Here is a 127,345-nt window from a genome sequence, read left to right as displayed (position 1 = left end):
CAGATGGAGTTGGTAGTTTCTTTTCTTGCTTTTAAACCAATATGAAACATTAAAGATGTGCAGGCTCTGAAGAGATTTTATTGCATTTTTCCTGCCTGGAAAGGTCTCCTTTTTTTTTTTTTTTTTAAGCAAACATCTGCTGTTGTTCAGAGAAAAATATAGACATACATCTGCTGCCCCCTTGAGGTCAAATTGAAAGCATAAAGAAATAAAGTATTATCCAAATCGTGTCACTGGTCAAATGTAAGTCTAAAGATATTTTAAACACTGAAAAAACATATTTGCAAAACATCTTGATTGACCTGCCAGTGAAGAAGAATACTAGCTTACAACAGCGTTACTCAGAAAAAATACCGAGTCATCTCAGAAACACGTTTGTCATAGTAACAAAATACTGACCAGAAGGGCTCACTCCTTTTTTGCAAGTCCACAACTTGCTTACTTAAAAATGTGAAAATAAAAGCTAGTACAACATTAAAGTCATTGGCATGTTAGCCAATAACACAACTGTCACAAAAGTTCAAACCGCTGTTTAAGTCAGCGACCGCACTGCAATCGTTGATCGGTGTACCCATTTGAAATGTACATGGATGTGTGAGTACAGTATATGAATGAAACAAATGTCATAGTTCACATTCAAATCAAGGAAAGAAGAAAGTCTGAAGAAAAGATTCTCTTTTAATATCTGGTGGCTTTTTATTTATTTATTTTTTGCAGGTTTGGAATGACACCTAGAGAAGAGGCATGGAACTACAAAGTGTGATATTATTGTCCATGACACGGAAAACGCTGAAATTTAAATAAATGCATGAGGCCATCAGATGTACGGGGGTTGTAAGACATGATGAGTTAGTCCAGGAACAAAACGTGAGCCATGTCCTCCTGCAGAGTCTGGGATTTTTGCTGTCAGACTGATCCTTGCAATAAAAAAAAAAAAAAAAAGAAAAAAAAAGTAGTCCAGCTCAAACTCAGTTCTGAACATTAAATCGGCCAACTCTGACTGGTTTGTGGAAGAGAGGCCAGTATAGAAGGGTAACAAACTGGTGCCGAGTAGAAAAAGTCATTACATCCCTATTTGACTGGGTCTCGTCATTCCCTTGAAGACTCGCAGCTTTCCTGCCCCAGTGAGATCAAAACTGTAATCTGTTGTGATGTAGGGCATCTCTCCTTCAAAGCCAGGCTGGAACAGAGACAAAAAGGCACAAAGTCAGCTTTGGATCGTGTTGGTTCGTCACATTATGTGCTGAAGCGAGAAATAATAAATGATGTTTTCAGTGCATGAAAGAGCTCGTCTTCTGACCTGTGTCGTGAGGATGCAGGAAGGCAGTGCGAGCGCCCCCAGGAGGAGACAGTTGACCTTACGAAGGACTGAGGGATCAACGGGCGTCAGCAAAAAGTACAGACCTCGCTCCATGTCAATACCTCGAAGCACACCTGGACGCAGAATTATGCTTAATATGAGACTTTCAGACCAAAACAAATGCCCTCTTTGGACACACAGTTCTCATTTTGAACAGCTCTAAAACATCCCTACACCATGTTGATACCTCCATCTTAGCCTTATTTAAACTTATCACACTGATTTGACCGATGACGCAGCGGTCAGGTGGGATACGTACCAAAGCCCACACATGGGCAGATGGGTGCTTGTGACAGCACGACTGGGCCTCCTCTGCTTGTGATTTTCTCTCCTAGGCAGCAAAGTCCAACCAGACTGGCGTTAGCAGCATAAAACATGTGACTGGGCGAGATCTCACAATGGGTCACACCTAAAGCCACGGCTGTGTGGGGCACCTATAAATCACAGGCAGGAGGGAAAACACATGTTAACACGACGCTTCTATAAACACAGCGAAACGGCCATTTTGGATTTTTTCCCCCCCAATGCAAGTCAGTATTTGTTAGCCAGGAGCGATGACGAGTTACATTTACAGCTGATGTTGTTGATGGATGTTTTTATCGGGATGTGATCGGAAAAGGACAAAAGAATTGCTCTGTCCACCACTTCCTGTCTTCCATGGCACATCCCCCGCCCCCATCTGACAGGGAGAGTCTCCCCATGTGGAAACAATCAGATCAGGAGGATTTCAGGGGGCAGTCTGCCTGAAACACTCGAGGAATGATCCGGGGTGTGCACATGGAAACGGCCTGTGTAATAATTACATTCAAAGTGTCCCGAGTACACCTCCAAAATATCTCAGATTACTCTCCCACAAAATTCCTCTAACCTTATAAATCTGATCCTGGACCATGAAGCGTGACCAAGATAGGTTTAGATTCTGGACAAAATGTTCTCGGTGCCAATTAAAATGAGAGAGCTGCATGATGATCATCCTCCTGTACCTGGTACGGGGTGAGGCTGTGTAGAGGTCTAACTGGTCCAGGGTCAGCAGACTGCAGCTGGCTCAGGTAGGCCAGCAATGAAAGCTCTCTGTGCTCGTTAGTGCGCTGGTGTTTCCTGTCAAAAACAAAGAAAACAGTGTGCAAAAATTCATTTCAGGATTTAAAGGTCGAGTGAGGAACTTTTGGCGCCCCCCAGTGGAATAAGTTGTACGTCTTATTTCTTTGCTGATCCTGTCGTGTACATGTGAATGTGGCACCCTACATGCACTATCAAACCCCTGCACATGATACAAAACGCAGCGGCACGAGTCGACACACTTTTAACAGGCCGAGAGAGGTGCACTCACGATGTTCCTTGGCGACCCACTCCTTGAAAGTCTGATTGGACGTTGAGGTGGGTGTAGCTCCTGGGCGGGCTGTGGCTCTCTGTGAACTCGTCCAGAGCAGTCTGAGCAGGTGGGTGCGTCTGGTAGCCGTGCGCCATCCTCAGAAAGTCTGGAGTGAGGGCGGGACACTGGGTGATTCCACCGTGACTGAGCTGGACCAGGTGGGAGACCGGGAAGAAGCGGATCATGTCCACCAGCAGCTGAAAGCCGAATCCTGCAGACAGCAGACAAAGACTGATGGTCAGTGTTTAAAAGAAGTGATCTTTGTATTTCAGGATGTTGTTTCACTGATGTAGCAGAAGGCAGCCTGATCTAGACCTTTGACCCAGCCCATGGTGTTGATGATGATGGGAGTCTCTCTGCTCACGGGGCGTCTTCGCCACAAAGACTTCAGGGACTCCAGGTAGCGGTCTAGGTCGGCCTCGCAGGACGACTGACCGAAGTAGATCATCTGCTCTGGTGTGCACTGATGTGTGAAAGGAGGACCTGAAAAATAACACATTGTTGCTTTACTTGGGATGCAAAACCAGTGTCTTTATGTTTTGTTTTTTTTTTCTTCCCGGAGGAAAAGAGCAGTGCCACTCAGAGCACGAGGTTAATTAGCGCGTTGTAAAGAGCGGGAGGGTAGAAACGTACCCAGGAGCGGTTCTGTGACAGTCAACATGGACAGACATCCAGCAGGAGTGAACTCTGTTTGACCCAGGTCTCCTTCCAAATAATCCACAGTGGTGGTGCTGCAGACACAAACATTACAGTCATCATGCTCTACGTTTCTAGAATGACTGAATGTCCTCCAGGTGCTACAAACTCTGCAGTGATTGGCTACAACGACAGAGCAAAAGAGAGGAAGGAGATGATGATAAAAGCGATGCATCACTGAGAACTTACTGATTCAGTAAGGTGTTGATGAGGAAGCGGATGAATGTTGATTTGCCCACATTTTTGGTGCCACACACGAGGATAACTGGGCAGCCATCAAATTCTCCTGAAAGAACGAGACAAGCGAGGATCAAATATGAGCCGTTTCCTTATTGAAAATAAATATATTTATAACTCACGTCTTGATTATTATGACACAAAGCTGATGCATAAAAGAGAGACGCAACATGAAAGGATGTCACTTTAGAAGTCAATATTAAAGACTGAATTTTGCTGCATTGCCAGCCATGTTTAGAAACACACAAGAAAGAATAAAATAAAAGGATATTTAATCGTTATTATATCTCGTATTGGTCACAGCGGTGAATCTGAAGACAAACTTACTTCATCTCTCTCTTTATGCATTAAAGCTCACCATGTTTGTCCATCTTTTTGGACGTATAAAAACAAACAACATGTCTTTCTTGCATACCGCTGCAGGCGTTGACCACTGTGTTGAGAGCCTCCCTGTAGCTCTCTGTCATTTTCAGGCCTTCGACGTTGCTGACCAGGGGAATCATGCCCAAGCCGTTGAGTGGAGTGTCAAGAACGGCTGACAGGATTTCACTCTACAGAAAAAACAAAAACAGAAACAATCTGTTAGAAACATGCACAACTGGGAATGAGCTCAGAGTCGATTCCAAATTCACTGTACGATTGTTTCGTACCTCGCCCCCCCTCCCCTCCCCCTGCTGGTAAGCGTTCAGTTGTACAAGCACTTGTGTGTGTACACAGTCCAAAACAGCAGGTGGCAGTGTGTGCATACAAGCTGGGTTACAAATCCATCAAGAAGCAGAAAGAAGAAGAAGCCATCATCCTGCTCACTGTGGATGTTTTGGTTACACGTCTGAGCACTGCTGTGTTCACGTCTCACACGAACATGAATCGTACCGGCGATCATTTGTGTTCGCACTGATCAAATGAAGCGCACTGTGGGATCACGACGGTGTGGAATGTGAAACCTCCCTCATTGTGATTGGACTGAAATGACCTACAGTATATGTGCAGCTCTCAGTCAATTTACCATCGGAGGGCTGAACAATTCACTCAGATTAGTGAAGCTTGACAGAAAGCGGGTGAGAGGCGTCTCCATGGGCTCCAGAAGAATGATGGACGAGTTTGACTTCACTCTTTTCATCAACTTCTTCTGCAATGCTGCAAATAAACCAACAACATTCAATAAGGGTTTAAGAACACAAACTTGATCACGTTACAGAGGATTGTATATTCTCAGCTCAGGGTTGCTTCGTCAACCTGCAGCTTCAAATCTCTGATGTAATTGTTGAATAAATCCCCCACTGTCTGATAACACAGCAGCAGGGCTGCTTTTCTTTTCACCTGATGGCAAATACTTTCTTAGGATGACTGAAGCCTCCGTTCTGTCACTTCCGGTGCGATGAGAGCTTTCCATAGCTCTAATAGTCAGCGGACAGTGTGAGGCTGGAGAGAAGAGTGCATAGGACTGCTGGCCTTCTTCAATGGTGAAACCCATCACTTCCACCCGACCGTACAGACTGGTCAGCATGCACTTTCCACGGAAACACAGCGTCTGCAGCAAAGACACATTACTTTCAGTCAAATGAAACAAAGTTAAAATGGGTAACTGTGTAAATGGGTAAATATCTGTCTCAGTCATTTCCAGATCTTTAAACAAATATCCTGAAATAGAATTGAAAAGAAAATCCTTTTTTTGCAGTGACTGCAATATGCTTTTCAAAACACAACACTTCTAACCAATTAAACGTGCACTTAAAAGAACAGAATAAAAAAAAACAACAGACACAATAAAGTTACATTAAAGGAGGGCCCATAACACAATCATCACATACAGTGTAGTCTGTCTTTAAACCACTTGATCTGTTCAGTAATACAGCTGGTGGACACACTGGATCACTCTGTGTATGGTACCTCATTCTCCTGCATGACGAGCACAGCGTGGTTCTGCCGATCATCCCTCTCTGCACAGTAATGAAGGGCCTCTCCCTCCAGTCGACCCGGCCTTATATCGTCCATGTCACCCGAGCGCTCCATGCCGTTCCTATTAAAGGACTGCGAATACTCCTTCCAGTCCTGTAAGTCATCGGACTCTTTCCCCATGGGTGAAACTGAGCTGCCATTCGCCTGAGCGTAAGACTTCTTCAACCCAGACTGAGGAGTGTTTTTCTTCTTGGACTCCGAGACAGACTTTGCCTTCTTCCTCAGTCTCTTGATGGAGGGCTTTTTCCTCTTCTTCTTCTTTACTGACGCCTGGTGCTCCTGGATCACCTTGGCCATGACAGGACTGGATTGGAGGTCCGAGGAAGTGATGGCAGCCCTGCAGCGTTTGCCTCTCACATCCTTCCACTTTTGGGATGTCACCTGGCCTTTCACCTGTGCGGGTTTGCTCACCTTCATGACTTAATAATTGTTCATGTAGGTGCTGAAGGTAAACAAGGGGGGAGCCTGCAGAAAGAGGAGAAGAAAATATAGTATTATGCCATCTTAGATTGCAAATTATATTACATTTTTGTACAGTGACAACATTAATTCTTCTCAGAAAATGTCAGCTGTCATCAGAATTAATTTGGAGCTTGAGTATTAGATAGCAGATTTAAGCTAAGTTGAGCTAATTGCAATGTTTAGAGGTAAATAGGTAAAACTAGCATCATTCGTTCTAATGCCGTACACATACAGACGAGATTTACATCAATACAAACATTTTTTTTTAAAAACACGTAGTTGTTGCCTGGCAACAATGCAACGTGAACGTTAAATTCTGCGTGACTCGGGCTAACGTCACTGAACAGTTTACTATTAGCTTATACTTTCTCAACAAAATGGGGGGGGGGAACTTACCCCCAACTCGGTAGAAAAAGCACAGAGCACTAGAAATCAACCTTAAAAATTAAACAGAATTCATATAGTTTACTTTTCCCCACGTTAGTTACAAGAAACGGCCCGACTGCTAGCTAGTAGGCTAGCTTTACATGTGTGAGCCACAAACACAGACGCCGCTTTCAGTTGGTCGACTAAAACGTTACTCGGTGTGTTTTTATTTACCTAGAAATTATCTTACAACAGTTATAAACGGTTTTAAAATATAAGTAAGTATATCTAAAATAAGTAAAGGCCAAAAAGACTTTAACAGGTATTTTTTTTAGATATAAACTTTGTTATGAATGTTCAGTTTTTGTGTTAAATAACGGTCAACAAAAAATCTTTCCCGGAGTTCTGTCGCGTAACTCGCGTCACTTCCTTTTACAGTTTTTAGGGGCCTACAAGAAACGAAAACAAGGAGCTTGTAGCTGCTTTGCGTTTTTTTTTTTTTATTATTTACAGCAGACTTGAAGCACTTATTTCCAACAGGAATGCAAGCGTGAACATCCTTTTTTTAATCGAGACAGCAGATGTAAGTGTGAAGATGCTGCTGTCGGGTACGTACCTTCGCTTAGGGAGCGTCTTAAAATGTGTGCTAAGAAATAAACGTCGAGGTTGCGTAGATAGCAAGACGTTCTTAATAGTGGACATGTGTTTCTTCTTCTTAGAAAATAAACAGCAATTTAATTTTTTACTAAGACATTTAAAGAACTGGACAATGCAGGTTATATTAATCTCTCTAGGTATTCAACACTTCTTCAAAATGTTACATTTTCAGATATCTTAAACAATATTAACTCTGTGTAAATAATCCATAGCTTTAAAATGACATCAAGAAGGGCCCACTGCCACTCATTTTAAATTATTACAGTGCTGTATGGGAGTGCAAAGTGAGAAAAGTCTTGTAATAAGTGGATTTACAAACAACTTCACCTGTTTGTTCTGCAGCAGATTTCAGTAAAACAGGAGGGATGCCTGCAGCAGACAGCAGTCATGCACAGCGTGTCCTGTCCTCCCTGAACCAGCAGAGGACAGCAGGGAAGTTCTGCGATGCAACATTGAATGTAGGAGGTGGAGTGGTCCACCAGGCCCATCGCAACATCCTGGCATGTTTCAGTGAACTTTTCCAACTGCAGTCCGACATGCCCTCTGCACCGTGCACAGACGTCTGCCTTCAGGAGTGCCCAAATGATGGTCTGGAGCTGCTCCTGAACTTTGTTTACACCGGAAAGCTAATCCTGGACGCTGAGAACCTGGACAAGGTGCAGCGTGCAGCAGTCAGCCTGCGTGTCCCAGAAGCACTCGCGCTCTGTCAGCAGTTTAAGGAATCATCTGTGGATCCTGCTCCGTTGAAGCGAAAAAGAGGACGACCAAGAAAGTCTGCGCCTGACTCAACCCTGTCTTGTCCGGTTAAAGAAGAGAACTTGCCTACAGTCGAAAAAGATGAGCCCAGCTCTGATGCAGTTGCAGCCAATTCAAGCAGCACTACGACCACCACACGCTCTGGTCGGTTAGTAAAGGGTCCAAGGCGACTGGTGACTGATGAAAGCCCTCATACAGATTATACAACCCTAGAAAAAGCCTGTAGTAGCGCTCCAGCTGTTTCCATGGAGAGAGAAAGTGATGATGTTGGAGTGGAAGACCAAAACCATCAAATTGTTGAAACCGAGGTAGAATACATGAGCATTTTGCAGTAAAATGTGTTCCATAGATTATTTCTACATATTCCTTGTGCCTTTTGCAGGTTGCAGAGCTTCATATTGACCTAAAGGAAAGGGATGCTGGCCAGGCTGCTGAGGGAGCGGGAGAAGACGACAACGATGACAACGACAACGATGACGCCGAGGACTTTGAGGAGCTGAATGACGACACAGATGAAGAGTACGTCCCCATCGCAGAGCCAAGTTCTTTAGCTTCATCCACGTCAGCAGCCCGGAAACGCAGGGCCGCGATTAAAACGGAGAAAAAGGAGAGCGGCGAGGAGGTGGAGGAAGACTCCAAGAAGGACTGTGTGCGCTGTCCCGTCTGCGACAAATCCTTCAAGAGCAAATACTACCTGAAAGTCCACAACAGGTACGCAAATGTGTCTGCTGTGTTTTCCTTTGAATTTGTGTTCAAATAAATAGCGCAGATGTGTTTTTGTTTTCCCCACAGGCGGCACACAGGGGAGAGGCCTTTTGGTTGTCTTAAATGTGGAAAGAGGTACTTTAGGAAGGAGAATCTTTTGATACACGAGGTCAGAGACTGTACCAAAGTGCAGGTGAGCGAGCACCAGATAACAACATTTGTGTTCAATGCAGTGAGACGTCTGCAGCTCGAAAACAGGATCCTTTTTAAAAGCATGTCGTCAACTGTTTTCAAACCACAGACCCATAAGTGCGCAACGTGCTCGGCAACCTTCGATGGAAAAGAAGAGCTGCGTCTGCACGTCGTCAGCCACACAGGAAATATGCCCTACAAGGTACAGCCGACATCTCCCCAAACGAGAGAAAACACAACAGGTTTCACGTCAAATACAGAATTATTCAAATCGCATTGTTTCATTTCTTTCAGTGTGCAACGTGTTCGGAACAGTTCATGTACAAGAAAAACTTAACGACGCACATGATGAAGGTCCACGGTCACCCCAAACCAAACGCAGTGAGTGTCTTCCTGCTTCCACCCATCGCATAGAAATAGTTTACGGATTAAATTCAGTAAAAAAAAATCTGGTGTTTTCACTTAGGCCACCTTTGTATCAACGTCAATGCCTTTGGGGTTTTTTTTTTTACTTTGTCTGAACAAATGTTTTACTTTCAGTGCCCCCAGTGCCCTAAAACCTTCCTGACCAAGTCAGAGCTGCGTGTGCACGAAGCAGCCAAACATCGAGGAGAAAAGCCGTTTGTGTGTGAGGAGTGTGGCCATCGAGCGTCCAGTCGAAACGGCCTGCAGATGCACATTAAAGCCATTCACAGGTAGATTAATCTGTTTGACCCGACTAGACACAGACCACTGTATATAACATATAGATGAAGTTAATCCATCTAGAGCTCCCCCTGCTGACTGACTTCAGTATAGCTCATAACCCCCCCATGTACGAACAGACGAGACACATTTAACATTATACATGTTAAATCAATGTTTGTCAAACTCAGATTTTGTGATCCAGAGTTGTGTCCACTACTTTAAACTTCTTTTCTTTCATGCACCCTTTGTACATTTTGTGTTTTTATTTTTCTTTATATTTGAAATTTTTTACATTCCTAATTACTTGTCATATTTTTTTTTTTTTTTTTTTTTTGCACCAATACACAGAGACAGTTTCCTTGTATGTGTGAATGTACGATTCTGATTCAAAGAGGTCGTGCTTTACAGGAACGAGCGTCCCTTTGTGTGTACGTTGTGCGGCCACGCCTTCTCGCAGAAGAACAACCTTAACATGCATCTGCGCATACACAGCGGGGAGCGGCCGTACCAATGTCACCTCTGTGGGAAAACCTTCAGGACTCAAGGTAATCCATTATCCAGGATCGGATGCAGTTTTAGTTAAAAAAAAAAAAAGAAAGAAAAAAAAAATCTGAATATTTCAAAGATAATGTGTTTCCAGAAATCTGCAAAGAAAGACATTTAGAAAAAGGATTCTCCTTCTAACTTGAAATCCTCCCAGATTGCTTTAGTACTAAGCTTGTCTAGTTGTAGTCACTCTGCAAACAGGAAGCTAGCTAATAGCTAAAGGTGAAAATCTAAGAAAAGCCCTTTGACTGACGCAGATATAAACTTACATCTCTGACTTTTTTTTTTATTCCAGCCAGTCTGGACAAACACAACCGGACCCACACCGGGGAGCGTCCGTTCAGCTGTGACGTGTGCGAGCAGCGTTTCACCGAGAAAGGAGCCCTCCTCCGTCACAAAGCCAGCAAGCACGAGGAAGGACGCCCACACTGCTGTCACATCTGTGGTAAAACCTTCAAAGGTTCGTGACACAAAGGTTCAAAGAAGCCAAATCCATAATAAAGTTTACAAAAGTTCAGACTTCCGAATGTGTTTCCTTCTTTTTCTTCATTTGTTTGGATTTACTTCACCAGCCAAAGAGCAGCTTCGCGTTCATCTGCGGCGCCACAAAGGCGCGAGGAAGTTTGAGTGTGTGGACTGCGGCTACAAGTTCACTCGACAGGTACGCTCATTTTTTTACATTTTTTGTTTTACATGTAAAATATCAGAAAACACATTAGAAGCCCAAAGTGCTTTCTCTGCAAATGTTTATCTTCATTTATCAGCTAATAATGGGGCTCTGCAAAATGTTTGGAGCCAAAGGAAATACTTCCTGACCCATCAGTTTACTGCACACTTGTTTTGGTCTTGATCCCTAAGTGTCTGGGTCTTGTCTAGTTCTCTTGCCTCTGGTATGTTATGATCTTGGTTAGTTAGGTCGTGAATAAAACACTTGGAGAATATATCATAGAAAAACTTGAAGTTTGAAAAGTATTCGAGTATCGTCGATTGTGGCAACGTTATTGCTGATTAATCTGCTTTACTAGTTTGTCACGTGACTAAAATCCTCCGACTCGTTATGTTGAATACCGCTCTCCACCTCTTCACACGCTCTCCTCCAGGCTCACCTGCGACGACACATTCAAATCCACAAACGCACTGAGAACTACAACCCGCGGCAGAGGAAGCTGAGGAACGTGATCGTGCAGGACGTGGAGGGAAGTCCGTCGGAAGATCCCTCGCTGATCGCAGCCGAGTCGGACTTCAACGCCGAGGCCGACGACGTACAGGAATCCTCGAACCCAGCGCCGGACTCCGCTCTCGGGTCCAGCTGCGTGGTGAGGGTGGTGATCGAGCCCAGGGACGCTGTGGTCATGGAGGAGGAGGAGGAGGAGGTGTCAAACCAGAACCTCGGACACGTGGAGGCAGCAGACGCTTTCTCTGTGGCGGAAGTGATGCAGCAAACGCAGCTGGACAGTGAGGAGTACGAGTCCACCATAGACATGGAGGGAATGGTTGAGAACATAGAGAGTAAGATCTGACAAGCAAAACCCGCTCAGACTGACGGAGAAGACTTCCCTCCTTCGTAAGAAGCACTAAACTTTGACCTTACAGAGAAGAGAAGAAGCTCCAAAAAAACAAAAGCCTTTGAATTCCTCGTCAGTAGACGAGGAGAGAGCAGCTTCTAGTACATCAAGTGAACTGCATGCTTCTGACGGCTGCTTCAATGTCACACGTCTGTGTCCTGTGTTTTTTTATATTCTGCCTCTTTTGATCAGTTTGAATCTGGGGAAATAAGAATCAGATCTATTTTTGGAAAGTATCAAATGTGCTGGAAAGTTACTGGTAAATACTTAAAAATGTCACTTCTGGATTCTTCAACCAGAAGCCTGTTAGCTTAGCTTAGCTTAGCTTTATTAGCACAAAGGATTGACATGAAGAAAAAGATCACCTGGATGAAATGTAAGAAAGCATGGCCTGTTCCCTGTTTTTACATTTAAAACAGTCAAAACTCCCAGGTCACATGTTTATAGAAGCTCCACGGCCGAGCCGTCGATGAACAACAAAGAAAATATTCCAGAGCATGAAGCGCAGGAAGCTGCCGAGGTGTTTCTTCACATGGACTTTGGTTTTGTGCTGACGCTGGCAGCGTGTGAACATAAAGCAGTACGCATCATCTCTTCTTCTGATCATTGTCTTTCACTGGCTAACGTCCAACTTTGAACTCTGAAACATTTCCAATGAACTTTTTTGTCTCATTTTTCTGCACGTTAACAACAGCCTTTAATAAACTGAACCATGTGACGGGAGTGGGAGTAATAAAATGACCTTGGAGGAGTCATCGATCATGAAGCTCTAATGTGGGCAAAGGTTCTCTGTGGAGCTTTAGCGATCAGTGATGGGCTGATTAAACATAAATAAGGACGCAGTTAAAGAGGCCTTTTCATTCTTCTAAACCAATGGAGATGCTTTCAGTCTATTCATTTCTTTTACTTATAGATCTACGTTGAGGGAGAAAATGATTTAATATAAGACCCAGGTCTTGTTTGTTCACCTGAAAACTCCAGCGGGCATCTTTAGAGTTTGTTTTCAGACATCACAGCATCCTTTCTATGAAATAAGACACCACACACGTTTGTTACTATAAGTTCAAAGAGAAAGATTTATACGTGAACGCATCAGATTACCCATGCTATTTATAAAAAAAACTAAAAAAAACTCACACTCAGCTGCAGCTACAGTCCAACGTGTATGAGAAACACATTAGCAACATGCTAACAGCTGATCTGATAGCCACACTGTAAACACTGTACACACACAGTATGCACGGCCAATCATCACTGGAGATACAAACAGGATTTCACATCGACAGTTTGTGTGAAAACTGAGAAAACATCAACACGTAACACAACATGAACATTAAAGGCAAAAACTGTTTTTCATGACGACAAACTGAGATGGGTTGTTTTTTTCCAGTTTTGAGCAAAACAAAAATCACAAACGACGATCGTGTGTTACTAATCGTGTGAAGCATCTGCGACACCTCGAGCTACCACGGCACAAATGTAGATCCATAAACATAACGTCAAAACGTCTTTAAGTACAAAGTCCTTCATGCATATTCTTCAGGCGGACGAGGCCTATTGGCTAACGTGTTTATGACGCTGGCTATCAGTTTGTGATTGTCATGTCTTTAAATGTAAACAAATTCTAAGTGTGTGTGATTTATTCCACTCCACGCTGTAGGACTAAAGGCGGATATAAAAACAAACAAACACACGTGTGGTTTGTCGGGGAAGAAAGGACCGCCTCTCTGCGCGGCTCGAAAGCGGCCTCGGGTTCAAACTTGCGGCTCGTGTTGTGTCAGAAACACGAACCTGTCAGCGTGCCGTGTTTGACGGACGCGATCGACGGCGTCACGCACGAACACGGAGCGAAGGAGCCGGGTGGTCAGATCTCCTCGGGGGGGTCCTTCACCTGCATTTGCGTGATGATGTGGCACGTTGTGATTGGCTGTATGTCAAAGAGGGCGGGATCTGTATGTCTGGATGTCTCGTGAAAGAGGGACAACTCAAACATGAAGCGTCCAAAATGTTACTCCTGATGAACATTTTACGTCAGAATGCATTTAATCGTACTTCAGATTGATTATTGGAGGCGCGACCTCCATTCGATTTGAAAGGGTTCTAATACCCCCCCCCCCCATGTACGTTAAGTTAGCGGGTGAAATCTGTCATCTCTCTCGTCTGTGGGAGTGTCGCCGCTCCGTTTGAGCACGTCATCTTTGAAGATGGACTCGGACAGCGCGAGGTGACGTTTCACTTCCACTTTAAGATACAATCGCACAGCGAAGCCCCGCCTCTGATTAACAAGGCGAGGACGAATGGTTCTCAAAATCTGTTGGAGGAAAAATGTGCAGAAAGACCCCAACCGTCATGAGTTAGCTTCTTTGTTGTTTTTTTTTAAACTGAAATGATTGCTGTTTGATTCCACTTGGACCTAAAGACTGGACCCTGAGGACTTAACGGTTTGGTTTGGTTCACTTCCCGTGTGTCTCCTGTTCCATCGATGAAACCTCTGGACAGAATCCATCGTGGACCGAGCCCAAACTGGGCTGAGAACCAGCGTCCTTCAGAGGAGTTCTAAGCGTGACAGTCAGGTGGGTCAGAAGGAGTCAACCTGACACCAGACTTTCAGTGTGCCGGGTTCACGTCCTGGTTCTGGTTCTGGTTGAGATTGTTGTTGAGGTTCTGGAGCGCTTGGTGACGTTGGTGCCGGTGCAGGTGGATGGCGTTGGACTCCGGCGTCTCTGCGGGTTGAAAAGCGCTCGACACCTGAGGCATGAACTGGCGGAAGATGCTGACGCTGCCGTGCCAGAACGTGGGCTGAGGGAGCCGCCCGGCCAGAGTCCACGCGCGGGTGTTCGGGTCGTAGACTTCGACCACGTCGGACAGCTCGAACGTGTTGTCGTAACCTCCGGAAACGTAGATTTTACCTCCCAGCACGGCCACGCTGCCGCCGACATGGACCTGAGAGAGGAAGAGAAGAGAAGTCAGCGGATGGATGATCAACCATTAACGGTTGTTTTAACTCAACACACACCCGACCAATCGGTGCCCTCGACATCGTAAACACTCAGGAGATCAGGATTCATGCTTTTATTTGTTCTTTCATGAAGTTAGCTGTTTCTGTGATCATCTCTTTTTCAATAAAGCCAAAGAGCTCTACAAATAAAGTATTTTCATATTATTAAATAAATACAACAAGAAAAATATTCATTATTTAATGTGGACAAAAATGTGACAAAGAGGAAAACAAGAACTCAAGTAAGAGAAGAGGTCATGGTGTACTTGAAGGATTATATTTCTTTACACATTACTTATTGGAGTGGAATCATTCGTCTTTGAATTTGTTTCAGGTTACGTTATCAAAAAGTTTTTCCCATCATCAACAGGGCTTTCAAAGATTTTGCTGCGTTCACGCGTCCATTCATTTTCTCTGCATTTGGAAAACGACAAACCAAGGAGGAGGAGACAGATGTGAAAGACAAACCTGCGTCATGGGACTGACTTTGTCCCACTCGTTCTTCTGAGGATTATAAACGTCCACCTCGGCCGAGTCGTCTCTACAAAGAGACACAAAGCAGAGTCACCATCACGAGCAGTTCATGCTTTGAAAACACGTCGTCATTATTTCTACTGAAGACTTTCTTTACATGATTTGATCCCTCTCATTTTATGTGCTCTTATTTTGAAAGGACCCATTGAAGGAAAATGAACAGAGAAAGCTAATGATGGGAGTACAGCAGCGCCCTCGTGTGGTGTAACATCAGAATGACAATTGACAACACGCGTCTTCATCATCAAGTAAAGATGATGTTGAGACTTATTTCTACTTATTTATTTTTAAAAAAAAATACAGTGGACAAACCAGACACACTGATTTGACATGTGCTTATCTGCAACACTGGTCCACAGGCGGCTTTTGAAAGGATAAAACGGTGACATTATGACATCATATGACATCATTTCATGGGGACTTTAAGGTCCAAACTAAAGATAAACAGAAGAAGTAGGATGGAAACACTTTCTCCTTCACAGCACAACCTAAAAGCAAAGAAGAGATTAAGAAAGTGATTCTGAAAAAACAAACTCAGGTGTATGAGACGCACTTTTCACACCTGTGTTATTCATGTTAAAGTTGGTTACTTCCTTCTTACAGGTGCGGCCATTAGAGCAGTTTAAAATGCTGACGGGTGCCATAAGCTGTGCTGGGACACAGAGAGGACTCGGGTCTTTTCTCCGTCGTGCGTTCATGAAGTCACAGCCGGAGAGTGTGGATAAAGCTTGTGGATTGAATTGAACAGACTCCTCAGTTGAAGACAACATGTGAGCAGAAGGTGGAGGTGGGCAGCGTGACTCGCCGGCTGAAAGGCTGCACGTTGTGGACTGGGACTGGACATGCAGGAAGACAGTGAGGCCCCCCCCCCCCGTCCCCCCTCCCTTTCTGCAGATCTAAACTCACCTGATGAAGTAGATGAGGCTCTTGAGGGTCACGGTTTTGGGAGTGAAGGACCAGGGTGGAATCTGTCCACAGCTCACCATGGACCAGCGGTTGGTTTCGGCGTCGTAGCCCTGGATGGCCATGGCGTCGTCCCCGGTCAGGGAGCCGATGGCGTACAGGCGTCCGCTGCAGGTGGTGGTGGAGCAGTTGTCCATGGGGTGAAGCATGGGCGGTAAGGCCTCCCAGCAGTCCAGGGCGTGATCGTAGCGCTCGGTGCTGTCCGAAGCCACTACGTACAGCTGACCTTTGAGCACGCAGGTGCTGTGGTACTCGCGCGCCTTCAGCATGGGCGACACCTCCGTCCACTCGTTCACACTCGACTTGTAGCGCCACACGCCGTCGTAGAGGCGAGAGCCATCAGAGCCGCCTGCAGGACACAGACGAAGTTTATCTGATTATCTGACACCATGATTTTTTTTTTTTTAGGCTTTATTTAAAACGATGTCAGTCGTTGTTTTCTTTCATCCCGTCACAAACTGTACGTTCTCTTCATGTCTTTTTTTACAACTAAATCTGCTCCGCCCCCAGGACTCTCACTTCACACCGCTTAGGATTTTTATCTCCAAATGTAGGACCTTATTTCTTTCACGTTTCATGATTCTCCGTCTCTGTCTCCGATCTGTCCAGCTGCAGGGATTGAATATTAAACTGTTGCATAAACGAGTATCTCATATCTTTGTGAATGAAATTGTATCCGAGGACATAAAAACGTTGTCTGCCTCTCAGCATCATGCAACCAGCTGTTATTTCTGTCCCCGCGGCGCTGAGCTAACGCGGCTAAATTTGTCCTATTGCAGGGAAACTGGAGCTGGGCCGGCGAAAGAATGAGACGATTCTCTCAAAGGGACGTCGAGCGGTCGGCCGCTGATGAAGACGCTGCTGATGACTCCACCGTGGTGTTTTGGCAGCACACCGTGTCCTGCCTCACTACGCCTCGCTCCCACATGGAGCCTCAGAGGCTGCAGGTTATTTATAATCCTGACGCACTTTTTCACGAGGCGAACGAGCGGGAATGGAAATGTACCGACAGCAGCGTTCACACGACTCTGAACCTGATAAACACAACTATTCTGTTTGTCTGTGTCTGTGTGTGTGTGTGTGTGTGTGTGTGTGCGTGTCTTTCCTTCACAACGTGGGACATCAGAGCTCTGATTTCAAGAAGAACACAAGATATTGGTTGAAGACTTTCTTCATCATAGCAACAAAAAACACAAGTCCGATCACCCGATAAGTTGTTTTTCATGACGATAAAAAGCAACAAGCTCCTTTGGAAATTGCACAAAAATATTGGCAATAATATATTTATAATGATATGAATATTAGACAGGGTAACCTGCACTGCTCTTCATCTGTTTTTAAAGGACGTAAAAGTAACTTCTGTTTGTTTATGAGACGGCTGGAGAAACGCCAGTATATACCGTGAAAATCAATGGACATCCAATTCTCTCTCTCTTTTTTCCCTCTCTCCCTTTTCGCTTCCTTTTCTCTCTCTCTCCCTTTTCTCGCTCTTTTCTCTCTCTCGCCCTTTCCTCTCTCTCTCTTTTCTCTCCCTCTCCCTTTTCTCTCTCTCTCGCCCTTTTCTCTCTCTCTCTTCTCTCTCTCTCGCCCTTTCCTCTCTCTCTCTCTCTCTCTTTCTTTTCTCTCTCTCTCGCCCTTTCCTCTCTCACTCCCTTTTCTCTCTCTTTCTCTCGCCCTTTCCTCTCTCTCTCTCTCTCTCTCGCCCTTTCCCCTCTCTCTCTCCCTTTTCTCTCTCTCTCTCTCTCTCTCTCTCGCCCTTTCCCCTCTCTCTCTCCCTTTCCCCTCTCTCTCTCCCTTTCCTCTCTCTCTCTCTCTTTCTTTTCTCTCTCTCTCGCCCTTTCCTCTCTCACTCTCTCTCTCCCTTTTCTCTCTCTTTCTCTCGCCCTTTCCTCTCTCTCTCTCTCGCCCTTTCCCCTCTCTCTCTCCCTTTTCTCTCTCTCTCTCGCCCTTTCCCCTCTCTCTCTCCCTTTCCCCTCTCTCTCTCCCTTTTCTCTCTCTCTCTCTCTCTCTCTCTCTCTCTCTCCTTCATGCAGTCTTTAGGTGAAAACATTTTAACACTGACATGAGGGACAGAGGTTGGGCTTGTTTTAAACCACCTCGGGTCTCTTGGTCTCGGCACTGGGACGTGTTTGAAGCTCTTCTTACCTGAGACATACATGTCACTTCCGAGTGCAGCGATACTGTAGCCTCCTCCCAGGTGATCAGGGAACTCCGCCAGGTAACGCCACTGTCCAGTCTGAGGGTTGTAACAGTCCACGGTGACCAGCTCGTCACAGTCCTGATCACAGCCTCCGACCACCACCAGGATCTCGGCCAGTCCCGTGGACGGCCGAGGCCTCATGCGGTGGCAGGGCCTGTCGTGGCGGTCGTACTCGCACGACTGGAAGCTGCGCGCTTCGTTCACCATGCGGAGGCAGGTGGGCGACAGGTAGACGAGCGGGTCGCTTTCGACGTGCGCCAGCAAGAAGAACCTCCTGACGAACGGCAGCCGGACCTGCTGGAGCAGCTCGGGCCAGTAGTGCAGCCGCCGCTTGAGATCAGCCTTCACCCAGCGCACGGCGATCTGATACACCGTCTCCTCCTTGTCCACGCACAGCTCGTCCTCCGACACGAACTCCAGGAGACGCTTCCAGGACAGTCGCTCAAAGTCCGTCCCCTTCGCCAGCTCCATGATGTTTTTCAGGACGAAGCGGCGAGCGCTGGCCGCCAACCCTCGGCAAGCGAAAGCCTCGGCGAAGTCCTGGATCTCCAGGCAGTTTGACACGTCGAGCCGCTGCTCCAGGAAAGCGCAGCAGGCCTCTTTGACCGAGGGGAACTGAAAGAGATCCGCCGTCTTCAGCAGCACGTCCACGTTCTCCTGAGTGACCGTGACCCGTCCCGTGTAGCAGAAGTCCACGAGCAGGCCTAAAAGCTCGGCCGACACCTCGTGGAGGACCACCCGGTCCATGGCGCTCTCCCTCAGAGTTCCGGCGAACATGGCTCTGAAGTAGGTGCTGGCGGCGGCCAACACGGTGCGGTGGCAGTGGAACTCGCGGCCCTCGGCGCACAGAGTCACGTCGAAGAACTTGCGCTCGGCGCGGAGCTCGTGGATCCCCCGCAGCAGGTTGAAGGCGTGGGCGGTGTCGAAGAAAGGAAGGGTGGAGGGCTGGCTCTGCAGGACCGGTTTCTCCATCTCTCCTCTCCGGGTGGCTGGATGTCTGCTGGACGAGCTCAGAGGGAAGTTCTCATCTAAAAACAGAAACATTCATCGCATCAAGACAAACCACTGGACGCAGGGAGGGAGGAATAAATAAAACATCTTTTACATTTACAGCACAGTTTTCCTAAAAAGCAGCGAACGGATTCAAAAGGCTGATGTGACAGTTCTGCTCAGAAACAATCATTTCATGGTGAAAGGACAAAAAGTCTCTCAATCAGATCGACTCCTTGGAACAGCTCGTGTGTATGTTACAAAACAGGAAACCGGCTTACACACTTTGATTTAAAGGAACGAACACGTTAGCGTTAACGCAGCTGAGGTGTACAAATTTAAACATCTCTAAGACAAGATAATCCTTTATTCAGGAGAGCAGAAGAATGTCCCACAGTGCAAAACATTTCAAATAAAAATAAAAGTGTAGAAGAAGAATCTGCGTCAAAATAATGAACGAGTTCGTAAAACATGCATCGGTTGAAAGCGAACCTCGGAGTCACATCTCTTCAAGCAAACAGCAAAGTGTCCTGGGTGAATCAGCACAAGGTCAGGAGCTATTGGAGCGTACCTGGGAGCAGAATCTCTCGGAGCGTCTTAAAGAAGTCAATCCAAGCCGAGGCGTCTTCTGTCCTCGTGAAAACACAACACAAGTGTGGAGAACACGAGCAGCAGCTCCTCACTCCTCTGTAAGAAAGAGAGCTGGCTTCAGCTCCGGGGCTATAAATACTGCAGCAGTGACCATTTGCAGACAGTGTTGGGGAGGGGGAGGGGGGGGGGGGGACACCTAACAGGCTGAAGGGGGCTTACGCTCAGTGGAGAGCGTAAGCCCCCTTCCACGTCTCTGTGTCCAGTCAGTGTGAGGAAGTGTTCTCGGAGAGACACGCCATCGTCACAAACAAACCAAAACAGAGCAGTGATTTTGTAATGAGGATGATTTAATATCTGTTATGACACTCAGTCAGCCAATGTGAACATATGACATGAAGATAGATAACAGAACTACTGGAGGTCAAGACAAGTTTATCACTCTTTTATTTTTACAGTTTTATTTTTTTTAGTTTTAAAAAAAGGTTTAGTACAGGGACTCATATCAAGACATTTCATTTGGGTCAAAGAAATAATTTTATGAGATTTTTTTTGTTTTAAGTCCTAAACTGTTTACTTTTGAACAATATTTGAGGTCATTCATGACTCTGATTGAAGTCAAGCTGGTTCAGGATGGAAGACTTGGTGAAGTTTGGGGAGCAGAAAATGACCTTTGATGACGGTGAACACAGCGTGGATTTAAAGGCCTATCTCAAACGCTTGACAATATGTGGAGATGATCATTCCAGCTCGAAATACACACACACAGGTTTCTGCTTCCACTCATTTGTTTAAAGGTTGTCATGAAGCCCCCCCCCCCCCCCCCCGCACCCTGGCCCGGCCCAAGGACTTAACACAAATTCCTCATGAGGGTTCAACAATGCAGCGGTGCAGCGCAGCTCTGCGAGGGATCAGAAGTGAACTCCTGAAGGGCAGACGGGAGCCGACGTGCTGAACGTCTGTGGAAGAGATCGTGTGCATGCTCCACGGGATGATAGCATTTCCTTACATAGACCGGGGAAAAGCTTCCCCTTCACTCTTTGATTTCTTACTCCCACTGGCCTCGGTTTCAAAAACTCTGAACGTTCTTTCATAAAAGTCATTCAACTAGAACATTCATCCTCGAGCAACAAGTTTTCACAGAGAACAAACTGGAGCCTGATGGGACCATCGGAGTCGATCTATCTGTCATGATCGAACATGTATCAGAGGAAGAGATCAGCCTTTTTATTGGGATCACTTTTTTTCTCCTCCTAATGTCGGTCTCCAGCCCTAGAATCGAACCGCCTAGAATAAATCTCAGTGTCTCACGAGGTCGTCAACATGTTAAATGCTTCAATGCTGTGATACCGTGCGGTCTGAAACGAAACAAGCTTCATTATTTGACCCATCGATAGAAACAAAAAGCGTCTCAAGTTTGTTTGGTTATCTTTGGTGTTAAAAAGAAGAATCTATCAGCTGATATGTTTCAGTGAGGAGACAGGTCAGGATGTGCTTTAACCCCTCGATGCCTGTTGTTGTGAATTTGCATCAAACAGCGTCTGTACTCCTCCACTTGATGATGCACTTTCAGTACATATATAGGAAACTTCTGCAAGCATTAGTTTGTCATAGGACCAGTCGGGGACAGAACAACATCCGTTTGATGTGCTATGTATGTGCTATCCTTATGTAATATCTATTTATGTACTATTTTTATGTAATATTTATTTATGTGATTTTTTTCAAATAAACATTCTCAACTTCATTTAGCATCGACTTGACAGCAGAAACACACAGAAAAAATGTTTTAATACTTGGAAATAAATTCAGGTGTCAACTTGTTTTACTCGTGTCATATGTAGGTTTAAAGTTCTGGTATCGTGACTGAGCGCCTAGCAGATTAAAAAATCCAACAGTCAGAAGTATCGATCAAAGTTTAAATCATCTGTAAAAAGACGTGACAGACGCGTCATCGCACAGAGGAGGGCAGAGACGGGACGTGCTGCTGTGAGAGAGAGCAACAGCCTGAATATACACTGCAGGTGAAAGGGACGCTGTCATTAGAAAACAACAGCAGCCTGTCAGCAGCTGGAGCCCAGCTCATGACCTGCACTCATTATATTCTGGAGAAAAACCCTCCGAGAGTCACCACGATGTGAGTCACAGCCGAGGAGCTCGACTACCTTTCTTGGTTAAAGTGGACGTGATCGTCAGCGATTGTTTCTATTCCTGGACACAGTTGATGATGTCCGTCTGTATTTTGGAACTGCATCCTTACTACTCACTGACTCTTTCGTTAGCCGTCAGGGACCAAACGAGCCAAATGTATCACAGTTCAAACATTCGACAACAAGACAGAGAGGTCACAAGAATACACGAGAACCTGAGCCGACAAATGTCGATTTCCGGGAGTCGCCGGGCCCCGTAAATATATCATTTCATCCCGTACAGTGTGCCAGAGGGATAGAATATCAAGGCACCATCAGGGACAGGACGTCTAACAGGTTTGATTTTTTGGCGGGTGAAAAAAGAAAAATATAAACGTCATCAAAAATTTAGTTTTCCACTTAAAATAAAATAAAAAAATAAAATAAAAAAATTAATTAATTAATTAATTTAAAAAAATATATATATATATAGACACACACACACAGGATTTATTCACAGAGAGAGTGACTGTCCACACAAGCTTGGTGTTTATTTCCGGGCTGTTCTGTGGATGTAAACAGGGTAAATCAACAACAGGCTCAGTTTACATGAACATGTTTACAGTGTTTCCGTATCTCTCTGTTTGAATGATAGTGTTGCCCCTTGCTGGTGCAAATTTGCAATTACCGTTCGTGACATTTACATACATATGGAGTTCAACTCTGTTTTGCATTTCTATCATCTCCGTATCACTCATCATAGCTCTCCTGTTTGCAGAATTACCCTGCAGGAACCTGGCGATTAATCATTGGCAGTCGTTCAGTTTGCATGTTCAAAGCTTTGCATGTCAAAGTAGTGCTGCATGATGGAGAACATGAACAGATGCTGGAACAATTCAGACTTTAATTTCAACCGTGTCGACTCATTCTGCAGGATAACCGTGCTTAGATCTGTGTGGTCAAGCACGGCACCGGTTTGCACACATGAACACAGAGACAGCTGGTCTCGCCGCTGTCGCTCCAGGCTGCTGGGGCCAAGTCAAGTGTCGCACCGGGGGTGACATAAAACCCCTGGTTCCCCACAGCTGAGGCTGGCCTGGCCATATTAAGGCAACCACGCCAACACACTCATCTCATCCCCCCCACAGAGGAGGGCCCGACACACTGACAGCAACAACACTCAGATAAGAGGACGAGTGAGAAAGGAGGAATTCTTCACATAGCGCTGCCTTTAGAGAAATAACTGCACTGGGTAAATCTGGCAAAAATTTCAAACAAAAGCAGAGAACAATTTAGAACAATTCTAAAAGTTTGTCTGACATGTCTTTGTTTATCTTTCCTCGATATCATAACCTTGTGACATTTTAAGGGCCGTAGAAATAATGAGAGGATCATCCAAATTGCAATCTGGCAAAGGGCAATATCGAAAGAAATAATTTTTGATAAACTTAAAATGAAGTACTGCTTATCCTTCATTAAATCAAAACAGATGAGTTCTATAAAAAAAAAAGCAACACGTTTGTGCAGGTCTGCCATTTGTATTGTCTCCTTTGTAGAGACCTTTGTAGGGGGCGGGGCTTATTCTATTTAAAGAGACACACACTCAAATGAAGTGTTCTGAGAGAGCTGGTTTTTCAGGGTCACAAATCTCCTCTGGTGCTTGATTCATGTTTTATTTAGACCAAAGCACAGCACAGATGTTTCATTTAGAGCACAGACTGTTTGAAAAGATCAAAAAAGGGTATAATATGTCCTCTTCAAAGTAGGACTTTGAATTGTGATGCAATATTTTCATACTGTTTTAATCCTCCTTTGGCTCAAAGAAAAGCTCTCTGGCCTACTTTATCCACTACAGTGCCGTGCTTAAGTGTCCTTGACCGACTTAGTGAACTCTGATTAGGTCAAGTAAAACTTCTTATGACTGAGCTTAGCCTAGTCTGGATAAACAGCCAAATGAATAAAGCAGAATTCATTAATCCTGTATTATGAATACATTCTAGCAGCACCCAGGAGGCTTGTTTCATGTTCTGTCTCACCAGGGGTAATATAAAACACAAACAACAATGAGCTTTTTTCATCTGCCTCTGCATACCTCTAATTCCTGCTCCCGTCAACAAGAAGAACAGTTTTAGAGTCTATAATAAACATTTGCATTATACAAGCCATAAGGCTGCACAAGGAGGCCTCTGTGTCACTGTCCTCCCTCCAAACACATAAAATCATCAGATTTTAATGTAGCAGCTCATGGTGGATCGTAGCTCAGGAATTTGTCAAGTGTACCAACATTATAAGTGTTTTTTTTTTTTAAATACTGCTGTTAGACAAATGTTGAGCAACTTTCTCTCCGGCCAGCCTCATCAACGTTCTGCTTTAACGTAACCACGACAACCGTTGACGTCGGTATGCGCGTGCTAAACACACGTACGAAAAACACGTATCTCCCGTTTCGACGCGTTCAAAACATGAAAGAAATGTGTTTTTTTTTATGTCTTAAAATGAAGGCAGCACACGTACACATTACAGCTAACTTACAGTCAATGTGTCCTCGGTCTGTTCGGGAAAAAATAACGACATTTTTAAAAAAAAGACAAAAATAATCAACTTAAAAGCAACTTACCAGTGTTTGTCTTCAACTGGTTTTAATGATTCAACAAGTAATGCGTGTTAACATGACACATGTCGGGGTGAAATGAAAGTTTAACGTCGCGGATCTGCTCGGCCTCCTCTGCGCCATGATACCATGCAGTGTAATGAATGCTGCCTTCACGGGCTGTCGGAAATATTTGCTTTAGATAACGAAGTCTTTATTCGTTGGACATACAGTCATGCCATGGTAATAGCCCATCTCTATATACACATATTAAATTTGAATAAAAGCACGAACCACCCACATGACATGAAACCCACTATTACTAGGCTTGGTAATGTTAGGGCAGACATATGAAAAATCTGTTTAAAAAAATAGTTTTTTAACATTTATTTGGGCAACCTGGGTGTTTATCGACACACACAATTTGAAATAAATCCATCCAGTTCTTTATTTGTAATCTACACAAGTCTTACCACAAAATGCTCTGTTTCAAATTTTCTCAGTTTGTAACATCACAAGTTGGATTCTGGTACAAAAATCCCCAGCCCTGGTATCTCCTCCCATGGACTCCACCTCCAGAGCAAAACTTGTTGCCCAAGTCTGCCATTTTTTACTGTCCCTACAGAGAAGGGATGTCTACTGGGACAACTCAGGGGGTGGTCATTGTATTTAAAGAGACACACACCAAAACAGAGCATTCTGAGAGAGCTGGTTTCTACAGGGTCACAAACCTCCTCTGGTGCTTTTTTACAGTATTTCAAAAGGTAAAAAAAAATCTGATATTGTTTTGAGTGGTAGTAAGCAATGACCAAAATAATCTTTAAACCAGCCGATCAGACGGTTTCAGTCAGATGTAGTTCTTCCATCACTCCATGATACAGTTCAAAATACTAAAGACTGGATACGAGTGCATGCTACCTCTCTGTATTTCATTCCAGGATGCTTACATAGACCATGAATGTAAACTCTATAAATCATCAACTATGCCTTGCAGTGTTGGCAGATAATTACTTTAAAGTAGAACCTGACTTCTTTCCTCTGTCCCTATTTGAAAAGTAAATGTTCTCTCTGAGGAGAAATAAAACCAATTATTCATGCAAATAAACGTTGCGAATGATGTGACGTGTGCAAGTCTTTCCATTTCTAAGTGACTAAACGAATAAAACTCTTGCAACATGTGAAATTGACTTTTAAATTCAGACTATCCCCATCTGATGGTATAAACTCTTCCATTGTGTTTTCTCAGTCACTTTGCAGAGCACTGACAGGGAAAATCCACCTAAGGCTATCACAATGTTTAATTCAATGAAACTGCTTAAAATTCAGCTGAGGACATACAGTATATACATTAAGCTATACCTTTACTGCCCGTCCCACTGAGGGGGATAATGAGGAGGAAAGAAGAAAGAGATAATGGCTTGAATGTAACACACAGAGTCAAATCTCCTTTGCCGGGTAATTAATAGTGACCTGCGGCTGAACTTGGTCCGCCCTCATTGTGTCCCTCAGGCGGATATTTGGAGATGTGGGAAACTGCTGACGGACATTTTCTAAAGGGGTCACTGTGACATTGTTCTAAAGCAGCTGTGAGGTGCTCACAGCATGACAGTTTATACTGATGTTTTCTTTTTTTATTATTCACTGAGATTTAAGAGATACATTTAGAAAATTACACACAATTTCTCCTGAACAGAAAAGGGACGTGCAACTGTAATCAAGACCAATGAACACTCAAGTGAGTGTGAGGAAATCTGACGTTGACATACGATGAGTGTTTAGGCCTAAAGGTTGTAAAGGTCAGCGAAGCAAAAAAAAGCAACTAAAATAAAAGAATGGAGGTGAAGGGAACTGGTGCTCCCCTTTAGCTTATTTCTAGGACAATGTTGATCAAACATCTCTGCGCTGCTTCCTTTTCAGCGCCTTATTCTCGATGCCTACTGCGCATGCTTGCAGACATTCGCCACAGAGGAGTTCAAAACTGCGTGTGGACTGTGCAGAGATGCGTAAGATATCTTTATTGTCATTGTACAATTTCTGCAACGAAATACTGTTAGAGCAATCAAAAAGGTGGCATATAAAAAATAATACAAAACACTATAGCCAAATTTACAAATAAAAATATAAATATGGATCAATAACGCAGTATAAATAGACACTAATTCTCATGTGTTGGCCTACAAAAATACGTCACAAGCTAATCCCTACATGTGTAGGGTTATACTAAATGTAGATGCATGGGGCAGCCATTTTGTTTAAGTTTAATTAACAGGCAATGATTTGAATGATTCAATTCAAAAAACTTTATTTGTCCCCGGGGGTCAATTCAATGATGTCACATTATGATGTCACATTATGATGTCATATTATGATGTCATATTAAAGAATGTTTTGAAAAAAAAAAAGAGATCAAAATAATTCTAGAACTTTACCATCAAAGCCGTTTAGAATCTCAGTCTTCAAGCTTTATGTACCAGAGTGACTCAGATACTGATCAGTTCACAGATTCCTTCTGAGACTTCAGCAGCTCACTGATTCCCTCTGAGACTTAAACAGTTCACAGATTGAGAAACAGCCTTGTCAGACAGACACTTCAATAAGACCACTCAGAGTTCTTCTTTAAAGACACTATTTGTTTTAAGAAGCGTCATGGAGCACGACAGATCCCAGAGGAGCGCAGTCAATATGGGGACTGATGATTTCAGGCACTCCACACGAGGAGCCGACAGCAGGGGCTACCAACAGAGCGACAACAACTGGTATGGTGCTCAGCCATACGCTCAAAATTACTACCAAAGGCAGCACTACCAACACAACCAGTCTGGACCCCGTCACCCTTCACACCAGAGACGCCCACCCCACTGGCAGGTGGTGGCAGACCTGAAGAATGAAATACAGGGACTGAAAATCCTTCTGAAAAAAGAGAAGGACCTGAACAAAGCAGGGGCAAACAAAAACATGCTTTACAAGAACATCATCGAGGAGCTGGAGGAAAGGTTGGACTTGGAGCATCATAAGAGACTGGAGTGTGAAACGGAGATCAGGGAGCTGAAGGAAGAAAGTCAGCACCTGAATCCATCCTGTGAAACACAACCAGGCATGATCGATTACTCCAGCAAATCTAAGGAAGAGCTCGTGGGTGTTATTGCAGCACTGACAACAAAGCTCCAGGAGACAGAATCAAGTGGCCTGCAGCTGAACCAAGGCCTTACAGCCGAAAATGAAGCTCTTGTGCAAACGATTAAGAACATGCAGCAAGAAAGCGCCAAACAAACCCTGGCATTGATGAACCAGCTGGAGGAAAAGACTGAAAGATGTCGTGAGCTGTCCTCCAAATTCACAGCACAAGAGGAAACAAATCACAACCTGCAGAAGAAGGTGGAGGACCTCCAAAGGGAACTGGAGCTCCAAATGTTGAGTGCCAACCAGAAACACCTGGAGGACGTCACTCACCAACACTCAGAGACACTCAGCAAGAACCAGGTGCTTGTTGAAAACCTGGCAGGTGAAGCTGAGAAGATGGTTGCTGGTAATGAGTCCCTTGAGCAGGAGATGAAGGAGGAGGTCATCATCAGTGATCAACTGTTAAAAGCAGAGCAGATGGAGATTTTGGAGAGCCGCTGCCTTGTGCTGTCTGATGAATTCAAAGCGCAGGAGAAGACCAATGAGACACCGAAAAAGACTGTGGAGGACCTCCAAAGACAAGAGGAACTCCAGTGTTTGAGGGCTGAAGGCCTCCAGAAAGAAATGGAGGAGGCCAATCAGACGCTGCAGGAGAGAGCCGAGGTGTTTGAAGTATTGTGCAAGCAAGAGAAGATCTCCACATGGAGAAAGACTAAGAAAGCCTTCACTCCACACAGTCGTCGCCAATACAAGCATCTGAAGAAACAGGTGCTGGTCCAATCCATGTGACCACCTGCAGCCTCTCCAGACCCCCCCCCCCCCCCAACACAAAGGCAGTCACAGTGTAGCATATGAAGTCTGGACTGACAGAAGCTGTCAGGACTCGACATGTTCACATTGTGTCTGCGTGGGTTTTTTCTCCGGGTGCTCCAGTTTATTCCCACACATAAATTTGACCCAAATTTTAATTAAAAAAAAAACACAACAATCTAAAAACAAAGTTGTGATATCAGCATTATTTCTGAATTGACGAAGACTCTTTGTCTTTTCCACTCTGATGTTTAAGAGTATTTCGGTCTGACAAAATAAAATATTCTGTTTTCTGAATTTAACAGCTAAAAGTCGAATTATCCAAATGCATGCATTGTCATTTTCTATGAAGCAAAGTGTGAACTATGATGTATTTGAACTGGTTGATTATTTGACCATTTTCTATACCTCATTTGAGGTCCCAAGTTACACATTTCAGTAAAAGAAAAACTGTTCAGCCATATGTACTCCTCCTTTGGGTAATCCATGTTGGAGCACCGCCCTAAGACCACCCAAGATGAAAGGTGATCACGAGGCACCGAGGAGAGAAAAATGCATGTTTACACTTGTTCGGACACTAGATGGCGATATTTTATGGTTTTATGTTAAAGCCACACTCCAACTCTGCAGACCAGTTACTCTCATCATAACTAAAAATCTTCCCTAATTAATGGTGGAATAATGATCAACAAGAGATGATCTGCATGTAACACCTCTCTGGGCTGTATACAAACTTTGCTTCTGAAAAATGAAGGAGACATATTTTTGTATTGTCTGCTTACTGCAGACTCTTTGACAGCAGCTCAAGTGTCTCCTGTACACAGAGGCTTTTAAATGAAGGTCTCCATGTTAGGCCTCAGTCTGGAAGTGACTTCTAAATCTGTTTTTTTGTCAGATCTGTTTTTGATATGTCCTTCGTGTAAACAGATTGTTATTGAATTGTTAGTGAGTGTAAATATTTAGGAGCTGATATTCATAACTCATCGACTCATTGATTTGGGTTTGTCTCAGTGATGCATAACGGAGTAATTAAATGTGTTATAATTCAAGTTACAAACAGACAGAGCTCACATTGTGTTCTGTTTTTATAATATTGAGATGTATTTTATTTCTGACCAGTGTTATGCAAATGATGCTGCTCAGTGGGAGGGGCTTAGTGGAGAGGAGCCTGCAAGCAGAGGTAGGAGGAGTGTTTGAGGTGGCATGCTCGTATGAAAACACATAAGTCAGACATGGATTTCAAACATCTGTGTGAGTCACAATCACATCCCCTGCTCGCTGAGCCCACAGTACAAGAGGAAAAAGTTCCAACAAAAAACAGGAGTTTCTCCCACAGAGAACCTCTGGACTCATTTCTCCACATGGATCAGAGTCAGCACAATGCAAACAAACACCTGGGTGTGCTGAAATAATATTATATTTATATACTGTTTGAGTCGGGTGAGGAGCTGACACAAATATAAGCCAATGAAGAAAAACTATACTAAATAGATATTTTCTGGACGGTTTATGGAAGAGGAGTGCTTGTTTTTTGAGGTGTTCTTATTTATTCTGTAACACTGGATTGTAAAAACACCAGGGTTATTTATTTATCTTGGGTGGCAAGTGAAATGTGGATACTTGTTTATAGTTGTAAATAAATCTGAGAGTTTGTTGGAATCATTTATGAAGAAAGGTGAGAAAGGGGTAAGGATAAATAAAGTTTCACGCCATCTACTCCTTTTTTGGAGACTTTAACTTTTGTTATAGTTTGTTTTTTAGTTATCTTACTAAAACATTTAGTTATAAAAAAATCCTTTATTCATTTGGCAGTAAAGATGGGAGGTAGCAAAGGGAAAGACATTAATGAAATGAAAGAAACATACAGATTTATTGACTCCAACCGAAGTTGTAGAAAAAAAGATTACCAAAATAAGCACTGTAATACTTGAGGAACATAACCAAGTCATAAAGAAAAGCACGATTTCCCAAATCACTTGAAGCCTTTAAACTTTATGAAAAGACTTTAAGGCACCTGCAAACTTTATTTAAAATTCACCTGCAACACTTCTGACCAAAAGTGGTTACCAGTAAGCCGAAGAATTGATTTTAAAGTCATTACTATTTTATACATCTCTGAAAGGAGTTGGCCTTTAATACATGACTGATGGTCATGAATAATATCACCCTGCAAGACCTGTCAGATATCGGGGTGAGTGACGCCACGGGCAAACTCTGAACCAAGGAGGCAGATTTCAGTACACAAGACGCCTGCTGGTCAGAGAAATTTAACCACCCGTAAAACTTTCAAAGCTCCTGACAGGAACTTTTGGTTTGTGTGGATACACACACATGTACAAACAAGATCCTACAGACACACACTAATGGAGAGACGTCAGAGTGACAGGCTGCCGAAAAGGAACACCTGAGCTGTTGGGGGTTCGGTTCCTATAGCTCAAGGGCATCTCGGCATCTCACCTCTCCAGCTACCAGACCCTCCGGTTCCCAAATCAAGTCTGTATAAAGTGAGCTACAGCCGCCCCCAAAGCTACAGCCGCACCATTTGTTATTTTATGTCTTTAATATTTTATCTTTTTTTTTATCTTTGTTGTATTTGGCTGCTCGTTGCTGTCGGAAACTTTGTTTATGGTGCTGTTCGGACACTCTTGAAGAAGAGATTTTTAATGTCAACACGTTTTTTTCCCTCTGGTTAAATAAAGGTAAAAAAAAAAAAAAAGATCAGTAAAAAGAGTGTTGCAGCACAAATGAAGGAAGAAACATGCCAAAACATGTAGAAACATGTACAGGAGATGTCATACTGAGTGTCGAAATCATCTGTTCAGGACGAAAACATGGAAAGAAAGTTGGGATCAACATCCTTAATCCTTTAACAAAGCAAAAGGAACAATAGGTAAGATCAGAGAGAGGGACTCACCGGAGACACGGACACTCAGTTCTCACCTGAGAGGGAGAGAGACGAGCACACACACTGGGAGCTTCTTGCAACAACATTTCCTCATAAAAATGTAGTATTTCTTTATATATATATATAGAGAGATGTCAGAATTTTGCTGAAGGAAATATCGGAATTAATCAAAAAGTTTGGCGTACAACTCCTGTCCAGGAAACAGACGTGAAGCAATCGAATAAGCAGCTGACATTCTGCAGAGCTTCGATGTCGGCCTCCTTCGCAGAACACCAGAGTGATGTTTGAGGACGCCTGCTCTTCATCTGTCACAAACGTCTCGATTGGCCCTGAAAGATATTTGATCTTTTCTATTAATATGACTTCTTATCGTTACTCTGTTAAAACTCAGAAGAGGAACAGCGTCTCTGAAACGACACAAAATCGATGAGGAGTTCTCAGAGCAACAGTTATTTCAGTCTTCGGATGATTAGTCATGGACGCGTCACTTAATTTTTGGCTCAAACATGCCCTATAAATGTTGATTAAAATGGATTGATGGAAGTAAATCAAACAGTAACCCTGAAAATCCACTCATCTCTGTATCATTTAGAAAGTGCTTAAAAGTTGGTCAACATAATGTTCATGAAAGCCTCCAACGTCGCAGCAGTAAAGTGACCAGGCAGTAGTTAACGTCTGTGTTATTGATGCTTCAGGAACTTTTGTTGTTGTCGCGCTTTGTTGCATATTTGGAGGGAACAGCAGAGTCGCTTTGTAAATTATTGATACACAGAAAGACTGCAGCTTTTAATGTCGATACAGCTCCCAGGAGAGGGGAAGCAAAAGAAACCACCCGTTCAAGAAGTTTGATCAATAGAGACCGAGGGTTGGCTTTAGAAAAAGGAAGCGGAATAACACAGAGGGAGCAAAAAAAAAAAAAAAAAAAAAACCCCAAACAAAACAGAAGAGCCAGACTTGTGATAAACATGGAGAGCTGCTGATGAAGGAAAACTGTCAAGTTGTGCAGAAGTTTGAATCCAAAAGCCGAGCGACTTTTCTTTTTCTTTCCATCTGTACATGCTTCTATAACACGTGACAATAATGACCTCGAGGTAATGTTGTTCTGTGATATGAAAGGTTGCGATGTGCTTTGGTTAATTAAACCCCACACTGAATGTTGCACAGCGGTGCTTCTCGATGGGGTGACAGCTTTGAAGGGCTCGATAATAAGGCAGCCCCAGCCTTGTCCAATAAGTGTGAGTGTTATTTTTTGGATCTGGGAAAAGCAAAATATAAAAACTTTAGCAGAGTAGATGATCATTCATTTGATGACAGAGAGGCATCCATCTTAATCTGCATTGTTATTTATTTGTTCTATTTGGAGAGTAATTTATGAGTGCCAGCAGCACTGAGTAGATTCACCTGGGCACATTTATTTCAGCTGAATTACGGGGCTCAGATTCAGCTTGTATTTGAAGAAGTTGTTGTATTGGGACATCAGTTAATTTGTTCTGGATAATTAGTCTGATCGACTTGGAATAAAGAGGTACATCGGGTCTACGTTTAAACTCTGTGGATTATTGACTTGGAATAAATAAAAAAAACATCAACTTTGAAAGCCTCATTAAGTGTTCACAAAGACCGGAGAGAAAATAAACTTTCATGACGATGACAAGAAATCAGCTCATGTTGATTTTCAGATCGTCTCTCCATTCTGTGTCGGTGTGGCAGATTGCATTTTGATTGACGTCTCGTTGGCTCTGAACACAATAACAGCACATGTTACATTCAGCATTATGTTTGGGTTGTCTGATTCAGAATCGGAGGACGGAGCAGAAGGTCTGCCATCTGAAAACATTCGTCTCAGCTTGCTGCTGTGTGTGGTGGATTATGTAATTCTTTGCTATCCCAATCAAAGCAAGCACTTAGCATGCACACGCCTCGTAGCGGAGATGCTTCGATTTGTTGTCAAAGCTAAGGTTAGCTAAGGGCCGTATTATTACAGCGCTCAAATCCCACACAGCATTCACCGCCATCAGAAATAGATCAGCAGCTGGCTGCAATAAAATTCTGAAGCTCTCATCTAAACCCGCAGCCACCACTTCAATCCAACAGACCAAGCTTACGCAAGGTGTTAACAGTCGAATACCCAGTGGGCATTTTTACTTTGAAAAGAAATTTAAGAGCCGGCGTCATTTAGAGTGTTTTCTTCCAACCTCAGTGTCAGAGCGCCTCTCACTCGAGCTTTTTGTTTCTGTCTTATGAAAGTTAACCTTTTCCCTCAGTAAAGACCATTACTTGTGTTTTAGCTCAGTGTGCTCGATATCTGCTTTTATTTAAAGGAGATCTATTACGCCGATCCATATTTAAATACATTTAATGTTACGATGTTGGATGTCTACATGATAGTACGTATTTTCAGGGATTCATTCATCTTGATAAATTTGTGGATATATCTTTTAATTGTGTGTAATAATTTTAGGATTGTGAAGATGTACTACATACGTGTGTAAGAGATCTTATTACAGTAGCAGCAGAGTTATATTTGGTCTGTTGTTGTCTGATAGATTTAGCATAACAGATATTTGACATTTGATTCAAGGAGATGAGTTCTTCATGCCTTATACAGAGTGAGTTATTTGTGGGCTGTCTTTCTAGCAGAATATAAGGAACACAGTGAAGAAGAATACTTTGCCAGTGATCGTGAGATCCTGCTGGTCCAGTGACTGCCGAGTCCTGGTTCACTAGCATGTGAGATTGTGAGCAGCATGCCAGTAACTGCAAGGTTCTGGTCATGAAGCATGTCTGAGCTATTGTCTGTTATGTTATTATGTTATTTGACCTTGGATAAATAAATCTAAGATGATCCACAAGTGTGTTTGATAATGTCCTCCTCATCCATTTAAAACAGATACAGAAACCCCCACCTTACAGTGGAATCTCGAACTGATTCTATTTACACTACACTAAACCTTGGCTAAAACATTTTTTGAAACCCAGCATACACATTTGTTTGAGTTGTCACCAGACTGCCGCTCTGAACGAGACAATCTGAGCGAGACTTGGCCAGAAGACAGACGTCAGGTTCTGCTGAAGTGCTAGCATGGAGCAAAGATGCATGCCCACCCTGGCAGCTCTATCAAGGACACACCCAGCCAGAAGCTCAACTCAAATGTGTCTGCAACTGCAATCAGAGCGAGTCAGTAGGAGGGAAGTGGGCACAGAAGGCACAATATGTTGCAATGAGGCCTTTTCATGGAAGGGATTTCACCAAGAGCTTCCAAATCATTTTGGAGGAATTCCATTACAATCATCATCGTTTCAAGGCTCAAATTAAAAACTATGAAAATTATAAAACAAGTCTTGTTTTCTGACACCTTAATTGTTGAAAAACCATTTCTAACTAAATATAAATGTTTAAATCTTGGAGATCTTGACGGACTCCAGTATTTGTCACCATGAAAGGATTACTTAAGATGCACCAAATGCAAACCCCCCATTTCAGAAAAAGTCCATCCATCCATTATCCATACTGCTTTTCCCATTCGGGGTAGCGGGATGATTAAGTCGATCCCACCTGCCATTTGGCAAAAGGCGGGGTACACCCTGGACTGTCGACCAGTCAATCACAGGGCGTGAACAGAAACGTTAATAACTACACTTAGAATCTAAATCGGAGCTAACATACAGTAATACGCAAACTATTGTGTGCGTTCTTACATAGTTAGAAGGCTCCAACTTTGCGTCAAATATCCAAATTGAAACATCCGACACCTTCAACTCAGTCTACTGTTGGACGTTTGTCCAACACTGCTGAGTTTGTGTTCGTGGTGTAAAAGTCTTGCAGCTGCTGTTGTATTTATCATGTATTGATGGAGACATGCTGGAGCAGCGTTAATGGGCTCCCCTGTGCTCCAAGATGATCCACATGAGCCTCATTTTATTTGTTGTTCCATGAGCCAAGCTTCCCTGTTTATGTGCTGTCAACCATGTTCATAAAGAGCATCATTCAGTCAGCTGTGTGTGTGTGTGTGTGTGTGTGTGTGTGTGTGTGTGTGTGTGTGTGTGTGGCTGAAAATCCCCTGTCAAACATTTGGCTGTCACTATGACTCATGCTGTATGTAATACATGGTTAACGCTGAAATTACACATCGACAGCGTGTTCATTCTAAGCGTTTCGTTCTTGTCATCGACTCAATGACTACATCCCCGGGAGAGATAACAACAAAATTGGAAAAGTACGACATCACACTCATGGCCAGTCATATGCGAGTCTCGATCGTTATCGGATGTCGTCTTTCTGGCTCCATAACGATTCAGCTCAGCGGATTGCAGGAGAAAACATAATTGTGCAGGGTAATTATAAAAGCTGTCATTATTGTCGGTGATGAAATAAATGCAGGTTATGGAAATGTGTCCCTTTGTGTGTTTGTTTACTATAAACTGCACAGTATGTCTTTAAGGAATTCACAAAAGTGCACATTTTCTGCAGCCGGTCATCAGTCTTGGTGTGCTGTGCTTGCAGTTGTATATATGCTTATATGTAAGGAAGGTTTTTTTTTTGTTTTTTTTTATGTTGCTGATGCATTCACAGAAGGGAAAAACACTTTAGATTTGGTTTTCTGTGATTAATAATTTCTGAAGGCATGGTTATGTGCTTGCCTGGTGCTCCCATCCTACATGATAATCTGCAGTCTAATCCAATCATATGCCTCTGATGAGTGGGACACGACTCGTGGATATTACCTCTGTTGGCACATCTGCATTTGCTGAGTGCACACCACGAGAAATATAGGTTGTATTTGCAAAATCTTCTCTATTCTCCGTGCATCCGCAGTAAACTTCTCCACCTCGCCGCTCGCTCTTTCAAATTGAAAATGACTTTGGTGGTTTATGCTGCCATTACAGAGGGCATCAACGCCGTTTATCCTCCTGAAAAATATATTGTTTGGAGTTTCCTAGACAGAGTTTTTCTAAGACATCAGCGAAATGCTGTTGTGGTTTCATTTATCATTATACCAGTCTCCTTTTTCACACAAGTAATAAACTGTTACTTCTCCGGCCACATATCCATCTGCTAGCTTAGGTTTCCCTGCCGAATGGGGGCCGATTAATCATGGTGTCACATGATGTATGCATGAGTGTGAGATGGCCAAGGGCTTCAGAGCTCAGAGTGACACAGTCAAACAAAATACAAGAGGATGTTAACTACTCTCTCATGTGCAAAAAGTGATTTTCATTATCCCTGCCACCATGCCGGACTTTTAAGTACGAGAGTGTTGGAGTGTGCATTAGTCATCTGGCCTTACGTAATTATTTTGTCCACTCCAAGTCCACTTTAATCAGTCATTCAGCTGCACTAAAAGATGTCATGCTCTTTCAATGGGCCAGGCAAAACAAAAAAGCTCTCCAAAAGGAATTTAAATGAGTAAAATATTTATCCAAAAAGCTCTCTGTAACTGTGCTTATACATGACACATTCCAAATTCGTTTATGCATAAAGTCAGGATAAATTCATTGCCTATCATCATATGACAATCGGTTGTACTATTAAAAATAAATTATTTTATGACAGACTAAAACTATTTAAAGGGAAAATACACATTTGCCTGCTCCACTTTTCAGAAAACGTGTGCTCACACAGGCTGTTTGGATATTTCCCCTTCATGACATCACAAAGGGCAGTAATCGCCTCCCACAGCTACTCGTTTGTTATGCCCTCTCACTCTGCAATTCCCCAGTAAACAATGGGGCAGAGTGTGAGAGAAAGCCCAGTACACTCTAAATGTTGCCAACAAATTTCAGAGGACCCTCTGCAGCCTGTTTGGTGGGAGTATGAACTCTTGACTTCAGGGGACAGGCACAGAAGGCCGAGGATGAGGACTAAAAGAAGCACTGCATCCTTTGTACTGTGAAGTATTCAGCTGCTGAATACACTCTCATTATACAGTGTGAACTTGGCACTTTGCACTTTATTTAATTAACTACTGAAATCCCTCATTTAATTATTTGATGCTGTGTTTGATTTGTTTTCCCCATTTTTGTTTGTTTGTATTGTGTTTTTATGCTCTCCGGGATAGATAAATTCCCAGAGGGGGAATAAAGTTCATCATTAGTTCATTCTTAGTATTTTTTAAAATGGCTTATCGTCGAGTATTGATATCAGAGGGGAATCATTTGGTAGATGTTGAAGGAATAAAATTCATTTATCGATGTATTCATGCCCTGCCACAGAGAGGCGTGGTCAGACACAGCTCATTTACATTTAAAGCTACAGACACAGAAGCAAGCTGTTCTAAGCAGGGCTGAAAAAGAGGCGTCTCTCTCCCCCACCAATTTTTCACTCTGTCCACTGTCCTATCTCTAAATAAAGGCATAAAAAGCCCCCAAATAAACCTTATAGAAAATGAAACCAAAGTGCAGATATTGCTGAGAAAACACCCCGTGAAAGTGAATGATGGAAATGCTGACTCTATCCAGTTTTTGGATCAATCTTGAAATATGCTAATTGTTGAAGCATGTGACCATGCCTGCACCCTACAGAACAACTTAAAAATAAAGTAAGCTCAACCTGACGCAGATCTTTAGCCTCTATAACGCCCCCACCTGTCAGATAACTCAATCACGCCTCTCAGTATGCAAATGTCTGAATAACTTATCGGCCTTGATATAATCAAAATGGAAAAGAGTTCACCCCCCTTTTCAGTTTTGACAAAACAAAGACATTTACCTACAGAAGCAGGCTGTAAACATGTTGTGACTGAATGTGGATTCCTTTGCCTCGAGTGGACACCCATATTCACAAACTGAGAGAGAAAATTCTCGGAGAGCTCCAAACGTAGCTAAAAAAAAAAATTCTGCGAAGGAGTCCTAGCTTAGGAGTGATTAAGAAATGTTCTCAGAGCCACACAGGGACTTCAACTTTGATTTCAGTGAGGAGGTGGGGTTAACCTGGTGCTTGAAATAGTGAATGGTTGATCTACAAAAAACCCCCCTCTATCTTGGTGATGATCCAACAAATCATAGAACAGGCCGACGATGCCGTTATGAACACTAGATCATGCAATGAAAAAGTTGTACGCCAAAATGCTTGAACACACACACCCACTCGTCTGAAGCCTCTTCACATCATGATAGTTATACTCATTTCCTCGTGTTTATTTGCCTTGATGGTAATTTAAGTACTTCATCTACTGCTATTAACGAGGGAATATAGTTTAATCATTTTCTGGGATTGCTGGTAAGCCTATATATAGCCTATAAGAAGCCTTTAAGTAGCTCATTGAGTTGATGAGCGTAAAATCATTTTTTAGAGGTAACGTGGGCTCCAGTGTTGCAACGTAAACCAAGAGGCGGGTATGGGAAAATAAATGACAGCTAATGAGAGCCTCTTTACCTCTGATTGTGCATTCGAGTGAGGAGCACACTCGGTGGTCGGTGCTTCAGTTATTTCTAACGACTTTGCGTTGTTGCGATAGGAAGGAGTCGTAAACTGAAAAACACGATCCAGGCATGATCCAATTTTAAGCCGTTCATCAGGAGCTGTCTTCAGGGTTAAGATTCTTGGTGTATTTGTTTTTGTCTTTACCAGAATCTGGTCTAAACTCTGAGCGGGGAACTCTTAAAATTTTGGCTCGAGGATAAAATCTTCATTTTCAGCTGCTTCAATATGGATCCAGGAAGTTTAGTTATTTGTTTGTCTGGCTTAAATTTGTCAACATCGTAGGTTGTGACTTGATGTGATTGAGCCCCTTTTCTTTCACAACCTGTCGCTGTTTCTTTTGCGGATGTAGACCCTTTCAAAATACAGTAACATTTGAGGAAGTGAGATTCATATCTAAAGGTAAGGGGGAGTTTTTTTGATCGATTTAGGAAGTATTTAGGAATATAAATTAGACCACAGACGTTGCCAGGGAGGCGTCACTCCAACCCAATCAGACTCCACCATGATTTCTCCGTGTGGGGATACAGTGAGATGATGCAGTTGATCTGGCCTCCTGGTTGTTATAATGAAGAAACTACCCTAATCCATCAGTGTTTGGGAAGCAAAAAAATTCAATAAGTCAGAGTGTCACAGCAGGAGCAGCGGCACAGATGACACACCTCAGGACAGTGACAGCAGCTGAAAGAAATAATTGGATAACGCTATATTTAGCTTTATGTTTGTGAGTCCCAATCCTCAGCCTAATTTAATTCTAACTGAGTACATGACTGATCCCTCACCAGCATCCTCCAGAATAATCTCCAGATATAAGATGCCAACTATACTGTAAATGAACAGCTTATATCTCACCAAAAAAAAAAGAAAGAAGAAGAAGCTTGTTTTTTCAGTTTCCCCTCATTCATCTGCGCGCTGCCTTCCTCTCTGTGTTAAGAGGAAGTGACACCAACACAGAAGCGTCCCTGCTGACAAAACTGTTCATTTTGGTGCTGTGTGCAGAAAATAATAAGACATTAAACCCTGGGAGGGCTGGAGAGCCTTATGTTCCTTGGAGCCTGTCTTGGAAGAGCAGATTTGCCTCCTTCTCACCAAAGGCGCTTTAGATTCGAGGGGCTCCTGCCTCCTGCCACATTTTGGAGGCAGCTGTGTTATTACGGATGGAGATTACCGAGTGTTGGTGGGCAGGAGAAGCCCTCAAGTGATTATTAGAGAAACAAAGAGCACTGACTGCTGAGGTTGGCATGCTGGATTGCTGCATGAACACACTAATCCCACAGTCTTAAGACGCTACCCTCGAAAAAAAGGTTCAAGAAGGACCCACTGAGTTCAATCTCCTGAATCAAAGAACCATTTGCCACAAAAATAACCTTTTAGAGTGGGCTCACAGAGTACATTTTAGGGAGTCTTTGGTAAGCCACCAGAGAGTCTGAGGAAAACGTAAGCTTCTGGGTTTTATTACTGAAGCAAGAGAAACTGAATCAGGATCTCCTGTTTTTCTTTTATATTGATGCATTTGACTAAAATCCAACGATGGATATAAAGCTACAGGGTCCATCCATCCATCTGCGCTCCATCCACATGTCACACTCATGAGCTGATCGCGGCCTCTCTAATCAATGCTTAAGCTTCCATACCCATACCCATTCCATACCGTCCTCTTCCGACGGAGCGCGCTGCATTCGATGGGTCGAGCTGAACAGATATACGTTGTTTGTACGTTCTTCTGTTATTCCTGTGAGATCTTGAAGTTCACCTATGATCTTGTGAACCTGAAAGTCAAAGTGCTCATGGCTTTACTCCGCTGTGCTAACGCTGCAGACATGAACCAAGTGGGTTTAGATGAGCAAAAACCACAACAGAGACAGAATGCATGCACACATGCGTCCCGTCAAATCCACCAGTCGGTAAGTTAACGGAGAGATGTTCCCACACCGAATGAGAGACGTAACCAGCAGGGTAGCAGGGTTTTATGGCTCTCCTAAGGGTTGGATACTCTGGATAAACATGAAGTGAAGGGTATAGTTCAGACGTATCTTTGACCTCTTATGATTATGTATTGATCCTGGTTCGATTGTATATGTCTTTACCCTAAAAGATGCCTATACTTGCCCCCAACTTGAACAATCTTGACAGACGTCAACTGCTGTTGATAAGCATGAAGGATGCACATGTGCAACCCAAAGAAGAGCTCTACTACTCTTGTTGTTTGCTGTGTGTATCGGTGTTGTTTCCACTTCTTTACCTTCCCTGTACTCTGTCACTCTCCACTACTTCTGCATCCTCCCGAGGCTAAGTAAGCAGTTCAAATGGCTCGGGAAGCAAAGTCTTGGCCATCAGAGGAGGCACAAACTCAGAGGATCTGAAGTAAGCCTCTCTGCCTTGAACAGCAGGAGAGGGCGAGTGGTGTGCACAGGAGAGATTACAGCTTAAAAGTTAAGGATGTGACTTTACAAGAGTTTTCAAAAATGTTACAGATGTGGACGAGCTATCAGTGTGTGTGGGTGTGTGTGTGTGTGTGTGGGGGGTCAATGGTGTCAGTAGTTGGTCAGGCGATTGGAGACACGAGTCGTTGCTAATAGAGCTAAGATGACAACCACCTGCGACTCAGACCAGCTCGAAGTTAAATTAATCCTAATCTAAAGACTTGATATAATCCAAAGTGATGATTTCTTATCACATTCAGCCTGAAAAAAGTTGTAAGAGTTGGACAGTTATATAAATAATAACAGTGCTTACACCGAGCTGTAACAAAGTTCAATCTTTGCTGGAGCTGTTCAACTACAAATTCCATGAATTTCAGTTTTTGGGTGCTTTCACATTTATTTCCATTTTTCATGGCTGGAAGTCATCGAGTGTTTCACTGAAATATAATTAATAAAGTCACGAAGAATTTTATCGCTACAAGATTTAAGAAACATCTTCAAAAAGTCTGTCTTTACTGTATTTAGTAAATCACTGCCAACATTAGCCATACCAGCTTAATGCTATCCGGGTTAATACCACTTTTTTGAGTACTTAAAAAACTCATATTTTTAAGTTAAGACTTCTTCTGTAAATGTTGTAAAAGAAAAAACAGAGGAAATTGCAGCCTTGCACTGTGTAAATAAAGACTTCACTAAACAGCAAGGTGTTGACAGAACAGCTGCCATCCTGATTTTTTTCCCCCTGATGACTCTTCTTCTTCGTATTCGTTTTTGTTGTTGTCTGTTTCTTTGCTGTGATTTGTTGTGACTGGGAAGCCATTCTATTACACAAACCATTAAAGGTATAATTTTAAACAGTTTGTGATGGCACCGCCGTATCAAAACAAAAAAAACATGTTTTTCCACATCTCTCAGGCCGACGACGAAGATATCCAATGCAATTAGTGAGGTTGCTGAACCTGTTTTCTTCTCTGTGTGATTGTTTTCTGCCCTGTACACTTTGATATTGAAATCGAAAGTGTTCTCAATTGTTGAGACAACAGCCAGGGCCGTGTTTATCTGTACACAAACACATCTCACGCTGCCGCTCCTCAGCCAGACATCCTATCATTCTGCCTGAATGATTTCATGCTCGGGGGAAGCTGAGGTGAGGTGGAATGTATCAGGGAGGAGGAAAAGGAAACTTTATGTGGGAACCAGTCACACTGATTTGCATTGCTCAAATTGTCTTTATGGCTTTATATATTGTTCTCATTGCACTTAAACAAAGTCTGAAGCTATTTAGAGCACATTTGACTCACTCACTTACACTCAGTATAAACTGCAGCTTGGTGAATCTGACATTATGTGTGCGAGAACGTTTGTGTTTGAAACCACAGTTTGGACAAATGCCTGAGTTCTGTGAAAGTTATTCTCCATGTTTCCGACACCTCGTGGATCCAATATTGAATATCTTCTTTTCCGCATAAGCCTTTAACCTCTTGAGTTCAATTCTGTTAACCCCTGTGCATCGCAGGATTCAGTTGCCGTGGTGACGAGATCACATTTTCCTCCTGTGGAATGAAAACCAGCTCATTTACTCTGTGATTCCCGGGCTCGGTCTCTCAGCACCTGCTAAACACCAGGCTATAAATGTCTTAGATAACTTACACACCCATCAGACCATAAATAAGCAGCCTGGGGCGGTGGGTCCTTTGGGTGGGATTTTGGGGCTCATGAAGCGAAAGCCTCCAAATCACCAGTCTCCGTTTACAAGGCTTTAATTGCAAGATTTGGGAGATAATCAGCACAGAGTTATTCTGTCTTTGGATAATTGGAGATAAGGAGTTTTTATACTGAACGAGGCTCATGAACAGCACAGAACTTGACTTCACACGCACAAATACAAGACATCAATATAATATTTAGAATATGGGAAAGCTGCAGCATCTTGACGTAGATTTTCGGTGTAAACTAATAAAAACTAAATCATGTTTTGCCTGATGTGAAATGGATTATCAATCATTTCTTCTGGGCTATGAGCGAGATGCATAAATGCATGAACATCTTCTATCTTAGAAGCAAGTCATCCAATGATTATTCAGACATTTTTCATAAAACCAGAAAAATTGACTTAGTTATGGTATTAAAGGGAAACTTTTAGATTACAAAATAATTAGTGTTCATCCTCTGAGAAATAGGATAAATTGTGTTTAGGAACGTAACGAACTGTAAACTATTTCTGATTCCGATGAAAATTTGTTCCAAATTGGATTTGCAATTATCCCGGAGTTCAGTGAAAAGCCTTAAACTCAGTTCGACAGTGGAAAGGCCCGATGATAATAAAAGCCATTCATCTTCGTCCTCTGGAGACCATGAAAGAAATCTGTACAAAGGTGAACAGATATCAATTCAAAAAGCATGTATTGGCATTTGAGGTATGTAGAGGATCAACAAAATCTGTATGATACAGCATTCAGGAGCCATGAATGTTCGTCAAACTAAGATCCAGAGTTGTCGAGTTCTTTTGCTGGATAAGTGAAAGAGCGGATCTATTTGTGGATATGGAAGAAAACCCAGACGAATATGAAAGTAAAAAAAGATTGATTTTCTGACAACATGGATATTAATGGATCATGGAGTGGTTGTCTCAATATTTAAGAGGAAGTCTGAAAGCTTTAATCAGAGGACACCAAAGTCAGTAAGATATATCCTCTTGAGAGATCAATAAATATTTGCATTCAAGTTTGAGGCAATCCATACTTTACACATTATCTGCAAAATAAGTGAAGGACACCTTGTGTTAGCATTAGAGGCAAGGCAGGAGTCCCCCAAAATCAGTATGATACAACATGGTCGAGGGTTCGATCCCCAGCTCCTGTGACCAACATGTCCGATGTGTCCTTGTGCAAGACACTTAACCCCCGAATTGCTCCCCCTGCTCCGTCAGGGTGTATGCAGGTCGCTGCTCCTGTGCTCGACCGCCTGGTGCGCTAATTGCCTCACGGGGATAAATAGAGTCAAAACAATAAAAGAAGTAAAAACCATGAAAGTGCAAACACACAGTTGTTGATTTGTTCTGCTGAATAATCACAAAGTCTGACCAGAAAAAATACATTTTTTTTAAAGTTTGGTTGCAACCATCCAGAAGTTGTTGTTGTTGTGATGTTTTAGTAAAAAAAACAACAACAACAACAACAGTACATGCTCAAAGGTCACACGGCAATCAAAGTTAGTAATCACCATCCTCTGGAGATCATTAATGTCTGTTTGATGTAGTTTAAAGACAATCCATCCAGTGAATGAAAACATTGTTCAGCGTGGATCAAAATGTTCAATCAACCAATCAACCAGTCAATCAATCTACTTGTTCATTCTTTCATCCTTCCATCAATGCATATTTGTCAGAGCTGAAATGATTCCAAACTGAGTCCTCCACCAGACGCTCAGCAGCTACATCTCTTCACAGATTCTCTCTGTGGCAGCCTCCCTACCTGATCTCACCCAACACCCCATGGTAAACAGCTGACCACACACTCACCTGCAAACAGAAATGATTCACAGAGAGGATTCAGTCACTTCTCCCATACTGAGAGGCTGTTGGCTGACAGCTGCTTCAAAAAACACTGCCAAAAAAGGCACAGAGCAGAAAAAGTAACATCACCAAATCCTCAGGTGGAAGGGTGAGTGTCAAAAAAAGAAAAAAAAAAAAAGAATTTGTAGCTGGTATTTGAAAATGTCAGAACAGATATTGTGAGTTATCACGCAGTCTATCCAAACAAAATGCAAACTATTCAAATAGAAAAACAGAAAACAAGACAAAGAGTCTAAAGCCACATGAGCAGAGGCGTTCATGTGCTAACTAAAGGAGCTGTCATGCTTTTACAACGTCTCCAGTCGTAACGTGTTAGCATGCAAATACAGGAGTCTGGGTCAGCTCGAGGTTTCTGCCGCTAAACGCTGCTTAGTGCTCATGGTGGATTCATGTTAGATCTTTATATATAATATAACAAAGAGTAAGGTATTTTACCTGCTTTTTGTAAAGTGTCTTGAGAGTGAATTGGCACCATACAAATAAAGATTGAGCTTATAGTTTTACGCCAAAATGTTTTAGGTTGTAAGGTGGGACTTTGAGGAAATTCAGGCAAGTTTTTGGCTTAATATTAATGTGGACTTGTGGGTGATGGATGTATAACCTTGTGTGTTTTCTTTACACGATCAAGAATTTCCTTTTGTATTTAAATGTCTTTCGGTCTGTCCTGTCATAACAGACGGTCAGACATTTGCGAATTTGTCTTCGCATACAGATTGTGAATTCTCTGGCAACAGTTTAGACAGACACAAAGATGTTTTGGGTGAATTGAGAAACACGTTTTGGTTGGATATGTGTCTCTTCATTTCCCAAACACATTAGAATAAAAATCTAATTTCTGAGCCAAAATGATTTTCTTAAGTGCGTTCCATGTGAAAGACGAGCTAACTGGATTAACATAATGGAATAAAAGCACAAGAACAAAATACAGCATTAAAAATCTCCTGGTGATCTCACTGGTTTTTTTTTTTAGGGTCCAACTTTCAAAGCAGACCGGTTCTTCTAAATCTTTCTCCTGCTCTAAGAACCAGACAGTAGATAAAAGACATGATCATTGATCTTCTCCGCCTTCATTTGCTTTCAGATCAGAAGAGTAGCAGCTAACTACAGTCACACGCAGCAGAAAGCTCTGCTGTGCTGTAATCAACCTGTCAGAGTTTGGTTTTAATATTAAAGGGAGAATTTACATACACTTTTGTTACATTGTGTCAAACACTGAAATTTGACTTGAGGAATAAATTTCCACTCCAGTCAACAACGTTTTGAGTGCAACTTTTTTTCTAATAAGAACATTTCTTCATCACAAAACTATTGCATGCTGATTCGTACTAAATAGTCCTCCTTTCTTGTTTCCTTAACGTCTCTCTATATTTTTCAAACTTCATCTCTTTAATTAAACTCCTCAAGCAGTTTCCCAGTAAAGTGTCTCTGAAGGTGCTGATAAACCAGTGGGTCTCCACCTTCATCACTGTGAACAAACATAAACTTACATCCTGGCACTAGCTTGAATTTCCCTCGGGATCAATAAAGTATCTATCTATCTATATATCTATCTATCTATCTATCTATCTATCTATCTATCTATCTATCTATCTATCTATCTATCTATCTATCTATCTATCTATCTATCTATCTATCTATCTATCTATCTATCTATCTATCTATCCATCCATCCATCCATCCATCCATCCATCCATCCATCCATCCATCCATCCATCTATCCATACATCAATCCATCTATCTATCTCTGTTCATACCGTAAAACTTGATATCATGAGAGTCATGTTCAACTTTGCATCGAACTCTTGGTACCAAAGTGAATTGAGCTTTTCCAAAATATTGAAAGATTTCTTCTAAAGCTCTTCGTCAGTCATCATCAGCCAAACTCAACCGCAGCTGTCAGAATTGCTTCATTTAATTACCATGAAAACCAAAACCAGACGCTTTTTGGGTAGCAATGACAGACATATCGTCAAACCGAAAGTGTTGTTAATGTGTTGAACTCTTCCTGACAGATACAGTCTGGCAGGTAACACCATCTCACACAAATACTCTCACCAACAATGGAGCCTGCTGCTTTGTATTCTACAGGTAAGACAAGGGTTTCTGCAGGTCTTGCACCCTTGAAAGATATTGGGTTTGAATGTTTTTCAGAAGTCAGAGGCTTTCTTTTGCCCGTTGTGGATAAAAAAAAGTTATACACAGAAAGTTGTTGTTTCCAATTGCAGTCTGGCAAGAGACGTATTTACACCGAGGACTTAGATAGATGCTTTGTGATATTGAATTGTTTCTGGGAAGTCTTTCACTTCTTTTCAGTGGTGTGTTGGTCAGCATATTTTCTCAGACTACTAAGAAGCTCACGGTCCCATCAGTGTTGTTACACCTTAACACGTACAGGAAACGTACTTCAGTATTATACTATTTCCTTTCATTGTTAAATCCAGCTGGTCTGGTGTCATCCTTTTATACACGGCTACCAGTGTGTATTTATCCAAGTTCTTCATTAACTTCCATAACTAAAGGAATGCTGATATAATGTTATTATATTGGCAACTCAGTCGGAAAGGGATGAGGCAGTTTCTGATATAAAAATGCTTTTAACAGACTAAAAAGGCAAAGAGACATCAGCGTTGTCTAAGAGGATGTTAACCTAATCTCAAATATGTGACCTATGCCTCAAACATTAATGTCAGCAATGTTTATGTTGCAAACATTTACTGGAAAGAGAGAACACCCAATTCTGGAAAAAAAAAATGTTTTTAATAAAGAGTCTTTTCTGGGAAGTGGTTCAGGGTGTGTACGACCTGCAGCATGTAATATTAAATGGAGCAGAACTGAGTGAGTTCAGGTGCTCTTGAGACCAGCTTAGTTTACTGCACTGCATGACCTGTTGTATACCAGACCTTGAAGACACTTCAGAATGATGTTAATATTAATGTGTCTGAAGATAAGAACCCATACAACCCTGGTGAAGATTCTCTCTCACACTAACACACACTACTAAGAAAGAGAAATAAATATCACAATACATGGCTTGCCGTGAAATCGATCCGATTTCCAGCATACTTGAAAACTTTTTCCTCAGCTGCTTGCCAAAATGTGTTGATTTGCACCAACCTATGTGGCTGGAAAAATAAAACCACACCATACAGTAGCCTATGTACCAAAAACTGCAGTTCCACAAGTGGCCACCGGAGGCTTAATCCAAATGTGAGTAGATACCTGTTAGCCATATCTTAAAAATGACAACTTTACACTAAAAATAAGTAAGTTTACAGTATTTTTGTTTCATTGCTTTGATCAACAGATGATTGCCTCCAGTTTTTTTCTAGAAATCACTTCTGCAAATTTAGTAAATTCTTAATGCCTTTATTCAAAGACAGTACAGAGCCACAAAACGGTTTATATTGATTTTGGACATGGCCTACGTCTGTGTTCAGTGCAGTCAATTATAGCGTTATATGTGCGATTAAAGAATGTCTTTAAAGAGTTGACATTTACAATGTCAAACTCCGGAGACACCCTGAAAATTATAAAACACCAAGACATGCTATCTATCAGGCACAGACGTGATTCCTCACCTGTCTTTTAGTCCAATAATCCATGAAAAGCCCTTTAAATCTCTTCTTCATATTGAGTGTGCATTGTGTTGACCTGTAAAGAATATTTAATAGGAAAGAGGCTGATGTCATTTACATGCATATCGGGAATGATATGCATGACAGCGGACGGTGAAAATTGACTCTTGTGGACTCTATCGCTCTCCGGGGTCGTGTTGACAGCACCTCAATTAAACACGTCTTCTCAGTGACATTCAGGACATGTCTGGATGACACACAGCTCCATGCACATTTCACCTGGACACACAATAAATACACTGATCCTCGTCCATTCTGCGGGAAACGTCACCCTCGTCCATCTCTGTGGCGCTTTGTCTCATTGAGAAACATTGTGATATGTCTCTGTTAAGTATTTTAAGCCCTGTGTGCAGGAATAGCATGTGTGCACACTATTATAAAGCCTTCAGGCTTCTTGTGTAATACTCACTGGCAGTTCTATTTGTTCACAGATCATCTCTTCATCTGCTGTATTGTAGCTTCAAAGCAGCATCACATCCTGCCTACACGATTTGAAAACTGTTACTAACAAGCTTAAATATGAGTCAACATATAAATATTTGTCTTGTTGCCCTATAGCTGAGCAAGAAATCCTTTGATTAACACGCCGTGACAATAAAACACACATACAAGATGCACCGCAACACACCGACTGTACTGTGTAGAAAGCCTGCCATCCATCGAGGCCCTGAGGAGAGGTTTGGAAGTGCTGCTGTTGATTAGCATAGCTTTGAGTGAGCCAACCCTTTGTCATGCATTTGCCACGATGAATCAAGTTCAACATCTGCAGCCACCGGGCTGTCACTGCACAAAGATTCTCTACAGATGAGCGTCATTTGCATATCAAACCCAGGATCTCACGAGCATCAACCCTCCTCATTTGCTGTGAAAAATATGCCCGCACCGTCTACAAATAATCATCAATAAGACCTCCCGAGCCCTCCTCATTTATTTCTGTGATTACTGGAGGATTCCCTGAAGATACTTTTTTAAATCTGTTGGATTATCAGTCAGAGCTAATGTCTAAAACAAGCTTTCTCAGCAGTTGTTTTGAATTATTGTGTTAATCCACACACTTAAAACACTTCTCTAGCTGTGCAGCTTTAAATTATTTACAGAGGGAAAAGTCTTTATACCAGAGACACTATTTTTTTTTTTTATCCTGCTTAACTGAGCTTCATGAATAATTAACAAAGAGGGTGAAAAAAACCAACACGGCACCGTTAAATCTCAGGCATTTAATCAATGTTTTATTCTTTTTAACTTATAGGGAGCACTCGTTGGAACACAGTGACCATAAAAGAAACATTGGCTAATCTATATTTGATGTTACTGCTGTTGCATCTTATTCTGCTGACTTCCACCGTACCTGACATCTGACCTGAGCAGTTTTCACACATGCACTCCTGAAATCTTCCTGTGCTGCTTATCCACACATGTCACTCAAAGTCTGAAGTTCTCTCTCTCCGAGGGGGGGGGGGGGTCTCAGGAGGCAAGACATGACGTCACAAGCCTCAGCGGGAATCAAAGGTGGTGGATGAAGCGACAAAGTCAGTCTGATTTGTGCCTTAATATCCGTGCTCCCTGTAATTGGACATATTCTCACAGTATCAATAAACGAGGTGAGAAATGAGAGAAGCAGATTCCGAAGGTTGCAGGATACGTACATCCTGATCCCGCCAGCTACGGCAAACTCGGCTTGTGGCGTTCGCATTTGCAGCTCGCCGAAAAAACATTTTTGGAAAGAGTTTTGTGCAGGTGTGAAGACGTCACGGAAACATACGGCAACCTTTAGGCCAAATCAAATAACAGTAATCTGACACCAAAACCCATGGCCGCAGGAAGTGGGGGTGCTGGGGGTGCTGCAGTACCCCCTAGTGGCGAGGGGGATTTTATTTTTATTTTATTTTTTTTAATTGTTAAAAATATTTTTGCACAATTTATAAATTCCATTTTCCCATTACTTTATGAATGGGAAAATATTTTGACATGCGTAGGCTATTACGTGTATTTCTTGATTTTGATTTAATTATTTTTAGGCATAATCAACACAAGTTCATGGAAGTCACGTTGTCAACGTCAGGCCGGCTCGTGGTTGCAGACGCCGAGTGAAGTGAAAAGGTTCCCCGCTCGCTCCATGCTCGGTCTACGAGTGACACAGTTCAAGATGTAGCATCGTGTTGGAGTAAGCTCCAGTAACAAACAAGAGCCACGTTTTCAGAGACTGAAAAACTGATTGAGTTACGTCTGTGCCTTCACGTCTCTGTGGCCTCATCTGAGCGCACTTTCTCAGCCTTGCGTCTTTTACATGTGTAGGCTACGCAGCACCATGACCCAGAAAAGACTCACAAATCATTAATTGATGTATGCCAACACAGACATCATGAACTCTCTGGACATTCGTTCCCTCATTAGAGACTTTATTTCCACGTCCCCAGAGCGCACCTGGACATTTGGACACCTGTAACCAGGGCGCCCTGTCTGCAGCTCAAAGTAAGATCATGGTGCCGCCGCGCACTTTAATATATGCAGTTTAATGTCACACTGTAGTATTTGTGTAAGGTGGTGGGGATTGAGAGTTACTTTGATCGTGTGTTCTGTGCGTAATGGATTTGGAGAACTGTTTAATAACGTATAAATGGTTTGGATTGTTTTCTTGTGGCTTGCGTAAAAAAGGTTGGAGATGGAGAAAAAATTGTGATTTTGTGCGTCGTTTTGCGTGAATGAAGGTGGAGAGCTATTCAGTATTGTGCTTAGATTGTCTGAGATGATTTCTTTGCGCTGTAAAAGGATTTAGGAGCTGATAGAGTCGTGCGTGACATAAATGTCGGTGCAGTGACTCGACTCTGCCAAAACCAGTTATAAATCAGTGGGAAAATATGAAACAGCGACATTTTTCGAAAACTTATATATAGCTGTGTGATGGTTCAAATCCCCATCACACAGGCCCTCTCTGTGTGGCGTCTGCATGTCCTCCCTGAGCATGGCTTCTCTCCTCTTTGTACTTGGGCTTCCTCCCACAGTCCAACGAAATGCTTGTTAATTAGTGACTCTAAATTGCCTGTATGTGTTAATGAGAGCTTGTCTCTATATGTCAGCCCTGTGATTAACTGGTAACCAGTCCAGGGTGAACCCCACCTCTCGCCCACTGACAGCTGGGATCGGCTCTCTTTAGATTACAAGTAAGGTGTGAACACATCGCGGCTTTATACAAATGTAGAGGTCTAAATCTGACCCTTCTTATGAAGGAGCATGCTTGGTGTACACATTATTTACTTTATACTATTAGCAGGAGTGAACGGGGGAATTGTTTAGGTGGAAAAGGGCAGAGAAGTTGGAGGCTTTTCTCTGTGATGGCACATTATCTTTTTTTTTATGTCGGGCTATTTCCCAGCCGTCTCATTATTATAGCATAAAGTTAACAAGAAGCCATTACATCCAGAAGCAATATTTGTCCGACACAATGCACATCCGTGGACAACAGCGTCTAAATAATGTAATGGCACAACAAAGAAGTGATGCTCCCTGGGTCTATTTCCTTCCAGCGTTAAAGCACCGGTCGCTTATGAAACACTGGAGAGAATCATTGAGGAGCTTTGTTTTGTCATCCGGTGAATACAGGATGCAGTGGACCTGTGTGCAATAATGGGACCATTGGGTAAATGAAAAAAGGGGGACGAGTCAGTATCAGCTGCAGCAGGCTGCGAGAGGAGTAATTGACCCTTTTGAAAACCTGCAACCTGTTATTAGTCTGTTAATCAGGGCTGCCCAAGGAAAGTAGATCCAATCTTCAATCTTACTGGAAGCGCCACAGCTCCCCCTGATTCAACCTTTGAGGGGCCGAGATAAACTCACAATTATCCAGGAACCTCAACCCACCAACGTAGAGAGTCCACGTTAACTCAATTACAGAAGGGAGTCTTCTAAGATCTGGTTAGACTCAATTTTATATAAGTAGATAGGCATGAAATCATTTCTCTGAAGCGTATTCGTCAAAGGCTTTATTGAATTACTTTGATTAATGGGTTAATATGGCAAAAGCGTAATTAGAGATATGGCCAAGCAAGTTCACGTATAGTTCAGTTTATTACGGCAGAAGAGTCAAGTTCATTTCTTTCCTTGGGTTTTTCTCTCCGTCGTATTTCGACAATAAAAACATCTGAACGGTTTAAACGATCAGATATGAGAAATTAATTTGAATTGAACCCTCAGAGGTTTATGGAGGCATAGCACTGGGATCAGCTAGTAGAGATGTTGTTGCTTTGATTGTGCTTCATTAGCCGCCGCGTCCCAACAGATACATTAGAGCAACGTTAATGTCACACCCCAGTTCACACTTATTTACATCTACGAGCAGCTCTGCACAGCTGCAAGGTGAGACGCGTGGAAAGGAACTGCATATATCAGCATTTGCAAGGGGTTTGTATGCAGCCACACAAATTGCTTTTCCTGTCCCTTTCCTTCTCTCTGTTTTGCTCCGTCGCTTGCAGAAACATAGTTCAGCCCTCATCATTACAGGTTGTAAACAGTCGGGGAGTACAATCGGAGCGACGGGGGAGGGTGGGGTGGGTCATAAGAGGGAGCACTGGGACCTGGCAGTCACAGGTGGTTTGCAGCTCGGGGGAGAATTCATCACAGGAGACAGTCTGACCTGTGAAAAACAAACCCAGTGGTCGTTGTGTTTTCTTTTTTGTCTGTTCGCACACACCGAGAGAAGCAGCAGAGAGTTGGAGTTAGATCGAGGGTGGATGGGGGGGGGGGGGGTGGGTGGGTGTGAGAAAGAGGCGGGAGGCAGCATCAGGGGGGAAGGGGGTCGCTAGGCTCCTGAGCTTGTTGGTGTATTGCTCATGATTGTTGTGTTTCATTTGAATTTCATCCTCATGTGATGCAATAATTCTGCCCATGCATCACCTGCAGGCAGATATGACTCATTAAGTCCTTTTGCAGCGGTGCACACATCCACACATTTATGTCACAGCACGCACGTTCATGCTCTTAACAATCTTGGCCCGTGCTCACACACGGGCTCATACATACACTGATGTGTGTGTGTGTGTGTAAACACTCTTGGGAGACCAGAGAAGACGGAGAAGAATCAGCCGAGCGCTGAGACAACTTGCATTTTATCTTCTGCATGCTCGGCTGCTGCTGCTGCTGCTGCTGCATGTGTGTGTGCGTGTCTGTGTGTGTGTGTGTGGGAGTGTTTGTTCCCCTTTGGATGAGCACACACGGCTGAGGATGCTGCTGGGAGCATGAGTTCTGACCGAGAGCAGTATGACATGGTCTGTCAGAGAGCTGTGACCCTAATTGTCGACCTCTGCCTGCATAACAGCACCCTGCTGGACCAGGACACCTGTCAGGATTACCTCTTCCTGTTGTCCAGCCAAAGCTCCGACCACAAAGACCCGGGTAAGGACTATTATTAACTCTTGATGTATAGTGAGGGAAGGCAGTTCTGCTTTCCTGATGTGCTGTGTTTGTCGTTCCCATGAAGAGAGATCATCTTAAAGGATTTCAGTTTGCTTGCTTGTACAGTTTTCTTTTTCTTTTTGTTTACCTCATGTTCAGTCACAGATGGCTGCTCGGGCACAACTTCGACCCAGCCATTAATAACACCCCTTAATGAGTTAGTTTCTGTGACCCGGGGGGTGGGGGGGAGGCAACAGGGAGCAAAAGGTGTATAAAACAAACTCACATTGACTCTGCAGTTTGCTCCAGAGAGCAGCGCTCTTACACCGCTAATAGATAAGCCTGGAGGCTGACTAATGCCAGCTGATGCTGTCCTGACCACTCAGGCTTACACGCAGAGGAGACGAGAGAGAAACCTTTGCAGGACGGCGATCGAGTGAATAAACAGGATTCGAAACACGACCGTAAGAAAAGTGAGCGTAAGAAGTGGTCATGTCTGCGGAGAAAAAGTTCGAGAGAGATTTCTGACTTATTCATGAGGCGTGATTTACACATCTGTTGCAGCCTTGTGCATCTGTTGCTTTGGCACTTGTCGCGGGCTTCGTCCTCTTTTACGGAATAATGAATCCCCCCCCCTCTTCAGATTCACCGTCAAAGAAGTGTCTCTGTGACACATGTTCTGGCACACTTGATGTGCTTTTAAGCCTTTTGTTGTGCGAATTCGAGCAATTATTGTCTGAATTATGTAACGCAGGAAACTGAAATGAAGAATTCAATGCAGATAACATTTCACAGGATGTGCCCGGAGGGTGTATGGAGAATTGGAAGCTTTGTAGATTTGGAAACCGAGGCTTTTCTGAGCTCCGTGTAGAAAAATTACACTTTATTTTTATCTGGAAAAATCGGATTTAGAAAAAAAAAAAAACCCATGCAGTGAGTAAATCAGGACATAAGATTTCATACCAATTATGTGATCTGTTGCATAATAGATTACCGCGACTGACTTCTACTATCGTATGCAAATCCATCTCTCTTTTTTTAATCTTCCTGCACAAGTTTCCTTCAGAGCCTGCTTCTTGTTTGGAGATGAATTTTTATCAGAAGAAGGTGCACATGCAGGAAAGAGGAAATATTGTTTAGTGGCTATGTTTCTGTTCAGAGTGCACATAACACCAATCCTGACCAAATCCACTGTCACCTCACATCATTCTCAGCGGAGGAATTGAACGTACATCACAGTGCCACTGGCTTCCACCACTGAGCTGTGGGCACATTAAATGCCATTGCATGTTAAGCCATCATTGATGTGAATTACTTCTGCCACACGGAAGCTGAAGACAAGCTGCTTCCCATGATGTTGGAGGATGTGCAGGGTCGAGTAAAGTGTCTCCTCTTGTATATATCTTATACAGAGAGAATGCTGATATCCTACAGAGAGGAATATTTGGCTATGAGAGCACCTTGTTTCACAAAAAATAACCTTTTAATGAATTAACAAAGTGTTGCAGGCAGATCAAAAAGTTATAGGCAACCTGTACATTCCTATATATAATCCCACATGACTTGTGTCAAACCATCATCCTGACCAAGACCTTTCACATGCTCATCCTACTTTGCAAAAACGCTGTTTTGTCATAAAGTGGTTACATAAAGTCTAAATGACGTTAATAATCTAACGAATATGTTTAGATATCTTTAGTTTTCATTTAGATTTAGATTAAATTATTCATAATTTATTGGATTAATTAAGTGCTTTCCAAGTACTCAAAGTAACTGAGTTAGGCTAAATATACAGTATTGTCCATAGAGGGGAAATTTGCCTGAAAGAAAAGAGCAGTATGAATGATGATGGTTTGTGTTTGTGATTGTTGTTCGGCACAGGTGACCGTACAAGAAGCCTATGCTGCCTCTTACATCTCACTTTTTGTTTTTCACCGCTTGATTCCTCGAATTAGTCATTTTGGTCTCAGTTGATTTGATTCTCTGAAGCCACACATGACCATATTTGGACAAACGCCTGGACACAACCCTCCTCGCCATGAGCAGAGAAATTAGCTATTGAGGCTGCATTTTTTTTTGTTACCAGACTGTAACCTTGTTAATTTCTTTGGAAACATTGGGCTTTGTAGCATGGACTATTTTTTGGAGTGAACCTGAAGTGGCCATTTGTGGGTTTGCAGGTTTTTGGATTGTTTTTCGTTTTGCCCTGTAGGTTGTCATTTGGCAGGTACACTTTTTTTTGTAGCATGCCGCTTTAGGGGTGTGAAGCATTTGAGACTGTTTAGTTTCCGTTCGTTGTAATGGTAAGTCGGTTGTTTTCCATAAACACAGTGTTGACGCACACACTCATCTATTTAACTTTTTTCTGTGCTCATGTCTGTAAAAACATACTGCTGTTACAAACATGTCTGGCTTATAAACGTACCTGTTGACTGACCCATGAACCAAGATGCTGAACTCATGCAGCCAGAGGAGAAAGCTAATACGAACATGAACATGGAAACATTTAATAATTGTTGGAATAACATGAAGTAGAAAAAGTAAAATCTATTAAGTGGACCAACTGTGTGTTTAGTAATAATACTGTCAGAGGTCGATGCACGTGTGTTGAGAGTACATTTGTCTGCTTCACTGGGACTTATGAATCCACTTCATGAATGCACACATTCAAGTGAAATGAGCCTTTTCAAGCTTCAAATGTTGGAGTAGAAAGTAGTTTTCCCAGTTTGCAGGCTTCCACTTTGTGAATTCATAGAAAGTATGTGTAGTTCAACTTTCAGTTCAAGTCTCCCCATCTTGTGAATAAAGTGTGCCAAATGTTTTCCGTTTCTCAAAACTCCATGAAATCATCCAATGATTGGACTTTTCTCAGGCTAGACTTTCTGGATTTCTACCAACACATGTCATGGGAGTGTCTTTGAACCTCTGTTGCTCCCTCTCATACAGTATGCAAATTCGTTCATGTATTTGTAATTGTCTTTTTTTCCCCCCTTCTGCTTCTTCCCAGTTTTTACAGAGATTGGAGAAAATTGAATTCAATGCTTTAATTTGCCCCATTTTCCCCTCTTTGGCAGCGCTAAAGAGCACACAGCTGTTGGAATATATCTGCAGCTATCAGGCTCACAGCAGCAGTCATTTTTACCAGAGCAAATCTCTCTCCTAACTCCCCGCTGCTGGATGAGAATCCCCTCACCAGTCTCGAATCGATTATGATAAAATAAGAAGGACTAATTAGAAAGCCTGGGACTTCAATTCCCCTGTCCTGATGCGGCTGCGAGATAATAAGCTGCCGTCTTTATCAACCAATTTGTCGAACCTTGAGCCGGCTGATTGTATTCCAATCAAAGCTCGACTTGTCACGGTGGCGGACTCACCTGCTGTGTGTGTGAAAGGCAACACCAGACTTTTTCAGTGATATAAATCAGAGCTCGCCTCACACTCTGCTCAGCGAACATTTCCACTGATCAGCCGCCTGCCGGAGATATTGATATTCACTCCTGAGCGGTGATACAGGTTTCAAAACCCTTAAGCCGTGTGGAGCTACTGAATTGGCAGGATGCACTTACAACCCCCATCTTCCAAACACACACACACAGGCACGCGGCGCTCACGCTCATTACAGATTCCTCTTTCATTATCGGCTGCAGCTTCAGGTGTGTGGGCCTGAATTGACGAGGCTTATTTTTGATCACGTTATTTCTCGCCCGCCCATCTCATCTTGAGCTTTATTAAACAAGACCTTGGCTGGCAGAGGACATTAGCATCAGCCGATCATTCATTTGGTTCCCACACGGTCTGCTCCTCCTCTCCGTCCGTGGTATTTGCAGGGACGGATGGTGCATTGCAGGTTGAATCCCAAACAGGAAAACAAGAACATCAAATTAACTGCACTGGGGAGATTAGAACCAATGTGCCTTTCAATAATTCATACTCACTGTCTACTGTCTCTGTATTTTATTGATACAACATTTCACTGTAGACCACGAAAAAAAAAAAACACTGGAGACACTGTGTGTTCCTGCGGAGGGAGATAACACCGGAGAAAATGTCTGTCTCAGCTGTCAGGGAAAGACCATATGCCACTTCTTAAAGGCCTGTGCTTTTATTGCTCTAATCATCAGAATAATTAAAACCAGTCAGTTCTTTCTTTATAGAAGTCATCAAGAAAAGGTGGGCAGTGATCCAAGCCGCAGCATTCGGAAGAGCCTGGACATTTGGACAATTTGAAATGGATATTTTCGATATCAGAGTCTCAAGTCTGAGTGAAAATAAATCTCAGTGACTGTTGGAAAATGTAGTTCAGTAAACAGCATATTTCGCTGTTTAGACCATTTCTGCAGAACTCTGGAGGCATGGCAGATCAAAATGAGATTAGTGTGAAAATTAGTGTGCTGCCTCTGCACTCATTGTTTGATTCCTCAAAGTCAGGAAGGAGAAGCTCTGCCATCTGGAAATCTTTCAACTGGTGCCAGAAGGTTTTGTTAAAAAAAAAAAAAAAGTTTTTCTATCTGCATCATAAAATGCTTTTCGACTGCAGAAACTTTCAGGAGGAAACTTTAGGATCTAAAATTTGTTTAAAGAAGACTTACCAGTTTTGTGCTTTGCTGAACTTCAAGACACACAAATGCCATCTGATTGTAATTCAGATTTTTAACAGAAGGGAACAGCATGTAGAGCCAGACACATACACTGAAAGATTTCAGACAGATTTGAGCCAACTTTGGAGCCGATGACTGATTCTGAAGTCTGGCTGAATTTCAGCCTGATCGCTCGTCGTTTGGCGTGCAGTGTACACTGGGGCTCGATGGCTGATCACAGCTTGATCAGCTCTTTCTGACTGGTCGGATGGGTTTCTGGCGTGTTTGATGTTGTTGTTGTTGTTGTTGTTGTTGTTGTACACACAGTGACAGCAGAGCCATGAGCTGATTCCCAACTTTAGTGATTTATTTCTCCCCTGATTGTGCCAGCGCAAAGTGTCAGACAGCTTCTGGAATAAACCCTGACACCTGCAGGTGTGCACATTTAGAGTTCCACTCCAAACCAAAGACATGAACAAGAGAACGCTGAAATAGATGTGGACCTCCAGCTACAGAGAAATATTTGTCATAAGTAAGCCTGCTCGTTCGCTCTTGTTTGTTAGCAATGCTGTGTGTGTGTGTGTGTGTGTGTGTGTGTGTGTGTGTGTGTGTGTGTGTGTGTGTGTGTGTGTGTGTGTGTGTGTGTGTGTGTGTGTGTGTGTGTGTGTGTGTGTGTGTGTGTGTGTGTGTGTGTGTGTGTGTGTGTGTGTGTGTGTGTGTGTGTGTGTGTGTGTGTGTGTGTGTGTGTGTGTGAGAGAGAGAGAGAGAGAGAGAGAGAAAGTGACAGCGTTTTTGATTGTGTTTGTATTTGAGCTGTGCACATGAGATAACTGAAGTAAACAAAGATCTGACTTCAACCTCGGTCTGTGGAAGTTTTCAACAGAAACACTGACAAATGTTGGAGCTTCATCCTGATTCGACTCTTCCAGTGTGTGAGCACTCGGGTCTTTCTTTTATAATTAGACTCTTCAGTGTCGGTGAGTCAATCGTTAGCTTTAGTCTCGCCGCGTAAACGATCCAGCCGTGCAGCGCGAGCCGACATTCCACGACAACTTTTTATTCAAAATCTAACAGCATACGTACAGCTCAATATAAACCCAAGGAACCTTTTATTTACCTCGGAAGTTTTTGGGTTCGGAAACACTTTGGATTGGTCCAGAGTTTGCAGCTTTCAGAAGATTCTTTTACATTCAGCAGGCGTTTGATTTAATATCTTTCAGGGGCTTCTGTTAAAAACCCATTTGTAATCAGTTCAGTTCTAACGACTCACATTTGTAATGGCATGAAATGTTTCTTGCAGCAGTACAGTTTTTGTAAGGCATCTACCCCGAATTCAGCTTTGCAATTGTATTTTACATGCAAGAATTTAAGAAGTGATGAGACGATATCTTAACCCCCTTCAGGAGCTTGCAGGTGGCTGCTGGGGTGGTGGTGTGCTGAAAGCAGGGGCAGGTGCAGGGCAGGAAATGACAGAGCTGAGTGAGAGGCCAGAAATCTTGCATCTTAAATAGACGGCTAATTAGGAGATCGTCAACAACCTGCACTTCACTCCACCAGGCGCTACTGTCAAAACTTGGCCTGCAGACAATCCTAATGCCTAACGGATGAACAGCTTCAAGCAGCCCTGTGACTTTCCGACAGTTGGATTTCAGTGTTAATTTTGTGATAAACATCTGCGTTGAACCACGCCTTATTCAGACATCGATGTCAGGGAAGGCCTTAAAAAATCTTAAATCACTGTAAATATTTCAAATTGAGTTTGAAGCTTTTTTTTTTCTTACATGTCTAAATGTTTATGTAAATAACACAATATTATAAAGTCAGAAGGCGACTGTGGTTTGGGTTTCCAGGTCTTCAGAGGTCTTTGCCATTGTTGCTGTAATCTTGAAAAGTTTGGTTGGTGTTATTGATCCAAGATGAAGAGTAAGCAAACTTTAAGTAGTCTTATCCATCCACCCTGCCTTTATCCTTCGGTTGCACTTAAACACAAGTGGGGAGGTATAAAATGATCTTCTATAAGAGAGATTATTGATTACACCAGGGGGTTGAAATCAAACAGATACGTCAGAGTATAAGGTCAGCGAGCTGCCTCAGTGGGAGGAGGAAATAACTGCCGGCTGAGTGAAACACATTTTTCATTAAAATGAATGCGTTAAAGAGAAAAGTCGAGCAGTGGCTTGAATACCAATCGGTGCTCTGTAAGCGATGTGTGAACAGCATTACAAACATGCAGGAATGCCTTTATCTCGATGTCTCTGAGGGCTTCTTTGGTGTTTCCTCCCTTCAAATTTACATTTTGATGCTCAACGGCGAACAGCGACGCTCCCTAAAGGTGCACAATTCTAGTGATGTTATCTGCTCCCCAGCTGTGTGGAGCTGTGACTGTCCGTGATGTGAATCCATCTCCATGAATAAATAATAATAGTCCCTCTTCTTGGACTCCATTGTGCAGACGAAGCCACACTTTATGTGCTGCATGCTGTGTGTGTGTCCCGTTCTCTCTTTGTGGTTCTCACCAACAGAACACGTCTGTGTTATTGATAAAAAAGTGATTGTCAGGTGAGAAATAGAGAGACCTGCTGTGTGACCCAGACCAGCACACTGGGCAGGACCTCTGCTGGGCTATTGAGCAGTTACATTGGCTTATTGATTAAAGAATCAGGCCCCAGGTGAGCGAGGCGCTGAGAGCCTCACAGGCTGTGCTGAGACACAGCAGAGCATGAGATCTGTTTATTTTTTCGCCTTCAGCCCTACTAGAGCATGACATTTTCCAATTTGGCACTGAAATACAACAATTGACAATTTGCTACAGCCCGCCCTTCTCTGGTTACCATCGCTTAGCACGTCAAGCTGTGTGTTCAATTACAGTGCATGCAGTTTACTATAAAAACTAATGAGGTAGAGGATTGAACCACTTGAAATGTATTGCAATCTTTAGGACAATGAGTCTTTTATTTCTCAGATGAAGACAAAAGGCCACTCATTTCATAGCCTGCGATCGTTACATTTTTTAAACTTTTATGATAAGTTCTGCTTGCAGATTTTATCAACTGAATAAACAGCAACTTCAATGTTATTCTTCTTGTTAAAAAATGGAGATGAACTGCAGACAGTTTAAACATGATAAACACAGAAATGAGGTCTGTACAAGCTTTGTGATATGTGGGTCAAAAAGGATTCTGAGATTCTTAGCGGTGGGTTTAATGTGTGACAGCAAAAAGCCAATACACTGATTACCTTCAGTGGAGAAGGTTTCTGGTCCCACTAACAGTATTTCATGTTTGGACTGGGTTTAGGTAAATGAAATCTGGGGACGTCCAGTCGTGAACAGCAGCTAAACTGTCATGGTGACAGGACAGTTTAGCAGAGAAATAGATTTGCATGTCATCGGCATAACAGTGTATATGTAACAAGAAACTGCAGTAGCTCAGTAGCTCCCACTCAACATCACTACTATTAAGAGCAACATTAACATTACATTTGCCTGGCCATCAAAATGGTAAAATAACCCTTTTATGTTCGCTGGTTCCCCAAATATCAACATAATGTTCCCAAAAAAAGTCAACGGCATTTCTCAGTGGACAAAAAGCCTCGATTTGTCAAACACAGTCACCAAAAAAGTTAATCTAAAACTCCTGAAACCAGAAGTCTAGCTGGTTCTGTAAAAGCCAGCTAACTAGCTAGTAAGCTAGTTAAGTTTTTTAGTGTATGTAAAGGCATAGAAAAGGACTTTAATAAATCAATTTTAACACTTTTATCAACTTTGTGTGTAAGTGTAAAAGCCTCTTCTTGATATCACTCTAAGGTCTGCTCATACTGCACTTTTTGGTGAGAGGGCTGAGAACGAGGGAATAAAATGCGTTTTCAGTTTCTCGTTTTGCCTCATTTTACTCGCTCATATCACTGGTGTGACACTTGTCTCATTCCCTCTTTTTTCTCACAAAGACTGTGCTCCGTTTCTGTCTCTGAGCTTCACTGGCTGCTTCTGTTCATGTAGCCATTGTGCCATAATGGCTGCTGAGCTGTCTGTCACAGTGAGAGCTTCAGGCCTCAGGGGCCGACACTTCTGTCATGCTCACAGCGCTGCTAGTGTAAAATCAGATGAGGAGCCTGTTTATCACTCAAATTAATGATCACTCTCACAGAGTAAAATCACTAAATGGTTCGACACAGAGAAACATTGAAATATGTTCAAATTGTGGACTAATGTAAATGAATGCAATTGGTGTTTTAGTACAACACCATCATCCTCGACCCCACATAAAGGTGACAGATGCAGACTATAATTAATTTAATTATCCAACAAGTTTAAATAAGTCTTAGATCTCCCCAAAACATGTGTATGAAGTGTCTTGTTCTCCACTGTCATCCTGTATTTGATCTTTTTCAAGCCTGGTCAGAACAGGCTGTTTCTGTGTCTGTAGCTTTAAATATGTAAATGAGCTGTGTCTGACCACGCCCCCTCTTTGGAACACCAACATATCCTGTTTGCAAATGGGGTCTATTCAAAAAGACATCAACCTTATGTAGCTAAATGGTTATATAAATAATTATACAACATGATGACCAATTGTATTGAGAGGAACTGAAGCTTCCAAAATAACTTCATATATTCAGTCAGAATTATCACCTGAAGTTGAAAAGAGCAGGAAGTGCTGACCATTAAGTCACGGGTTGGTAAATTCTCAAAAACTGATACTTCTCAGGTCCTTTGGTCACCTTATAAAGATAGGAAAGTTATGTTAACGTCAACAGAAAAGACAAATTGCACAAATACATTTTCTTGTTGTCAACCTCATATGTTGAAATAACTTTATGTGAGCTCTAAGCGTTGTGAACATTGAACAAGCTTCCATATTCAACAAGGTTTAAGTTACAACAGGCTGTAAGTGTTTTAGGGTATTGTCATAGAGACGTGTGTGGGAATAACACCTCTCCCATGATCGACTGTAAAATGTCCGGTCAACAGCAGGGTGTGAGTCGCCTCCGGCTGACGGATGTGAGATGTTCTCTCGGCTGAAGCTGTAACGAACCACAGGCGACGACAAGCTAATGAGGAGGAGCAGGAGGTCCACTATATTAAAACTTTATTCACTAATTAGATCGAGGTGTTGCACGCATGAGTGGCCAAATTAAATACAAATATCAATGCTTAAGGGACAAACCAAGGGTGTAATGTGTATGCAGCGCTGCATTGTTGCACGCTTTGAAGCCAACAGTGTGATGAATTCTGCCCCGTGTTGTGACAGTGATTGAAGATGTTTTTCTTCATTATTTTGAGGCCCAGCCAAAGGGGACGAGCACCAATTTATATATGAGTTTATAAAAAAAAGTCCATTACACATTGTCTTTTTTTGCAGTTCTTTTTTTTTATGTCTGTCTATAAATCCTGTGTGTGTGTGTGTGTGTGTGTGTGTGTGTGTGTGTGTGTGTGTCTGCATGAGCAGTCAGGAGATGTGTTAGTCACAGAGCACCTAGAACATACGCTGCCCCCGGGCCCTCCATCCGCCCAGACTTTAGACTATCATTCCCATTACCTGGAATCTCTGCTGCTTCCTATATTTTGTGTTTTCACTTATACCGTCATTAACAATCCCCCGAGGACTCATGACCAACGAGAAGAACAATCACGGAGATGTGGGGGAAGGACAAATTCAATAACAACCACATGACAAAAGACTCCAGGAGGTCTTTTTTGTGTGTTAGTGGGGTCATTCTGTACGCTTCTAAACATTGGGTAGATCATGTTTCATTAAAACTAAAGACATCATTTGTTTCTTCTCCTCTTATCTTTGCACAGGACGGGGAAATAGAGGTGCAATTTGAGTTTTGTTGTGACATTTTATCCTCTGATTATATTAGCGACCTCTGCAAAGCAGCCGCTGCCTGCTCTGAAATGATGTTACCTAAACCGACAAGAATTGATGGAATGACCTTACAGCTTGTCCAGAGGCGGGAAAAATTACTCCGTGATTTCACAGTGAAACATTGGAGAGGTGAAAACAGCCTTTATTTTTTTATCGCTATTAATACATCAGTGGAGCGACATTTGGCTGTGAGACAGGAGATCAGAGAGGTGTAAGAGATTTATTTAAACCCCTCCAAAACTTACAAAACAAAAGCTTCTCATTCAGGAAAATAGCTTGTGTGTGGGACTTTTGACACACAGCCAGACAACAACAAGTAGTAACGAGCTCGTGCACACACGCTCTGGGAGCCTATGTTCCATTATTCATCGACAGATGTCGCCATTTAATTTGCATATTCCATTTATTTGAAAGATGCAGTCATAAAATATCCACATTGACTGTGCTGGATGACTGAAAGTCCTCTCCATTAACTCACGTGAGGAGATGCATACGGTACAAGTCAGACTTTTCTTTCAAATTACTAAATAGTTCAGATTTGAAAGGAGGATTTGCGGGCAGGTGAGTTCCAGCTTGTGAGCAACATTTATTTTAAAATTTATGTCGGATATATCAAACGTGCACTCGAATAAACCTTAAAGGAAATTATAGCTGTACAACTTTAGTAAAACTTTTTAAAAAAGGTCACAGGTCTCGTTAGCTAGTTGCATGCTAATTAGTAGCATACTGGCTGCTTATTAGCACCTCATTCTAGATAACTAGCTGATACACTAGGTCATTACCCATCAGTACTCCTAATGACTGCTTATTAATAATAAGTTAGGAATTGTTTTTAACATGAACTATGATTATGACTTAATGTGTTTTTCTTACTTCTTCATAAAGTTCATACTAATTAAAACATTTAAAGGATGGAGAATGTTTCCTTTTCTAATATCACAATTTTTCGTATCATTTTGATTTCTTTTTCTTTTTTCTTTTTTTTGAACACCAAATGATTTGGTCCTCGTGTTAAAGAAAATAGAGGTTGTGTTCAATATGCACACCGGGAATTACTGGAACATTTTCCACAGGCAACTATGACACTCAACATAAATGAAGGATGATCTTCCTCAAATATACTGAGCATATGTAAACATGGCAGTTCTTTACAGTGAAAAACAACATGCTGAAAAGACATCGGATATTTTCAGGAGACTTGTAATAAATCACCAGGAGTTAATTGCAAAATGAAAACCTGTTAAATAAGATGTTGCCACCAGACTTCTAATGGTTTCCATGTTTTAAAAAAAACTGATTTGCATAAGTATCACCAGGTAAATCATGATTTTAACATAAATCATCTTCCCCTGACAAAAGCACATATCTGTGTGGCATTAATGCTACAGCAGGTGTTTGGAGACGGACAGGAATGACCCTCATTTACAAGCTATCAGAGATGACCTGAGGGTCACTTATGGAAAATCTCTGCATGTAAATAGGTTTTACAGACAGTAATTCATCCCCTGGTAGATCATAGCCCCCTCTTTGACAAGCTAATCCTCAGCCAAGCGCGTAATTAAGAACAGAGCTGGGCATGCTGGGAGTGCAGCTCCTGAGAGCGACATGGCAGTGAAGGAGCGGCCGGTGCCATCAGTGTGGAAACTAATCACCTGTCACTGACTGTAACTGGACAAACACAGTCATTAATGCTTCCAGCGAGCCAGGTTTCGATGGAGACAGGGAAGGGGGAGAATGCTAAGTGATGGACAGAGCATGTTTATCCTCTGACACATACGTTCTGTCACGTGTGCAGAATTTAACATCTGCATTAAGACTCCCAGCAAACCACGGAGAGATGTTAAAATAATATGCAGAGAGAAATAGAGCAGGTTTTGCAGCCTCAGGCATATTTTAGCCTTTGCAGTGTTGGATCCATACCATATCCATCTATTAGCATACCATAATCGCTTCATTGCGGCAGATATGACACCAATACCTGCGGGTTTGTCACTGAGAATATAGCTCCCTTCCTGAGATACATTATAATGAATTGAGTTTTTTTTTTTTGTGGCATTATTGACAAAACATTGGTGTGACAATATGTCGTCTTTTTGACTTGTGTGATACAGTTTAATGGTGCCAAATATCAATGTTTAAAAAAAGTATCAGGACATTATCGTTATCTGGCCAGATATCGCGTATCTTCATCACTTAATTTATGCCACACATCCACATTCTTTACTGACGGACACACCCCATGTTTGTAGTTCTCATGTCATATTGTTTGCAGTTAAATGGTGTCCTTTCTCATATTTGTCATAGCACTAAGCCTGGTTATTTTGAAACTTTTTTTTTTTTTTTACATCAAGATTTAATCTTACTGCATTTGAGCTCTGCTATCAGTGCAACCGATTTTTATGATATAACTACAGTTCACAATGACATCCAACTTTCTATTTGCACATTTACGCCTCCTGCCGAATAGAGATTGATGTCGAGTTGTTCTTCTGATCTCTTCACAATTCATTCCCAATATTTCGGCCTGGTTGCTCTTCCGAATGGTTAATCTGCTGTTCGGAGCTTGGCAGGTGCTTCACTGTGATTTGAAGAGCGTTTGGGATGATCAGCTGCAATCTGCTGTTGAAGAGAGCCGGCCGATGAGAGATGTGAGAGGGAAGCTGAAAGGGTTTAGTTGTGGGCGGTAAAACCAAAACCATGAGCTTAAAACCATTCAAATGGGTCATAAAGCTGAAGAGAAGAGCCGAGTGATAACTCTTCAGGAGTTAAAACAATGCTTCAGTCTTTAACATAAATCAAATTTTTGATTAATGCAGACTCAAATACATCCACCAACCTGTGCCTCCTGTTGTGTCCTTGGTGCGGGTTTGACTTTTTCGTTATTATACACCTGACAATGATTGAATCGCCTTTCAAGGATACTCTTCACAGAAATCCACTGCGGACCCACACTGCTCTAAAAATACCCATCGCAGTGAGAGGACTCTGCATACCAACAGGTTTCAAATGGTAATGAGTCTGGCTTCAACACACTTAATTCAAGGTGGTGCAGAGAAGGTGTTCGGACAGCCACAGAGCTGGTGGCTATCGGCCAAGACTGAAGGCAAAAAAAAAAAAAAAAGAAAAAGAAAGTGTCAGAGCTGGAAATCTTCCCTGCATTCAGAGTGGAGCGGCTCAGTCTGAGAGAGGAAATGGAGACACTCTCTCCGGACGGCTCACACCACTTGAAAGAGAAGTTCTGTAATATCCGGCCTCTGCCTGACCACATCAGGAACTGATACATCCCTCTGTGGCTCAGCAAAGAGCTTCTGTGCTTCCTCTTTATCAAATCTAATGCTGGACAAAAAAGTCTATCAGTGCCTTTCTCAGACTTTTAAACTTAGCTGATCATTTCCTAACCTGAGTGTGTTCTTTTCTCTGTGATGTTATACTCTTACTTCAATTATTCAAGTCATTATTACGATGCTCACAATTTCTTTTTTTCTTGCCAATGCTACTTTTTCAACAATGAAAACAAGCAGTCTGATCAATATGAACTCCCTTGTTTCCCTTTTGTATTATTTAAAAAGAGCTTTAAAACAGAATTTCATGTCTTTACATGGTAAACCGAAATGAATAAATAAAATGCATCAGAGCAAATATTCGTAGATGTCTTTTCACTGCATCGATGCAGAATCATCCATCGACGCCTCCTGATGCATCCTAGAAACCCGTGATTCAGGATGAGAGTCAAACATCCCAGCAGGTGCTTTTTTTTTTTTTTCTTTAAATGAAAACCCCAGTAAAAGCCTCTGGATGGTTCATGACTGACGGCATGCTAAAAGACTGAAGCGGATTCTCTCCCTGGATTATGATCCATGTGAAGGATATGGAAATGAATCCGGGTGGAACTGGCTTGTCCCAGTTTTTGTAGGAAAAAAAAAATACAAAACCAGACTCGTGACATAACACAAACAGTCCAACTGGTGTGTTTCATTTTAAAAATAACTGAATGAAACATGAAGTCCAATACAGGCTTCACTATGTGTGTTTCGGGAGCAGTGCACCTCAGAGAACAGTCACAGTTTGTCTCTTGTCGTTTTAAGAAAATGTCGACTGCTTCTCAGTCCCCTGTGGTTGGACCTTCACAGTGTGGAGCCTTGTGCTCAAGGTACAGTTCTTTTTTTTTTTAAAGGACACTTTTTTCATAAGTCGATCAACTTATTCAGCAGCTAAACAAAGTGACCGCTGTAAGCAAGTCGACATGATTTAAACGAGTCGTGTAAGCACGGCTCCTTTGCCCTTTGCCTCTTCTTTGTGTGTACAAATAGATTTGTGTGAATAAAGATGAAAAAGGTCACTCGCATCATCCCCATCATCGCGCAAAAGAAATGATCCTGTATCATCACGGATTTCCTTCAAGTTTCTGTCTGTGTAACAATTCTGCGAAACGCATTTAAATGCCTTTAAAGAGACTCGTGAGATCTGTGCAGTTTTGAAAAGAAGAAAATAGTTGATGTAATACCATAAAGGGAGAAGAGAGAGCCTACAGCTGTTTGTGTTCTCTCATTAAAGCAGCAGAAAACACATTTTCTTTCTCTGAACATGCTCTAAAGCCTCGAGCTCTCGAGTCCAGCCTTACTCAAGACTCTCCTGTAACCTTCTTCCCTTTCTTTCCATCCTAACTCACGGCTTCAGGTCAGCCTCTCTGAGGAAAGGGAAGGGATTTTTTTCCGAGGGCTGCATGAAATCTCCTCAGGCGAATACCTGAGTGGAATTAGATTTAGATCCTTATTCTTGAAGCATCCGTCCTCTGGGGAATACAGCCCTCTGGCCTCAGCTCGCTTCCCTTTGAACTCCACTCAGATTGTTCCTCACCGGACCGCCGTCCATGAGCACATCCAGTGTGTTGTTGAGGCATAAGAGGACAGGAGGCTCCTGATGTATACTTCATTAGAAAGATGAATGGTGCCGAGTGCATCGCCAGATGAGGATCGACTGTGTTGGATGTGTGGGGGCTTTTTTTTTTTTAAGTTATGAATGCATTCAAGCTGTTCTCCACAATCACTGGGAGAAAGGGAACATTTCAAGCATCCTAAAAGAATCCAGGGTTTGCCCAGATATGTCGTATATCGTCATGTTTGAAATGTACGAGTTTAAAAAGAGGGTTTGGGGCAAGTTGTGTGTTCATATCAAATCTGGATAATGCTAAATGTATATGATGTCAAACAGCATCTACATCAGTTTCTTCCTGTAAAGTTCGAGTGATGCATATTTAAAATCCAAATGAAGTCAGTCTGAATTTGTTTGTACACCCTTTAGTAGTACTCAAAGAGGGATATGCAAACCAAGACTGTCTGGAGTGTAAATAAGGATTATGAGCTCGAGTTTTGCAGATCATTTCCACAGAAACGCACACACAAACAAAGCTGTGCATGCACACGAGGAGGGCTGTTTTCAGGCATTTTGTGGTGAATATGATGTTGAAGTCACATCACATTTTCTCCCCATCTTTAAAAGCACACCGTGCCGTGGCACCGTGACATTTCTCCCCAAAGAGAATACACATTATGTCCTTGTGAAAGAGGTGAAGGACTGTGATGAGTGGAAGCTGAACTGAAACCTGCTCTTCATTGTCACCTATAGGCATGTTTGATGCATGTACAAGATGTTTGGATTGTTTTGAATGCACAGAATTAATACATCAAAAATACTGAAATAACAAACACAAACCCAGATTGAAGCAACTTTGCATAAATGCAAACTATGATGTCATGAAGGGAAAATCTCCAAACAGCCTTTTTAAGCACACATTTTCTGAAAAGTGGAGCTAGCAAAAGACGGGGAGGATGGATTTTTTTAACATGTCTTTTCTGCTGCTGCTCAATCTGGAACAATGATTAATCACAGATTTGTAAAATTGCCAATGTTTTTGCAAACCTGGAAGTCGACCTGGAGGCGGTATGATATCATGACAGCCTTTACGGTTCCCGCCCTGAGACGTATGTCCACAAAAGAAAAATTAATAGAGTATTTTTAGTCCATTTGAAACAAAGATGCAATCTATAAACAAGATGAAAAGATTTTTTTTAATCCAATAGTGGACAACGTTGTCTTTGCATGTAAAACTTGAGAAGTTGTGTACTGACCTAAAAAGAAGAAAGAAAACTTCTGGAGAAACATCTTGGGAGTGCGATGATCAAAGATGGGTAAATTTAGTGTTCGAATTACGAAGGCCAGAAGGGACTTAAGAAGTTTACCTGAGTTGTCCCCTGAAGCAGAAACTAGGACATCCATTAGCATTTCTAATACTGTGACGAATGACACAAGAAATGCATAATTACCAACGAGTACAGAATAATGTCCCTGCAGCCGTAGGACTTGGAATTCCTTCAACAATGTGAGTACCATGATTGGTTTGGACAAGTGCGTGAGGTTTGTATATATCACGGGTCATTGGCTGCTCGACCTTTTTTTTTTTTTTTTTTTTTTTTTTGTTCACCTATGAGTAATTATTTTGGAGTCCGTGGTTTTCGAGGGATGACTGCTGTGGAGCACTTCCTGCCAGCACATTCAGCTCAGCAGCCTGTCTGAAAATACTTCTGTCCCCCCCATTAAAGCGGATTATCACCTCCGTCTGTCAACGTGAAAGATTTCACTTTACAGTCTTATCGCACATACTTTCATGAAACAGGTTTGCCCTTTTTGTCTGCCTCAAACCCACCCCCCCCCAAAAAAAAGATGAATCCAGGAAAAACACTGATGAATAACATCTTCACACACCGACTTTTCCAATGACAAATCTCTTCTAAAGCAGATTATTTATGAACATGGAAACGATAGTTTATAATGTTTCCCCTCTTCCAGCTCCTCTTTGAAGCTTTCCAGGATGGATGGACGTCCTCTAAAACTGGAGGTCAGGTTTGACTTTAAAATAAGCTTACTGCCCTGTGAGCCACGAGCACAATTTAAATCTGTAATGTTAATTATCAAACAGCCTCATATCTCATCTGGAAGTGGAGCGTTTGGAAAATACTGTAAAAATAGAAACATTTGGAGGCAACTGCTAGGCTCGTGGTTTTGCCGTATGCCTCGTGTACAGAGGCTGCAGTCCTCATCCCAGAGGTTGTGGGTTTGAATCCAACCTCGTCGCCTTTTGTGCATGTCATCCCCCCCCCCTCTCTCTCCTCCCAAAATCTCCCGTCTCTCTTCAGCTGTCCTATCCAAGAAAAGACAAAGCCAGAATACAGTGGTAACAACAGCTAGGTAACCTATGTTGTCATGGTAACAATCATGTGATTAAGAACCAAAACCAGGTGAATATGTGTAGGAAAAAGATCGAGATTCGGATTCAAATACGTTTTTTTTAAATTATTATTTCAACAGAAGGATACAATTTAAAAAGAAGTCCAAACTAACTCTGCTCTAAAAATAAGAGGAAAACTCTTTCGTGAAAATCCTAAACCTGAGGAGGCATGAAGTAGTGACTTGCTTGGTCAGACCAAGAGGGAAATGTATCTATTGTTTTTCATTTTGATGTTAACTTGTGAAAGAAACTAGTAACTAAATTAAAAAATATCTCAACAAGTATACTAGACTCCAAAAAACAGAATCATCATGAGAGAATGACTTCTGTGAGGTGTATTTTCCACTTTTGTCTCTGTGGCTTTGTGGCTTGTGTAAAGAGGATCGTAATGGCATGTTTTGTTTTGTTGGAGACGAGTGAATGTTTCTCTGTTTGGTCCCACGGGAGGAGATCCATCCTGAGTGCCCTCTAATAAGTGCTAATCCACTTATGTCAGACAGCTAAAGATGCCCGGGTTACTGATCCAGAAGGAACAGCTTCATCCAGCTCTTCAGAGGTTTTTGGACACGTCCGTTACTTTTCTTTTGTTTTTACCCCTCAGTTAAGAGAATTTATTTTCTTGTCCACCAAATTGTTGTAACTCTCGGGTGCTTTTGTTGGTTTCCTCTGTTTCCCCACAGCTTTAATATCACCTGAGCAGCATGACTGACTTTCCATTTGTTTGTGCTTGCTGCTGTTTTTTTGCCATTTTTGGCCCACTCTGCCCCTTCTGCTGTTCTCTTATTTACCACGCTGTGCCCTTTTCTGTATCACAAGCATGTAAAAGGACACCAGGGCGACCTTTTCCTCTGCAAATAAATAAATAAATAACGAGCCAAGACAAAGAATACGTTTTATTTATGCTGACTACGGAGCTTCTGCTGCTTCGCAGACAGCCATCTTCAACATCATTGTCGTCGAGCACAAGGAACATTCACAGCCCGCTGCCAGCTCTTTCTATCGCTTATGTGAGGAGAAGCAAAAAGAGGAAGTGCATACCTCATCTCATGCTTCTATCGATCCATGTCAGGTTCTCTCCAGGTGCATGTGTACACACTCCTGCAGCATCAGATCTTCCACTTCATGACTGAATTGAAGCATCACAGAGGTGCTGCGGGGTGAAAAAAACAAAACAGCTTGAGCTCTCAACAACAGTGATGTGAAGGCCCTGACATTGGCCCCTGTGACTTTGACCGTATGTATTCAGGGCCCCTCGAGGACTCTGCTTCAGCCTCGGAGTCGTGTCATGACCCTCATTATTCTGGACCGCACTGGGGTCGTTCTCCATCTCTCATCACATGTATTATATATTTATTTGTTTTAGCCTGCAGGAGCGAGCCATGCTGCTGCAGTCCTCCACATCTTCACTGTTATAGTAAGACAGCTCGGAGAGGGTTTATTCTGTCCTCGACCCGTCAAGGGACACCCACCTCTGAGCTGAAGAATAGCAGATATCGCATACTTGCAAAAAAATATTATAATATAATATTTAATCTTTATGGGAAACTGCTGAAAATATGAGTTATTAAAAAAAAAAAACAATACAAAAGCAAATTATCAGAGCACAAAGAATGCTAAGAGTGGGATTGTGACTACAAACAAAATAGTTTGGGATACATGCGATCAATTAAAAGTTCATGTGTTAATTTCGGACAGTGCTCATTTAATGCTAACAAGCTTTTCTTCTTACAGGCATTTATCCTCCTGCTTTCCTTCGATCCCTCCATACATGATACATCATGTTTTGGACAGCAGGTTTTTTTTCTGTTGTGCTCAGGTTCATACTTTTCTTTAGCTAACCCTCATCAGCAGTCTACCTTTAGCTGAGGCATCACTATCTCTCCGCTTTCACCCATCAATGCCCCATCAAGAGCCCGTCCAGCCGCTGTCAGCCGATTGTCATGCTGTTCGCTCCTTATAAACCGGTCTGTCATGCACTGTTAATGTTAAAAAGGATATTGTTGTGTGTGCAGTTTGCAGCAGCAACATCACTCCAAAACATGAAGGATGTGAAGCGACTTCAGGAACACTGGATCCTGGTGCATCAGTTTCTTCAATTCTATAGAGACTTTCTTTTGTGCTGTTTTTCTGCTCACATGTGCTTGATCGGATTTTTTTTTTCAGTTTTTAGGACTGTTCAGTGCTGCAAGTCAGAATCACATCAAGCCTCTCGGCAGCATGTGCATGTGTGTTGAAGCTGTTGGTGATGAAATGCTTTAAATTGAGACCCGTCTGTCAGGGCCCGAAACTAAAATTTAGTAGGGGCCCCTCAAACCAGTGTTTATCACCATTATGTCTGCCAGTGCACAGATGCCTTGTCCTCTATTTTCTTTTTTTACTCCCTTTCTCAGCAGGACATTAAGAGGGAGAGAGAGAGAGAGAGGGAGAGAGTGCTGTCAGATGGGGCCCCACTCAGGGGGGTTTCCTACTGTCATTGCAAAATCTGCTCATTTTCATTCCCTGCTGTGTGTCAGCCCTTGGGGGCCCCCTACTGGCCTTGGGCCCCAATCAGTGGCTGTCTGAGCCTATTGACAATCTGCTTGAGACAGTGATAGTGCCACTCAGACAAGTTTTGGTGATTTTTTTACCGCTTGAATCTCTGACATGAGGAGTTTTTTTTTTTATTACCATTGATTTACTTTTTTCAAACTCGTTTGGATCAAATCTATACTGTAAATTAAATATAGGACCACACTCATCTGAAGCCTGAATCACAAGGACACCATCATCTGGAATCATGAATCAGATTTGATTATCCTACAATCTTTTTTTATGTTTAAGCTCATAAAAAGAAAAGTATTGACTTAAGTCACCACCTTATGCCAAACGAGTTAAAACCAAAAGGATAAGCTAATGGAGCCCTCGTATTTGTAAGGACCAGAGAGTTGATCTAGAGAGCAGCAGGGAGTTGGCAAACATTAAGATGTCAACGCGACACAGTCTAAGCCGAGGCTAATTACCATACAGCAGTTACTATAATGAGATTCTATAGTGGTGATCGCTGACCACAGTCATTTTCTAAGATTAGACTAAAAAGTGTTCAAAGCACTTTATTTTTAATGGTCCCATATTCTTCTTTTTCTGGTTTTAGATGCTCTTCAGTGGGTTTTTCAGATGTCTCGAGCATGTTTATGCATCTTTTTGTAAAAAAAACAAATAAAGTCCATCAAAAGCAATAGCCGCATTGGTCCCCACCTTTAAACCAGGCTGTACACTGTGATTGACTGTGTCCAGGGTGTACCTCCCTCAATGACACCTGAGATCAGCTTCAACCTCCGTGACCCATAACGGGAAAAGCCTTTTAGAGAATGGATGGATATGTGTACGTTTAGTTCTGCTGTAAAAATGGTTGTTTGAATGGATTCCTAAGCAGCCTAAAGTGGACTCTAAGCACTTACACACTTAATTAATTTTTTCAACAGGAGGTTGCTGCTTGTGTCCGGCTCTTTAGGGATTGACTCACTTTTGAAGTACGGAGTGTGAACTGTAGATTTTTTTGCACTTCATAATTGGCCCTTCTTTTGTTAACCTGAAGGTTGTTGCTTATTTAAAAATCCCATTTAGCTTGAAAAAGGAAACAAATCCTCTTTTGTTCAGCCCTCTCTCAGCTCTGACCCGCATGTGTGGACTGTGTTGCACCCTTGTGGTTATTACTGCAGCTACTAAACAGCCTTAAACACAGAAATGTTGTTGTGGGTTTTTTTTTTTTTTTTTTTTTTTTTTTGGTGCACCTGCTGAAACGACCGACGCTGTTCTGACTCGTCTAGATTACTTTGGTGATAAAAAATGAATCAAGGACAAGAGTTTTAAAGCATTCTCCAGGAGTATCTCACGGCGATGCATAATGCATTATCTAGTGTAACAGTTAGCACACAAACCTTTTCCCCCTGATAGATCGGAGCTGTTCTTCTTGCCCAGAAAATACTTTCCAGGATCACGATTTTGAACGCTTGCAAACAAAAATTCACACATGTTTTCAGCACTTCAGATACAATTAATCTTGGGAAGCACTTCAAATTGATTTCCAGGTTGCTCCTGCAGTCAGAGCCTCTGGTCAGAGAAGCATCCTCTGTGGACCAAAGCGTCTGTTGAAGAACTGATGCTAATCTAGATAGAGGAAACACTGGAGGGGGGGTTGCACTTGTTCTCCCCCTGCACTCCTCCTTCTCTCTCTCTCTCTCTCTCTCTCTCTTTTTCTCTCTCTGTTGAAGATTGCACTGATTGTGCTGCAATATGTCGCACGACCGCGGCCACAACTGCAGCTCGAGGTGCAATTTCTCTGCTTATTAAATCAATGGTGTGTGCCTCTTGAAGCAGAGTGCGGACTTGTGTGTACATCACAGCCGTCTCTCTCTTGACACAGAACAAAGCAAAGGCTTGCATGTGTTGCTCATCATGAAAAAAAGAAAAAAAAAACAGGACTCCCTTTTGATCCAACATGACTCATTTACTTACCCCCATATTATGTAAAAAAAAACAAACAATAAAACAACTCTATGAATGTGTAATCGAGACATCTATTCAAAGTAAAGCTTTGATATTTATGAGGACACCCTCATGGTTATTCATGCTCTTAAACTTATGCATGTCTCCTTTTTTTGCTGCAATGCTTTAGGAAGTACAATTGTGTAACTGTTTTTTTTTTTTTTCCTGCTGCTTTTTCCTCTTCAGTCCAGAATATGATCCCCACAGTTGAAGTTGAAGTGACTTGCGGGTGTTTAAGCACACCCAAGATTGAAGTGAGAGCCTACTAAGCCTGTTTGACTGTTCGCATGGGCTGAGTGAGGGACCTGCCCCTAGACATTTGCTCTATCCTGCTGACTTGCTTGCTTGCTCACACTGCCATAGAAACAGGGTTCCTGAGTGCAGTGGAGGCTCATTCTGCTCAGGAGCAAGCGAGGGAGAGGATCGGGAGAAGAGAGAGTGTGTGTGTGTGTGGTGGAGAGAGTGGGGGAGAAAAAGAAGAAGAAAATAAAAGAGACACTGAGAGAGAGAGAGAGAAAAGGAGAAGCAGAGGGAGGGAGAAGTAAGAGGAGAGTGAGGGGATCAGGAGAAGAAAAGTGAGAGACCCTGTCACTGGTGAGTACATCGCTTGTCACAGCAGATTGAATCAGTTGAAAATCGGACGCTTTGAGCCTCTTTTCTTCTTCTTTGTTGGCTTTTGATGATTGATTTCTCTGGCTTGCTTGACGCCGTGTAGCAGGTTGTCAGTTTGTTGTGGGATGTGTGAGGTTGAGAAACACACACTGTGCCTTGCTCTCAGATGCAGAGCAGCAGCGGCTTTTTATTTTCTAAAACACTCATTAATAGTGGCGTAACCTCTCTGTTGGTAAGCTTTGACTAACAGCATGTATTGACTTTTGCATAATACATGCTGACATAAAAGTATTCCTTGTTTTTTTGCAAGCCTTCCTGACTGTATCATACTCTTCTCTATCATTTATGAAGCACCATGTTAATATTTGATTAGAGTGGATGTCTGCAGCTGCACTTTCCTCCTCTGTCTCACACACCTCTGCCCATTATTAGCCCGGGTAAAATTGGAAAGATATTGACTTGTCCTTTTCTGCAGCTTTTATTAATTATTGAACACCAGAAGTAATCGTTCTTAAAAAGGCTCCCCCCACCTGTTTGTCAGAGGTGAAAGAGGCACACTGAGTAGCATCGCATCAAAAATGTGAAGTCAGGTCACTGCATGCTTTATGTTGCATGTTTTCTATTTGTGTCCTTGTCTGCCTCTGTTTGCACATGCTTGTGTCACTGCTCTTCTTTCGCCTCCCTCTCCGCGCTCTCGCTGGGTTTTGATCAACGTGCATCATGACACTTTGATGAAACGCCAGAGCTGTGGGGCTAATAGGGGGGGGGGATATACAGCAGGGTACCCTGCTCCTCACGTCAACCCCATCGCAAGGGAGTTGTATGATTGTGCTTCTCATCTTCCACGTTGTCACTTGGGATCTAGAGTTCCCTTCAGATGTGTTGATTAGCACAGGATTTTTCTTTTTTCCAAACGTGTTGCTGTATATGCAAGCATGTATAAAAAAACCCTACAACCTGTTATGTGGAGCTGTGTGATAATCCTGCCACTGTTTATGTTTATCTCTGCGGTTCACTCAGATCCCCTGTGTCCCTTCACCTGCTCCTACGGTGCAGGGCTTTTTTCTCCTCCCTCTCTGGCAGCAGCAGCAGCAGCAGCTTTGGGAGAAGGCTGAATTAAACAAATCCAGCCTGCCTTATCAGTTTTCTACTGGCTCCTGCCATGACTGGACCCCGGTGGCCCTTCCTGGCAGGCTGCATTGTGTGTGTTTGCAGATGTGTGTGGTCTCTCTGCTCTACACACTACATTTGACTGTGTGTGTGTGTGTGTGTGTGTGTGCAGTGGTGACATGATTGTGCGTGATCAGGGTTTAGCCGCAGGGGTCGTTTGCTTTTCTTTGTGAGCGGATTCAGGGATTCTGGCATTTTCTCTCCCTCCTCTCTCCTGTGACATGTTTTATGACTTCTTGTTAAATGTCACTCACGAGGGCTGGACTGCAAAACGTCCCTGTGTGAGGAGCTTAGTGTGTGAACAATAGTGCACGGCAGTGTGATAAACCTAGTAAAGTACACAGCAGGGAATGCACGGCTGCAGGATGGGTGAGATAAGGCTGGGCTCGCTGACGGCTCCTTCCAGGCGCAATTTGTTTCAATACAGTATCAAATTGGAGTGGATTCCTGCCGCCCATGGGGCTGTGGATCAATACCCAGGGCCCGGGTTTCAACAAGGGGAAACAATGTTGGTTTTGTAAACAAGAGGATGTGCAATACTGACAATGATTGCACTTGTTTAGCAGAAGCAAAAGAAGCTAATGTTAAATAAAGCACCTGAGAGCAGAGGATAATCCTGCGTTCATGAGCAGGCCTAATGTGGCATCAGTCCATTGTTAGAGAGAGGGAAAGCTCTGCAGGGCATAGCTGTGACTGAAATGCAAATGTCTGTTTGGTAAGTGGGGATTTGCTCTATAGCTGGTTCCATTTTGGATCCGGTTCCAGGTTGCTATAATACCTGGATTTGTTAAGCTGGGAGGCAAACGATTCCCTGATCGAATCTTTACTTCACAGTTTCTCGCAGTAATCTCCTGTCTCTGTCTGCTGCAACAGGCTGCTGATGCTGCTGCTGCTTGCAAAAAAAAATGCTGTTGCAAAATCAACTCTGCATCAAAATGGTTTATTGGAATTCATAAACATGGCTGACAGCAAGTCAAACAGGTTTCAAATCGTTAATGGCTTAATTTCATTAATGGTAACTTAAAGAAGAACAAAAAGTTATTTTTGAATTAGAAAATGTCGCTGTCATGACGACTACCACAGGGTTTCTCCACCTGCTTACAGTGCTACGTTAAGGAGCGACATTCTGCATGTAAAACAGTGCGAGCTGCTCTTGGCTGAATGATTAATTAATTAATAATATTTTCACTATTTACTTGAGCTTCTACGGGTTTCTGAAGCTGTAACACATCTCCCAAGTGTGAAGCAAAAGCCATTTTCCCCTCCAGCAAAAGAAAAAATGAGTCAGGACAGGGTTAATGAATATCACAGAGCTGTGAAAAAAAAACCTGTGGTGAAATCTCCACACCCTGCTTGGTATCATACGGAGTGTGATTTGCTAAAGGTGCCAAGGTAAAGTCTGGTTGTTTTATTTCTGTGCGTTGGGGGATGCAAAAACAATGTCTCTAAGGGAGCGTCAACATTTTCAATTAACTATCATAAAAGACAGTACTGTGAGTACTTCTGATCCTGAATCACAGGTTGTTATAAGCAATACATTTTCATATTGTAATGTGCATATTGTGTTATTTAAAAAAAAAAATCTTGAGGTCTGAAAACAAGCGGGCAGCTTCACAGCAGAGCTCAATATAAGAGATGGAATCCAAAATGTGCGTAGTAAGAACTTTGGATCTGTCCAATCATGCATCTTTATTCTGTGTAAATCAACACACGGATAAACTGAATCAACATGCTATCTGATGAAAGAGTTCTATGATTACATTTTGTGTCTCAAATCAGAAGAAACTATGTCACGGATGAGTATCAAAGCGCTTTGATTTAAAGTAGCCATTATGTCTTGTTCCAGCTCACGCTGCAGCTGAATACCAAACCCTGCACCATAACCTGCTGGTGCTGTTGAACACTCTTTGTTCGTCCCAAACAAAACCAGCAGATGTAACACCAAAACAGCCCGAGGGCACTCTTTTACTCTGCTTTTTTTTGTCCGTTATACAAAAGAGAGTTTAAATTTAGGATCCTTTAAGCTGACAGCCCCCAAAACAAAATCGATAAGAACAGTTCCTGCGTTGGAGGTTTCATCCCAAAATGTTGGAGAAGGAACTGCTTCTAATGGGAGCTGCAATGACGTACGAAACATAGGACGTTATTTATCAGCGTTATATTATTGTTTCACTATAAATGCAGAGGGGTGCTTTTGTAGCTGCATGTACATACTTTGCATTTTTGCATAAACCATGAAGGGGGGGGATTCTGAGCTGCATCTGCACTGCATAATCAATAATCATTTATCAAGGTGAGGTGAATCAAGTCACCATACTGTATCTACAGAGAGGAGAAATGAGAGGATTCAGCATGCAGGTTAACCTCCTTGCAGAGCAAGATAACGTTCCCCTCATGATGAAATGATTTGTGCTGGCCATTTTTCTTGTTATCAGCCGAGCTGTAATGCATCATGAGGCAGTGTGCTTCTGTGCATGAGGGTCCCAAATGTCAGTCGTGGGTTGATTCAACAGATTCACAGTGATGGATGCATCATTTCTTCATGCTGACTTGTTTTTAGCTCAGGGCCCGCAGGCCGAAGGTCAGGTCAAACTAAGGTCCCGTCTCCTCCAAAAAATCTGATGTGGTGGCATTTTTTTTTTAATGTATGAGGGACTTAAGAAGGAAGATTTGACGTGTCCTTGAAAATGTAATGAGCATGAACACGAACGATCAAGACACGCAACTCTGATGTTATTAGACACAGAAAACATGAAGCAACAACAGGTGGCTAATTAGCTTAGCATAAGGCTGGATTCAGAAGGAAACAGGAACAACTGTCTTCATCTAAACTGTTGGCTTTTGTCGATTTCGGCGGCCCTTGCTGACAAAACCGTTCAGCGAAACGTTTTGTCTCTTCAGGATTTTGTCCTTTGAAACCAGTACGTTTGTTAACAACAATCACATCATATGCTCGAGAAATTTAAAATATGAAAATCAACAAGAACTAAAGGGGTTTGATCCCCAGCTCTTGCAGTCACACGTTGAAGTATCTTTGGGCAAGACATCTTTGTGGTAGCAACGTCATCTAGAGTGTGGCAGTATATTTTAAGTATATTTCGCAAAACAAAACATTTTTTTGCTATAAATATAGAGCTACAGCTTGTTAGCTTAGCATGATATAAAACAAGGAAGAACAGATGATCTTGCTCTATTTAATAATAAAAATAAATACATGATGCATCTGGAGGCATTTCTTTTGTCAAACTATTATTTTCAATGCTACCTCCACTTCCAACAACATCAGTAAAACAAACTAAGTATGCTTTTAAATGTGCAGTTATTTATTTATTGCCTCACTCTGTCTAAATGAACTCTATTAAATACACATTGTCCTAACAAACCCTGGTAAACAATCAACATTTTAATAGGCTTTTAGAATGTGTTAAAACGAATTTCCAGTTCAATTATGTTTCCCCCACATGTTTTCCCTTAACCTAATCAGAGATATTGAAAAGCTTTATCATCATTTCACTCCCTTCACATCACTCACACCCTTTATGTACACGCATGACAGGGCAACTGCTGGTCATATACAGTGTATTCATCATGATTAACGGCACAATATTTCAAGGCAATGAGGCAGTCGGAGTGCACAAAAAGCTTTCATCATACAATATCAGACGCTTATACCATTGGTCTGTAATGGATGTTGCCTGTCCCGTTTAGAATCCCTGGTGATGAAAATTACTGGGAATAAAAATGAGTGTACGGTATCTTTTTGTTTATACGAGCTAGATCACATCCTGTTAGTTTTAATGGGATATCGCTGGAAATGACAATATCCATGACGAGCCATGTAGGAAGCATGGGCCACATGGATAAAGGTGATCCATTCTTGTAATTATGTCTTTATTATTTGAAAACATGTTGCAGGCTATCAGCTCCATTGGTCCAATGAGTTCTTGTGTTATAGGAATTCTACCGGCTTCGAGCTTTGGATATTTTTTTTACTGCACATCTCATATAAAACACATTTTAGGACTTCATATTGGTTATCATATTTATAGCTCTCTGAGGGTAAAAATTCATTAGCTACAGAGAGAAAAGGGGGGACTCTGAGAAATGAGGCTCTGGAGGATGATGGATCAGGCCGGATGCAGATGTACCACACGTCAGGTGCCTGGGGAATGGCATGCTACGGTTTCTGGCTTGGGCTGAACGAGAGCAATGATGAGGTGACTCAAGGTCAGGGAGTCATAACACTTGAGATATGGAGAGGGATTCCTCATACAGAACATATTTTCCTGAGGTGATGGGAAGCTGGACAGGTCAGGTGTAGCCTGAATGGGGTTTGTGGGGAAATGATCATGGGTGTAACCTCTGTTTGATGGGTTGGTTGCTTGGTTGATTGATGGGTTGGTTGGTTGACTGATGGGTTGGTTGGTTGACTGATGGGTTGGTTGGTTGGTTGGATGAGTTAGTTGGTGGATTAATGGATGATTAATGGAAGCATGGGTGGGTGAAGTCAAACAGACAGACTGGTGGATGGATTACTTAGGCTGGCTCCAAGAAACCCAGTAGTCACATACAAACCCCTTTCAAATATGCCTGGTCTTATATTATGAATTAACATGTTGACAGTCTGGCACAAAAAGCAATTGGGATCTGATTAGTTATTGATTTCATTAGCAAACACTGTATAGGCAGTGAATTCTTTTCTAACTCATCTGTTTTGATTTATGAAGGATATGAGTTATGCATAGTAAGGCCCGTGTGACCTGACTGACAGATGGGCGGGATGTAACGGCTTGACGAGAAGCTTAAAAGTAGTCCCAGCTTCATCTCTGCCTGTCGTTAGGTTGACTGAAAGTTATTTTGAAAAAGCATTTCCCTCATGGAGACCGCCTCTGACAGGCTTTTAAACCCCCCTCGATGGATGACATCTATCAGCAGTTGTCCATTACAGTCTATGATTTAACTGCTTGCTCCGTTGTTCACGTGCGGCCATGTGAGTTGGTGTGTTCCTCTGTTAGCTCCAATAATCTTAATAAAATCCTGCAGTATTGTGACGTGCCATTATTTTCTCTCTTATTTTTAACATCTTCTCCTTGTGTGCGTAATGCGTCCTGATTTTGAAATTTGGCAGGATTTTGAAGCGTCTGTAGTTGAGCCAGGCTTAAGTATCAACAAATGCAAGTCTCATTGTGTGTATTCTTTTACAGTAATATAAAAAAGAAGCCTAACTGGTTAATCTCACCATTGCAGCATGTTCGATATCCCTGCGGGTAACTACGTTTGCATCCTGTCATTGAGCTGCAATCAATGTTTGGATATTAATTATTAATCCTTTTAAGCAACCTTGTTGATCTCTGATATCTTATAGCATCATTAACTAAAGATGACTGAGGCAAAACATCTCTTGACAGAAGTTATTTTACTGCTGTGAAGGAAGCCGAACATAAATATGCAAGCAATATTTTTAACATCCTCAGGGTTGAGAAGATTTCCCAGCAGTCACGTAGCTACTGCATTTTTATTTGGGTAAACAAAGCAAGTCTACAGTGGCTCATGGTGGCACAGAACAGGGACTACATTTTATACAGAAATCTTTCGAGGCATGGCTGAAAATACTTGCCAAAAGACAAGTCTGAGTCATAAATATATTTTATATTATTACTTTACTGACAAACAAGAACATTTGACAGTAATTTAGTACCTGGGTAGTTATCAAACTGGGTTCTTTTCTTTTTTTACATTAAAGTTAAATTAGCTTTTTTGACATGTTCTTCTGGGGAAATTATTTTTTACAAATAATCTTCTTTTGGATTTTAATACACGTCTTTTGTGTATAGTATATCATTTAAAGACTGTATCAAACATAAATGTAGTCTCAGTAACGTTACCCATTGGTTTCTGAAGCTAAGTTTTGTTGAACATTGAGGTTGGTCATCATATTGGAAATGCTGTCTCAAAATATCTTTTTTTAAACCCAACAAAAAGCAAAGAAGCAGAGCTGCAGTGTGCCTTAAGCCTCCTAGCAAACAGCTAACATGCCCGAACCTGTAGGCCAGTTCACACCACTAATCATGCCAATTTACACACAACTCCGAACTCAACCCTGTATGTTGTGTACACACAGAATTTAACTCCTCTGACCTAAACAGTGTCTTTTAAACAAGGCTATAAACACGTTAAAGGCAGTGTTGGTGATTTTCTTCCAAATCCACTTTTTAAGATTTTGGTTGAAATTGTCTTTATATCCTGACAGTCATTAATAATTCATGCACGCCGAAAAAGGAACAAAAAGTCTGTCATATGTATCAGTTTGTAAGCCTGTAAAAACTTTGACCATGTCTAGCCACGAGGTACCAATCTGATGAACCAATCACGTCTCCCTGTTCATTCTCTACACTATGGCGTACATAAGCCCACACTCAAAGAATAAGATGAGGTCTCCTTTTGGACCAATGGCAGTTGTGCATGTGAGTGAGGGGGGCGTGGCTTTTCAGTGAGCACAGAGGGGAAGAGGTGGGTGCAGACAGAGATTTACCATATCAAATACTACATCCAATATTTTAATTTTGATGCTGCTTGTTCATTAAGCTGTTTATATTTAGACATACAAAAAAAAATCACATTATTTATCAAAAGCGATCACTGATGACTGATTGTGAAAGTGTCTTCAGTAAGTTCAGTTTTTAAAAGATCACCAAACGTAGAGATAGATGGTTAATTAAAAATGGTATTGTGGTGCATCAATGTTCATTTAAGCTTTGCCTCAGGAAACAAAAACGTGTTATAATTGCTAATGATTAATGGATTGATTTTCCGGTACATGCCTCATAAATTACAAAAAATTGAACAGTGAGAAAATCTAATGCTCCAAACCTTTCTATGTGAATGTTTATTTTCTCTCGAGCCGGGCCTGTGAGCCTCTGCAATCGAGATTGTCGTTTGCTTTCTGCAAAAGGCCCCCACGAGAGAAGGCAACCTGGCACACAGGAAGCTGTGCGACACAGATAGGGGCTCCTGGTCAACAAGCAGGTTAATTGTGTGATAGGACCAGATGCTAATACAGGGCTGAACTCGACAACCACAGCTCCAGGTGGAAGCTCCCTGTGGCTTGGCGGCAGAACACTGCAATCGAAGAACATTTGACCCCCCCCCCAGAACTGCTACAGCCAGAATTGATTGAATTTTGTATAAAGATGGATATTTTTTTTATTTCCTGGCGAGATGACTGCAGTTTTTTTAAGTGTTCGGAGGATTATCATACGTGGAGGAGTAGAGAGTCTGCACTTTGATTAACTTTGCACTTGTGGAGGAGATAACAGCTTTCTGAGAGTCTCTCCTGGGTGGATTATTGAGTGTGAGTGCTCACACATTGTATGAACCCTCAGAAGTCAATTAGCAACCTCAAGTCATCACGTGGGGAGACAATGGGCACACAAGGCATATGGACATTTAAAGGTATATGTAAAACTGAAAATAAAAATGGTACTTATTAAGTTACAGCAAGTATAAAATAAATCTTTACAACCATGGGTTGAAAACAGGGTAGGAGGACCTGATTGCATGTTAAAAGAAGAAAGGTTTATTTAAACAAAAAGCAAAAACAAAACTCACTCAAAATAATAACCCCAAAAAAGCCATAAGCAGAAAAACAAAGTAAATCTAGGGCGCAGAGGGAGACAACCTACAAATTACAGAAGATGAAAAATGAACTGACACAGCGGGGAAGAAACACTGAGACTAAATAGACTCAGGGCTAATCAAACACAGGTGAGGCTGATTACACAGGTGAGGACAATCAGGTCAATCAGACAGGCGGGAAACAAACAAGGAGCAAAAAACACAAGAATGGAAACACTGAGGACAACTGACACCTAAAAACCAAACCAGGAACCCTAACACACAAGTAAGAACAGGAAACAACATCACAGACAACATAGGACACAAAACACAGGAAAACTGAAAACTAGAACTACAATATAAATCAGAAAACAGCAAAGACTTAACTAAGAAACACCAACACAGGGAACTAAAATAAGACAGGAAATCAGAACTAAATCATGACACACTAATGACTAATGAAAAAATAACTTTTTGCAGACAGTAGACGCTGAAACACAAATACAGAGGTTTTTGGATAAATCAAATACAGAGCATCTTTGTTATCTAAACTGCACTTAATTGTAAAAGTATTGGATAGCAAATGTCCCTTAAAAAGAAGCAACTGTTAGCTTGAGTGAAGAGTTAGCTGTTAGAATCTGGCTCTACATTGATCTGGTCACAGCCACAGTTTAGCTGGAACAGTGAAGTGTGAAAAGGATAGTGGGAGTGCAAACTCTTCGCTGCAAAGTCTCACTACAAGAATCTCCAGACAACAGATGTTCTGGTGTTAACAAGTCTTCATCTTAACATAAGCACAAGTGCAACATACATAGGCACATTTGCTTCTGAAAGGTAATTTTTACAGCTTTAGGCAACTTTTTTTTTTTGCTAACAAATAAAAATGTCCATGCTAACTACCTTAAATATTTTGGATCTCATTCATCTCTGTTGTGCTCATATTGTAAATGTTAGTGAGTGAGTAATCTCTAAACACTTACATGTAAAAGGTCATGGCCTATCTTGGTGAACAAACTTGTTTTTGGGGTGCATACTATTATACGGGACTGACAATACTATACTCTCTTGGTTAGCTTAGCTTAGCCTACAAAGAGGGGAGTCAGCTAGCCTAGCTCGGTCCAACAAAAACAACATTTAAATATATAATAACAGCCTGAAGTTCTAACTAAATATTTGATCATTTTTCATCCATACAAATTTTTAAAAAAACCCATTAACTATGAATGATAAAGTGTTTAAAGATAAATGTTGTAATTGTTGGAGAGACATATTCAGAGATTTTCTTCAACTCCAGCTAATGAGCTATGCTAAGCTAAGTGTGTTTCCCAAACATGAAACTATTTCTTGAAATAACTAGCATAGCCCATTCTATATTTATACATCACGGTGCTCAATCTAACACATTTGGAATTAACAAAGACTTCGACATTTTACACATTTTTAGACGTTATTATTTTATTTTAATCATATTCTAGTCTGTTCTCTTTGACTGCACCCTCTGTCCTCAGGGTACCTTCATACTTCAGCTGTCACTGAGTTTGAACATTTTCACTCTGACAGGTTCCTGGACAAGACGTTTCTGTCGAATATTTTAACAAAACTGAGACAGAAAACAAACACATCCCCACCCTGTAACGGACAGCTCCTAAAAAATTATTCGAACATATTTCCACTTGACAGTCTACAGTGGCCCTTTAAGGTGAAACTGTCAAGCAGTCTGAATGATTGAGATGACAAACAAGGGCAAATGGTTTTTAAGTGCATATTGCAGAGAAGGTGTAAAGTCTCCAAATCTTCTGCCAGTGCTGCAGCACTTGAGATAGTACCCAATATTCAGTTTTTCTGCTTAAGGCTGCAGAGTTCACATAATGGAAGTTATCTATAGTGCCTTTTAAAGGATCTGTCTGTTTAATCTTTGTAAGGGCACTCTCAGTGGGACTTCACGCTAATAAAACACTAGTTTGGAAAGCAGGAAGAAAAAAAAACACAATTACCCTTCCTTGACACTTTGAGTGTTCACTCTTCATTGCATTCTTAACACTTGTTTACGCCCCAATTCTCAGACACAGATGCACTCCAAATGAATCAATCGATAATGTCTATTATGCATAAAAAAAATGCGACAAAGGATAATTACGAAGTCAAAGTAAAACTGCGAGAAGAGCTGGTTTCTCTCTCCAGGGCCTAAACGTTCATCCTCACACCTCTGGATGATCTGCTGGGGTCTAAACTCCTCATCACACGGAGCGGGGGCTTTAGGACTGGAGGATGTGGAGGATTAAAGGATTTTCTGATTGCTCTGAAAAAGACACCATGGGATACAGAATTTCCAAAAATGGCTGAGGTACCACATCAAGATTAGAGGGTATTATTTCCATCCTTAGGGAAAGGGGACAGGGAAGCCACCGCTGACAGATTTATAACAAGTGTGTTGGGGGAAACATTTACAATTTAAGAAGCTTGTGGTAAACTGCAAAGCCTATTTTGTGCTGGAATCAGTTGTGCAAACTTTTCCAATTTCATGAAATGTCAGGGCTCGTGTTTTTTTTTTTTTTAAGTGTACTTTTCATTTTCTCTGGAAATTGTATCCATTAATAACAAGTCCACTTAACATGATCCTCTTCTACATGGGCTGAGATTACCTTCAGCCTGCTGCAATTTATCCAATACCGCTAATGCACAATGTGTTGCAAAAAAACAAGAAAAGAAAATCAGTAAATGCTGGGGGGGTAATAAAGCAAACATGTTTATAGGGGAAGTTTGATTTTTCATTTGTCGTAAGGAATAACGAAATACAATCCCAAGAGTCAGAAAGTTATGACTTTTTTCCTGTCATCATTTTTCCCTTCATGTGTTTTTTTTGCAGCTTGACTCTTTGTCCTGCAGAAATATCAGATGTCATGTGTGACAGGCAGAGAGCATGAGTAATCGTGGGCTACGAGGCACAGACAGCACCAGCACTCAGTACTGCCCTCAGACGCTAGCCGGTAGTCAAATGAGGCCAACAGAAGAAGACAGCCGCAGTTTTATAACGGACTGTGTTGAAATTATCAAGATGTTCAATTTTATGTTTAACTCGTCAGGGAAACAAGGCCCTGACAACTTTTATCAACGCCATTCACCATTTTTGATTCGACTCAATGTGCGTCCTAAATTTAAGTTTCCAGCTGAGGTTGAAATATTTGGTTCTGATAGTCTGACTTTATCAGACATCTGTTCACTGGGCTGGCAATGCACCACTAAAGTTCGTCTTCAAAGGTTGAAGCAAAAAGGGTCGACAAGCATCGAGCTCATTTTTGTGTTGTGCAGAAAAAGTCAACAGACTTATAACTCAGGAACGCAGCCTTTGACGTAGTCGTGATGCATTAAGGTGAATCTGCAGGTACATGTGTTGATGTAGAACCATCTTTAAAATCAGTTTCCAAAAGTGAAGAAATAAATCAGAATCTGAGGTAAAAAAACGCTGAAATAAAAAAACTATACCTTCACCAATAAGACAACTTCCATTCATATGGTCCCTTTCAGTAAAGTAACCTAAGTGTATTTAAGTCTTTAAGGAACGCTGCAGCTTCTTTGAAGTAACTCAGTGACCACAAACAGCATCTTCCCATCTCTCTGACCTCCTGTGTGTTACAGATGAGTCAATTTATAACAGCGTGCAGGAGGAGGACACATTCACTCTAACGACTGGGTTACTCTGGAAACCAGGTCAGATATGAAAGCACGAGATGACAAAAAAAAAAAAAGAAAAGAGAAAAGCCTGCAGGCTTCACTTTTCTCTCTGACTCCACCTCAGAATAAACCTTGATTTCATTTGGGCATTTTCATACAAACATAATAGTATCCAAAGCTCTGTGTTTGTGGTTCTCAGAGTCTTGCAGTTTTGCCTTCGTGTCTGGATTAAACATGTATCTTGGCAGCAGGAAGGGCAGACGGCGGTAGATTTCTGCATCTATTAGAGGAAAGGTTTTAGACGGTGTGTCAAGATGACTCCTCGCTCAGAGGTCAATTCCTTAACTTTAAAATGTGTCACATCGAATATCCGTCTTTCAAACAGCATTGCCTCACTTCCTTGACCTTTGTACCTGCCCCAAAACCCACCTGAATGAGCTTTACAGTGAGATGAATTGAGCGCCTCAAGTATTGATCGTGAAAGGTGTTTTCAGCACGAAAGGACCAGAAAAGACCCTTTTGATTGACTGCAGGCTTGTGATAGTCCACTGCTGCGTGGCGTGGGTGCGATCATTAATAGTGTGCTAAAGCCAGGAGTCAGTGTGGTGTCATGCTGTCAGGGCAGGGTTGAGTCCAGAAGGAATCACACAGTTCTGCTCCATTACCCATCGGTCTGTAGAGGAAGAACAATGGCTTCACCATCTCTCTCTCTCTCTCTCTCTCTCTCTCTCTTACACTCAAACTCGTTTCTCTCTCTCTCTGTCTCACTCTCACTATATTATTAGCTGCCTATGCAATGTGTCCCAACTTCTAAAGACAATTAGTAGCATATCAAACTCAACACTTTCTTAATATAGGCACTGCAGGGCTGGAGTAGTCTCATTAACCTTATCAAAAAGAACTGTTGACAGGAACATGATTCAAACAATGTTTACAGTAGAACTTCAAATAAATCTCAGCTTCTAGTTCTTTTAGCCATCAACACACCTGCCATGTGAAGTGCAAACGTGGCCAATCAGCATAATGTTAAAGCTGTGATGTCTGTAAAACTTCCTCACACAGTGCTTAAAACACACATGCATAAAACACCTATGCATAAAAAAAATGTCAGATTTTCGGTGACATTTAAAACCAAAGCCCTGCTGCGAATGACAAAGAAAGCTCTGTTCAAGGCTTTTACATGAAATCATCCACTGGAAAAAATGTTCATTTTTAATTTAGACAAAAACGTTTCAGTAGAAATGCATCTACGCTGATGAAAGTGATTCTACTGTTAATCTACAGCATTTATGAAATCTAACAAAGTGGTCAGGTGAAGCCGAACTTCAGAGTTAGCCATTGTTGTTGTCCATCTACTCATGTGGCTAATGACTGGAAGTGTAATGCGCATGTGTGAAAGTCACTGCATCTTGCCTTTTTTTGCAACATACATGACTTTAACAAACTTCTTTTCCTTTGGAACCTGTTCTGAACATTTTGCATTTTTAGCATCCCAAAAATTGTTGTGTATAAGAGGAGAGAAAATCTAATAAAAGGTTACCATTTTGGGCTAAAATTGTTGTCGTGTAAACAGCGCAGACAATCGACAAATACAAAAAAAAGTTGCCCCTGTAATTCTATAATTTAGACTTTCTTTTTGTCCGGTTTAGAAAAGCGTGCAGGAGTTCACCTGAAAGTTTCTGTGATTAAAACGAGAAATGACCCAATACTGTTTCTTTATCCATCAGTATCATTAAAAAGAGAAATGGCTGTAAGCTAGTTTCTGCATACTTCTACCGGGTCAATTCTGGAACAATTAAAGGTTTCAACAAGGTGGCACGAGCTTTAGTGCTGTTGGTTAATTCTGCTGACTCCACTGAAACATTCAGATTTCACTTTGACACACGGGGCTTTGCTTCTGCAGCAAACCGAAGTAAGAGCAGGGTAGTGAATCTATTAATATACATTTTGTTTGTGTTTGAAATAGTTGAAGGTATTGAGGCTCAGAGTGTCCTCCTTACACGGGGGAAGCCGGTTGTCTGGATTAGTTTGGTGCCCGACTTTTAAAATCCCTGCTTAAATTGAACTTTCTTTTGAAGGGCACTGCCGCAGTCAAAATACTAAAACAAGTCAAAGTCAAATTCTCACTTACAGATTTCTTGGCTGTCATAGCATCTTGTAGGAAAAGATTGTCACCACGGGTGTCTGTATTTCAGTGCATGGTGCAGGGTCTGCTTCGATTTGCCGTGACGGAGGATGAAGGCCGCGAGCGACAGTTCAGTGAGGGCGAAGCTTTGTGGAGAGCTGTGTGAAATCTCAGATGACATGGAGAGGCCAGGGCTGTGGACAGCCGAGAAATCCTCCTCAGGCATAAATCCTCCAGGCTGGAAATCTCTCCCCCTCTTGGCTTAGCTATAAATTCAGCTTATTGGACATTTAGTTTGAATTTTGAACATGAAAACGTGTCATTTGTCTCAGTGCTCAAACAGCCTTTTAGGTCCATAAAGAAAATCCAAACTTTAAAGGTGCAGTTAGCTAATCGATCTTCATCTGTATAGAGCCTGATCATGAAAGGTTTTTCAAAACACGTTACAAAAAGGGAAGATTCAGACCGTACTCATTGTTATAGAGACTCAACATCATGAGCAAAACACAACATTTTGAAAACGCAAAGCAGCAAGAAAACTTTTTTTTCCCCCCCGAGCAGAACCAGACTCATGACGAACATCCACTCTATTCCCACTCCACAGGAAGTTTACTCCAGCTGATCAGAGCGTAGTTTGTCAGATGAATGTGGGGAGAGATAAGTTAAAGAAACAGAGTTTTCTAAAACTCAACGATGTGTTTCTCGTGAGGGAGTAAAATCAAAAATGTTATTTTATTTTTATTTTTTTTAAACATTGAATATTGGGCCTGAACATGTTGGAGTATTTTAATCATATAGTTTGAAAGGGTTGGGGGGGGGTCTTCGTGGAAAGTCGTTCCACAGTGAAGAATGCGACTTTGTAAACATCGATAATACAAAATGGTTTGATCTACTGTAGGTATCTTAACATGATCTAAAAGGCTTATTTTGTGTTGGTTTTATGGCTGTAACTGAGACATAAAGTTCGATGATAAATAGATTTTCTCGTACCTCAGAACAGTCAGATACTTCATTAATGCCTGTAGCTGATGTGTGAAATGTGAATGAAAGACTTTGACTTCTAATACTGAATGGTGACTATTAGTCAATCACTTAAAAAAAAGAAGAAAAAAAAAGAAGTGGTCGGATATTTTGATATGAATCATTTATCACAAATCTCACACCCAGGTTTCAGAGCAGTTTGATTCCTTTCTTTTGCTGAAGTGAGCAAAGGTTGAGCAAGCTAAACGTCGTGAGAGAGCTACTTTACTGTGTCATGAAGCAGCTCTCCACAGTCTGAGGAGCGTTCAGTAGAGACAGGGGTTCAGGCCTGCTCTGAAGGGGCCCCTGAGACGCTCTTCATCCTGAGTTATTGGAGATAAATCCTTGTAACCAGGCTGTGTAAAAAAAGGCCACCTCGACTGAAAGGTGTGCAAAAACAATCCCAGTATCAGCTTATAGAATATAATTTTCTTTAAATCAAGAGCGGTGTGACTCTGGCGAGAGTCTCAAGGGTAAAAGCCAGATGTAACAATGTTTTTTCTGTGTTTGTTCTTTTTCCCTTCAGTGCCGCTGTGATTCATTGCAGAGTGCTTGTCAGCATTCTTGGTACGTCTCCAGGTCTTTGTATGCTGCTTGTTCCGCAGGAAACATATTCAAAATGCCGGAAAAAAAATAAATGACTCTGCCAGGCTTCCTTTATCTGTTTCATGGTTAAAATCCAAGGAATGTTTTTATCCTTTTTTGTCCCCCATTATATTCTTCACTTTTTTTTATCATGTGACTGTAATTACTTCTCCTACAAAAGCGAGTGCGATGTAATAGAAAATTATCCGCATGTAAGTATGAGCGCATGAGTGAATATTTGAATCCTGTTTACATTAATATGCTTCCCTTACCCTTGGCTGAACTGGAGACTAATGGAGGTTACTTTAATATTTATGAAACATCTCCCAGTACACTTGGCTGGCTATCCTTAGTCTCATATGGAAACCACCGATACAGCACTGGACCATTTGAAAAAATCATGTCCTAATAGACTGTCTCTCTCCCTCTCTCTCTCTCTCTCTCTCCTCTCCCCCATGTTATCACCATCTGTTTGTCCATATTGTGTGATCCTCTGTTTCTGGTCCCCGCGGTTCACCACCAGACGCTACTTTTGGCCTCCTGCTCGGTGTGTTTGTGGTCTGCGGCCTGGCTCTGCTGGGCCTTCTTACGCTGGTCTCCTGGAAGCTGTGCGTTGAGCCTTGGCGGACTAAAGCCCACTTCGCCACTCCGTCCCTCACCCCTGACTGCGGTCCAGAAGACTGTCCGCTGCAGCCGTCTCCCCCGCTGTCCAGTCCCCAGCAGCCACTGGTCACCATGGCGACAGAGAAGGTGAAAGACCCCATGGGTTCGATGGGCTTCCTGGAGGCGGCGGTGAAGATAAGCCATACATCCCCTGACATACCCGCAGATGTGCAGCTCTCCATGAGGGAGCACTTCCTGCGCCGCACGCAACGCATGCAGAGACAAACCACTGAGCCGGCTTCCTCCACTCGGTTAGTCACATTCACACACGTGTCTGGACAACTCATATTACACAAGACAGAAACATGTTGTTGTTCATGTGAAATTATGCTCAGGGGTAAATTCAAGCATGCATTCATGCGTACATAGGCAGAGTCTTAGACACAACATGGGAAGGTCCCATAATCTAACATGAAAGAAAGGAAAAAAAATCTGAAAAAGCCTCACTTCTACACATTTTGTGTTTCCAGAAACTGGGCACAAAATACCCCTAATGCATCACTAATGAAGGTAGAAATTCCCTATCTAAGCAATTTTGATGCCTAACAAGTTAATTATAATGAATTCTGTGGATCGCGTTACTCGTAGCCTCAGAGCCACTTCTGTGGAGGTCACTGTAGTAAAACTAATTATATGTGATGGTTTCTTTATGAGGACGAACACAGTAGAGGGAAGAAAATAAATGCTTAAGCTGCACTTGCAGGAGTTTTTCTTTTGTTTTCTTAGTAAGAAAAATAAAAAGTTAATAAATAATGAAATTATCTCTTAAAAGACATAAAAAGAAGAATTTGTTTTCCTTGAACTGAAAAGCAGCAACGCAGAAATCGACAAAAACCTCCATGTAGGATTTATACAGAAACCATCGGCCCCTCGACAGGCTGACGGTGTCACCTTTGCGGTTCAGTCGTTTATTTGGGGCAGTTTTATCAAGACCGGACTTTTCTCTCTTTATTTCACATGGATTTGTTGTGATATTTTGCGATTTATTAAAGAAGATCTAAGACAGTCTCATTGCAAAGCAAAGAAACGCAGAATTTAACAGCATCAGTAGAATCTTGACAAAAGGTATCTGTTATTGATTTCGTACATTTAAACATGTAAAATAGATCATAGCCTAAAAATGTACGTGCTCTCAAACAGGAAAGAACTCAGCTTGAAGTTGGCCATGTAGGACATGAGGGACATAATAAGGGCGAGTTCTTTGAGATCATGTTAGCGTGTCTCTAGAATTACAAACCTCCTTTCATTTTAATGCTCATCCTCTACACGTCTTCAACACAGACTTAAAGATGTTCTTTTTGTGCTTTATGTCACCGCAGGCACAACTCATTCAAAAGACACCTGCCCAGACAAATGCAAGTAAGCAGTCTCGACCTGGGAAATGACTATGTTCCCGACAGAGACGAAAAGCCCACAAGCATTGGTCGCATCCAGCCAGAGCTCTACCAGCAGAAGACCCTGGATTCAGAGGATTCATCCAAGAACGGCAGCAGCAGAAACTGTGGCTCGATCAACTTTTCACTCAAGTATGACTACGAAAATGAGGCTCTCCTGGTCAACATCCTCAAGGCAGTAGACCTTCCCGCCAAGGACTTATGCGGCACATCTGACCCTTACGTGAAGGTCTATCTTCTGCCTGACCGCAAGAAATTTCAGACTCGTGTCCACCGCAAGACGCTCAACCCCACGTTCAGTGAGAGCTTCCAGTTTCCTGTGCCTTACGAGGAGCTGGCAGTCAGGAAGCTGCATATGAGCATCTTTGACTTTGATCGGTTTTCTCGGCATGATATGATCGGGGAGGTGGTGCTGGACAACTTGTTTGAGACCTCTGACCTCTCCAGGGAGACAGACATATGGAGGGACATCCAATACGCCACAAGTGTAAGAATCAATTCGCTTTTTCTCTTTTCTAGATTTGGTATCAAATGACTGTGTATATTCTATGAAGGTGTATGACCTACATCTTGAGAGAGTATGAGATCAATGAGGTCACATTGACACTTCTTGGAACTTCCTGTGGGGGGGGGATTAACCGGCCAGAGCCTGTTCATCTTAGCTCATATTTCAGCTCTGAATTTGTCACCCTTCAAACTTTCCAATGGGTTATTGTGTTTGACGTGCAGCTGATCTCGACCCCTTTCAAATCCCCGATCGCTCAATGTTCTGCCTGACGGAGGATTTCTGCCATGTCAGAAGTTTTGTTCAGCTGTCTTGCACTTTTAGCAACTCCACGGTCCCGCATGACTGCTTTCAAAAAAGGGGCCGTTTGGACTGTAATGAGCTTGTTTGACTGTTTGGATTGTAATGAGCCATGTTGAGGATGATCAACACAGTGTGAGCGTTAGTTGTGTCTCGTTATAAAATCATACACCATGGCAGATAAAATTATGTGTCGACACAACGTGCACATTAAGAATGACTCTCTGTCCAGCTTTAGCAACACAGACAAAGAGTAACATCAATAATACTTTGTGTATATGAAGAACTACCCACAGTGCTCCAACTAAAATGGCGATCATTTTGTGGCTGTTTTAAAGACAAGAGCTCAGACAGACAGTGTGTAACATTTATCTGTATTTAAATACAGCAGCAAAAAAGCTATTTTTTTGGGGAGACGGGTCTTCGACATTGTGCTGTGATTAGATGTTGAACCAGGTCTATTCTGGTGCCAAATCCCTCTATTGAGTTTATAAGAAGGACTGACAATTGGCTCTTTGAAGGTATTGAGGGTACAGTCACTTTCCTTTGTAAAGTGTGTGCAATTGTGCATGAAAGAATAAAGGTTATGACTGCAGATATGAAATTGAACGGCTGGCTGGCAATGGGTGTTCAGGGCTTTCCCCGTGAAAGAGACTTTGTGCAAGTTTTGTTCTTATTTACTTTGTCTACAGTCAGAAACAAATTAAAACAGTGTTGACTCACTTCAGTCATAGACGAGAAGGCAAACACATCCAGGCTGTCTTTCAGACTAAAGTAGGGGTGTGATGTTCCTCGTTCGGTTCATACTCAGATTTTAGGGTCACATATTTAAAACAACAAAATTTTACAATTCAAAATACAAGACAAGATAAAACAAGCAATATATGGGACAATCTTACTGGGCTTGAGTCCCTTGAGGCCTCAGTCATCTACCCCATGTGCATGCATAGCGTTTAAGATGTGCCAGCTTTGGAAATGTCTTCGAGCCTTATTGCTTTCACATCCAGAGGCTTTTAAAAACAGCGAGGATAAGACGTTTAAGACCTCATTAGTTTCCCCACACAGCTGATGAAAGAGAGGTGGCAGGTCTTCAAACTCCCCCCGTCTCATCTGGCTTCTCTGTGCGTTTCATTTTGTCTGTTTATTCTTCTTCATTTGTCGTTGCATAGCGGTTAGCAAACAGTTACGAGCGTTGATGCTACATGTTTTGGGGTATTGATATGAATACTGCCTTGTGTGATTGACTTCTTTCTCATCTCAGACGTATTCTTCAGATGACTGCATGGCATGCACCAAACTATAACGCCTCAGCATGAATACAGGCCTTAACATTAAAAGTAACATTTCCAAACAGGGTCATAGCTACCAATAACATCCTTGAGGCCATGTGTCCTAGACATCTTCTTGACTTTTGGTTAAACCAAGCAGACCCTGCACATTCTCAGTCCAAGGCTGGATTAACCATTAAGGCTATTGCCCACATGGCCCGAGATCTGTAAAGGGCCGAGGCCAGTTAGTGCAGAAGCCAAAAATCAGGTTAGCTCTTGCTCTACTTGAGCCACAGCAGCTTTTCACACAGTGCCACTGCAGGCAGTCGTACCCCTTTCTGTCTTTGCCTTTCAAGAAATTTGGTCCTGAATAAGTCTCTCGTATACTTGGAATTATTTGCCTTGAATTACTTGTAGTAGTAAACTTCGATAACACGTTTGCATTTTTGTTGCTGCTTCATACAAAACATAAACCCAATTAGCACGTGTTCCTGAAAAAGCCTACAAAGTCCGAGCTTCCAAGATCTACTTCGGACTGCATGCTGCACAAATTAATAACAAGGGTAAAAGAGGGATCAGTACGTCAGAAAGTATATTTTAACAATGAATTAAGAAGACAAAAACGTTTAATATCCCAGCTATAAAATGTGTCATAGACATTCATTTGATTTTCTAGTGAACAATTTTAGGGGGATTCTTTTTTTAACTAAATTCTAGCAGAAGCCCTTTAATGTGACTCGACCGACAACGACGACATCAAAGATCAACGGCCTTAAAAAGAACGAGACATAAAGACCCGTTTTTACCGTGATTTTCATTTTAACCACGAGGTACTTAAATCTCAAACACAACATTTCTGACTCAGCTGACTCATCTAATGATGTTTCTGTTGGCTTTATTTAATGATGATGTCCAGGGGCCAATTTCAGCATCTAAGTATTCCTTGATTCTGGATCCATACAGCCCTCATCATTTAATCACCTCTACTGAGCCTCCCCGCCTCCTCACTGCAGTTTTTGAACTTGAGCTTCTTTAAGGACTGTTCAATAACCTCGTCGTTATTGCTTAGATGGCAGAAACGAAGGCGTCCCTCTTCTTGGCACGCAAACTTTATTGAACCACCAAATGATTTTATGACAAAACCCCTTGCTCACATTAAATTCAAGATTGACAACATAAAGAATACACAGATGGTGGGGTTCAGTAGTTTAAAAAAACAAACAAACATGAAGTGGTGTTTAATCTAAGTCTTGGGTGAAATAAAGACACTACTTTGAAATCACAGTGGAGCCTAATGAGTGGGTGAGACGCTCATGTTGAGCAGGGAGCACGGCGAGGAGAAGAGCCAGCAACTCGGCTCAGTTCATAGATCAAGGAGAGATATTCATCAATAAATCCAACTTACGAAGCATTACTAAAGAGTCTGAAGGAGGAAGATGTACTCGTCCACTTCACACTATTCCTTATGTGCATTCGATTGAACACATTACTTTGAGAAGGTCTCAAGGTGCTTTCAGTGACAAGAATGGAAGAGAATACTTACCATCTAAGGGCGACAAGGTGTGTGAAGGATTCCTTTGTAAAAGTACCCAGTTTAGAGAATAAAGCGTGGATATGAATACAATACAAGCAAATGGGTCGTTGACTTGACAAGAGATTTTTAGATACATTCTTGTTTGTAGCTTTTTAATTTTAGGGTGCTTGGTCTAAATGCTAATGTCCTCATCAAATCAGCCATTGCTGATGGGAAAGCAATAAATAAAGCAACAGGTTGAATTAAGGAATGACCTGATTTATTACAGCGAATCCTAAAGAGGATTACAGTCCAATTATCACATTTCACAGCAAACTTTCCAACAGATGTATTTTAGGTGGAAAATGAAAATCATTAGTAACCATAATCCTGGAACAAGAAATCTGTGCCCGTTCACCTGAATAACACTGAATATTTGTGAAACTTTGTTGGTTTCCATGCAACAGGATAGTTAGGGGGGCAACAATGTCTGCACATAACCCAGGGCAACCATGAAGAATTGCAGTATTAGAGATATTTAAAGGAGGAAGCCTAACCCAGTGTTAAACGAGCTCTGCATCTTCGACATTTATCCTAGTTTGACCTTGTTTCTACGTCAGCAAGCTTACTAGGAAAATGCCAAGGCTTTCCAACCGGAATCGAAAAATAGCAGGACATAAGGCTGCACAGCATGTTTCCTTAATGTCTGATGATATAGTATGGTCATTGCATGATTGAATTCAGTAGATATCTTACATGTTGGACCTTTAAAATTAGACCAAAGAAGAACAGACTGAACAACAGACCCCAAAGTTGTGTACTGAATAACATAAGACCAACAGTCTGGCACTGCGCTCTCTTGAGTCCTGCAGCTTGATTGGCTAAAACATGACAAATGCAGTACAGACTACTGGCACCAATACAGCCTGTGTTCATACAACGACAATCAAAGTGTCACTTTATGCTTTCACAGCACTTGACATTTTTGCTGTGGTCTCACATTACAGCCGAACCTTCACACTCTTCAAACCAAATCCCTCACTTCCACTGCGGAGAAAGCCAAATTGCTTCTGAATGTGTGAGGAGACGTTAAGACTGCCGCACTCCAACAGACGTGTTGAGATTTGCCAATCAGCGCGGTTCTCACCAAGCTCGTTCAGAGAGATTAAGAGTCCGTGGGACCTCAATGCAGTTCATAAGAACAGGCTAAGAACTCACATGACTGATAACAGCACTCTCTCGTTCCACTCGAGACTATTACCTAAGTAAGTACTCTTACAGGACTCCCCTCAGAAGAGAAAGTCAATATTTTATGGGTAGATAGTGTGTGCTTGAAAAGTTTTTTTTCCAGAAACTAATTTAGAGTCCATCTCGAGGGATCTTTGCAATTCTTAGACTGATTGGCTGTGATCGTCGGGGTAATAGAGCAGCATTATGTTGAAGTTACCGAGGTGTGCACTTTATGTCTTCTTTGGTTTGTTTTAACTTACAGTCTTGATTGATGATGATCTCTGGGCAACCTAAATGGTGTTTCTTACAAATGTTATGAAAACTGCAATGAGAATAATCCAATCTGCTGCTTGGCATACACCACAGAGCTGATTTTATGAAAAGTGCGTCAGCCATGATTTTCAGAATCAAACGTAATTGTTTCAAGGTGATACTGAAATCCAAATAACCTCAAGGACTTGAAGCAAAGCCCGATTTTTCCGTTTCCTTTTCTCCCTTTTTTTGTTGGACAGCTTTTTCTGTTTGTTTGCACAGTGACCCTTTGACTTTGTTGTACATAAGTGCAAAAGACAACAAAGGTTTTTAATTAAGATTATTGATGAATGGCTCTAACCAAGCACTTGCACTTCATCAACGGTAATGAATGCTATTGCATAAATATGCTAATGTGGAAAATCAACTTCATGTAAGTGTATTATCTTTGGAGCTAGACTACACAGGTGGTACAATTAGCTTAGCATAAAGACTGGAAACATTTACATCCCATGTTTTTTTATTAGATTGCACGTTTTTATCTACTTAAACATACGCTGTTCCAAGGAAGCTGTCCAGACAGTGCTGACCTTTTGGGGAACGGAGAGTTGGAGCTCTAGAGCTTATTAGCTGTGATGGACCATCCGCTCTCATTTAGTAACCTGGGAAGGTATGGTCTGCTACACAAAGGAAGGATGACCTGTGCAGAGTGACACAACCTGAATAGAATGGAAACAGTTCTTCAAGTGGGTTCAAACAAACCCGTTAGCAACCAAGGTGATGACTTACAGGTAGCTAGGGAAGCTCGCTCATACCTCTTTATTGATACTGATATCAAAATGATGTCAGTTCAGACTTTTTAGCAGTGCCAGTGTATTGAGTGTTGGACAGGACCGAGCAACCCAGCATTCATGCTAAACCGAGCTAAGTCAAGCCTAGTAACTCCAGCTCAGAGATGCATACAAAGACATGAGAGTGCTGTCAGTCCTCTCATCGCGATTAAGCTCTGAACAGATTATTTTCCTTATTTTCTACAAAAAAAAAACTTCTTTAATGGAATTAAAGACAAAAAAAACTCATTTTCTAATTTGCTCTGTGCTTTAAAACAAACATGTTCCTTTTGTCCTCAAACAGATTCATTACAATAAGCCTGTGTGCCTCTTGTATCTGATCTCCAAACAATGGTGCAATTACCAAACAAAAGAAACCCAATGCAGTTCCTTTTCAAGCCAAAAATGCAAATAGAAGTTGCATTATTTTGCATCACATTACTTCTCTTTTAAACCCCTTTATGTCCAATCTAAGCTCTAATTAGCTCGTTTATACTCTGTATTACTACTTATGGGCACAAGAGGCCATCATAACATTTATTGTGTTGTGATTTCATCAAAGGGGTTTTAAAGGAAACAGATATTCAATATAGTAATTTGTTATTACTATGCACCAATGATCGTGTGCTGTACCACAGTTACAACAGGCAGCTCATAAATTAAATATACTGTAGGGGTGATGCCAGAAAACGGACCTTGAGGATGAGAGACAACACTTATTGTACGTGACTCTGAATCAAGAGCATCAATGTTGAATGTAAATGTGAAACTAAAACACTTTACCTCTCTTTGCTTGTTGTGTGTTCCCGCAGGAGAGTGTCGACCTCGGGGAGATCATGTTTTCACTTTGCTACTTGCCCACCGCAGGCCGACTCACACTCACTGTCATCAAGTGCAGGAACCTGAAAGCCATGGACATCACTGGGTACTCAGGTGTGTGTGTGTGTGTGTGTGTGTGTGTGTCACTCTGCATTTGTCTGTGGGATTCTCACGCAGGTGCAGCAGCTCAGAATAAATGGCTTCCCATTTTGAATATTCAATTATAAGCATTTCAGATTAGGTGAACAAACAGTGGAGTTTTCTCCACAGCTGTGTTGTGTGTATTTCAGCAGTTATTAATATTCATCACTTGCAATATTAGGACGTTGTCAGCAAATAGTTGCAGGCAGTCGGTTTATTTTAATAGAGCTCTGTTCCACTCCTCCGGTCCATGTTTCCCTACGACACTGATACCGCTTGAAAAAGGAGACGTTTATTGTGAATTAAATGCCAGGGTTCAGGTAATTCAGAGTAAATGTGGCCGTTAACTTTCCATGTTTAATGACATTTCACCACTCTAATGTGAGTTACAATTTTATTCCCTTGAGTTTAAGGAGGTTTAAGCTGGCTGCCATTATTTCAATCTGTGCATCATAAACCCGCAGCTATCAAATTGTGCCTTCAAGCATATTGGGCTGCAAAGCAAGCACTCTTGTTTGCTGTTTATAGATTTAGGGGCCGCTTACATCTGACATCTAAAATGTGTCATAATGGATCATGCGATCACGCGGTTTGCCTCTGACGGATGAAGATTGAACTCAGCATTCATCAGGAAGCTCTTTCAGTCATGCTGTTTAAGCTATCTACGGCCCTCTCGTCCCCTTTGTTTACACAAGGTGTTGACTCATCTTCTTTTATGCACATTACCGACGCCAGGTCCTCCAGGGGGGGCTTTCACGCTCAGAGAGGAACCAAAAAGAAGACAAACGCACACGCACTGCTGTGATGAAATACGACACTGATGACTTGGACATCTTTGAAGGCGTCTTGGCGATCAACGCAGACATTGTGCGGTTTTTAATAATCCCACAAACCTGATCTTCGTGCTAATTATTGCTGTGTCAGCTTCCTAAATAAGATGGATAAGTTGGCGAGCCGTTGGACACGTTGGGTTTTCATTATCAGCAGTTCCTGTTTAGTTAGAGTCACTTCATATCTGTCCTTGTTCTCCTTCTTCCACCGATTAGATCCGTACGTCAAAGTCTCTCTGATATGTGACGGGAGACGTTTGAAAAAGAAGAAGACGAGCATAAAGAAGAACACTCTGAATCCCACCTACAACGAGGCCATCATCTTCGACATCCCGCCAGACAGCATGGACCACGTCAGCCTGCACATCTCCGTCATGGACTACGATTTGTACGTACAAACTAACTTCTTATTTAACGTCACATCTCGCCTCAGGGCTCATCACATAGACCGTCTGTTGGGCTTAAAAAACAATCTCATATATAAAACATTCAGTAGAAAGTAACTGAGCAGTGTCTGTCATCTCATACAGACAAGACTGACTTGCAGCCCTTCATTCAAACACTCCCGAGTGCACAGCCAGCAGAAAAAATGTGGACAAAGGGCCGAATTGAATGCTAAGAAGTAGTAGGAGTTGTTTTTTTTTGTGTGAAGAGATATGGTGAGAAAAAAACAGTGAATAATCCATACTTTCTAAAACCGAGCCAGGTGAATTGCAGTTTCTGAGAAAATGACTTTTTTTAGTTTACACAACATGAATCTCTAACAGGAAAGAAATAGTGGATTCAGTGCAGAGAGCTGACAGAATAAGAACACATGTGTTAAAGGTCAGGATGTGTGTGCATGTGTGTGTGTGTGTGTGTGTGTGTGTGTGTGTGCGTGTTTCCTATCGTGTGGTATAAAAACAGAAGTGACAGTTTGATATCAAGCCTCCTTTGCTTTCTTTTGAGCATGTTTTTTGTTTTCTTTGCTAGAATAAAATCTGACTTTGTTAATATTAATAACCCAGGTAGTGTGTGAAGAATAACGCTTTCATTCACACTTCAGACATTATTAATGGAACAAAGACTTCCAGAGATGAGTCAATTAGTGAGACAGTCAGCTGCAGAGTAACTGTATCAATCGGCGGGACAACCAGGTTCCGATGTGCGTCTCCTCTCATTACACAGCCCCCCTTCTTCTCATGATAAACAACACTCTGATGTAAGAGAGGTCTGGCAGGGTTGAGTCACATGTATTTAAATAAAGTACATGTGTGTCCCCACAGGGTAGGTCACAATGAGATCATTGGTGTGATGAGGGTTGGGTGTCACGCCGAGGGACTTGGAAGGGACCACTGGAACGAGATGCTGGCTTACCCAAGGAAGCCCATTGCACACTGGCACCCCCTGCTGGAGTCCAAGAAGTCAGAAAAGGAGGTATGTTTGGCGCTAAAGGAGAATTCCGGACGTTTCCACCTTAAAGGAGAAATGTTTATCTAAGCTTCACAAACGCTGGTTGTCCAGGTTTGAGACTCAAAGGCAGAAGATTTGGATTCATTTAGAGCAGGACAGACCGATGACAGGTGACATGTTGGCAAAACTCATTGAAACACATGAACTTGTCCTGTTGGTTTGACTTATCCTTTTTGAAGACTTCATTATCACCAATGAATAAACATCCTCTTAAGTCGTCAGAGGAGAGGAAAGACGCTCACCGTATAAGTCTAGAACCAACTCTAAACTTATTCAGTTTTTTTTTACTTTACATAATTAGCACCTTTTGTTCGTCTAAGACGTAAAAAATCTTGAACTGACGCTGCTCCGAGTTATTTCGGCACACTTAAAACAAAAACGGAGAGAAACGTTTAGCTAACAGCTGAATTGATGGTAATTTCCTGATAATATCCCCAAAGCATTATGGGTACATAACTTCAAAACACTCAGCGCTCAAAATAGAAGTCAGAAAGAAAATATTTCTTGACACAACTCAATCTGATAAATATACCAACAACATATTGTGTTAAGTTTGATTTGCCTATATATATTTTATAGACAGTAATGATTCTGTGAGAATGAGTCTGTTGAGCGCCTTTGGCAAAAAATTCAACCTTGACATTTCAAACTAAAAAATATGAAGATTTAGTAATTTCCTCTTACATGAGTCTGATGGGGCCCCTCTATAGGGGGGTTTCAGACTGTCATTGCAAACTGCTAAGTTGTCCTTTTTCTATGTTAATGTTGGTTATTTTTTTTCATACTTTGAAGACAGACGAGGATGTTAACATCTTAAATGATTTAACTTGTTCAGTCTCCTGTACGTTCGTTGTATGTGTGCTAAATGGGAAATGTAAATAGAGGGTTTTTTTGGAGCACAAAAACAAAATAAATCGATCGACATTTCGCCTGTGTTAAAGTAACGTGAGTGTTATTACACAAAAAAAACAGCATGTGTGTAATGAATCACTTCCTTTTGTGTGTGTGTGTGTGTGTGTGCGCGTGTGTGTGTGTCCTGCAGTGGAAGGCGAGGACAGCCAGCTTTGACAGCCAAGGTTCCTGCCCCTCTCCCCGGCCCCCTGCTAGCCCCTGAGCAGAGCCACCTGTGACCCGGCAGCCCAGAAGGGGGTTTCCTCCCTCCTGCTGATCCACGTCCTGTCTGTCTGATTGAGGAGAAACACAACCCCACTGTCTCTCCCTCTCACTCTCTCTCTCTCTCTCTGTCCCTCCCTCCCTCAGTCCCAGAGCACTCCCATGAACTGATCTAGGACCAGTCAGTTAGATGTGTGAAGCAGTCTTTTCGGGTTGAAGTTTAGGGTCACTGAGTTGAGATGCCGGTGTTGTGATGACCCGAAAGCTGCCCTTTTGACAGTTGATACCGAGCTGTCCGAGCTGAGGCGAACGGATCTCTGCGTCCTCAGAGGAGACTTTCCAAATACTGAAGATTCAGCTCTGTGCTGCAGAGACTCTTTGATGGAAAAACCACAGTCGGATCTCGCTCCCTGAGAGCAGCGGAAGTGTAAAAGCATAGACAGCAGGAGGACTCGGTAGAAAAAGAGACGATTTCAAACGGGATGGGACGCAATTTAAACACTCTTACAGCTCTCTCTCTCTCTCTCATTGAATTTCAGCGTGCTGCGTTGGCATAAAAAGGAGTTCTGAACTGTAGCATTTTGGAACTATTAGATGTAAAGCCACTCCATCAGACGCCACTGTTTGTGAATAGCAAAACATAAATGAATTTTAAAACTCCCGCAGAGTTCGCTTTACTTCCAGTTTCATCAGTAACATAAGCAATTATGTAAGAGGAGTGTTCGGGTCGGGATGGAATGAAATGGTTGAGATTGAGTGTGTTTTTACAAGCTGGAGGAGACTCACACTTTGGTTTGATTCAGAGGACAAAGGATTATTGGTAATCACACAAAGGCAAAAAGACTGCAATGTTGCTTAAATTGGATAAAAAGACAGTGTTTTGAAAGTGAATCAATTCTCGAGTAAACAAGGTGAAACGAGCATAGAAAGTCCCAGATTGCTGATTTGAACACCAGAATAACTCAAATCCAACCTAAAGAGAAAAGATGTGTCATTTTGACCAGATAGAAGTTTGTGTGGAGGGAGCTGTGAAGGTTTGTGTGAAGGTGAAAAACAGTGAGCACACTTTACACACCCTTACCTCTGCGTCTGTTTGATGCTTGCTTCGGACCCGTGTCGCCCTTTTCTTCCAGATTTAAACTCATGTTTTCCTCCAAACCCTCCTGACAAGCACTTTGTTGCCGCCTCTCGTTGTCCTTCTGAACAGCTTTTTGGTGGATGTGTATAATTTCCATGTACAGCCGGTTACTGTATGTATGTTTCGTTTAGTTTTCTTAACATAAAATCTGAAAAAAGACTCAATGATAGGTTATGATTAAAAAAAATAATATATATATATTGACATTTTGAGTATATGTAGCTTTGTTGGTGATGGTGGAGAAAAATCTAAACTCTGAAAAAGGTGAACATATTTGTCTTTTGAATTTAAAAAACGTGCAGATTTGTTGATGTGTAACCTCTCATTGATCATGCTGTTGTACAGAGATTACATGTATCTGAACCGGCACCCAGGATCAGTGATCTTACAACATGTGGTACATGGATTATTAATGGTGATTTGGTTGAGACAAAAACAGCAGAGCTGCTGATCCATCAGTCTTCTTCACACTCTTTGCAATAAGTTTTAGATGCACCAGTTAAGGTTCACTGTCCCATGACTGTTTATTGTCACACGAACAACCATGCATGCAATCATCTTTTTTATGCTGTTGTCTCAAAATCACCACGTTAGGTTCATTTCTCAGGAAAATTATCTCTTGTTAATATGATGACGTCAAATCCTGCGGTTGGTTAAAATGCTAATCACAGAAGAGGAGCGCCGTGACACACGGAGGAAAATCTCAACAAACTGAAACAACTGAATAAACGGGGCAGTGTGTGGTCCTTTTCTCCAGATACACTTTTAGACATTCTGGTTGAAAATGTCTTTAGGTCCTGACAGAAATTAATAACTCACACGCTCTGAATAAGAAACAAAGAAAATCTGTCATCTGTTGAAGCTGTAAAAACTTCGACCAATGTCTGCCATGAGGTACCAATCTGATAAACCAATCACAGCCTCCCTGTCTTTCTGCTCGCTCTCGACCCCATTGCGAGCACGAGTTTATTGCTAGCTGTTGCGAATAGCTAATTTATTCTTCTTCAGCCATTTGTTTTCTTGATGTAACAAAATACATCAGCCTGTTATCATAAGAACACTAATGTGTTTTTTAATCTTGAGGTAATGAAATAATTACCCACAGCTCTTGAGATAACAGCATTCAAATAAATTGTAAGCGCAGTTGTGTTTGGCTTTTGTGCCGTCGTGAAACATAATGATTCACTTCATGTTTCCAGTGTGCCCAAGTTTCCCTCCTCGACTAGGAGTGTTGTTTTGTTTTTATACCTTTGTTTATGAGCTCTGAGATACGTGCACACACATTGGTAGAAGAAGAACTGAAAGCTCATGAGAAAATCAACAAAAGTAGTTCTTTTTGCACCATGCAATGCACAATCACCGAAGTTATGTGTATAATTTTCTGTGAAAATAAATTCTCCTTTTAATTAATTAATTCTTTAATTAATTAAAAGAGATTTTTTTATTAATTTAATTCTTTTAAATCCTTTCCCGGGCGAGGAGACTCAAACAAGCCCCGTCGGCTTTCACACCTCTCCTGCACCATTTTTTAACATTTTATTGTTTTCTTTTTTTTGCAATAAATGTGGTCTGTGCGTTCAAAAAAAAAAAAAAAAAGCTCAACAAGGAGACCTCGCTCTCAACTCAGAATAAACTATCCTACTCTGTGACTGGACACAGCCCTTTTGATCAAGTAAATGAGATACGGTGAGGATGAAAGAAGCGTTAGCATCCAAATATTGTACAAATGTGATCAACACGTGTAGCAGTAAACTGGGTATTTGTTTGTGATGGTAAAACAACACAATTTGGTTTCTGTATGAATTATTTTTTCAGACAAACCAGCCAGTGGTAGTTGTTCTGTCATGACGTAATTGTCAAACACAGATAGCATCAGCACATTCAGGCCAGGAAATGTTCAACTTGAGCCCAGAATGATATCAGGAAGGAAAAGTGCCAAGGAACATTTACAGGTCGTATTTGTTGATGCTTGTACTGATCTTTTTTTCGGATGTGAGGACTGTTGACTGTATATTCATATTATCTGGACAGCAGTCCACAGCAGCTTTTAATCTGATGTGTAATGATGTTCTTGGCTGTGGCTTGGACAGGTCTAGACTGCTGGAGCCTCATTCAGCAACCTGGGACAAGAAATACATCCATCCTCAGCTGCAGACGACTGTCCAAGCTATACTGTATCACAGAGTTTGTGAAAATTGGAGATCAGAGCAGATGCATTCAGCAGACTTCTACAGGTCTGTTTTAGTCATTTCCTTTGTGAGAAAGTTAAGTACCTGTGTGTGTGTGTGTGTGTGTGTGTGAGGTTTGAGGCTTCAGCGCGGGGGCAGCTGACGGGCCGACGAGTGAGCGTCTACACAGCGGTGGCATTTCTCTAATTGGGACTTGTTAGAGGCAGAATGAGTCGGTGCATTATTGTTCGTGCTTGGCGTAATCCATCATAGCATCACAGCCGCCCCTCCTCCTCCTCCTCCTCCTCTTCCTCAGAGATGTGGCAGTTTGACATTTGCTCTCATACACAGTTGGTTTGACTGTGAGATTCTGTATTTACAGCATTATCATAGCGTTTTAATGTTATTTTGGTGTACAATTTTGAAAGTGGTTGAAAAATAATTTTCCTCCTTTTTTGATTTCAAACCCTGTGCTCTATGATGGTCATATATTTCTCTGACAACGTGCTGTGTTTTCACTGTAGATGAAACCTGTTCAATCCATTTGCCTCAGTTTATGGACCGTTTCAAACCCTCCTAGCTTCGCCGACTATTGTAACGTTTCTTGATATGATCTTGTATCCTTTCCAACTGTTATGACAATACTGAATTTCCAATTTTTTATTGAACATTTTGTATTTGTACTAATAGAAATATTTAAGAAAAAAAACTGTTCTGGTGATTGATATCAACAGTTGTTAGTCAAAAAAAAAAGAAGTCTACTATGATTTCATTTTAGATTTTAGATCATTATCAAGACTCACAATAAAGAGTGACCTTGTGTGTAATAAAGTAACTGAGATAGCGTAACAGCGTCCGCCACAAATTGTCTGTATCATCGAGTCTGAAAATCAACAACAGAAAAGAGTGTGTGTGGTTTTTTTTTTTCTTCTCCCTCGGGATGTGATGTTTGTTCAGTTCTGTGACTTGATTTTCTTCTCTTTGATTAAAAGATTTATGCAAAAAGGGATCTGCGCTGTTAGTTTTGTGGCAACTCGCAGCAAATAATGACGACACAGCCCGAGGCTTAACAAGCAAGAACAGGCACAAAGGAAATGAGATTTTTGTCTGAATCAAATGGTCAAATTAAATGAGCAGCTACTGCACACACACACACACACACACACACACACACACACACACACAGATTCGACAGCCTCTAATAAACAGTGGCATTTTCATCTTTCTTTGATGTGGAAAAATACACACACAAGAAGATAAGTAAGTAATCGTTTAAAAGCTCATTTTCTGAAAAATGCAAGTTCCCAATTCTTCTTTCGTAAATAAGAAGTGGAGGTAGCCATTGGTTTCAAAGCCTCCGAGATTAGCAATTATGAATTTGCCTTTTTGTTTTTTGTTTTTTGAGCCAGAAGAGAACATATTAGGAAGGCAGGGTTAAAACAGATTTCTATACCTCTATCTTTATTTGACAGATCAGCCAGAGTGGCCGCTTTTCAATCACAGGCATCCAAGCCTAAAAGCATACCCTGCTTTATCATCTGTTTAACTCCACGTTGACCATAGATGATAAAATCTATCCATCCATTTTCATCCCTTTATCCACCGCTGAGTGCTGAGTAGTGGTTTAGACCGGAGATCTTTTTCACAAGCAATCTTTTGCTCCAACCGTGTAATCCCCGGGACAAATGAGATGGGAAATTACACCAGCACGTTCTGCATCTCCCCCGAGGTCTTCCACCACGTGGATTAGCCAGGACTAAAGACTTTTATTGGCTCCTTCAGTAGTGATGGACCATCAGCTTAAGTCCAAGCCACCTCCCAATTAAACCTCCTTACCACTCACAAATGGTGCCGATCAGCTTAAAGAAAATATATGCTTTTTAATTGATTTTTTTTGCGTTTCGCAGTCGTCCGTTTTGCCACCCAAAGCATGCTGGGATACGAGCATCAGAGACCTATTTCTTGCTGCTTTAAGTCCAGTAATTGGGTGACTTCCCAAAGGTCATGCCCATAGGTTATGAATGGAAAGACATTTGGCTGTTTTTTTTTTTTTTTTTGGTACAACTTCTGCATAACAATTCAACTCAATCTTACAATCTATTTCCCCCTCACTCGTGAACAAGTCCTAAAGATACTAAGATCCCCAGAGAGACCTAAACCTCCAAACGTAAGGCAATAATGGAAGCAATTCCCTGCAGAGAATCATAGCCGAAGACAGTTGAACAGTTAAGACCCTCTGGGAGTTCCCCTCCAAAATCACAAGCTATGGTTCGCTCTGTGAGAGGCAAATCTGTGTTACAACAGGCAGATATCAAATATACACAGTGATATTATAGTTCTTTCTTATGACGTATTTTAATTGGTTCATGTAAGCACTTAAAGTGGATTTAACTAATGTAGGGGGAGGGAGGGATTTTTCCGAGTTTGACTACCGCTGGACTAAGACGTCCTGCAGTACTTTAAAAAGACTGAAAACTACCGACTGCATAAATTAATTAGGGAGACGTTACTTGAAGCATAAGTCAAGTAAAAAGTTTGTTTTCTTTTTGTCAAGCGTAAAATCTGTCTTCTTTTTTGCAACTAGTGAAGTCGCCCCCCTGCTTATAATTTGAAGAATGCAGCTTTAAGACACATCTTTGTTGACTTTACCCTTCAGGCTCACAGGCTACGTCCACTTTGTTTAAAGAGCTTCAAATGTACAGGATGGATCCTACAATTCTCTTAAAATATTGGCCAATTCACCTTTAAAATTAAGTTGCCACGTCCAATTCTCATCTACAGTCTACCATCTTTACCATCATTTGTCTCATTATCTTTGAAAATATGACACCACTCTTCCTGCTGTCAAACCAGCAGTTTCTTCTTCATGGTCAGTCTGTAAATGATTTGGTATCCATCGTCCCAGGCATAAAGCTGTTTCTCTTCAGGGTTGTATTTCAGACTGGCGTGAGCTCCGTACCTCCTGGGAAAGTAGAGCAGCGGAGCCTCTTCACTAATCACCATGTCGTTGACGTCAAACAGGCACTGCACCCGAGACCGGCTGGCCAGACGGGTGTTATACACAACATACACAGTCCCACAGATTACGAAAGCTGCCTCTGCGTTCTCCCGTGGGCAGCGGGTGTCCCAGATTTGTTCTATATCGAGCGTGGCAGGGTCCATCTTTGCGAGGTGGATGTTTGGTTCGCTGTCGCTGGAGGCGTAGAGCAGCCAGAGGCCTTCGTCGTCTGCTGCAAGATCGGCAGCAGTTTCTGGGTTGAGATCATAAACTGCAGCTTTACTCTCCACAGGGAACATGGCAATGTCCGTCACTAAGCCGCTCATCAGGTCATACCTGACCACCTGCATGTCTGTTTCGGTTTCCTGCTGTATGTAGTACAAAAAGCCGTTGTAAATGGCGCTGCCAGGACCGCTAAAGTCAGAAGGCAGTCGGATCTGTGTGCTGCTGGAGACGCCAGGAGAGCTGGAAAAATCCCGAACAGAGCTGAACTGGTAGACGCTGTCCCCTGATGTCCCATTAAAGACGTACACCTTTGATGATCTGGGGTCTCTGGTCCACATGCCCTTAGGGCTGCCCACTCTCTTCAGGATCTTCACTGATCTGATGCCAGAGAGGATTTCCACGCAGTCTGCAGAGATAGCAAGCACAAAAAAAAGGTGTTTTTATGATTAAAGAAAGACCTTCAGGCCAATGTGTTCGCTATGGATTTTTCTTTCTTGTCCAATGCCTAAAGTTCATGTAACGCCTCCTTCTGTGATGAAAGGCTCAGTTTTCCAAGGCCTCCGAAACATTTCAAAGAAAGAACCAGACGTGTTTCTCATTCTTATAGAGTTGTTAATCCCCCGATTTGATGATTCAACTTGGAGAGAACAATGCTGAGCCAAACCATAGCAACCGTCTAAGATGTGGTTGGAGTGCTTGACAAGTGTTCATAGAAAGGTTTCAACAAGCATTAAAAATACACCAATCAGCCATTATATTATGACCAACTGTGCAATCTAATGCTATATTCAATGCAACAGTTCTGCCATGAATCCTACTCTTGCAAAGCTGTAACAGGGTCAAATATGCTGTTTGCTTCTATATTTACACAAAACTACCTGGAAACACAGCTAGAGGACAAGCTAGCTTGCAAAAAGCATGCTACGAGGTGTTGCTACGTCTCGCCGTTCAGCCCACCTCAAATCTTCTCGCTCTCCCCGGGATATCTTGGCTACAGCCCTGAGGTGTCTGTGTCGGCAGCAGATAATGTGCAAGTCATTACATTACATACTCAACCGCTTCAGCAACTTCATAAAGTTGTAATGGGCTTTGTCTTTTTCTCCCTGTTGGATACCGCTCTCCTGCCGTTTTCGCCATCACGGTACAACTTTGTGTGTGAAGTCATGCCGAGTTTCCTACATAAACATCAGGTTCACACACATAACTTTATTACTCATTTGAGCGGTGACATTGACAAATTACGTTTTATTCGAAGGTTATGAATTTGGACGTGAACTGGTGTATGAAACGAAATGGCCACATTCAGTTTTATGTGCTGATGGAGCTCTCAAACATGGAGCAACTGTGAACCACGTTGACCGTTTTGGGTTGTAAGCTGCGGGGCCACTGTCAATCTAATAACCACTTGTGACAGAACTGATTAGAGTTTTATGGTGTTAAACGCTCAAAAAATAATACCTTAGGATGTTTTATCAAACCTGCAGTCAAGAATATTTAATGTTGTGGGGAGAAAAATAAGATTTGAAGCCGGGTTTTTTTGGACCTTAAAGCCACAGGGAAATGAAAGAGGAAAATTAAATTTTGAAGTCAGATTCAGATACTGATTACATGTCTGCAATGTAATAGTGAAAAATAACACCATTATTATAGAAAATATGTGCCAGGTGTTACAGTAAATGTAATTAAAATCATTTGATTTAGATGAATATCCCTGGCTGACACAATTTGTTCCATTAGCCTGATTCAGTGAATTGCCATTACTGCACTGAAATGTTATTTGCAACCTAACATTTAGAGAACATCGAGCAGCCTGCAGTCAGTCAATATCTGGCTCACAAATTAAGGCAAATTCAAAGCAGTCAGGAGGAAATAGGACACAGAGGCTCATAATTAGAGGGAGAATTAGTGCAGCACACAGACAGCGAGCGCTCTGCAGAAGAAGAAGAAGGGATAGCTTTGACTCTCACACACGTACAAAGGATGTTCCCCGTGATGTTGTCCTGCAGCGATATCAGCATCCCGCTCACGAATCTTAAAATGGGTCCCCTACAATGTGCTGAAGTTTGTGCTGGGTCACTTCACCCACCTTAACAATGGCTCACTGTGCACAGTGCTCAGTCCTGCGAATATGAGCTGAGAGCGTATCTCCACAGCTTCAGGGGCAGCTTCCTCTCTGCGACACAGACTCAGGAATGAACGGCAGATTTTTAAACGTGCAAAGTAATAAAAAGGGGGTTTCGCTCTGCATTATCAAACCATCCACTTTGTATTAAAATGTCTGAATAAGAGAGATCTGCCTTTGGTTATACAGAGCATGAATATCATTAGGATTCTGAGCATGGCGCTTATGATGCCACTGCACCATATCATTCTTAAAAGTGATGTGTTATTGATTGAAGCCAGCGAGAATAATAAAGAAATCAATATTTTATTCATTTGCTTTGTATACAGAGTCTGCATAAACGGTCCCAGAGGTATTTACTGATCTAACATTAAGGGGTTTATCTTTTGGAAACAAGTTAGTGTAAAAATATCGATCGTTTGATTAATACACAAAAAGAAAAAATGTGAGGAAGTTTCTCTTTTTTCGTAAATCTGAACAGTCAGTGTGGATGAAGTGATGCATCTCATCTGTCCTACATGTACATTTGTAGAATCTCTCTAACAAAAATCAATCACAACCCTTTGTTATACTGTGCAGAACAATAATGCAGCGCAATCCCAATGCCTCTTCTCTATTTATACCTCAATATCATAAGATACGTTTGAATTTAAAGCTACTGTGATGATGGCAGCTGGTTATGAAACACCTGATAGCGCTGCTGTGGCATTATGGGAGTGTAAAAAGGAGCTTAACATCACACAGCTGCAACTTTTCTTTAAAATGAAAGGATGAATGTGTGACTTTTTCATCCAGTCGATGTCGCCCCTGATCACCAGCATGAAACCAATACAAACAGCTGTTTGGTTAATTCTCCGCTAACCTCTGGTACACCTCCAACCCCCCTCCAGTCACGTTGGCATAAAGAAGTTATCAAATTGGAACGTAACATAGTGAAGCAAGTTGTGGACACAATATTTCTCGAGCTGCCTTGTTGTGAAAGCAGGCTAATGCTAGCGCTCTTTTGATAGCTCGTGGCTTCACGTTGCATGTAAATGAACACAGAATGTCCATGATCTATAAATACGTGTGTGACATTCAATTAAGCAGTCAGTACAGTATGTTATTCCAATCTCTATCCCCTCGCTTGATCCGCTTTGTAAGTGAGGGAATGAACCCAGTCCTTTTTAGCACCTTTCAGAAAAAGCTCAAGACCCTGCTCTTTCATGAACACCTATGACGTTAATGATTCACATCATGCTTTAATGGGGTTATGAGTCATATGGATAAGTTCCACATGAATGACTCACTTTAGCATTTTTGATCTCAGCAGGATGTCTATGGTTCTGAATATTATGGAGACAAACTCCTCTGCTGAAAAAAGCTCAAATAGAGGAGTGGCTCAGCTGAAATTAATGAGTTGCATCAAGCCACATGTCTCCTGGAAAACATGACGTCCACTGACTCAAAGCTCTTCTTTAAATGAGTTGTAACAGCACTCTGTTTGTTTCCAGTTTTCCAGGGGCTTTTCCAAGACTAAAACCCTAAAAGAGTGGTGGTTTATTTCCTGGTTAGGTTTTTTAATGTTACGTCCAACTATAAGCTACTGTATGCTTTGCCGGTATACTAAAGTCTGAATGTTTTATAGCTGTCATGAATGAAAAGCAGAGCTCAAAGCACCTCTCCTGCAGAGGAAAAAAAAAGTGTGTACTTCCCTGCAGCTCACCAGAGAGTCTGGACTGCACCTCCTCCCACTCTTCTTCCTCCTCCTCTTCCTCTCCTCTGCTCTCCTCCAGTCCCCAGGCTCCTTGCTCCACTACCTTGTCTGCCTTCTTCACACAGGCCCGGGGCGAAGTCTGGGTCTCCACATAGTCCATCTCCCGCTCCACCCGATCCACCCGGACCGAAGCACCTTCCAGGTCTTTGAACAGCAGGCTGTGCTCTTTGCTCAGTGCATCCATGGCCTCAGCTGTTAGCTTTTTGAAGTCCTGCAGCTCTGTGTGATAGCGATGGGTTTGATCGTGCCAGAACTGCATACGGTCCTACAGGACAATGGCAAAAGAAAGCAAAGTAGTAATACGTTAAAGGATGAGGTTTTCACTGGTTTCATTAAAGCCATTTCACCAGCAACAACAGTGCTTTTAGCTTAAAGCTAATGATGCATAGCTGTCGTATTGATGTTAAGCAGGGCTTGGTGCTCTTCATGTTCACCCTGCTTATATAATTGCTCACTAACAAGGAACGACGAAGCAGGCCTAAAGCTGTCTGAAATTTCCAGTTTTGCTGGTATAAATGAAAATCGTAGCAGTTTTGAGATAGTTAGTTTGTGCTAAAGTGGCGAACGCGGCTAAAAGATTGCAACGTCTATTAGAGGGCGTGTCATGAAATATTTTGCAGACATTCATCATCCCATGAGGATGAATCATTCAAAATTCAACTTTACTGGATTCTCTGACATTTCCAGGAGTATTATTGATCATAAATGCAGACTGTCCACAGGGGGCGCCAAATCAACACAAACCAAAAATTCCTCCTATGAGCTTTCAGTATGAAACGTAAAAACAAACTGTTCAAATAGAAGTCTGTATTCTAAAAATACGTCATAAGATGTAGGTGAGTAATGTGTATCTGTATCTAAATATACACCTTTAAAAAATATTTTAAATTTGTCTTTGTGCGTTGCCAGACATAGATGTGCGAGACTTAATTAGAAGTAAAACTTACAGTAAACTTATTTTGCCTGTTTGAAGGTTGAAAAATATGACCTTCCATGTTTATGTGCCATTTTCTTGTATTTCACTTTGTTGCTCTATTCTGAAAGGCCACTACCCAATCAAAGTCCGTCCAACACTAAAGCGGTGAGGCCAAGGAGGGGAAAAGGATCAGACCTGAGTCTTGTTTCCCATCATGAGAAATCCCAGGTGGTAAAATATGAAGCAATCAAAGCATTATCACATCACCAAACAGAAATCAGTGTTGAGACTGTCACAGTGTGGCTGACAAGTCAATTATTCAGAGCAAAATGTAATAACCGAAGCGAAGGCCTCTCCTCCGTCTCCGTCTCCACCGCCTCTGTTTCATTTTCCCCCCTTTGCTTGCTGTGCGCCTGTGGTCAAATGGAAATGAAAGTTCAATGAAAACCTGCCGAACATTCTGCATGTTCACATCAATGCCGGAGCGGCGCCAACATATTGGAAATGAGACCGGAGGGGAGCCACAGGGGGCGAGGAGCGTTGTAAATAGACAATTCATTTCATGCTGTTAACCCCTTTAAGATTGTCTTTTTGTTGTGTTGCAGCAACACGGCGGATGAAAAATGAAAATCCCAGCATTGAAAATGTACTCCCAATAAATGCATTAGAAGAATTATTTAAATAAGACCTCCACAAAATGATTCAGGCATCCATATCGCACGCTAAACCAACAAACCTTTCAAAACTTCTGCTGCAACAAAAGTGGACTCTGAGTAATTTCATCCTTTCCCTCCGGCTGTTTGTTGTAACGCAGCTTCCCCTCGACCAGAACACATCTTTCTATTAGGCTGTTTGGATGTTTGATGCCATGGCAGCAAAAAGGTTGAGCTTGTACTCATTACGGATGTGTCATCGTCTGAAAGGCTGGAGAAAATTGTTGTGTTGTCGGACAGAATCTGCGTGTTGCATGCATCAACTGATGTCCCCTCCCCAGAGGCCCCTGCAAAGTTGATGAGCTGAGCAGAGATTGCATTAATTGGGATGCATTAGTTAAGATATTAAATTCACATAAAAAGAGGAGGAGGAAGCAATCAAGATGACAAGAATATCTCATTTTTTAATGACTTTGAAGTCCCTTGGGAACCTTCACTTTGTTGACAAATTATGCTGCACTTCAAGTTGTGTTTCTCCTTACCTCGATAGCCAACAGCCTGTTCTCCAGATAATCCATCAGCCCCTGGTAGTAATACTGGGCTCCAGTCAAAGTCCAGGCAGTGGAAACAAGGAGGACTAACACCGGCTTCATTGTGAGCCGATCAATGGGACAGCTGAGTCTCTTTTGTCCGTGCCAGTTTCAGAGGCTCCTTCAGGTTTGACGTGTTCTCCTGCGGATGTGTCCTCACATCAGCTTCACGTATAAACTACTAGCTCTTGTGTGCAGTGTGAGCTCATGAGCAAAAGAGTGAAGTAAAGGATAGAGAGAGTACGAGGCCGCTCAGAGAGACTTTCTGATTCTTTGACTGCTCTCACTTTGCTGGAATGTTTTCACAAACTCTCAGGGAGGAGCCTTGAGCCTCTTACCCCTCTCTGTGCTCAGAAAGTGAGTGCGCTGCGCTCGCCGTGTGCTTGGGGATGTGTGCTTGTTGCTCACACTGTCATAGTCAAGTTACATTGAAGAGGCAATGAATTTACTTAAGATCAAACATTTATTCCACCCTGTAAAAAATACTTAATTACAGGTTAAAATTCAGCAATGAAACTGATTTAATTAAAGCATACTGTAACAATTTGTTGTATATTATTGTGACCATCAAATGAATAACACGTGGACCTATAGTCACAGTGACATCACTCACTGGTTTCTGAAACAGCATTTTGAAACTTAAAGATGGCGGGTGCAGTATTGAAAATGTAAACTTGTTCAAGCTCTTAATTATGAATTTATCATTTTTCAGACTTGATAAAAATCAAAACAAATAAGTTCTGGCATAGAGCCCTGCAGTTATGTGTGGCCTCGTGTACGCAGTTTCTTTGATATTCTTTTTTTATGTGGCTCTTATTCACTGTGGTACATTCTGCCCACCTTATTGAGAGTTGTGTGGGGAGGTTTGAAGTCAGCCTCAAGTGGACACTGGAGGAACTGCAGCGCTGCACCGGCTTCATTTTTGCAACACTGGCGGCCTGCTGTTAATTGAGAACACCTGTGTGATCATTACGCTGTTTAATTAGTAGCATGATAAGCAACAGCTGCCAGGTGGACGCTCTTTGTTGTCAATGTGCAGGTTGGAAAGAGATTTGAGAGAAATAAGACTTTTAATGTGCGTACAAATAAAGATGTTTTGTTTCACCTAACTGAGACAGCACCAGCAGAACTAACATGAAGGTTTGTTTGCAGTTGAACTTGTACTGTGCTGACCTGTAGTTAGATCAAAGGAAAGGGGGAAAAAAAGCATCTGGGGTGGTGAATTAGTTCCAGCTTCACTGGTGCTCATGGTTGATCTGTGTTATTGGTTCCAGCATTCAGCTCCACTTCCTCATTGACAGTTTGAATCAGTCAATAACAATTCACTGCTGCTCAGTCGGAGACAGTGTTTCTGTGTGATGTGAGTGAACAGTGAATGGTGTCATATCTGCAGGAGCAACAGAGCATGAGGGTTTAAATTACACTGACTTGACAACACATGACCTTTAACCTCTGCGGATCAGGAACTGTTCTTCTGCTTGGAAGATGTACACTATCAGTGTGTGGCTTTTTTATTCATTGTATCTAATGTTTGTTGGATCAACATCTACCAACAAGTACACTTAGAGGCTGAGAAGACGCAAAGGCTACGATTACTCACGAATATTTCATCTCAGATGTAAAGTTCTCTATCATCATAAAAGAAATGTAAATACAAGACAAAGGAATAAAATCAGTAAGTAAATAAAATACATATAAACACGAGGAATACCTTGAGTCACTTCGTGTGGGCTGATAAAGACCCTTTCTGACCGTTTACATTTTCTTTTTGGTAATTTAAAATCTCTTCTCATCACTTTGGGAATCCATATATTTGGTGAGCTTTTTTTTTTTTGTAATTTTCCACGCTTTAGTCGACATTGTGTATTTTTGAGGTTGTTTTGCAGTCTCTTTGTTGACATTTAACATACATTTAAAGTTTGTGGTTATTTGAAATCTTATCTTTGAGTCTGTTTTTGGTCATTTTTGCTTCATGTTCACGGTCGATCTGGCTTGATCTTTTTAATCATTTGTTTCTCCGTTGAAAAATCGCATGATTTAAATGCTCGCTTCTGTTTTCTTGTGCTATTCGTCAATCTGTTTGTTGTGTTGTCCCTGTGTTATTGTGTTTTCTAAGCAGTCGTTTTGAGTCTCTTCATACAGACACTCTCCAATCAGCTCTCTGCCTCCGAAGTTCAAACTATGCACCATTACGGCTGAGGACACTCGAGAAACACAGAGTGAGAAAAGTTCAAGTTGAAGGTTTGCATCTTGATGCGGTTTGATCGAGGGTCTTTTAGAGTCGCCCTAAACACACTCTTCTTTTTTTTTTAAAAATGATTGTCCACTGTCCTGGATTTAACCACAGACTACCCCTCCTTGTCTATTTTTATGTCCACAGACAGACTCAGAGTGTTGTCAAGGTAACAGAGTGCCATACGGCTGCTTTTAGATTCGAAATGGGCGACCTGGAGTTTGATCTAATCTGAAACACATTGCCTGTCTGGAGCAGCCAGGCGGGGGGCATTGACAGGCCAGCGGCTGTAAAATCATGTGTGTGTGTTCATGTGTGCGTGTGTCATTTAATGCCCTCGAGGTTCGGTTCAACCATACTTTTTTGATTGATGTGAGTAATTAGACTTTTATCCACTTTTCCCCCACACACATATCGTTAAATCGATTTGAAACGTGTGTCACACACTGCCTGACACTCACAAAGGATTTTTAATCTGTTATTAATTATCGACGTAATCTCTCCATCGAGTGTTGTGAAGTGATCAAAGGGCAGAAGCATTATCCAGGATTGATTACGCTCTGCTTAGCATCGGCATATTGAAGTCTCATAACCTTTTAGCTGAAGGCTGCTCTGAGATGAGAGGGTGTAGCTGTTTATCAGACGTGTGTTTGAGGGCTGGTCGAATTGATTCAATTTGTTCAAGAGAAACAAGAAAGGAAAGTCATGTGCCATCATTTACTAACACACCTATGAACGGCTTGTTGCAGAGTTATCCACACGATGGCAGCATCTCTCTTCGTGTGGAAAACTGAACTAAGATTTCTGATAGTTTCCCTCAGTGTGACACTTTAAAGGGTACACAATTACCATTTAAGAATAGACGTGAAATAATCAAAATTTCTTGTTCTGCAGAAAAAGAGAGAGCTCGACTTTTATGAATATTTTATGTTGAGTGAGATAATCCAAATAAAGATTCATCATCCGCGTGTATTTAAGTGTGCAAGTAGTTACCATCAGTCGTTTGTGCTCAACCTTCATTCTGCACGTCAGGGCGCCTGAGAGACTGTGGGTTTGAATTCGACCTCGGCCCTTTGCTGCGTGTAATCTCTCCTGCTCTCTCCTCCCAACATCAGATGTCTATCTCCAGCCGTCCTATCCAACAAAACCAAACTGCACATACATGCAGAACTGTGCAGCTGCTCCAAAGAACTTTTATCAATCAACGAATCAATCCACCTTTATTCGTACCCAAGAGATCGAGGGCCAACCCCCATTTACAATGACATAATAATTGACAGACAATAATCAATAAAAGAACCAGAAGACAGATGTACGGTGGCCCTGAATGTCAACTGCACAGATGTTTCATGATATCAAAAAATATTTAACAGACCCCAAAAATATTTCACTGCATGCGGAAAAATTAAATGTAATTTTTAATAGAGTTGTTTTTTTCCCTTTAGTTAAGAAATCGGACATTCATAGAGGAGAGAAAGCGAGAGAGAGAGAGAGAGAGAGAGAGAGAGAGAGAGGAGAATCATATTGGGGGGGGAAGAGTCACAGGTTAGATTCAAACCTAGGCTGCCTGCTCTCGAGGACTTAGCCTTTGTACATGGGGAGCACTCACTCACCAACCGATTGACTTCTGGCACCCCATACATTTATGTTATTACTTAAACATATTTCATGCAAGATCAAAATACTTCTATTATTATAATGGCTTTGCAGCAGGGCTGCCCCGGTGACGAGACCTCACCGGTCTCAGTCGGCTCTAAAATGAAGGATAAATAAAATGAAATAAAAAGATTCCAATGCATATCACATCTTCCCCTGAGAGAGGACCGCCCAACCTTATTAAACAAGAGACAACAATGTGTGTGATAGGAGTCACCAGTAATAAATGTTAGCACATGAGTGGTGGGCGGAGTCAAGACGTTTAAGGGTTGTGGAGGGTGCATGCCAACTGATAACGTCACCATAGAGTCAAACACTGTTTGTCTCCCATTAAGGCTGCTTATATGAAAGCTCATTATGATGTTGAATTATTGTCTTCTCATTCTTCATCTGATATTTCTTCTTTGGATTTGATTCTGTTACATTAAAGTTCCTTGACAGTGAGAGTGCTGCTGTTTCGTAGCCTTGTATGTCTCATCATCATAAACATCATGAGCAGCAGAGAAGTGCAGGACAGACTTTAATAAGTTAAAATATATAGTGTAGAATAAACCTCATTGGTTCCCAAGCTGGGGGGTTTGGCCCCTCCAGTGTGTCACTCACAAGACATGTAAGGGGGTCCTGAGAAATCAGCAGTGCGGAAAAGTTAAGTTAAGGTGTTAAATTCTGTCAAGATTTTGGGGACAATTCTCTGACCTTTGTTTTTTGGCATTTTATGTTTTATTTTATTTATTTATTTATTGGGGGGGGGGGGGGAATATAGTTGATGATGTGTTTAGAGGGGAAATGTCTCTTTATCAGCTCTGCAACATGAGAGCCAGACTTGATGTCTAATTAGAAATGTCCAAATGCACAAAACCAGTTTAATATCTTTAACAATGTTTTGTTTTATCAGCTTGTTAGAGTCATTATATGTATCATATTAATGTGCAAAGAAATTACAGCTGTTTTACGAGCTATGTTCCTTTAAATTACAGTTACATGGAAGTATAAAGTAGCAGGACAGAGAAATACTCAGGAACCACAAGTATCTTAAAATTGTTCTTAAACACCGTCCGGCAGTTAATGTTACTGGTTCTGCTGGTCAGTGTGCTCGGCTCCGCTGTGGTTTGGATCTGAAACGGTCTGCAGAGATGCAAGACATTTTTGTAGTTGCTTGAATTGGCTTTTCTTCCTCATTGTTTGGGGTCCCACAGAGCCCACCACTTTATGTGTAAAATGTACAACAATAACCGCTAAAAAACCTCCTTTCTGTTTTACTTAGAAGCCAAATGGAAGAAAGATCGGCATCATTAAATGGAAAAATCCACGAAACCTCAGCTGGAGGGGTGTCGCTTACAAAAATCAAGATGTGAGCTTGGCCGAATTTTATTCAAGATATTTGACAAATTACACATCTACAGCACAACCTGGTCTCAGTATTCAGATATAAAGAGCAAGACACATCCAGTGAACATCTTTGTTGCAGCTGTTGCTAAACTATTAGGAAAATGACAGGAAGCATCGAATATGATGACGCCATTATCTTATTTTATTGCTTAATCTTAGTCCCAAAGAGACATACTTGCGACAAAAACATAAATTGAAAAACCTAAATATATCTTACAGCTAAGTGATTTATAAACCATCCATAAATGTGTATGTGCTGCTTACTATATGAATTAAATAATAATATTTATAAGTGTTACCTGAAGAGAATCTAAAGTGTGGCAGCTTAACAACTTTGATTATCATTAGCAATGTGTGTGCATCTGCATGCATGCCTGTGTGTGTGTGTGTGTGTGTGTGTGTGTGTGTGTGTGTGTGTGTGTGTGTGTGCCTGACAGAGTCCAGAGTATCTCATGTAAACTTGTGTGTTTGCCTTCACACCAGGCGTCGGGAGCCACCCATAAAAACCTCTTTCCTCTGCAACTAAACAAAAAGCCAAACACCCGTAAAGGCAACCTTCTTTATTACCCCTTTCGTATTGATTGAGAGAAAACCGAGCAGCGCGGTGCCAGGTCGTATAAAAGAGCAGACCGAACGGGTGAGGCAACGTAAATCCTTTAGTCCCTTGTAAATAGCTTTAATACACCCGAGGCGCCAAATCACTTGACCTGCGTTAGCCCTGCCGTTTGGGGGCTTTCTGGCTGACTGAGCAGTGTGGAGCCAGTCCTTCTCCTCCCATTCTCTGCCTGTCAGTCCAGGTAATAGTCAAGGCCTTATTAGTGACACACATGCCCTGCCTGGGCTTCAAACATTCAGTGAAACTGGTGTATTAAATCAGCTGCTTGGAGCTGCATGCTTTTTCCCAAACTCCAACTCTTTGATCTTTCCTTTTTTATTGCAGGAAAAAACGTTTCTTCACCAAGCAAGTGCTGGATCTGTGTGTTTGTGTTGTTGGCCGCATGATCTCGGAAAGCTAACAGATTAGTGCAACTTTTGGGAAGATCCACGGAGCATCAGTGAGTCATATAACTACCAGGAATTGTGAAACTGTGGTTTGAGGTGTGAGGTGTATCAGAGCCAGATTCTGACAAGGTATGCATTAAGTACACACATCAAGTACACACAGTACACAGGTGTGTCTTCTTTTAATTCATCGCATACAGAGACTCCTTGAGAAAAGAATATTTTTTTAGCATGATATCTAAATCTGGCCGTGCTATATAATGAAAACTGTCTCTCAACTTGAATGTTCATTTCTGGCCGCCTGACAGCAGACATGCACTTGCTTGGTGTTGCAGAGCAGAGAGAGCGAGAGCCTGAGGGGCTGTGGACAGCTGCTCGGAGGGGTAAAACTCTCCACAAAAGCAGCATTTATCCACGGTGGACTGTGCATGGGAGCTCGACCGCTGGAAATAAAGACACAGTATGTGAGAGAATATCCAAGGAAATGCCGTCACACAGCCAGTTGTCCCTGGACGGGAGCACACAGCTGTTAGCCACACCGCTCCTCGCTGTGGACGCCGCGCTCTGCTGTGCTCCAGAGTGATGTTAAACACACACACACACACACACACAAGCACGTCTAAGCGTCCACTAAGAGCACAAGTTATCAGTCACAGCCACACAAAGGGTTACAACACAGTGTTATATCATTCAGTTTATAGGACCGTTTTACAACTTTGATAATAGCCACTGTGACATCACAAATTCATCTGAAGACCATCTCTGTTTGATATTCTCTGCTGCCATGTAGCTAATATTTTTCAAGCACCGTAAGATGCAGCTTGAGAGGGGCGAGGAGTTAGCAAATGCTAACTACTACTAGCACTTGCTTGGTTAGCATGGTGCAATAGTTCATGTGGTAATGGAAAGCTTAACCTTAAACTGTGAACATAATGCTTGACAAGAAAAAGCCTTTGGACACAATTAGTCATGAAAATTCAGTTTATAGAGGAACTGTAATTAATCAAGAGGACATAAATCAGAATAAGTGCAAGAAGATAGCAACACAACTACTTACTAGCAAGTTTGAACTATTGTGTTCACAACTGGTTTTATATGAACCCAAGTAACCAATAATCAACGTGTTGTTGTATTTTAGAGTTTGTCTTTTCACATCAGATGTCCCCTTGTGCTGTCCTTGCTGAGGCACCACAGAGAAACACGGAGAGGGAAGATGATTTTTCAAATCCAGACTGAAACCTTGTACTTATTGCATTTAAAGACACAAGGGTGACTACAGATTTTTACATGTTTTGATGCCTTGAAAATACAGATGATTACACCAAGCAAAGCAATGGAAAATTAAAATATGGGCACATAAGACAGACTTTAAAGATTGTGAACCTATCCTCCAGTGTATAAGGGATACACAAATGGGAAATTTGCTCTCCAGAAGTCTATTTTTGAATCAGGTGCAGTAGAGCGCCACAGCTGTCAGGAGCACTTGAGTTTTATTTAATGCAGCACAGTCGTGTGCCATGCAAAAATCTGATTACACTGCCCGAGGACACTGCCAGCCACTCCTCAAGCACCTCGTGTGTGCGTCCTGAGTGTGTCTACATGACAAGTTTCAGCATTGTTCTTGTTGAAGTTTCTGCCTCTGGAGCTGAGTGAGAAAACATAGCAAGAGGCGGGTCTGTGCATACCATTAACTTTCAAAGCACTCATTACAGCAGTATCTCCCGTATCCTCTATACCAGCGAAACATGTCACCTCACGTTCTCCACCTCACTCTGAACACCGCAGCACTCAAACCCAACACCTCTTTGGCACCGCGCTTCACTCTAACCATGACTCACTTGAGTGAAATGCCTCAAACATCACAGTTGCCAAATTATGAAGTGAACAGAAATGTATGCACGGGGCTTGGCCTCCTCTTCTCGTAACAAGGAGGGGGGGCCGTCGACATAGTGACGCAGCCTTTTGCAACCCACCTGCGGGCCCCCTTTTTCTGCAAAACAAACTGACATGTTCTGCCTCCATATGGGTCCATATATTTTATTTACTGTCAACACCAGAGCTGGAGGAATGAGGTAAGAGTCTGCAGACAGACATTGAATTACAGCCATAATTGCTCAGCTTCATTATGGGGGCTCTGCAAAACATGCTCCAACACTGATTGGTGCATAAACAGCAGCTCCAGGTAGTTATCTTTGTAGAAGTCACCACATTATCTGGCCTTACTTTCTGATGAGTGATCTGAGTGTATGTAAATGGCGCATACCTCTTTTATAAGGTAATTACATGTTTAGTGGCTCCATGTCTGGATTAGTGAAAGTATGAAAGCATCCTACCCTGAGATGTATCCATAGCTACTCTGCAATTACAAAAAAAAAATAAAAAATCCAGTATGTCGCATCATGTTAAGGTTACGACCTGGCAGCATTTGGCTCCAGTATGGAAACAATTTGGCAATTCCTGGAGCTCAATTAAAGCAAATCAAACCTCGTAAGAAGCAAATCAGGTATTTCTATCTCAGGCTGTCATCTTGAGGTATGTCCTGAGAGTACTTTACTTAAAAACTAGTGTCACAATCAGTGCATCAATGCAGACTGCAGCAGGGCTCATCAGAGATGGGCCTGTCAGCAGCTGTTTCAGTCTGTTGCACGGTGTGGAAAAGCTCTGTCATGGCCTACCTAATGGTAATTGTTTGGGGCACTGAGAGGCAAGGGTCTTGTCTGCATGCTGGTGTCTCGAGGGTTTGGAGAGGAGGCGACAGCAGTGATAGTGGAGGACGGGGGAGGCTATATGAGAGTCGACAGAGATTTATGTAAACAAGATTGTTTGCTTTAAGAGTACATAGGGATGAATATGTGATCCATTCTGAATCCAACATCAATCAGGTAAATAAAAGGAACTGGATGGTAGTGCACAATATGTTTTAAAGTTACGCTGTGTGGTAATACTTTATCAAGCCATGCCATATAAATTAGGTTTCTGAACAAGTTTGCAAGCAGCTGGCTACATCACACATCTGTTGCTCTGATTGGTCATAGCCTCCAGAGTTTTGGTCGTTGTCCATCGATAACGAATTGGAAATTAGCTTAGAGGTACAAGACTTTGTTGTTTTCATATTCGTCTGATCTAATCCGTCTGTGTGTTATTTTAACATTTCCATTGTGGGTGTTGTTGTATCTGCCTGGTTAAAAAGAACAGGTTTGGAGCTCTTATTTATTGGTACACACTTTAACAGGGAAACTTATCTATTTTGTTGATAGCAAGGCTAGGAGTTATGCATAACTTGGCCTAATCAGGGATGCTGTTTGCCAGGG

General features: G+C 41.9%; 5 protein-coding genes across 11 annotated transcripts; 2 read left to right on the top strand and 3 right to left on the bottom strand.

Annotated features, from left to right (window-relative positions):
• Positions 1–671: 671 nt before the first annotated feature.
• On the bottom strand, positions 672–6,782 carry nol9 (nucleolar protein 9). 3 transcript variants are annotated; one of them, XM_079360309.1, is made up of 13 exons: positions 6,687–6,782; positions 5,556–6,089; positions 4,986–5,196; positions 4,672–4,802; positions 4,081–4,216; positions 3,618–3,714; positions 3,366–3,463; positions 3,048–3,215; positions 2,691–2,943; positions 2,344–2,458; positions 1,620–1,794; positions 1,301–1,434; positions 672–1,180 (listed from the first exon to the last, which is right to left on the bottom strand). In XM_079360309.1, exons 2-13 carry the CDS (start codon positions 6,039–6,041, stop codon positions 1,064–1,066), a joined length of 2,121 nt encoding a protein of 706 aa, XP_079216435.1. In that variant the 5' UTR covers positions 6,042–6,089; positions 6,687–6,782; the 3' UTR covers positions 672–1,063. The 3 variants fall into 3 exon arrangements, with proteins under 3 accessions (XP_079216435.1, XP_079216434.1, XP_079216436.1); XM_079360308.1 differs by lacking the exon at positions 6,687–6,782 and adding an exon at positions 6,483–6,679; XM_079360310.1 differs by lacking the exon at positions 6,687–6,782 and adding an exon at positions 6,319–6,337.
• Positions 6,783–6,871: 89 nt separating this feature from the next.
• zbtb48 (zinc finger and BTB domain containing 48) lies at positions 6,872–12,315 on the top strand. Of its 2 annotated transcripts, none has more exons than XM_079360306.1 (11): positions 6,872–7,060; positions 7,452–8,173; positions 8,248–8,576; positions 8,658–8,763; positions 8,872–8,964; positions 9,057–9,143; positions 9,303–9,457; positions 9,858–9,994; positions 10,291–10,455; positions 10,568–10,656; positions 11,096–12,315. In XM_079360306.1, the coding sequence occupies exons 1-11, from the start codon at positions 7,048–7,050 to the stop codon at positions 11,513–11,515; spliced, it is 2,316 nt and encodes a 771-aa protein (XP_079216432.1). In that variant the 5' UTR covers positions 6,872–7,047; the 3' UTR covers positions 11,516–12,315. The 2 variants fall into 2 exon arrangements, with proteins under 2 accessions (XP_079216432.1, XP_079216433.1); XM_079360307.1 differs by having other exon boundaries at positions 6,981–7,060; positions 7,455–8,173.
• Positions 12,316–12,618: 303 nt separating this feature from the next.
• On the bottom strand, positions 12,619–25,441 carry klhl21 (kelch-like family member 21). 3 transcript variants are annotated; one of them, XM_079360208.1, is made up of 6 exons: positions 24,580–25,441; positions 19,738–19,932; positions 18,201–19,283; positions 15,999–16,404; positions 15,027–15,099; positions 12,619–14,503 (listed from the first exon to the last, which is right to left on the bottom strand). In XM_079360208.1, the coding sequence occupies exons 3-6, from the start codon at positions 19,225–19,227 to the stop codon at positions 14,168–14,170; spliced, it is 1,842 nt and encodes a 613-aa protein (XP_079216334.1). In that variant the 5' UTR covers positions 19,228–19,283; positions 19,738–19,932; positions 24,580–25,441; the 3' UTR covers positions 12,619–14,167. The 3 variants fall into 3 exon arrangements, with proteins under 3 accessions (XP_079216334.1, XP_079216333.1, XP_079216335.1); XM_079360207.1 differs by having other exon boundaries at positions 19,817–19,932; XM_079360209.1 differs by lacking the exon at positions 19,738–19,932.
• A 28,037-nt stretch (positions 25,442–53,478) lies between these two features.
• syt6a (synaptotagmin VIa) lies at positions 53,479–107,286 on the top strand. 2 transcript variants are annotated; one of them, XM_079359782.1, is made up of 7 exons: positions 53,479–53,827; positions 93,402–93,792; positions 94,861–95,422; positions 101,646–101,766; positions 102,840–103,011; positions 103,889–104,039; positions 105,118–107,286. In XM_079359782.1, exons 1-7 carry the CDS (start codon positions 53,671–53,673, stop codon positions 105,187–105,189), a joined length of 1,626 nt encoding a protein of 541 aa, XP_079215908.1. In that variant the 5' UTR covers positions 53,479–53,670; the 3' UTR covers positions 105,190–107,286. The 2 variants fall into 2 exon arrangements, with proteins under 2 accessions (XP_079215908.1, XP_079215909.1); XM_079359783.1 differs by lacking the exon at positions 53,479–53,827 and adding an exon at positions 92,835–92,860.
• Positions 107,287–111,290: 4,004 nt separating this feature from the next.
• olfml3a (olfactomedin-like 3a) lies at positions 111,291–117,995 on the bottom strand. Its single transcript, XM_079359776.1, has 3 exons — positions 117,707–117,995; positions 115,545–115,860; positions 111,291–112,123 (listed from the first exon to the last, which is right to left on the bottom strand). The coding sequence occupies exons 1-3, from the start codon at positions 117,815–117,817 to the stop codon at positions 111,339–111,341; spliced, it is 1,212 nt and encodes a 403-aa protein (XP_079215902.1). The 5' UTR covers positions 117,818–117,995; the 3' UTR covers positions 111,291–111,338.
• Between the last annotated feature and the right edge of the window lie 9,350 nt (positions 117,996–127,345).

This window comes from Symphodus melops (assembly GCF_947650265.1).
Source record: "Symphodus melops genome assembly, chromosome: 13".
Classification (NCBI taxonomy): Eukaryota; Metazoa; Chordata; class Actinopteri; order Labriformes; family Labridae; genus Symphodus; species Symphodus melops.
The sequence above is the reverse complement of the archived record's forward strand: the minus strand, read 5'-3'. Positions and strand labels throughout refer to the sequence as shown.

Coding starts and splice junctions, on each gene's coding strand:
- nol9 (XM_079360309.1), bottom strand. CDS start 6,041: ATGAAGGTGAGCAAACCCGCACAGGTGAAAGGCCAGGTGACATCCCAA. Junction 3,216..3,365: donor TGTCACAGAACCGCTCCTGG/GTACGTTTCTAC, acceptor GTTATTTTTCAG/GTCCTCCTTTCACACATCAG. Junction 1,181..1,300: donor CCTGCATCCTCACGACACAG/GTCAGAAGACGA, acceptor TCTCTGTTCCAG/CCTGGCTTTGAAGGAGAGAT.
- zbtb48 (XM_079360306.1), top strand. Junction 8,965..9,056: donor CAGGAAATATGCCCTACAAG/GTACAGCCGACA, acceptor CATTTCTTTCAG/TGTGCAACGTGTTCGGAACA. Junction 10,657..11,095: donor GCTACAAGTTCACTCGACAG/GTACGCTCATTT, acceptor GCTCTCCTCCAG/GCTCACCTGCGACGACACAT.
- klhl21 (XM_079360208.1), bottom strand. CDS start 19,227: ATGGAGAAACCGGTCCTGCAGAGCCAGCCCTCCACCCTTCCTTTCTTC. Junction 16,405..18,200: donor AAGTGACATGTATGTCTCAG/GTAAGAAGAGCT, acceptor TGTGTCCTGCAG/GCGGCTCTGATGGCTCTCGC. Junction 15,100..15,998: donor AGCCTCATCTACTTCATCAG/GTGAGTTTAGAT, acceptor GTCTCTTTGTAG/AGACGACTCGGCCGAGGTGG.
- syt6a (XM_079359782.1), top strand. CDS start 53,671: ATGAGTTCTGACCGAGAGCAGTATGACATGGTCTGTCAGAGAGCTGTG. Junction 53,828..93,401: donor CTCCGACCACAAAGACCCGG/GTAAGGACTATT, acceptor GTTCACCACCAG/ACGCTACTTTTGGCCTCCTG. Junction 104,040..105,117: donor CCAAGAAGTCAGAAAAGGAG/GTATGTTTGGCG, acceptor TGTGTCCTGCAG/TGGAAGGCGAGGACAGCCAG.
- olfml3a (XM_079359776.1), bottom strand. CDS start 117,817: ATGAAGCCGGTGTTAGTCCTCCTTGTTTCCACTGCCTGGACTTTGACT. Junction 115,861..117,706: donor ACAGGCTGTTGGCTATCGAG/GTAAGGAGAAAC, acceptor ATTGTCCTGTAG/GACCGTATGCAGTTCTGGCA. Junction 112,124..115,544: donor GGTGCAGTCCAGACTCTCTG/GTGAGCTGCAGG, acceptor CTATCTCTGCAG/ACTGCGTGGAAATCCTCTCT.